The 140,805-nt window shown below is 46.3% G+C and overlaps 5 protein-coding genes and 2 pseudogenes across 12 annotated transcripts in view; 3 read left to right on the forward strand and 4 right to left on the reverse strand.

Moving 5' to 3' along the window:
- Positions 1-998, reverse strand: part of IGFBP6 (insulin like growth factor binding protein 6) — a 4,716-nt gene extending 3,718 nt beyond the window's left edge. The window contains exon 1 of the mRNA XM_054590758.1: positions 626-998. Within this exon, the coding sequence (XP_054446733.1) occupies positions 626-953 (328 nt within the window). The 5' untranslated portion in view covers positions 954-998. The remainder of the gene's footprint in view (positions 1-625) is intronic.
- A 4,933-nt stretch (positions 999-5,931) lies between these two features.
- Positions 5,932-21,212, forward strand: SPRYD3 (SPRY domain containing 3). 4 transcript variants are annotated; one of them, XR_008530631.1, is made up of 12 exons: positions 5,932-6,013; positions 7,620-7,766; positions 8,951-9,026; positions 9,540-9,664; positions 9,988-10,123; positions 10,793-10,978; positions 17,655-17,804; positions 18,231-18,288; positions 18,936-19,055; positions 19,142-19,317; positions 19,654-19,840; positions 21,162-21,212. XR_008530631.1 is itself a non-coding variant. In XM_054591067.1 (11 exons), the coding sequence occupies exons 1-11, from the start codon at positions 5,937-5,939 to the stop codon at positions 19,786-19,788; spliced, it is 1,386 nt and encodes a 461-aa protein (XP_054447042.1). In that variant the 5' UTR covers positions 5,932-5,936; the 3' UTR covers positions 19,789-21,147. The 4 variants fall into 4 exon arrangements, 2 of the variants coding, with proteins under 2 accessions (XP_054447042.1, XP_054447043.1); XR_008530630.1 differs by lacking the exon at positions 21,162-21,212 and adding an exon at positions 20,251-21,146; XM_054591067.1 differs by lacking the exon at positions 21,162-21,212 and having other exon boundaries at positions 19,654-21,147.
- Positions 21,213-21,258: 46 nt separating this feature from the next.
- On the reverse strand, positions 21,259-40,015 carry TNS2 (tensin 2). Of its 4 annotated transcripts, none has more exons than XM_054591064.1 (29): positions 37,498-37,672; positions 32,769-32,877; positions 32,244-32,281; positions 31,331-31,369; positions 30,974-31,012; positions 30,755-30,804; positions 30,354-30,525; positions 30,012-30,062; positions 29,579-29,701; positions 29,429-29,493; positions 28,534-28,617; positions 27,904-28,016; positions 27,755-27,815; positions 27,424-27,499; positions 27,050-27,179; positions 26,891-26,956; positions 26,708-26,821; positions 25,305-26,516; positions 25,019-25,169; positions 24,298-24,911; positions 24,086-24,175; positions 23,637-23,762; positions 23,345-23,437; positions 23,139-23,216; positions 22,892-22,969; positions 22,317-22,485; positions 22,161-22,229; positions 22,011-22,040; positions 21,259-21,878 (listed from the first exon to the last, which is right to left on the reverse strand). In XM_054591064.1, exons 1-29 carry the CDS (start codon positions 37,573-37,575, stop codon positions 21,740-21,742), a joined length of 4,257 nt encoding a protein of 1,418 aa, XP_054447039.1. In that variant the 5' UTR covers positions 37,576-37,672; the 3' UTR covers positions 21,259-21,739. The 4 variants fall into 4 exon arrangements, with proteins under 4 accessions (XP_054447039.1, XP_054447040.1, XP_054447041.1 ...); XM_054591065.1 differs by lacking the exon at positions 37,498-37,672 and adding an exon at positions 34,559-34,775; XM_054591066.1 differs by lacking the exon at positions 37,498-37,672 and adding an exon at positions 39,652-40,015 and having other exon boundaries at positions 21,260-21,878.
- A 1,434-nt stretch (positions 40,016-41,449) lies between these two features.
- On the reverse strand, positions 41,450-69,516 carry EIF4B (eukaryotic translation initiation factor 4B). 2 transcript variants are annotated; one of them, XM_054591069.1, is made up of 15 exons: positions 69,390-69,516; positions 61,181-61,318; positions 59,661-59,869; positions 57,568-57,684; positions 55,408-55,462; positions 54,615-54,749; positions 51,708-51,845; positions 51,426-51,599; positions 48,145-48,373; positions 47,136-47,248; positions 45,712-45,925; positions 44,910-44,965; positions 44,241-44,346; positions 43,883-43,955; positions 41,450-43,506 (listed from the first exon to the last, which is right to left on the reverse strand). In XM_054591069.1, exons 1-15 carry the CDS (start codon positions 69,400-69,402, stop codon positions 43,429-43,431), a joined length of 1,848 nt encoding a protein of 615 aa, XP_054447044.1. In that variant the 5' UTR covers positions 69,403-69,516; the 3' UTR covers positions 41,450-43,428. The 2 variants fall into 2 exon arrangements, with proteins under 2 accessions (XP_054447044.1, XP_054447045.1); XM_054591070.1 differs by having other exon boundaries at positions 41,451-43,506; positions 47,151-47,248; positions 69,390-69,513.
- Positions 69,517-99,350: 29,834 nt separating this feature from the next.
- Positions 99,351-101,508, forward strand: LOC129084561 (DNA (cytosine-5)-methyltransferase 3A-like; annotated as a pseudogene).
- Positions 101,509-101,590: 82 nt separating this feature from the next.
- LOC129085087 (eukaryotic translation initiation factor 2 subunit 3-like) lies at positions 101,591-105,083 on the forward strand (annotated as a pseudogene).
- Positions 105,084-110,259: 5,176 nt separating this feature from the next.
- On the reverse strand, positions 110,260-114,058 carry KRT18 (keratin 18). The gene is made up of 7 exons (XM_054590759.1): positions 113,549-114,058; positions 112,710-112,792; positions 112,253-112,409; positions 111,543-111,707; positions 111,314-111,439; positions 110,787-111,010; positions 110,260-110,433 (listed from the first exon to the last, which is right to left on the reverse strand). Exons 1-7 carry the CDS (start codon positions 113,963-113,965, stop codon positions 110,313-110,315), a joined length of 1,293 nt encoding a protein of 430 aa, XP_054446734.1. The 5' UTR covers positions 113,966-114,058; the 3' UTR covers positions 110,260-110,312.
- Between the last annotated feature and the right edge of the window lie 26,747 nt (positions 114,059-140,805).

Here is a 140,805-nt window from a genome sequence, read left to right on the forward strand (position 1 = left end):
AGGATTCTGAACAACTTTAAATCATAACCCTGATTAGGCAGATGACTTCTTTTCCCACCTCTAGTTCCCACCGCTGGGACCCGCAGCACCTACCCTCTGACCTTCGTGTAGTCTGAAACAACTCTGGACTGGGGGCATTTTCTGTTCTAGGCCCCATATTCAGGTGCTTCAGATACCCCAATATTAAAAGGAGAGGAGGAGATATTTCTCAATGCGTGCGCAGGATTTGGGAGTCTGGGGTTCCATTTTCTCTTTCTCCAAGTGAATACCTGGGGCCGTTCTCCAACTTGGGGGTCTAGGACTGAAGGAGTTGGGTTGCTGTGGTGTATGGCCATAAACCCCTCCATCTCCCCACCTTTTTCCCCTCAAGAGAAAGTAATAGAGGGGGCAAAGAAGGTTGAGAACTCAGACACCACCCAGTTCTAGCTGCATCTTAGCCTTCTAGCTGCCTCCCCGCACTTGCTCCCTTACCCCTCTAACGTGCTCCCCAGGGTGGGGCGGAGAAGCGTCCACGGCAGAACCCAGAGGCTTGTAGAGCTGTCCGCGCCCACCTCTCCAGCACCCTGCCTGCAAGGAGCTGGCCTCACGTGGGCGGGGCGGAGGCGGGGGCGGGGCGCAGACTCACCCGTGGGCGCGCGCGCTGGGCGGCAGCGACCCCGGCCCAGCAGCAGCGCCCGCAGAGGAGCCTCGTCTTCCTCCGGCGGCAGGCACTGCAGTCCTGGGGCGCAGTTAGGGGTGTAGACCCCGCACTGCTGCCCCTCCCTCCTGAGGCAGCCCCCCGCTTCCGCACAACCCTCTGCCGGCAGCCCCGCATCCGCCTCTTCAACGCAGCCCCCTGGACAACTCGCCTGCACCCCCTGCCCGCAGCCTGGGCACCGTGCCAAGGCGCCGCCTGGGCGGGCGGCGAGCAGAGTTAGCAGCAGTAGTGGCGGCAGCAGCCTGTGGGGGGTCATGGTCAGGATTGTTACCGGGTCCACTCCTTTCAGAGCAGTCCTAGCGCAGCTGCTGCCTCCAGCCACCCCTCTGCCTTAAATAGCCGCGGGTCAGGGGCCCGGCCCTTTAAGAGCCAGGTGAAGGAGGGGGGGTAGGAGGCAGAGGCATTCCCTAAACTGGGTGGGACTGGAGAGGCCCCCCCCAACCTGGGTCCTCCCCACTCTTCTTCAACCCCCTCCCTTCCCAGTTTCTGTTTACTTCCCAAATTACTCTGATTTTTCTTGCTTTGTTCCCGGGAATCTCGCCCGGAATTTGGGAGGACAGTTGGCTCAGGGGACTGGAGGTTGGGGAGGGGCGAAAAGAGGAGAGGAAGGCAGTTGAGATGAAAGAAAAATCTGAAATCCAGTTAGTGTGAAGGTGCAGGAGGATACAAGGGACAGAAGGACTCCCATGGGGACTAAGAAGATAACGGTCTAAAGGTTCAAGGGGAAGAGATGGTGTGTGGGGGTCAGGAAAGGGATGTGGGTAAATGAAAAGAGAAAAAAGCCGATATGATGGACAATGGAGTTTTGGGACCACCAACTGCTGATGGGAGAAAATAGACCAAGGGCAAGGAGAGAAGGAGAAATTCTCCCTGAAATGTGACCATGGGAAAAACAGGTGTCAGGGGAGCCACAATGGGCTAAGATGATAGAAACGGTTGGGGGACAAGGGGTGAGGTGGGGAGGCACACCTTGAATAAACTGCCAGAAACCCTAGTGTTGTGGTGGGGTCATGGGAGTCTGGAAGTATTGCAGCGGGGCAAGTGTGCGAAGGTGAGAACTGGCTGAACACCTGGGAATTGGGGGGTGGGGGGTTGGCCATTTGAAATTATGTGGGGGCAAAAGTTATACTCCGGGTGTTCTTGGGAACAGTGACCAGAGAGCAGGACACCCTGCCCCCTCCATTCTCTCCCCGCTATTCAGGTCAGCCTACCCTCCATTCTTCTTCCTTCCAGAATCTGTCCCTCACTCCATTCCCACCCAGTATCAACCAGTGGTTTCATACTGGTTTCATCAGGCTGTACTATGCCCAGGGGTGTCCTGCTGTGACTGGTCCGGGTGGGCAGGCTTGAGGGCCTTCACTACAGAGGTCTGTCTCCTCACCCCACCACCGCCCTCTCCCAGGCCCCGCCCCTCCCCAGCCTTCCTAGCCCAGCCTTCCTTCCTAGAGGGAGGAAGGACTGTTTTCTTCAGCAACCCACGCCCTCCTGGCTCTGGGTTACGCAACAGCCATCTCATTCTTTCCTAAAACAAGAGCTCTGGGCAGTGACTAAGTTTAAATTCTGGGCTTCCAAGCAAGAATGTCAAGGTTTCCTGAACTTTTAGGTAAATGCAAAATAAAAGAACCTCACTCCCAGCACCACCCTCCAGGCCTACCCTGGGACCCTACAACCACATTCCTCCAGCAGCCCTGAGACACTGATGCAGATTGGACAGGTAGGGAGGACAGGGGTTTGAGGAGTAAGAGGAGGCAGCTCTCCTCCACTTGACAGAGGCCCCGTGACATCCGGCCCCAAGCTCAGACCCCAGGGTGCAGAGCTCTGTCTTGTCCTCAAACCCTATCACTTTATTTTGCCCTGCACATCATTTTGGCAAGGGCTTTTCTCTTGGGCTCCAGCTCTTTGCTTCTGAATGAGACAGAAAGACATGTTGGAAGTTGGAAGGGGATAAGATGGGTGTGCTCCCTGCAGGATCCCAGTGTCTGCTTTTGGAATATTTTTGTGATCCTCTTTTCTGGATTATATTGCACAAAAACCCAATACCCTGCTAGCCTCTCATATCTACCACTCTCTTCTCACTTCTCCCTTCTCAACTACCCCCTTACCCCCCTCCACATCGCTGCCACCACCACCACCCCTACAGATTTAATGCTCCCACCTGCCCAGATAGGTTTCTCCCTGTAGTCTAAACTGGGTTGCACAATCCAGTATCATCCACCACCCCAGCACTGCACTTCCCCTTTCCCCATCCCTCTAGCAGGGAAGTCCGGAGCTGTATGCGGTCAGTGCTGAGGTCTAACCAGGCTCTTTCTTGCAGACTGAGACTCAAGAATTTTTTCCTCTTCCCTTTGAGATGCTCTCCATCTCAGCATCTAGAGCAGGGATCCGGAGCACATAGTGGATATTCAAGATGGATTGTGGGCCCAGGTGCAAACCCCTTGGAATCTGTCTGGCGTCTGTGAGAGGAGTTTGATGAAAGCTTCTGCCAGGGCTGTGAAAAGGCTAGACAGCTTGGATTGCTAGAACAGTGAAAAATTATAATGACGGGAAATTTTAACCCACCCCATCATTCCCTTGACATTGTTTCTATAAGCGCTGACTCTGACTAATATGTAGCTTATAAACAGCATGTTTGCTTAAGAATCCTAAGAACTAACTTCAAAAGATACAGACTTGGACCTTCTGGCATCGCAGCTCTGGGAGATTTGCTGATCTTCAACCATGGATCCAGGATGAATGGAAGCCGGGATACCATGAAGCCAGGGTGACTAAACCAGGACGATGTACACTGGATCATCACCTGCCTAATCGGAATGGACTGTGTTCATCTGCACATACAGAACTTTTCAACCCTCTTCTTGATCTCTTTGTTCTGTTCTCCTCTCCCTCCTTATAAAAACCCTCTGTCTCCAATGAGAGGTGGAGATGAGTTTTGTGACATGAGTCCCCCCTCTTCCCAGGTGATGGGCCTGGGAAGAGATGTGAGTCCCCCATCTTCCAGGTGGCCGGCACCTGAAAATAAACCACTTCCTTTTACATCAACACCTGCCTACTGATTATTGGCTTTTATAGTGGCAGGTAGCCAGACCTGCTTTTGGTTACACTGCTAGTCAGGCCTTTCTATAAACAAACTCTGCCTGGACTTCCTCTTCCTCTTGCATGTTATATTCTGCTCTCCTGATTTCTTGTGTTCTGTATCTCTCACACCTAGGCCCTCCCTCCAAAATCATGGCAGCTCCAGTTGCTGACTTCCTTTTGAGAACAAGGATGTAAAGGAGGGGGCCTCCCTGCCTGGACCCTTTTGTCTTGAGTCTGAAAAAAGACAAGTGGTGGAATAGTCCATAGACCAAAAAAACCAAAAACAAAACAAAAAAAACCTAGGGAGAAGCATCAATGCCCACACCATGACATGGACTAAGCCTGGTGTGGGCCTGATAGGAACTGCTGTGGCATCCTCAGCCAGCCTCCAGCCTCTTTTTCTGCCATCTATCCCACGTATAGCCTCCCAATTGGTCCTGCTGAAGCACAGTCCTGCTTGTGAACCTTTTTCCTCCTTAAAGGCCTTCGGTGGCACTCCATGTTCCCCTCCTCCCCACCTCTCCCACAGAACACCAGCTTCCATCTGGCACTCATGGCCCCATGGACAATGACCCTGGAAGCACACCTGCTTCAAACAGCTGGTTGGATCACCTTCCCCAGAACCCTAAGAAGCCCATCTCTGGATCTGAAGTGATAAGGGAAGTGAAGGTGTAGCATAGTTGGTGCTCAGAGGTAATTTCTCTGCCTGGACTCCAAACTTTCAGTTCACAAGGATTAAACCCTCCGTACATTTCCCTCACTAAAACCAAATTCTGCCATTGCTTCCCCCACCTGCTTGGCCAGCTGTCTGCCTTCCTCTGAATTCATCCACGTTTTTTGTTGCTATCTTCGTTTTATTTATGTTTTTGTGTGTCTTATTTTTCCAGTTAGAATGTGAGTACTTTGATGTCAGGGACCCTACACCTACTTCATCTCTGGGCCCCAGCTTCCAATCGCCATGCTTGAAATTGATATAAGTAAAGGTTAGTGTTTTTGGTGGGAGCAAAGGCAGTCTTGGGGAAGGGCATAGAGAGTTGAAGGGGATGCATTTCAACTCTTCTTAAGGCTTCATCAGTGTTCTGTATTTCTGAGTGAGCCCAGACCACCTTAGGGGGGGCTCTTGACCCTCTCACTCCTTCAGCCCCCTCTCTCTCTCCTCTTGCTCTCAGAGTTGAGAGCCCCAGAGTGTGTTCAGGGTTCATTAGGAGAGGGAAACCAGGCCTCAGGATAAGGGATAAATCAAAGGGATCTTTCGGTGAACAGGTGGACACTCCAACCAAATGAGATGAGACACTCTGACCAGGGATCAACCTAACTTTAAAGATTTTATTTATTTATTTTTAGAGAGGGAGGAAGAGAGGGAGAGAATCATCAATGTGTGGTTCCCTCTTGCACACCCAGCCATGCAGGCCCTGGCCCACAACCCAGGCATGTGTCCTGACTGGGAATCAAACAAGCAACGCTTTGGTTAGCAGGCTGGCACCCAGTTCACTGAGCCACACCAGCCAGGGCATCACCCTAACTTTCTTAAGTCACATCAAACCCCTTTGTCCGTGAACCGGTTCATGCCACTGTGCTTTATGCATTCCAAATTCTCTCCTGGAAGGGAATATCCCAGAGTGAGCTAAAGGTTACATGAAATAAAGCTCGGAAGACTGTAATACAGTAATAGTGTAGCTCAGGAAAATTTAAAGCATGTGGTTACATTAAGCCTACGAACTATGGACGCCAGCCTCAGGCTCTTCATTTGCAAAATATAAGATTCATTTCATAACGTTGTTGACTGTAAAGGACAGCCCCGCAAAGGTTTTAGTATCACGTCTGCCACAGACTAGCGCCCAAGAAACACGCAGTCTTTGTTGGGGCGCTACAGCCTTCTCCGCCTGCCCCTCCCAGCTCAGGAGCCACCCCTTCAACGCCCCGTCAGCGCCCAGACCTCCCTGCCGCGTGCGCGCCGCCACGTCGCCGCCTCCCACCCTTCCCACACCGGGGTTTACCAAACCCGACCCAGCGCTAGGTACCCGTTTCACCGGACCGTGCCCGACCCCGCCTACGCCCTTCTATTGGTGGTATCAGGTGCCCATCGTCCTAGACCGTTTTTGGATTGGTCGGAGATGATGGTGTGAGGCGGGCCTTGGACAGCGTGAGAAGGGAGGGGACCCGGATGTGCGTGGTGGCGGCGGCCGAAGAGCTAGAGTGCGAGCTGAGAGGCCTATGGATGAGGAGGACGCGGCGGCCCCGGTAGGCGGGGATCGGGGGCGGGGTCCCAGAGATCTCGGGTCTACCCGGAACCTGAGGCGGGAGGCTGGGGTCTTGGGCGAGGGCTCCGAGGTTATGGGTGGCACCTTGCACTCTGGACTGGAGGCTCCCATTAGGGCCCACGGCCCAGTGCCGGGATTGGGGAGACTGGGCGTAGTCACACTGACAGGCCGGCCGCTTTGCCCCTGTGTCTAGTCTGAGTGGCCAGGCCGTGCCCGGAGTGGAGGCGGGGGCTGGTGCGGCCGCCACTTTGCCCGATGCCATGGCTGTGGGTTTCTGGGCAAGCAGATGCTCCTAGGTCTGGGACGCCAGTATCTACCTTGGATCGATTCCAGGGCCACGTGGTGGCTGGTTTGGGATTGAATTCAGCCCAGCCAAGGTTTATTAAAGCACCTACTCTGTGCAAAGCACTGTCCGGCCTTGATGGAACCCCTGTGTCAGGGTTTGGGGGATAGGAAGAGAAAAGTACTTCACCTTTTTCCTTACTTTCGGCTCCCAGGAAAAATTCATTCATTCATATGTTAGCCCCATTGGTGGTTCAAATACCCAGATCATTCTACTCTCCATCTTCACTTCTGCCATCTTAATGGATGCCATTTCTCATCTGAACTGGTGCGACAATCTGGTAATTGTTCACCACTTTCTCTTTGCTTATGGTCAGTTCTCCAACCAGCAGCCTGTATGATCTTTAACACCTGACAGACCTTAAGTTCATATCATTTCCTTGCTTAAAACCCTCTACAGAGCCCTGGCTGGTGTGGCTCAGTGGACTGAGTGCTGGCCTGTGATCTGAAAGCCTGCTGGTTCGATTCTTAGTCAGGGCTTGTGCCGGGGTTGCGGGCCAGGCCCCCAGTAGGGGGCACACAAGAGGCAACCACACATTAATGTTTCCCTTTCGCCCTCCCTTCCCCTCTCTCTAAAAATAAATAAATAAAATCTTTAAAAAAAAAAAAACACCCCAAAGTACAACCTTCCACATGTTTCCCATCACACTTGAAATAAAATACAAACTCCTCACTGTGGCCTGTAGGGCCTTAATCTGGCTCCTGCCTTCTCATCCCCTTGTATTATTCCTCATATTCCCTATACACTAGCCATCCTGGCCTTTCCATTTCTCTACCATGCCATGTACCTTCTACCCCAGGACCTGTGCCCTGGCTGTTTTCTGTACTTGGAATGCTCTTTCTTGGACTTGTCTCATGTCTGGCTCCGCATCGCAACTCAAATGGCACCTCCTCAGAGACGCCTTCTTTAGACAGAGCTCACCCCATATTCTTTATCACCTCGCTCTGTTTTTTCCTCCACTGTCAAATATGATTCTCTCTATTTATTTTCTGTCATGCCTCTTTACACTAGAATGGAAGCCCTGTTAGAACAAGCATCTCATCCGTCTTGTTCACAGCATGTCCCCAGCACCTAAGACGGTAAATCTCTGTTGAATGAAAGGATGAGGATGAAGATTGTTGAGGTCAGTCTGGGCAACCAGCTCAAGTCCAGTGCTGTCACTACATTCCTGGTGAAACAGGCTTAGATGCTTTGCTAAGGGCCAGCCCTGCTTTCTCCTCACTCCCTTTCTCCCCACCCGCAGGTTTGTTCTCATGAACAAGATGGATGACCTCAATCTGCACTACCGGTTTCTGAACTGGCGCCGGCGGATCCGAGAGATTCGGGAGGTCCGGGCTTTCCGGTATCAGGAGAGGTTCAAGCACATTCTCGTAGATGGAGACACTCTGAGGTGAGTTTAGGAGAGTTTTTCCACATTTTCCCTTTCGTGCCAGATCTTAGAGATGGAAAAGGGCTTTTTAGTTTTTTTAATCCTCACCCAAGGATATGTTTATTGATTTTAGAAAGAGAGGAAGGAAGAGAGAGGGAAACGTTGATGAGAGAGGGAAACATTGACTTGTTGCCTCTTGTATGTGCCCTGACCGGGGATTGAACCTGCAGCCTTTTTGGTGTATGGGGCGATGCTCCAACTAACTGAGCCATCTGGGCGGGCTTTTTTAGAGGCAGAGGAATGTCTACACTGCACTGGGAGGGGAATGTTGTTGACTGTGGAGGCCTTTCTGGGTGGAACAGTGTGTGCTGCTTCCTCCTGCACTCCCTTCTGCCTGTGTCTCTGAGTTACTATCCTGGTCTGCATCAGAAGCAATCATGTGAGAGGAGGCTCCTGGGGGTCTCAGGAGGTGCCCGAGTGCCTGTTGAGAGGACTCCCGTGGGTCTATGTGGTGTCAGGGTCTCCTGCCTGTGTCTCAGGGGTTGCCTTAGGTGAAGAGAGGCCATTTTAAAGGCAGTGGATTTCCTGTTTGGGGAAGGACAGTTATGTAGTGCATCCCACTCACCACCTTACAACCCTTCGGATTGTGTGTTTGTGTTTGTTTTCTCTCTTGTTTCTGGCTTGAACCCCTTCCCTGACTCCTTCAGAGGCTAACTCTCTCACAAAGTTGTCACTGAAGCGGGGAAGGAAGTAGTGCTGTTTAGCCTGGAAATAAGAAAGTGGGGACTGAATAACTGTCTTCCCATCTATGAAGGGCTTTGGTACAGAGGATAGAGACCAGCCGTTTTCCAGTTCCACTGAGGACAGAACCAGAGGAAAAGGGCCGAAGCTGCAGCATGAGGGATTGAGGTTAGACAGGGTTGTGAGACCCCTGTAGGCAATTTAGGGAGGCTCTGCTTTCTTTTCCCCCTGGAAATGAAGAAGCCAGGCTTGTGTTGGTCTGGTGTGGGTTGGATCCTGATTGGAGGCAGTGGGTGGGGTGGGTGACCTCAAGTATCTTTTGTTGTCTGTGCAGATGTCCTGAACTGTGGCGTAGTGGATTCTCCTCTGTGCTGACCTTCGTAGGGTGGGGGTTGGAGATGAGGCCCTTCCCCCAGCTTCTGGACTAGGATGCTAATGGAATTTCCCACTCATTTCTCCTTCAGTTACCATGGAAACTCTGGAGAAGTTGGCTGCTATGTTGCTTCTCGACCCCTGACCAAGGACAGCAATTATTTTGAGGTGGGCAGAGCAGGGGGTGAGGTCATTAAGCTCCATGGACCTGGTTTGGTGTTTTTTTTTTTTTTTTTTTTTTTTTTACTAGATTCATGATCTGGACCTTTTAATTTTCCATAAGGGCTGTCCTGTTGGCTGGGGAAAGGGCACGGAATAGCATGGTGCTTAATCTGAGCAATAGATGCCCTGGAGTCCTGTCATGGTCTCCTGCCCCTCATCTAAGTAGACTTTGACCCATATCCCAGACTTTGACCTATGTCCTCTCCCAGTCCCTAACCCAAGCCCAGCATCTACTGCATTTTCTATCCATTAATTGGAAATTATTTTCTAAGTAATCACAGTAAAGTAGGCCTCACTCTCCCACTTCTGCCTCTGAGTGCCCTCTCTTTTTGTTTGATGCTCATGTCTGTTGACTTTTTGAGACTCAGTCCCCTTTGATGTCTTAACTCCCCTTCTCTGCACCCCCAGCAGTTCCCATTTCCTTTCTGTGCTAATTGTGCCCTGCTCTCCTCCTTCTAGGTGTCTATTGTGGACAGTGGTGTCCGAGGCACCATTGCTGTGGGGCTGGTCCCTCAGTACTACAGTTTGGATCACCAGCCTGGCTGGTTGCCTGACTCTGTAGCCTACCATGCTGATGATGGCAAGTGAGTGCGTTCTGTGGAACCGGACCTCCTTCCTATGGGTTCAGGGGCCTTAGATATAAAGGACTACTTCAGAGTGGCTTTTGCCATTCCTTCACCTATGCTGGGGTATTTTCATAGACTTTTCTGATCAGGACAGAAAGGTGGCCTAATGGCTACCCTTGGAGGTTTGCAGACTTAGAGGGAAGGGTGGAACTCATGCCAGGATGTAGGTAGACACTGTTGCAGAGTGCCTGGCTGCAGCGAGATGAGGCCGCAGCTATTGGCGCTGGGGAGAAGCTGGGAGATTCAGCTCAGGTCCTGTGTCTGTGCTACTCTGTCCACAGGCTGTACAATGGCCGAGCCAAGGGCCGCCAGTTTGGATCAAAGTGCAACTCTGGGGACCGGATTGGCTGCGGTATTGAGCCGGTGTCCTTTGATGTTCAGACTGCTCAGATCTTCTTCACCAAAAATGGAAAGCGGGTAAGTGGGAAACCCCAAGTTGGTTTTAAGCAGTTTGAAGGTGTTTAAGAATTTGTGGGAGTGATTAGAAAGAGTCTGCTGGCTGGGACTTGCCCAGGAACCCACAGGCTCAGTTTCAATCTCCTTCAGTCCAGCCTCAGGTTCTCCTGAAGTGTCTTACGTGTAGGAGAAGACACTTCCCCTGTTCAGGGGAAGTTGGGACATTACCCAGATGACAGATGCAGTGGGACAGTTAGTACAGTGGAGGATGAGCAGAAATTGTGGAGGTTCAGAGAGAGATTAGTAGTAATGAAGAGATGAGATGAGAGTACATAGCAGAGAGAGCCATCCAGCTCTGTCTTCCGCTCTGGGAAAATTGCTTCCTCGGGCCTTGGCTGAGGGGTCCTAGTCCGTCAGCACCTAGGCCTTAGCACTTGCCTGCTTCAGGGCACACTCACTCATTCCAAAAGTATTTGGCAGCAAGCTGAGAGACTTGTGTTTGCCTTCTAGCTCTGTGGATGCCTTGCTCATCCAGGAGTATTTAGCAGGTTTAAAGTTGTTTCTGTACCTGTTTTTCGGTGTCAGTGCATGTGATAATCATTTTTTGCATCATCTCAAAAGTACCCTGTGAGAATTAGATGAGCTGCGGAATAGTGAGCCAGATGGCACTCCCTCGCTTCCCCCATTCAGGTGGGCTCCACCATCATGCCCATGTCCCCAGACGGGCTGTTCCCAGCAGTGGGCATGCACTCCCTGGGTGAGGAGGTACGGCTGCACCTCAACGCTGAGCTGGGCCGTGAGGACGACAGTGTCATGATGGTGGACAGTTATGAGGACGAATGGGGACGGCTGCATGATGTTAGAGTCTGTGGAACTGTAAGTAAGGGGAAGGGGAGGTGGGGCAGGGAGGGCTGGGCAGGACACCTATGGACCACATGATCATGTCTGAATTGCATAGAATTGGGAATGAGGACAATATTTTTGGCAGGGTTTTGGGAAATGAGAATTTTGGCAGGATAGCCTGGGGTCTTGACATGATTCTTTTTAAAAATTTATTTACTTATTTGTTTATTTTTAGACAGAGGGGAAGGGAGAAAGAGAGGGAGAGAAACAATGATGTATGAGAGATACATCAATTGGTTGACTCTTGCATGCCTCCAATCAGGAACCTGGCCTGCAACCTAGGCATGTTGCCCTGACTGGGACTCAAACTTGCAACCTTCTGGTTTGCAGGCTGGTGCTCAATACACTGAGCTATACCAGCCAGGGCTTGACATGATTCTTTGATCTATTTTCTCCTTAGTGTTGATTTGTTTTTTTTCCTTCTCCTTCATTTGTGAGCTTTACTCTTGGAACAAGTAGTAGTTCTCCTTTGCCTTCTTTGATTCCTTCCGCATCGGGTGCCCTCGGCTGTTCCCAGGGCTGATTGGGAGGCAGGGTGCCTGGATCCCCCTTTGGGCTTGATCTCAGTTTAGCTGGCCTAGGCTTTCCATTCACTGTGCTGTGGAGCAGGTGTGTTCACAAGTCCCACTCATGTGGGAAGGTTCTTGGAGATCTCTTTTGAGTAACCATCAATGTCAATCTCTTCTGTCTTCTTCCTGCCTTTTATAGAGGATGAGCATAGAGACACATGAAGATCAGTGAGAATCCTTACCCCTCCAAAGCTTGTTTTCTTTTTATACATCTTCCTGTCATACCTTGTCTTTCCCTAGATTTTAAAGTTTCTTGAGTAGTGTATGGACCTTGGGAGAGGGAAATTCTTAACATCCTCCCTCTGTGCCTCACGCTGGGTTGGGAGTGAATGGATGCTGAGTCAGGGGTCTGGCCCTGACCTCTAGAGAACTGCTCAGGCCTCCCACTTCGAATTGTCCCTCTGCTGCCCTCTTGCTCATGGCTTAACCTTTTCTCCACCCTCTGGCCTTCTTGCCCCGACCTAAGCTGTTTTCAAGTCAGCCTTTGATAGCAAAACAGAAGCAGTGGGAGGTGGGAGTGGATTACGAGCAAGGCCCCCCAACCCCTGTCCCTCCTTCTGGAGTTCAAGGTGAGTCAAACTCAAGGAAACTGGCAGAAAGTGTGCTGTCTTGCTGCTTCTGACACTCTGTATCCCCTCTGACACTAGGGTCCAAGGACTGAGTGGCTGTGAGCCAGGAGGCCTCAGATGCCCACTCTTTGACTCTTAACTCTTCCCTTTCTTTTTCCCTTCTACCACCATTTTGACACCATTATTTTGACAACAGAGTTGAACTTGGGACTGAGCCAGGGCGATGTTCCAGCTCTTATCCCTGACCTCTCAAGAGTGTTTTCCTGGCATCTTTCCTTGCCTGGACCTGTCCCCACTTTGCTCCCAGCTCCTCCCAGGCAATCCTTTCTAATTGATGCAGAATCCTGTAGACATTTATAAATAGCCTTCGTTCTTCTCTACCCTCCCCGCAATGCCCTCAGGCCATGTATTAAGACTTTTTTTTTCCCTTCCTTAGACATAAGCTGTTGAGTTTGGCTTTTCCCTCAGACCCTCACTCCAGCTTGTGACAGCTGGTGGGGGCCGCGGTGGGGCACTCTATTCCCTGAGCACTTGCTCCTCTGAGGCAGACTTGGGCACGCGCCTCCTGAGGGACCTGTGCCTCTCTGTGTTCTAGTTTTGCCGGCTCTCCCATCTTTCATATGAGGGTGATGAACCCAGTTTCTTCCATCCCCTTGGCCCCCATCCCCTCTTGCCTCTTGATCTCCTCCCTTTTGTGATCATGCACTTGATCCAGCAATCAGAGTTGTGTCAGCCTGGGGAGGCCTAGGAGAGGTCATTTGGACCATGCCCGTGCCTTCTATTTCTGCGTCCAGCACAGCTGTTTATCCTCTTTGCCCCTCCTGTTTTGTTTTGTTTTGTTTTCATTCCTTTCTGTGTGGAGCCTTACCTGGGACTTCAGACCTTTGCTGTGTTGAAGCCTGTTTCTCCTATCCTGCGTCATGTTCCCAGGAGAGCACCCTTTAGAACCATAAACATTTGGGAGATGCTTTGGTGCCATCTGGTCCAGGGCTTCCCAGTGCGAAGGCTGTGGGCATTTTAGGTGAGAGAGTTCCTTGATGGGCAGGGTGCTTAGCATCCCTGCTCCTAGGCATAGAGTGCTAGTACCCCCTACCCTAGTCATTGTAACAGGCACACATTTCCAAATATTCTACTATGCTGTTGATAAAAAACAAAACAAAACAACAAAACAGTGCCAGAGAAGTTAAGAGACTTATTCAAATGTCAAAAGGTGATTTAGTAGCACAAAGCCCAGATATACTTTGGCTCCCTACCCGCTGCGTTTCCATTGTCTAATATGTGCTGTTATCTTCTACCCAAGCCCGCTGTCCTGTAGCCAGTCCTCTCCCCTCCTCCTGTCCCCTTCTTCTCAGATGAATCTGTACTTTCTGGGCTTCAATTCCCATTTCCTTGGGATCCTCCTGTCTAGTTTGTACAGCCCAGCCCTCCCTAGATGGTTTATTTGGCTGCCTTGGAATTCTTTTACTCATAGCCCATTTTCTCAGTTTGGAGTCTTAATCATCCTTCCTTTTCCCTTCTCATTGGTTCTTCCTATAACGAGCAACAAATTCAATTCCTGACCCTTTTTTCTCTCCAAGATTCATTTAAAAAAATTTCAAATAGCCTGGACTGGTGTAGCTCAGTGGTTTGGGCATCATCCTGCAAACTGAAAAGTCGCTGGTTCAATTCCCAGTCAGGGCACACGCCTGAGTTGCAGGCCAAGTCCCTCGTTAGGGGCGTGCAAGAGGCAACCAACCGATGTTTCTCTCTGTCTTTCTTCCATCCTTCTCCTCTCTCTAAAAATAAATAAATAAAATCTTTTAAAAAATTCAAACATAGTAGCAAAGTTGAAAAAATAGTACAGTGAACACTCATGTACTCACTACCTAGATTCAACAGTTGTTAATATGCAGTCATGCTTGCTTAATCTGAGTATCACTATATAGTCAGACGTGGCTCTTTCTTGAGTGTAATTCTTCCCCTGCTTCCTGGGGCCTCGGTTTCCCCTCCTAAAGAGTTCTCCTCCCTGGAGCTCTGAGGGTGTTGAAGTATTGCTGCTGCTTTGCTCAGAGATGGGAGTGTTGCCCCTCACCTCATCCCTGCCCTCCGGCCTTGCAAAGTGAGGTAATGAGTGGAGGGTGGGGGGCAGTCAGTAAAGCTGCGGGATTAGACTCATTCTGTCTTTGTTTCCTGTTCATAGCTCCTTTGACAACTCCTTAGTGACGGGGCAACAGCTTCAGTACACAAAGTGGGGTGAATGAGGCCTCACCCTCCCAGGGGTCCTTCATGGACCCCACCCAGGAGGAGACCCATGTTGGGGCCTGATCTGGCTGGTGGGGAGCATGTTCTTGGTTCTTGTTTCGGCTGCTTCTAGGCCCTCAGGGCACTGAGCCTTCCCTTGCTCCTGTCAAGAGGGATTAAGGTCTCTGCTGGCAAGAGGAGGAGGGCGGATACCAGCGGGAGAGCAGAAGCTGAGAAGGTGCTGCTGGTGTAAGGAGAGGGTGGCGTGCAGTAGGCTCTTTGCACTCAGTACTCTGCAGCCTCCACTCTGTGGCATCGAGTCCACCTCTTTGGCCTCTCCAGGTTTAGGTTGTGTTTGGAGCGGCACAGAAGAGGCAGTGGGGCTTGAGAGTCTCAAGGAAGGGGTTCCCCACACTGCCACCAGAGATGCAGAGGAATATTCCTGTAGATTGGGCACTATTGGAAGAGAAACGCTGGGAGGAGGACAGTTGGTCAATTGGGGTAGAGTCATCTGGGAAGTGGTCATCTGTCCTGGGGTAACAGTGCTTAGTTCTGGGATCCTAAGGGTGCATTCCCATGGGACGTAAAGGCTGAGGTGAAAGATCACTTCCTAGTTTGTGATTGGCATTTCTAGTCTGTTGAAGCTTTGGGGTGTCTGTTAATGTTTAGGGAGCTCTAATATGTTGGCATGTTCCATTTTAACCCCCATTGCTGATTTAGGGAAAGACAGAAATATGTATTGATTACCTAGTGGGTGGGTGTCAGGCTCTGTGCTAAGCACTTGACACTCACTTGGCTTAGTCTTCTCACCTATTTTTGGAGATGCAGGTAGTAGTATTTGATTTTACTGATGAAAAAACTGAGGCTTAAAGAAGTGAAAGTCCCTTGCTCAAGGTTAGTGGCTGTTATGTAATGAACCCAGGTCTGTTTGACTTCTTTTTCAAACTAAGAGTCATCTGAGGCACAGATTAAGGGACCAGCATCAAGCTTCTAGCAGCCAAGGCTCTAGGGACTAAACCTTCCATCCTCTCTAGGTTCCTAATAGCCCTTGTAGAAGGAATGGAGGAGTGGACTTAAACAGGGACCTGTCAGGGAGGCTGAATTTCCCCCCTCCCCTCTCTGTCCCTCCGAGTGCTCTGAGAAGGCTCTGGAAGGCCTGGGCATCTTTGCCAAGGAGCAGGAAAGTGGATCCAAGAGGAACAGATGAATTGATGTGGCTTCTACCCTGAGGGGTGGGTGGTTCCTCTCTAGAAAAGGGCAAATTGTGCAGGGATCCAGTCTTCTGGGCCATCAGCAGTCTGTCTGAACTGCTCTAAGGAGTGGGCAGTGGATTTAGGGTCCCAAGTTAGTGTGTTTAATTTTCTTGGCCTTTTAGCTTAAAGAAGCATCCCCACCCTATCCATAGATGAAACTGCAGCACTGCCTTCTCAGGGCTGAGGTAGTGGGAATGGTTGGGCGGGTTTTTCCCAAGGATCAGGGCCTGGATCCACTCTCTTGGCTCTGAAAGTGGAGAACACTGTGTTTCCTGCACTGAGGCCAATTGGATGGAGTGGGTCAAAGGCAGCTGTGGGGCCCCCCACCCAGTTCTGCAATGCTGGGTGGAGAGGGTGGGCTGGGGGCTGCTTGGACTGGGTGGGGTAGAAGCTTGTTAGTGTGCATCAAGCCACATCCCTTCTGGCTTGTGAGGAGAGACTGAGAGGAGGAACCCAGGCCAAGCAGAGAACACTCAGAGGACCATAAACAGAATGCAAACAGTGTGGGTCTTAATTAGCATCCAGAAACTCAGGAGGTGATGCAGGGGACCTCTCTCTGATGAATCAAAGCAGTGTGACATATGGAGAAGATGGGGCTACAAATATAAATAGAAAAGCCAACGTAACTCGAGACGAGTAAGACCCTGGCTGTAGGAATGAGGGAAGTGTCAGCCTGGGTGTGAATTTAGGTGGCCTCCTGTACATCTCCCGCTTTTACCCTGACCCACCCCCACCCTGCCACCATCTGCCTCCATTTCTCTCTCGAGAGGGAGGATGGACTTGAGATGGCAGGGCTGTGGGAATCCAGGGCTGAGTAGGGGACCAAGTCCCTTTATATGCTCTCTGAAGGGAAGTGGTAAGGATGTAGGACTTGCCTCTGCTGAAGATGGAGGTTTCCACGCAGGCACGGGTGAGCATAATTCCCTTCCTGTTCTGGCAGCGGGGTGAGAGGCCAGCCTCTCAAGCTTGCCAGGGAGAAGTGAAGGAGGTCCCAGGGAGTGTGTATTCTTTAGGGCTGGAAGGGTGGGAGTGTAGAAGAAAGTCTTAAGGGATAGTTTGGCTAATTAAAAAGGGATTAAGGAATCCCAGGTGATGCTGAAGGTGGGGAGGAAGAAGGGATGGAGTTGAGTCATAGGCCCATTATTACCATGACAACTGATAAACAAATCCTCCCAGATTGGGGGTTGCTGCCCCATCATGCCCAAACGACCACTGCGGGACTGAAGAGCCTCAAGAGCCCATCAGTCATGTCCCTCTCCTCCCCCTCCACACTTCTACTCCAGCTTGAAAGAGCCACGAGGGGCTGAGAACTGCAAAACCTGCCTTCCTAGCTTTGTTCTGCCTGTTCCTCTCCCTCACATTATATGAAGGAGTAGAGCTGGTCCTTCTGAGTTCCCTGGCTCCCCTCAGCACCTCCCTGACCCCAGCTGTGAACAGCTCTGTTCGAAGCCAAGTAAAACAAAGACCTTGAGGAATTATTTCAGGTCCATCCCAGGCTGAGTTGGCTTCTGAGCTTGCCTCCCCTCCCCCAAACATCTGGAGTTGGCACCTAACCTGTCCCCATTAGGCCCCCTATGAAAGTGGTCAGGTTTCCTCTGAGCCTAGTCTTCACTTCTCTTTTTCTCTTGCTCAGGAGCCAAGGCTGTACCTTTCCCAGCAGGGTCATTCAGGGAGGTGATGATGTAGCCTGGGGACCCCTAGTGCTGTTCCCAGCACTCAGCCCTTTGTATTGCTGTTCTGCTCTCCCTGTCTCTTCCAAAACAAGGAGATGGTCTTTGGCTCGGTAGGCAGGTGGGTGAAGCATTCAGCAAGTGGCTCAGCCCACTTCTTCATGCTGCCACGTTGCTACCCTACCCCGTCCCTGTTCTCCCATCTCTGTCTAGAACATGGAGGCCCACATTGTACCTCTAGGATCCTTTACCTTTCAGCCAGGGTTTTTGTCAGGCATAGGAAACTGGTCCCCAGAGTGCCTTGGGACCAGGTTTCCAGGGTGGGAGTCAGCCTGCCTCCTTCCCCTTTCCCCGCTCTTCCCCCACAGCTGCTGGAGTACTTGGGCAAGGGCAAGAGCATTGTTGACGTAGGGCTGGCCCAGGCCCGGCACCCCCTGAGCACGCGTAGCCACTACTTCGAGGTGGAGATCGTAGACCCTGGAGAGAAATGCTACATCGCCCTGGGGCTGGCCCGGAAGGTGGGCACTAGTGCTGTTTTTGCCTGTGGAGCTGCTCACTTGGGGGCTATTGGGTGGGTCTGGGGCCAGGCTGCAGAGGGAGGGTCTTAGCCTGAGACAGGACATGGTTGTGTGGGTCTGCTGTGTGAGGGTGCCGACCCCAAGTGACCTAGGACCTGAGAGTGTCCTGACTGCACCACACACTCGACGAGCCCAGGACATGGGGTGCGGGCAGCCTACAGCCCTGGCCAGGAAAGCCAAGAACCTCTCTCAGCTTTCCTGCTTCCCCTGCACCCTCACGTGCCTGAAGCAGATGAGGCTCCAGAGGTGGTGAGCAGCCATCTGGGTTGTAGTTTATTCCAGAAGATTGAAGGTTCAGGTGCCACTCTCTCCTGCTCTCTTTTGTGCATTGTACCATAGATTTTCTTTTTTTTCTTCTTCTTGCAGGATTATCCCAAGAACAGGCACCCTGGCTGGAGCAGAGGGTCTGTGGCTTACCATGCAGGTGAGCAGGGGCTGCCCTGGTGAAGCTAGGGCTGTGGGGATATAGAAACACAGAGACATCCATTTTCGTGACCCTCACAAGCGGCATCTCCTCCAGCATCTGGCTGGAGAGACTTTCCCCTGCTGTCATCTGCTTTCCTTCCAAAGCGGCTTTCTCCTCATCTGTGTTTTTCCTCCAAGCTCTGAAAGCCAGGGAGCAGAGCAAGGGTGGGGGATCTGGGCCCAAGCTGGACATTCCAGGCCTCTGAGTTGGCTCTCTCTGCGCCCTTCCTGCAGATTCTGCATTTTCTTTTTTTGGTCAGCTTGATTTCCTTTGGTGCTTTCTTTAGGAAGGACAAACCGTGAGTTCCCGGTCCCACCTCTTCCCTCCAATCCCTGACCCCTCTCCCCTCTCTGACCAGCTCCCTGAGGAGTCTCTCCCTTAGCCCCTGGAGTGGGCCCACAGGGTCCGCCCCCCCGCCTCGCTCTCTTTTAATCTGGTGCCCTCTTCCCATCTCTGTCTCTACATCTTTCTTTCACCTATCTCCTCACTTTCTCTGGGCCAGAGAGGAAGGTAGGGAAATGTCACCTTCAACCCAGGGCTGCTCTCGGGGGGTGTAGAGTGTCAGCCCCTCCTTCACAGTATGTTCTCACTTCTCCCTCCAACAGATGATGGGAAGATCTTCCATGGCAGTGGTGTGGGAGACCCCTTTGGGCCACGCTGTTACAAAGGCGACATTATGGGCTGTGGAATCATGTTCCCCCGGGACTACATTCTGGACAGTGAGGGTGAGTGGGGTGGGGGTGTCCAACCAGGCTGGTAGGGCAGAGGGTGGGAGCAGTACCACAGGAGCTCAGGTTCCCTGGCTTCCTAGGTGACAGTGATGACAGTTGTGACACAGTGATCCTGTCCCCAACTGCCCGAGCTGTCCGGAATGTCCGGAATGTTATGTACCTGCACCAGGAAGGGGAAGAAGAAGAGGAGGAAGAGGAAGAAGAAGAAGAAGATGGAGAAGAGATCGAGCAAGAGCATGAGGGCAAGAAAGTGGTGGTGAGTGTGGAGGGCTTGGAGTTGGACTGGGGTTCTTGGGCCTGCACAAGGGCTGGTATTAGTGGGATTAGAAAGTAGAGCCAGGGTACGGAAGAGGGGAAGGCCTGGTGCTGCTATGGGGGTGTTCCTGCACTGAAGTACTGGGAGTGCTGAGGAGGAGAGACTCTGGTTTCCAGCCTTAGGACGCCCTCTTGTGGTTACTTCTTGCATCACCCCGTCTCTGCAAACGATGCTGGGAGTTGGGAGTGTACCGGGGTCAGGCCTGTGTAGCTCCAGCATCCTCAGAGGAGAGGCCAGAATTGCCTGCTCCACCCTTCTCCCCACCTCCACCCCCAGGTTTTCTTTACTCGGAATGGCAAGATCATCGGGAAGAAGGATGCCGTTGTTCCCTCGGGGGGCTTCTTTCCCACCATCGGAATGCTGAGCTGTGGGGAGAAAGTCAAAGTGGACCTGCACCCCTTGAGTGGCTAGGGACTTCTGAACACCGGCTTCTTCTCCCTCTCCTGCCCCTTTACAGGACCAGGTACGCAGTTCCTGACTTCCCTGAGGATTTGTTTACCTGGCTGGTCCCAAGGGTATACAGTCACTGTGCCCCTACCAGATCAGGCCCCTGCCGAGCCTTTCTGTGCCCATGTTTCTGACCTGGTGCTGCTCTTATCATCGGTCCCTGGGTCTTGGTTCCTTGTTGGACAGGAGCAGGTGCAAAGAATAGTGTTACATCAGTGGGTCCTGCTTGCTTTGGCCAGTGGGCTCCACATCCCCCTTTCCCCACTGGCCCTAGTGAGTGGAGAGAAATGAGCACTCTGTCTCAGCTGCTGTTTGGGCCTGAGGCTTTGCAGAGGGTGGAACAGAAACAGCCCCCTCCCCATTTTACCACAGTATTTCTCCTTGCATTTTCTCTTTTCTGTTCCCTGTCCTCATCGTGTGAACCAGTTGCTGCTGTCATCCCCCCTGGCTGGGCTAGGGGGGCTGTGTTGGGCCCTCTCTTCTTCCACTGACTGCTGTCCCAAGAAGACGGCTCTAGGGTCTCTGTTCTTCCTCCCGACAGCCGGCTTTCTCCCTCACTGCCTGTTTAGGCACCAGAGTTCCACGGAGAATGAGTCTTCAGTTCCCCCAGCTGGACACACAAATGGGTGCCCATTACTTGTTTAATGGCATAGAGAGGGGCTGTCACGTGGGGACCAGAGACAGAGGTCTTCGTTCCTATCACCCCTTTGTCATCCTTGGTCTACCAGTGGCACCCTTGTGTCTAGTTCCCTGGGGTGCAGGCTGAGGCTCCAGAGCATGATTCTCCTGTGGTAGAGAGGGCAAGACCCCAGAGCCCTCACTGAGTAACCCGGAGGGCAGCTGGGCCCCTCATTCCCCTTTCTGACCCTGCTTGCTGCCTGTGCCAGTTGCCCATTTTGCTTCAGTGTTTGATTCTAGCGCCTACACGTGTCTTTCCCCACCAAGCCCTCTTGTCTCCTACCCCTTTGACCTCTGACGCCCCTCCCCATACCGTGACTTCTCTGGGGAAACGGGAGCAGGAACTGTTGGCCTTGGTTTGCACAGAGTGGGCAGGGCTTTGGGGAAAGGAAAGGTAGCTGTTGTGCTGCTGGGGCCTCCCCTTGGGCCCTCCTGTAAGGCCCTGCACTATGATGTATGAATTGTATGTACAGACAGAGATGTTTATACAGCCAATAAAGATGGAGTTTCCATATTTATCAGCATGGCCAGGACACAGGGGTCCTTTCCCGTACATAGGACTGGGGCCAGGGCTGGAGCTGGGGGTGGCTGAGGGCAGATTGCTCACTGGGACATGTGGATCAATGTGAGGCCAAGGATGGGGACCGCGTATGTTCCAGGACCTGGCTCTGAAGACGGGATGCCCCCTGCACAGGTGCACCCGGGAGACACGAGGCTTTGCCCCTCTTGTGAACAGGCATGACTCCAAACTCTGACTAAACATTATAGAAATTCTTTATTATTAGACAAAAATAGACTCTTTTTTTCCCCCCTTTTCATGTGTTCCCACTCTGATCTCTCTGCTCAGAGGGGAAGGCAGAGGAGGGAGCACGTTGCTCCCCACACCTCTCCCCTCTCCCCATGCTGGGACCTGCAGCTGGTGGAGCTGGCTCCTCTCCAGGGCTGATGTTGCATAGGCGGGGCTGTCTTGAGCCCCTCCAGAGCTCAACTGCTGATGCCTCCTCCCTTCACATGCCCATCTCTGCCATCTGCTCACGTGCAAGGTCATCTCACGGCCTGTCCACTTAGCTTAGCAGGCTGGGGGCGGGGAAGGAGAGCAGTGTCCCAGGCTGATGCCCACTCCCTAACGGAGGGGGCTGGCTCCTGGGTCTCCTGGGTCCAGGCCAGGGGAAGTGAGGGCTGTGGGGTGCTGGGAGGGGTGCAGTGTTGATGTGGGCTCTGAGCTTGTGGCCTTCCTTCATTTTCTCTGGCCCAGTAGAACTTTGGTGATGAAAGTGACAATGGCGCCTGCAGGCTGATCTGGGTCAAGCTCTGCAAAGAGGTGACACACATTCTCCCAGGGGCTTCCTGGCTTCTTGGCCACGAAACCAAAGATCCTAGGAGTACAAAGGCAGGGTTGGGAGATGGCTCAGCACCCCTTCCACAGGGGCCTGCAGGACCAGGGCTGGGGAGGAAGGATGCACTTCGGTGCAGTGGAGGGAAGAGACTGCACTAGTGGGCAAGCTTACTTGGAGGTGGTCCCGTCGGGGTTGGTCCATCTGCAGAAGGAAAACAACTATGAAGGAATGCACCCCAGGGAATGGCTAACCAAAGGAGAAGCTGGGGCAGGGGACTGGTCTGCGGGGCTATGGGAGGAAAGGGTTGGGAGGGAGGGTCACCTCCGGTCCTGAGGGTCAGTGCTGGAGAAGGTGATGCTGTTCACCGGATAATGGCGGCGAAAGAAGAGCCTGCGAAGAGGAGTGAGGGGGAATCACCCAGAAATTGGGGTCTCAAGGGTCTAAGCTTGGGGTTCCCCAGGGGCTTGGCATACATACTTCCTTTGGTTGTCTGTTAGCGTAATGCCCTGGGCTGAGACCTTGAAGTGGACAACAGCTGGTGTTGGGTGGGGGCTGCAGCTCAGAGCTGCAGAGCTCGCCCGGGCTACTGCCTGCGGGCCTGTCAGCGACTCGGTCTCCACTGAGGTCAGGTAGAGCACACTGCAGGCTACGGGGGCAAGAAGTGGGTTGGGGGGAGCACAGTCTGTCAGCCCCCAGATCTGTCTTCCCCTAGTCCCCCAGCTTTATACTTTTCCTGGCTAGTGCTGCTCAAAACGCATTAGAATCACATAAGCAACCTGTTAAAAATGCAGATTCTATGACTCTCCCAGATCTACAGTCAGAAATGCTGGAAAGAGGCCTGAGAATCTGCATTCTAATAAGCCCGCCTCCCCAGGATTCTCATGTTCACAAAATTTTGAGAGCCTACACTGAGGACCCCCTTATCCACCCCTGCCTCATTGTGTTTAAAAGCTCTGCAGGGCCCTCCATCTCAAGGCCTTTCAGTGTCCCGTGCCTCTATCGTGCCCCCTTGGTGCCTAGGAAGAGGGAAGAGCGGAGGGAGAGAGCCCTACCGGCACCCTGACGCAGGAGATCTGCCGCTGTGCTCATGTTGGCGGGCACGGGGGCCTCTGGGGTCTCCTCCAGAGGATCTGAGGGAAATGGCCAACAGGGAGGTCAGCAGGGAGCGGGTGGCATTCCCTAGGAGCTGGATGACTCCCTTTGCCATCCCCAGGGAAGGTAAGCTGGGAGCCAGGCCCCGGATTCTGCCTTTGGCTGCAGCGGGTGGGGAGGTGGGAAAGCAGACAACGACACACCCACCTTTGCTGGGAATGCGCAGGCAGCAAGGCAGCGACAGCGGGGAGATGGAGTGCTGGGAGACCAGGGCGGACAGGCTGCCTGCAGCGACAGGCGCGAAAATTCCTGAGGTGCCCACAGATAGCCCCAACTTTCCCTCCACCCTCCTGTAATTCCTTGGCCTCCCTAAACCAGCCCAGCCCCCAGCCTCCCCAGCCCCTGCTTCTCACCAAAGTAGGGCTCACTGGGACAACCCTTGATCTTCACCCCTTTGGGCCCAGTCTCAATGAGAAAATGGCGGACCAGCTGTTCCAAGGGGTCCCCTGGGAGGCCAGGAGAGGAGAGGAAGGCTTTATCAGATTCCAGGTTCCTGCCTTCTATCCTGTTGGGATTCTTTCCAGAGCATGAGAGTCACTTCCTGTCCCTCCCCGCTGAGAAGTAGCATGGCCCACCATTTCTCTTCTTGCCTCTGTACCTGCCCCACTCCGTTCCCCTTCCCTCTTGGGTCTGGGCATTCTGTACCTTTCCAGGGCTGGGCACTGGGTGGGGGTGTAGCCACCTTGAGGGCCAACCCATAGGCTCCTTGAAATGAATGGCTGTCCCTGATGAGGAAGGCTCCAGGGTCCTTGTCCTTCAGCAGGGCAATGGCTGGGGAAGGCAGGAGGAGCTTTCACAGCAGCTGACCGAGCCCCCCCGCCCCCCCCCGGCTCTGCTAGCCAGCTCCCCAGGCCCTCACCCCAGCAGCTGTGGCAGTGTTGGGCATCTGGGTACAGAACTTTAGAATTAAGAGGGCATTGACAACATTAAGTCTAACCTTGGGCACAACCCCCAGAATCATCGGCTAGTGAGCAGCTCAGCTCAGAGTAAACACTGGGATGGGAGGAGGCAACAAGGGTGTCAACTGGAAGGCTGGATTGGGTCCAAAGACAGAGCCCGGGAAGGTGGGAGTGATGGGCAGGCTGGCTCCTCACCTTGGTCACGGGACAGGTGTGGCTTGTACCAGAACTTGGATGTATCCTGGACAAACTTGACGTTGCTTTGGCTCTCTTGCATGGGGGGCTCTAGGGCAGGGAGGGACTGAGCTTGGCCCCATGGCTCCCAAGTCCCTACGCCATGCCCCTCCCTGGGAAAAAGCGTTCTCCCGAGGTGGCTCCCCACACCCTCGCCCTCAAGGCCTTTGTACCTGGAAGTTGAGGGGTGTTATCCGGGAGCTGAGGTGCAAAGGTGACATGGTGACTGGTGCCTCTGGCTGGTGGTGATGCCTGCTCTGGGCCCCAGGGGCCTGACTGTTGTCCAAGCCCCGGCAGGTGGCGTTTCTCGGGAAGGGGGGGCTGGGTGGGGCCACCGACATCATAGGATGCCGCCAGGGGGAAGGCAGGCGTGGGTGAGCTCTGAGGAGGCTCTGGGCTAGACACGAGCCAGGGCATCTGGGTAGGCACAGGGGTGAGGGGGGACCCATCTGGGCTGTCTGGGGGCTCTCGAAGTCCCTGCCAGGGGGCGTGACGGAGGCCAGGCAGCGTAGTGGGCACAGGGCCCCTTGGGCTGCTGCTGTCTGAGCGGCCCCCCGGGCTCCTCTCCTGAGGCCAGTCGTTGGGTGAGCTAGGGGAGGAGGTCGGGGAGAAGGGGCTAGGGGCTGGAGGCTCAAGCCCACTTCTTGCTGGCACCTCAAGCCCACTTCTTGCTGGCAGCTCAGGAGGCTTTTCAGCACCTCCCTGGGATACAGGCAGCAAGGCCTCTCCAGGACTCAGTCTCTGAGTGGGCCCCAAAGTGGGGGACCTGGTGTCTTGCCGCCGGGCACTGCGGGGAGGGAGGGCAGGTGGTCAGCAGGGGCTCAGAGCCCCTGTTGTGAACTGCCCCCAGCCCCAGCCTTCAGTGTCTACTTGGGAAAGGAGCTACTTGCCTACCTTTCCTTGCCCTGGACCGGACTGCTGGTGTGCAGGGGTGTGGAGGGACCAGACATCTCTGAAGAGGCACTGCATTGGGCTTCTTGGGAAGACCGAGGCAGGGTGCTGTGCCTGCTGGGGCCCTCCCCCCAGGGCGCTGGCTCAGGCGACTCTGCAGGGGAGAGTACAGGCTGTGAGCCAGGAACAGGCCTTCTGTCTGGCTTAGCTCCTTCTCACTCTGTGCCTTCCCAACCGTACTCCAGAACCCTCCTCTGCCCTGGGCACTCCTCACCCCAGTGCCCCTCACCTGCAGATGTCAAGGGTCCTGCTGGGGCCAGGTGCCCGGGCAGCGGATACCTGTCCCCTCCCTCCTCTGCAGGGATCTCGTAGCTCAGCTTCCTGGATGGTGGGTAGGGCGGGCTGCCCGGGGAAATGGAGCCAGCCCGTGGGGAGTGGGCACCAGGGCTGGGATACCTCCTGCCCTCGCCTGCAGAACCACAGCTGTGAGGCACCCGGCCATATGCTGGGCAGTAACTGGGAACTGCTCCTCCGTAGCCGTATGTCACGAGGGCAGGGTACCCTGGAGGCCCATACCTGCCTTCAGGGCACATGGTGTAGGAGCAGCCCTCGTGCCCCTCCTCGCCTGCCTTGGGAGGCTTCAGACAGCTATAGTCAGGTACTGGGGCATGGTGATGCCCGCAAGCTGGCACCAGCAGGGGCAGTGGGTGCCCAGACCGCACTGGGTGCAGGAGAGGTTTGCTGGCCTCGCTCGCCCACCGCTCCCCAGGCTCCCTCTCCAGCCGTAGCCCGTACAGAGCTGTCGTGGGCAGTGCCAGCTTCTCCTCACAAGCAGGGCAGGAGCATAGGGTAGGCAGACCAGGGTCCTCCAGGATCACCACTTCCCGGTATCCTGGGGAGCGATAGCTGAAGTCCCCACTGGTTGGTTTCCCCAGCTCAGGGGGGTAGGGGTACGGACCCTCGGACAGCGATCTGCAGAGGCGCCTCTTCTCCACAGAGGCCTCGGCATAGCCCTGTGCGGGCCCCTCGTACCCCCCGTAGGCTAGCCGCCGCCTCTCCAGGGTTCCCTCTGGCTGGTAGTATCCTCCGTTGGGGACCCCGCAGGGTTCCCGGTAGCCCTGGCGGCAGGAGCAGTGGCGGCTGAGGGCAGGTCTGTGACCTGAATATGTTCCAAGGTGGGCGCCTCCGCCTGCAGGGGGCTGCTCTTCATCATCCAGGATGGCTGTCTCGCGCCCAGCCCCCCGACCCCCACTGGCCACTCCACAGCCTCCCAGGAGGCGATCTAGCTCTTGCCGCTCAGCAGCTGTTGGGGGTGGCCGGCCAGGGGACTCTGTGGCTGGCTCCGTGGTGAGTGTGGATGAGTGGCCGGAGTCGCTGCTGACGGACAGCAGCGGGGGTGCGGGTGGCTCCGGAGAGGGCGCCGGGGGGGTCTGGCGGGGGGCTCGCTGCACCTGAGCATAAGGGCTGCCATCTAGAGGGCCATGGGTGTGGGTCAGGGAGCCTAAGTGGGGACAGGAGCAGGAAGGGTGGGCAGGCAGGGAAGAGAGAAAGAAAGAGAGAGAGGCTTAATGAGAGGGGACAGCCCTGGAGACTCCAGCTCAGGAGGTGTCCCTTGGGAGGCTTTTTGTCTGGGGGGGAAGGAGTGCACCCCACACCTCCATCGCCCACCAGCCCGGGGCCTGTTGGACACACCATCCACACTGTCCTCATGGTGCTGGTTGAAGTTCTCATAGGAGTCCCAGCGTACGGCGGGCTCTGCTGTGTTGTAGTCAACAGTGACTGAGAGGTCGTTCCGTGGGACGTTGCCTGTGGAAGGCCCAGGGGGTGAGGAGCCGGGAGACAGCCTTCAGCCCTGACCCCAGGATCTGCTCTTACCTTTGATCTTCTCAGGGCTGGAAGAGAAGACGAACTCCACCGAGGCTTGGAAGGGGAACCTCTCATCTGCGAGTAGTGGACAGTGAGAAGGCGGGTCCCCTGCCGGCCTACCTGCCCTCCCCTGGGCTCTAGCCCCCCTACCACCTGTCTCCGACTCACCAGTCCAGGCCTCGTCCAGCTGGTCCTTGGGAAAGGTGAGCCGTGGCCCATGGATGGTGCATGTGTGGAACTGGACTCGGAACACAAGAGTCCGATCTGTCCCCCGGCCCCCCTTGTGATAGCACGTCACCTGGGTGATGGAGGCTGGGATCAGGCTCTCATGTCCACTTACACCTCCTCTGTGCTCCACCCTGGAGACTGCCTGGCCACAGCCCTGCCCTGCCTCCACCTCCAGGTGGCCCATCTAGGGGACTCCCTTTTTGCCCTCCAATCTGGATTGAATTCATAATTGACCAGAGATTGTGCTGCTGGCAGGAGACACCACCACCCCCGCCCCATCTCCGAGACTCTCCTTGTTGCCAAGGCCCCCTCACCATGACGTCGCCTTTCAGAAGGAGGGCTGGCTCTAGGCTGATGCAAAGCTGCTGGGGACCAGGGCCTGAAATGTGACTGTGGGAAAGAGGAGAAGGTGGAGCTGAATCAGATGTCCTCAGGCTCAGGGGTGACTGTGAAGAGTCAGGAGGGAGTTGGGAGAGGGGAGTCGGAGCCCTGAGTGAGAGACCGTTATCTGGGCTTCAGCTTCCCCATCTGTAAAATGGATTCCACATGGTACTGGTTTTCAGGTACAGCGGCTAGGGCTGGAGGCCCAGGCGTTTGGGGAGGCTGGAGAAACAGGGAGCTGGGGCCTGGGAACACAGCACTCACTAGATTCCAGACGTGTAGACAAGCTGCATGGACTGGTAGATCTTGAGGAAGGGCTGAAAGCCTGGAGGGGCAAGAGGGCACATGAGAGGTGCTGAGTTGAAGGGGGTGGAGGAACAGCCCCCTGTGGAGTGTATCCCAGGCAGACTCACCTGTGCCAGGCTCAAAGGCTGGCAGCACGGGCACGAGCACATAGTGCAGGAAGAGAGGGCTGCTGTTCATTCTGATGGAGCCAGACAGCAGACCACTGAAGTAGTTGATATATCTGGCGGGGGGAATTATGTCAAGAAGAACATAAGCCCCTGCCTCTGGTGGTCCCCTTGTAGCATTTTAACTATAGCATTTCACCCCACCCACCCTTGGAAGGCCTGCCCTTCTCCTCAGTACTTCCCTCCCATTCCAGCCCTCAGAAAGTTCTTCCTTGTATCTAACCTGAATCCTCAGTCTCAAAGCTTCTGCACTTACTGTCCCCTTTGCCTACAACGCTCTTCCCTCAAACCTTATAGAGGCAGGACCTGCAAGTCCCTCTTTATCATAAGACTCAGCTTTATTTTCTTCATAGCACTTGTCCTTATCTAAAATGGTCTTTTCTATTTATCACAGGTTTATTGATTTCTACTCTGTATGAGCAAGGACCTTGTTTGTTCTGAATTCTTAGCACTTGGCACAGTGCCTGGCACATCAGAGGTGTAACATTAAAGTGTGTGATATGAACGAGAACTTGACCTTGGTAGCCATGGAGGGAGCTGTTCCTCCGGCCCATTCCCACCCAGGCTGCTCACCGGCGCTGGGAGGGTTGCAGCTCTGCAGCCACTTTGTCCTCGCAGAACTTCCGCATGGTAAGAGTAGCTAGTGCCTGGTCCGCCCTGGCGAGAGCAAACAAGTACACGGGATGAGGGGCTGGTCTCCATCCTGGTCTCCTATCCTTAAGCCCTGGGGGAGGATGAGAGGGGTGACCCCCAAATCTAGAGGAGGCCTAGAGTGGTGGTAAAGAGAACCAGAAACCCCACATACAGTCACTTTACTAGTTGTTGGACCTCAAACAATTGTTCCCTGAGCTTTAGTTTCCTCATCTGTAAAATGGGGCAATAAGACCATGTTTGGGTTGAATTGTGTCCCCCCAAAAAAGATATGTACCTCAGAATGTGACCTTATTTGGAAATAGGGTCGTTGCAGATGTAATTAGTTAAGATGTCATACTGGAGTAGGGTGAGCCCTTAATCCAATATGATTGGTGTCCTTAGAGGAAGAGAAGACACAGACACAGGAAGAAGGTCAAGTGATGACGGAGGCAGAGATTGGAGTGATGCAGCTGCAAGCCAAGGAACACCAAGGATTGCTGACCACCACCAGAAGCTAGAAAGAGGCAAGGAGGGATTCTACCCAGAGTCTCAGAAGGAGTGAGGCCCTGCTTTCCCCTCAGTTTTAGACCTGTAGCCTCCAGAACCGAGACAATAAATCTGTTGTCTTAAGCCACTCAAGTTTGTGGCACTTTGTCACAGCAGTCCCAGGGAACTGTGGTGAAGTACAAGTGAGAAACAGGAGGGGGCAATGTCAAGTTTATAGTAAATGGCTCATTGAACACAGAGGTGGGACTTCAGGGGACATGGGCTGGTCAAGGACCAGCTGGAGGAAGGGCCAATGGGGAAGAGACCTCTCAAGGGCGGGGAGCCTCACCCTGCAGAGATCTTGCTGTAGTGCATGTAGGCAGAGACGATGACCCCGAGCTTGCTCTTGCTCCCCTGAGGGTAGACACAGGGATAGAGGGCCTGCTGGGGTTCCAGGCTGAGGGCACCTCAGTCCTGCAAACCCGAGGTTGCAGCCCACCTTGCAGTACAGTACGACCACATGCTGTGGGTCGGCACTGAGCCAGGTCTCCATGGCTTTGCAGATGGAGCACAGCTTGTCCAGGGGGGGTGCGTGCAGCTCAGGCCAGCCAAAGTCCTGCACCTGGGTGGGGGGTAAAGGGATGAAACTGGGGGTGGGGGCCACAAGCAAGGAGTGATGGGTGGAAAAGGGACAGGGTGTAGTGGTCTGGAGCAAGGTCAGCCGCTTGGCTGTCCACAGCAGCCTCAACGTGTTCCTCACCTGTACAGTGGGCTGATACCTGTTGCACCATGCTTTGTGGTGTCTCAGGTAAATGTCATATGGGAAAGTGCTTAGGAGGGAAAATAGATGCCAATTGCTACTGTTAATAACCAGGAGGCTGGGGGCTTCTGGGGTGGGGATGGTTCGGTTTAATGGATTTAATCCCTCCTACCTTGGGGTTTAGGCGGGTCAGGTCATGTCTTTTTTCTGAAAGGTTGAAGAGCTGCAAGAAAAGTGGGGAGGTTTTAGACCTGATTCAGTGAGGCGCAGTGATGAGTGGAGGTGATATCCACCTGCTGTGACCCTAAGAGTCTCTCCAAAATGAGGAGATTGCAAAGCCCTGCCCAGCTGTCTGCGCTCCACCTCTGCACTCCCGGGTTCAGGGTCCAGGTGGGTTCCAACTGCGCCTTGGGCCCCTACCCACTACAGCCTGTCGGGCCCCTCCTCCGAGGGTCTGACGTCATGGTGCGACCTAGTCCTTTCATTGGCTGCTGAGGCAGGCCCCGCCCCTCACCAGGTAATTGTCCCGGTGCTTGGATTGCAGCACGTGAGCCAGCTCCCGCAAGTGGCTCCGGTGTCTCTCCTCCTCTGGCCGTGCAGGAAAGGCTGCGGCCAGGATCCGCTCAGTCACGTAGGTGAGGTCTAGGTCCCAGCGGCGCTCCATGAGCGGGTCCAGGCTGAAGCTCCTAGAATGAGTGAACCTGCGTAAGGAACGGAGGGGCAGGCTCCTAGTGGGGACTGGCGTGATGGAAGGGTGCCTGGACGAAGGCAGGCGAGGCTTCCCGGGTCCTCAAGGTGGGTGGGACCACCTGGAGGCATGGGGCTGTCCGGAAGAACTTTGTTGGGGAGCACTACCCTGGGCTGAGGTGTGGAGACTGGAAAGGGCTCAAGTGGGACCACCTCCGGCGCCCTCACCTGGGCAGAGTGCTTCGCTGCTTTGAGTGATTCAGAGACTTGGTGGATCCCTGGTGGATGAGATGAGATCATGAGCAAGCATCTCTTGGGGTGTCACCCCAAATCTAGACTCCCCTCTCGACAACTTCATGTACTTTTGTGCTCAGAAGAAACCTGGGTCTTTACTCAAAGAGCTACCTTGCTCCTGCCCCCACCCTGTCCCCTCCAGCATCAACTTACTAGGTGCTCTATGCGCCTCACAGGGGCCGTGTTTCTCCGCTAGAGGGAGATGGGGGAGGAAAAGGGAGTGGTTAGGGTCGGAGCAAGGACCAGTGTAGGCCTGGGGAAGGTGGAGACCGTGGGCCAGTGACCCTGTGAGGGCTGCATTGGACAAGGGGAGAAGAGTCCTAGCCCCCAGCAGGCCCAGAGGACAAGAGCAGAGGGCTCAGACATTTTTTCCCTCTCTCAGGATGACCAATGCCCACAGCAGTTCATTCAAGGTAACCCTCTCGGGGTGGTGGCCCCTGTGGCCACCAGCCCTTTGGACTCCGCAGCCAGGTTCCTTGCCTCCCACACCCCATCCCAAAGCACACTCACCAGCTCTGCAGGAGGCAAGGCCTGACAGGATGAAGTCACCTGGAAGGAGACCCAAGTGGGGGACTAAGCTCCTGGTGAAATGGGCTCTCCTGGGCTGAAGGACGGGGCCACCCCTCAGTGTCAGCAAGGTGGAGGGGCTGTCAGGAGATGGGTGCAGGCTCCCGCTGAAGTTCCTCTATTTAAGGGAGCCTCCCCTCTGGCCTCTAGGTCCCTCAGCCTGGGCCCCCCACTTGTTGCTTTTGGCTCCCAGCCCTGTGCCCACACAGACCCCCATTCATCCAGCTGCAGGGCAGAAGTTATATATAGAGCCATGCAGGCAGGCCATGGCCAGGGACGGACACTGGCCTCTTTCACCGGTAGACCCCGCCCCTGGGCACACAGCTCCCTTAAGCCGGCTCCAAGGCCCTGGGAACCCCTGCATTGCAAGAAGGGGGACCAGGGAATCTCCTTGGAAGTGAGGCTGTCTCAGGTCCCCAGTGGACCGTGGGCGCTGTCAACAGTTTGTACCTTCCGCCTAGCTTCTCCAGGGCCCAGGATGAGACCCACCCAGGCATCCTGAGGCCCATTCCCCAGAGGGAAGGCACAGCCCATCCGGCTGCCCAGTCTCTGAAATCCTGCTCCTTCACCCACCCACCCCACCCTTCCTCCTCCTCATTCATTCCCCACCCCCACCCTCTTGCCAGCTGCAGCCTGGGCACAGCACCAAGACAAACGCTGTCTAGCTGTCCACTCGCCTGGGCCAGCCCTCCAGGGGGTGGAGTAGGGTGGTTCTTAAAGGGCCCGGTACAGTACCCTCTCCCGTCCCAGCAGGGGTTCCCCAATGATGAGAGGGGTGGAGGGTTTATGCTAGTGTGTGGCTGGACAAGCCAGTGTCAGAGGAGGAAGGCATCCCAGTCCCCTGTGAGGTACCCACCTTTGCTTCACATTTTCTGTGCGTGGCCACCTTGCATACTGGAGAGGGATAGGGAGAGTAGAGGTTACCAGGGGTTTTCTGGGGCAGTGGAAGGGGTGACCCTCTCCCATCTCCCCAGGCCCTGGAACCAGACCCTGGGATTTCCAGAGCTCCAACTGCATTGCGATGGAGTTGGGGAGCAGGGGCAGAGAATGGCAGTGGGGTACCACTGCCCAGGTCGGGATGGGAGGGAGCCAGGATAATGCTCTAGGGTGGGTGGGGGTGAGGAGGAAGGGAGGAAAGGAAAGCCCCAGTCACACGTCAGGGCGGAAGTCCTACAGCGCAGGGGTCTCCTGCATTGCTGGGGGTGTTTGTCATGGGGAGCAAGGGCTGTTTGGAGGGGAGGCAGCTGCCCCTCGGTTCCTGTGTTGCCCAGTCCAGGGGCAGCATGCACATTGTTTACGTTCCATGTGTCTGCTGGCTGGAGCTGTGTGACACGGTGGTGCTGGGTGGAGGCTCTCAGAGTCACAGAACAGGGTGCCTCACCTCTGCATGAGACGCCCGTCCCATCGATGGTCACCTTACACACTGCACAGACCGGTGGTTTCTTCCGAAAAACCTTCTCCCGGAAGCTGTGTGGCTCAGCTTTTCTAGGCTGGGGGTGGACGGATAGACATGGACAGAGGTGTCTGTTCCCAGTGGGCTTGTCTCCCGGACTGGGCCCGGGCCTCAGCATTGTGTTGGTTCCTTTCTCCATCCCAGCTGAAGTCCCTAAACTCATAGGACACACTTGGCCACAGCTGTTTCCGGCCAGTTGTGGGGCCTGTCCTTGACAGTGTGTGGAATCTGGCCCCTTGCGTCACCCTTGCTGGGTCAGCTCCTCCCCAGGGGATCACTTAGGTCCCTCACGTGGCCCTGGTGTGTGATATCCTGTGGTCACTGCCCCTCCCCCCAACCTGGGAGCTTTCCTTCTGGTGGGAGGTGCTCTTACTTTCCTCTATGAGGCTCCGATTCCCCTCCCATTTTGCCCTCCCAAGATGAAAGCCGATGTGCAGAGTGAGCAGCAGGGGGTCCAGATGTGAATGTAGGATGACAGTCACACAAAAGCACCCAGACTGACCTGGCAGGAGGGGCCTCAGCCAGTCCTGCTTCCCTGGCTCCTGTCCCCAGGCTCTAGGCAGCTGACATGCTCTCCCTCTCCCCCGCCCCGCTCCCCCCCCCGCCCCCCGCAAAGAACAACATGTTTACTCATTGTGCATTGAAGCTGCAGGCAGCAGTTGTGTAAGAAGGCGGGTGCTAATGCCGGAGGGAGAGACAGAGAGAAGCATGACATTGGGGAAAATATTTAGCTGCCTTGCTACTTCTGGATGTAGTGAGCGACCCATCATATATCGGAAGGCTCAAGTGGGATTCCAGCACTGAATGGGGGAGGGGGTGGGCCAGATGTTGTGTGGATGTTGGCCCCTCCCTACCCAGGGGTGCAGTGAGGCAGGAGGCTGGGATGCTCCCTTATGGCCCAGGTCTACCTCAGCCCCATCCCTCTCACTGTGGTTCACTTTTCCCATCCTCTGTCCATTTGCCTCCTTGACTCCACTCTCCTACCCATTTTTCTCCTCTGGAGTTCAAGTTCCTGGTCCCTTCCCTCCTATAGTGTTATATCATGCCGTTTTTATGGTAAGGCTGAACAAATGTGGGGAAAGGGAGTGATGGGGCCTCCAGGCCCCCCAGCCTGGGGGCCCAGGCAGCACATCTGGCCTCTTGACTGTCTGTCCCTGAAGGAGCTGGATTAAACCAGCAACTGAACTCTCCTACCCTGGACTGAACTTGCTGGACACACTAGGAAACTTGGGTGCATTTGGCATGAGTGGCACACACGGACAGTATCAGTGGAAAGCAAACCCCCTTGTGTTTACGGCACTGCTGAGACCTGGCCGCCTCCCTCCCCCCCTCACCATCCCCTACCCCGTTCCCCCCAAATTTCTTAGCTTGGATTTAGCCTTGCTCTGGAGCTCCAGGGTAGTACTGGAAAAGTCCTACAATGAAGTATACCTAGACACTGGTGTAGGGGGCCAGGATCCCCCAGGGTTGGTCTGGGCTAGGGCAGGGAGGTGATAGAGGAGCCAAAACAGATACCGGTTCTGCTCTAACCCAAGCTCCTGCTGCTCATGCCACAGCCCTGGCCAGAACCAAAGGAGCAGAGTAAAGAGGAGATGCAGAGCAGGGGGAGAAGGCTGAGGAAGAGCGTCTGGCCTGGGGATCTGATCTCCTGGCTCCCTCCCCCACTGCCCACACCTTTACCCTTGCCCCTCCTCTGCCCAGCTGGTGGGTACTCCTACCCTGCTGGTGGCCCGGCTGCTGTCCCTCCTCCCCAGGGCTCTGAGCAGCCTCTCCACGGGGCCGCTGGACTTCATGGTGTCCCGCTGGCTGGGGTGCCGGCTGTGGGCCCCAAACAATGCTGGGGCCTGGCCCGGGGCTTCCTGGAAGCGGCCTGGCGGAGGCAGCCGCTTCCCCTGGGTGGAGGGTAGGCTGTCTGGCTGGTGTGAAGAGAAGCCCAGCCCTGGAAGCGGAGGGGAGTACAGGCGGGAAGGGGGCAGGTCGCTGCTCCAGGAAGTGGGGTGGGGGGGAGGATGTGGGGGAGGCCAGGAGATCAGATTCCCAGGATCTACCCTGCTGGGAGTGTCAGCTCAAGATCTTTTGCCCCCCACCCCCACCCCCTTGCTCTGGAGCTTCCTGGCACCCAGGGATCTATCCTATCCAGGGATCTGCAGGAATACTGAGATGCAGGCCGCCCCCGCCCCCGCTCCCCCCCCAACCCTGTGTGGTGGGGCAGGGTGGGAATTTAGGTTTCATGGCAGGGCTCAAGGGCCAGCAGGGAACACTGAGTCCTGCCCAGGCCAGCCTCCCAGCCTGAAACTCTCAGGCTCTCTGGGGACTTCCTGTGGGAGATGGGGGAGGGGACCTGGGAATCACTATCCTGGCCAGCCCAGGATCCTAGGATCAGGAGTGCATCCTGAGGGTTAGGGAAAATGGGACTGAAGGCCAGCTTCCTGACTCAGTTTCACTGGTTGTGAAGTAGGAAAAGGGAAATATGCATGTTCCCGCCTTCCCCCATTCACACTAGAAGGCAAATTTCAGCCAGAAGAATGCTTTGCCCACAGGAGTGATCCATTCTCCTACCAGCCCAAAGCATTTGAGGTCCTTCCCCTAACAGCCCCCAGCTGCTCTGCTCCTGACATAGTCTTACACTCACTCGTTTTCTGGGCTTGTTTCTACCTGACTTCTCAGATCCCTAGCCCCTCTTTGGAGCCCGGCCAGTTAGGCCCTCCAGCCCAGGCCCTAGGGCTGCCTTTCCCCCAAAGCCTGAGTACTACCTTCATGGCTCTCCTTGCTCTGCTGTCCTTCCTCAGCAGCTGTCCCAGGACCTGAGGACTGGAAAGGAGGCCCCCCTCCCAACACAGGCTCCACACCCCTTCATGGGCCTCCTGCCTCCCTCCTGGGAACATGGCCAACTTCCTGTCCCAGGAGTCTAGGGAAGGAGGTGGATTGGGGCCTTGGTAACGGGGAAAGTAATCTTCCTAAAATATAAGGGGTTAATGGCCTGAGGGGTCCTCAGCCCCAACCCTTGGACAGCAGCTCCTTGAACCCGCAAGAGCTGTCACTTGAAAGAATGTGCAAATATTCCTGCCCTTCATTTGCATGGTATTTACTGAATGTCCCAGAGCTCAGGCAACTCCCCCAGCTCTGGCATCTCCCACCAGGTCCTTAGGCTTCCCTCTCCCTCTGTCTTGCTCCTGGGGCTGGTCTAATCCTCACTTCTCTGGATGAGTCTCCTTATGGGAGCCCACTCAGGACTCTTCCGTGAACCTGCCTGGGCGGGGCTTAGCCTGAGGCTTCCCTCTAATTCTTCCAGAAGCTCTAATTCTTCCAGATCAGGAAGTCTGTCCCCAGGGTACCTTGCCCAGAGGGAGGCATCTGTGTGGCAAAGCCTGGGCTCCTAGCCTGTAACTGGAGAGGGGCACTGGCTCTGCAACCCACTCCCACCCCACCGGCTCTGGCTGGGTCCCAGGACATTCCAGGCCCCTGGCCAGTGTGGGCAACTGGGCCTGGCCTCATCCAGTCCCCAGCCCTGCTGGGGGGAAGAGGGGCACTGTGTTAGGGTGGGTGGCCTTTCTCTGCTCCTATGGCCCAGGACCCCTCCAGCATGCTCCTTTCTAGTACTTCCTCCTGAGGGGCTGAAAGTTCCCTCACCTAGCCGTTGCCCTCCTCTGCAACAGGTCTGCAAACATCTTCTGACCCTCACTCTTTTCTCCTGGGGGGCTCACTAACTCCTGTATTGGGTAGCAAGGGAAGCATGGGTGTGTCCTTCCCCACCCTATGGAGCACCTTTGAGGGAAGATGGAGACAGGACTGATTCCTCAGCCCGTGCTGAGAGGAAAAGTAGCTCACTGGGACAGGGTTGGGAAGGCATTGCCAGACCCTGGAGGACCCTCGCCCTTCTGCATGGAACATTCCAGAGCCTGTCAGCCTCTCCCCCAGCCTGGTCCCCATCTCACACTGAAGCCTTGGGTTTGTTTGGAGAAACCCCTCCACCCACACTCCCCCTTCCTGGAAATAGCTGTGGTTGGATGAGAGGCTAGGAGCCTGGCCGCCACAGAGGAGGGGTGAGGCCCAGGGAAGGAGAGAGGGGCGGAAGGCGGGGTCTACGGTTGTACCCAGGGAGATCTGGAGAAGAGAGTAGCAGCAAGGGGGGCCGAGGAGTGGGGCTGGAAAATGGAAATAAGCCTCTTCCTTGCCTGCTTTCTGCCTCAGTTTCCAAGGTGTGAAGTAGAAAAGAAAAATCCTCACAAGCACTCCCAAGCCGACGCCGCAACGCGGCCGCCAGTTCCCGCCAAGTCCCGGGCCTACGTGCCGAGTAACGAGCCTCACGGCGCTGGAGGATCGGCGCCTGGTGCGGGACGCGCGGGTGCGTGGCCGCACTGAGCCACGCTGTGCCCCGGGGGCGTGTGTGCACAAGTACGCACGAAGGCGTGACGGCCCGACCAGAGGGTGACCAAGGCCTGCGCCCCGCCCCCTGATCACCTTTCCGGCTGCCAGCTGTCTGGGCTCGCCGCTACCCACCGATCCCCGACTTCCAGTCCGGGGGCGCCAGCCTCGCTCCCCGCGCCCCTTTCAAGCCCCAGCGGCCCCGCGCCCCCTGGCGACCGCCCCCGGCACTGTCCCTAAGCTGTGACGCACAGGCCACCGCCCTCCAGCCCGGCACAGCGCGGCCACTCACCTGCGGGGGGCGCCCGGCGGGGCGGGGGCGCGGCGGGGCGGGGCAGCAGCAGCAGGGGGAGCCCCCGGGCCAGCCCATCCCGGCCGGGCCGCGCGGAGCGGCCGCGCGGGAGGCGCAGGAGGCGGGAGCGGGCGCAGCGCTCCCAGGCTCCCTCCCGCCCAGCCGCGCCCGCGCCGCCCTCTCCTCCCTCCTGCGCTGCTCTCCTCCCTCCTGCCCCGCTCCAATCCCCACCTTCCGCCCGCTCCCGCCCCTCGCCCTCCTCCTCTTTCCCTTCTTTCCCCACCTTCTGCGAACCAGGCTCACAAAGGGCTGGGAGGAAGGAGGAGCGCAGAGATGCCCAGAGTCACTTGGAGACCGAAAGACTGAGAGATGCGGAGAGAGACTTTGAAGAAGGTGGACACGGAGGGCAGAGGCCAAAAAACCCACACGCACCAGACAGACGCAGAAGAAAAGCTGGACATATGTCCAGAAGGTTCTAGAAACAGGATACAGAGACCTGCCTTGGCCTTTCTCAGATTGGCCTCTCCACAGGAGTAAATTTGGGATTGGGCCTGACCACCAAGTGTGGACCTGCCCGCGCGGCCCTCCCTAGTGGAGCTAGGGCCACCAACCCACGGGAGCACTCGATTCAGATGAAGATACCTGATGTCACCTATGTTCCAAGTCTCTGGACACCCTTCCCTGGTCCTCTGCCTCATGGGAGACTTTTCAGGTGTCCCCTGTTCTCCCCAAAGGACTTAGCTGAGGACCTACACATCAAGTCCACCCCGCTCCACACACCACCATCACTAAGCAGTTCCAGTCAGCCCATCTATCGCCCTGGTTTCGAGCTGAACAGTCGCTCCAACTGCCTAACAGACATACTTAAAAGTCCTCCTCATATTTAAGTTCCAGGCTTCCAATGGATGTGGAAGTTCATTTTGTGGTTTAACTTTTTTTTTTTTTTTTTGCAGTGTCTGGATCTGGCACTGGATAGGAGCTTCCTGGAATTGACTTAATTGGGTCATCGGGTTGGTTTGAGTTGTGCCACCCTGGAGGGGAAAGTAAAGGGGAGGGATGTCTTTCTAGAAGCTCTGAATGTATTTCCATTCTCAGATTCCCCAGTGTTCTTCAGCAGTGAGCACTTCCTGAAATTTTCTCCCCTCCCCACTGGATTTTCCATGATGAAACAGGGCCGGGGTAGGGGTGGGGGAGGCGGATTCTGAGGAGCCAGTGCCCAGGGCTCAATGCCCAGTGTCTCCTCAAAGCAGCCAGTACGACCAGCTCTAAGGCCCTCCATCCCTCCGACCTTTCTGTGCTCATCTTGCCTTTGTTAAAGGCTGGGAAGTCTGGTTTTGATTAAGAGGGGGTGGAGCACCTGATTCCAATCTAGCGACATGGAAGAGGCTGTGAAGCAGCACATGGTGACAATGTGGGTTCCCCAGAGACTGGTATTTGGGAGGGGTGGATGTTGCTGGGACTTGAGCGCGTCGATCTTACTGCTCTTGGCTGAATTGGTGTCCAGTAGGCAGTCTGAGGTTAGAGCAGTCACTGGGGTTGGAGGAAGGGCTTGGGGATTGGAATAGAGCTGGGGAGGGAGGAGATTGGGAGAGCAACAGGGGTCAGAGGCTACTGGGGTGGGGGTGGGGCTCAAGGTCATTCTATGTATTTTGGCAAGATTTGTAATTGAGATATATGCTATATGAAAATTTGTTCATTTTTTTGGAGCATAACACTAGTTCTTTTAACATTTCGCCTTCCCAGGGTTCAATAGTATTTGGTTGGGCCTTGGGATACATGCTAAGGGGGTAGGTTCTATTCTCCAAAGGAGAGACTGGGATTCAGCAAAGAGGCACTTCTGAGGTTCTAAGGAATTGGGAGAGGGTCATAAAATGGGTAGCTGAACTACCAGCTCAGATTGGATGCCTGCTCTCAGTGTGGGGGGTGGGGTGGGGTTGGAGGCTGCAGAAACCTGATGAGAGGTTGAGAATGAAAATTTATACAGGAGGTGGTTTGGTGGGAGTTAAATAAATATGGGTGGCACATAGGGACAGCCAGGCAGACCAAGAGCTGTAGAAAGGAAGGGGAAAGGGAGGAGAAAGCCAGGATTATGTTAGTAAAGGTGAAAAGTTTCAGGAACAGCTTCTCACCCTCCCTCCATGCAGGTTTTCTTACCTTGGTTATGCAGAGGGCAGCCCACCTTGGCACTGATGGCTGAACTCCCTCTTGCATGGTCTGGGGCGATCCCATGCCTGTGACCCAGTGTGCTGAGATTCTTGGGGTGGACTATAGGAGGGCATTGAGAGTTGGAAGAACACTGGGTCAGGAGAACTTCACTGAAGGGCAGGGCGCTGGGAACCAGGAAGAGTGGGGGAAAGAGCAGAACTGACTCCAGAGGCGGATCTCTGGCTGAGGACAGAGCTTGTATTGTCCAACCGGGAGGTTGCTGAAGCTGGGCGGGGAGCAGCAGCTTGCCTTTTCCAAACCCCATCTTTTTGGAGAGGTGGGAGGGTGAGGGAAATCAAGTCTCCCTTCACTTGTGGCCCTAGGGGCTATGATGGTTGCTGAGCAACAAGTTTTGAGAAATAATGCTTCCCAGCTTCCCAGGAGCAGATGTGTAGCTTTCTCACTTCCTGAGAAACCAGATGCTGTGAGCTCACTTAGCACTTGAGGTGACGCCTTCAGCAATAACTGGGACCCTCGCTGCCTTGGGATCCAGAGCCTAGTGCTTGATTGTTTAGGAAAAACAAGGTTACTTGGCCCATTACAGACATGGGACCCAACCAACCTAAAAGAGATCCTTGTAAAGTAGGATGCCACACCTGCACCCTTCTGGTGGCTGGAGATGCACTAGGTTGTCAGTCAGTCAAGGCTGACCAGTCCTAGGATCCGTTTCTGCTGAAGGGCTTCTGAGCAGGGGCGTGCTGGTGCCTACCTTTCCCTCCTGGGACACAGCAGAGGGAGTTCCTTCCTCTCTACCATTCCTGTGCTCAAACCAGCACAGCATGAACCCTCTCCAAGTTAGCCTTTCCCACTTTCCATCATTCACTTGGACCTCAGCATTGCAGTGAGGGAACTGGCTAGAAACAGGCTTGGACAGGGTGACTGAGGGTGATTCCTGTGGTGAAGCCGCAGTTAAGCAAGCACTGCCTTGTAAGGCAGCCTGGGCAGGGCCTTTTCCCTTCCTACCTAAACCTACGCAGATAGGCTGCACACTGACCCTCATCCCTCAGCTTTGAAGAGATCAATGCACTGGCAAAAACTGTGAGACCAGCTGCTGCAATTGGCCCAGGGGAAAGCCACTTGTGTAACTATGCTTCCAACTCCATTCACTTCCCTCTACCTCCCTTTCCCCTTGGCTCCGAGTCCCCAAAATTGTTGTCTGAGGTTTCCTGGGCTTTCTGGGCTCCACCCCCTTGTGACCTTAAGGATTCTCTGCCACTGTCCTAACCTCTTTCCTGCCTTGCAACAATGAACAGTCTGTCCTTGCTGTTTGGAAAATTCCCACTAAGCCTGAGCAATGATTAAAAGTAGTAACTCAGACTCCATTCTGCCTCTGCGGTGTAACCCAGGAAAGCAGAGGCAGTATCTGACTGCTGAAGGGTGGAGGTTTATGGAGGTACTGCCTCAAGGACAGGATGACTTACCCTAGAGCTGCCACTTCATCTTAGTAAATGGACTGCAGATATGCTAAAATATTAAAAGTTAGTACCAGGCCCAAATGCTGGAGGGGAGCTGATGTGAATTCCCAGTTCTTGGGCCTCAGTGAAAAGATTCCCCTTGAAACCCCACCCTCCATACTTGCACAAAATGGCACCCAATCAGAGGCGGGAAGGCAGGGTAGCAGGCTCAGTGGGGAGTCAAGAAAAACAAAAGAAAAAGAAAAAAAGAGAGGACTGGGAGCATGGAGTGTATTGTCAAAGAATTTCAGCATTAAAATGAACTTTAAAGATTAGATTTATTTGGAGAAAACAAAAAACCCCACAACCCAAAGGATGGGATTCACATCTCAAGACATCTCCCAGGTAATAAGTCTACAGATTACAAATCATTTTCATAGAAGATATTTTTGTACAAATTTTACATGTATTGAAGAGTGGGACATAAATCCCTGTTTCTATTTTAACAGGGGACAAGGCAGGGGAGTGGGGGAAAAAAAATACCTTTTTTGATACAACTATTTGGAAGGAGTAGACCTGAAGGCGGCAAACCCTATCTTTCATCATCTACAACAAATCTTGGGTATCTCCCTAAAAGCCACTTCCTAGCTACTAGCCATCCAAGCCAATTATTAAAGTTATTTCACTTGGTATATCTTTTATATTCACTGGGTAAATGATTCGTTATGCCCACTGCTGCAGCACTCAAACCAACACCCCTGCATGGCCGGACAGGGTCTGATCTAGGACTGATGGGAGAAGGGCTTGCAAACAAGAGACCAAGGTGTAATTTCTTGGTAGGTACCAGTGCTGCCCACAAAGATACCACCTACTGAGCTGACAGTACTAAGGTGCACATAAAAGCAGGCAAGTCAAGCTATCGTGTTACAAGAGAAACCAGGACCTTGTTAAATAGTTCTCTCCATTATCATTTATTCTCAAGGGAAGCTAAAAAACAAAACAAAACCACACATTGGTCTAGGCCACATTATAAATCCAAACATTGGTGTGGGATTTCAGTGGAGAGAAGGAAACTTGTTAAAAAAACAAACAAAAAAAAAACCCACAACCCCCCTCCCCCCAAAATAAGCCCCAAACAAAAACCCCAATCAAGGTCATAAGAAAGGCTCCCAGTTTTAACTGTCCCTATTTATCCATCCTCACTCACCAGCTAAGACCATTAATTCTAGAGTTTTCTGAGATGTAAAAGGGGTCAAAGAAGCAGGAGCAGGAATGAATAGGAGAGTCAAAAGACAAAGAAGCCAAGATTTACTTGAGAAAAGCAGTGATTCCTCATTTGACAGCTCCCAGGGGCTGATACAGAGTGCCTAGGAGACTGGGTGTATGGCTTGAACAGAAGCTGTTTTTGGGGAGGTAACAGGAAAGAGGAGCACAAGGAACATAAGTCTAAATTTGTAGAGCTTCAAGATTTCAGCAGAATGTGGATAGAGCTGAACTTTCAGAAAGGATAGACAATGTTTAAGAAAGGGCAAAACCAGGACACATAAGGGACTCCCACACCCCCTAAGTGCTTTCTGCTGCAGGAAGTAACCCTTCGTGTGTTTACTGGAGGTCATACCATTTTTCCCTATTACTGGTGCAAAATAATTCATCACCTCCCTAAAGCTTCTTTTCAAACCACGATTCCCCCCCCTTATTTTGGTCACCAAGCAGTCCTATTCTTTAGCGGCCTGTAGACTCACTCCCAGCTACCCCCCTGGGGGGTAAAAATGAAGGAATTCCCCCTAGGCTGGCCCCACTAACTCAGAATTAAATAAGAGAAGGGGCTGGCAGCCTCCTGGAGACTAAAATTTCAGAAACTAAACCTACCTTTTCCAAGAATGGAGAATTTATTTAGATGTTTTGAGAATTCATATATGCCACATTAGGATAATAATCAAAGAATCTCATACTCTTCTTCATACCTGCCCCACTGCCCAACCAGATTCCAGACATTGTATTACTGTCGTTGTCATTTTCCTAAATGGAGGCCCCTAGGCACTAATTACACAGGTAACTGCATGTGTATAAAACCGCACAGCTTTTCCATTAAAATATGTCTTTCTCTCTGGCTATATTGGCGATTCTCCAGTTAGTTCAATACTTTAAAGGCTGCAGCAGCATGCAAAAGAATTTCATTTCATTTCATTTCATTTCATTGTTTAAAAAAAAAAAAGTTAAGAAAGGTCTCCAGGAGATGGTGAGTTTTATTTTGTCTTGTCTGGATAGAGGTTTGATTTGCTCTCGATGTTCCAGGATAGAGAGACTCGGAAAAAGCACAGGATGTAGAGGTCTATTCGGTGTAATCTTCCTCATTTTCATCTTCACCATCAACAGAGAGAGCAGCATACTTGCTTGCAGAACTGAACTTCTATAACAGACAAGAGTGATAAAACAACCAAGATCTTGAATTCTCACATCAAAATCCAAGAAACAGGATACTGATACTTTGGTCCAGACCACAACCACTTGCTCGCTTGTCAGCATTCTCCACTGGAGCATTTTCCAGAGCTAGAGAGAGCTGTCGGAGGCACATGTGTTCTTTTCCAAGTCATACAAACATGCTTATCTTGATAAGGGGATGAGAGCAGTGAAAGGTCCGAACAAAGAAAAATGCTAATTTGAACGTTTGCTATGTCAAATGAGAAGCAATGCCTTATTTCCAACCACTGTTTGCAGCCCCAAACGTACGGGAGGTTCAACAGGCAAAGCTAAGGGGAGTTGAGGGCAAGTCTTCTAACACTTACGGAGGCTGGATTTTCTTCAGGTTTCTTTGGCTCAGGTGCAGATCGGGAGTCTTGATCCTTTTTGCCATCTTTCCTGCAGAGATGTGAGTATAAGAGCACATCTTTAGGACAGCACTCTCCCATCACCCATAAAGCAGCTCTGGGGCATTCAGCAGGCAACTCCAGGTAACAGTCCTTGCTATCTGGACATTTTGTTTATTTAGATTCTCAGAATTATAACCGTCTATACTGGTTGACTTTGGTTTGTTCACAATAGGAGATCTGGCAATGCTTAGGGAACCAAGAACTTAATTACAAAGATACGTGTGTCTAGTATCAGATGAAAGTTACAAACAACAAGAGAGAGAACACAACATACCTATCTGACTCCTTCCAGTGGTCTTTGTTCCCTCCATCTCCTGGACCACGGCTGGAGTTCCCACTTTGGCCTTTTGGGACACTCACCCCATCCACTTTATTTTCATCTGCTCAAGATGCAAAAATAAATTGAAAGCAAGCAAAATAAGTACTCTCCCTCTCCTAGGTTTCCTCAGGGCTGGAGAAAAATGTGCTCATAGGTACTGAAGGAAATTAAACCTCACCCCAACCCAGACTTCCTTCCTAAGCTCTTCTTCCCACGCATCCTCTCTATATATATCACACCCACCCACCCAAGAAGATCCACTCAGAAGTTCCACTTTAGGGTTACGCCATCATGAAAAACAAACTGGCAATAAAAACTACGATGCTGTGTAGTGACCTTGGCCTTGCAGACGGGACATTTCTAATCTGTACTGAGCATGTTAATTTCCTTCCGAGGCTCCCCCCAACCTTCAGAGAAATGTTCTACCAGGAAAGGGCAGGGCTCCATGCTTTCTCCAAAGAGACCACTCCTGCCCTCTACTGGCAAGAAAAGGCAGACAATCTAAGAACCTTTAACACAAAACTGGGTGCAAAATATACTGAAGTGCAAAATACACGGAAGAAACTTTATAGGCCTTTTAATTTAGGCCTTTAGGTGAAAAAGCCTATTCCCTTTTGGTCTTACCTTTCCTTGCTGGTCCTTCCTCAGATGGTTGAGCTGGAACTACTTTGCCCCCACCACTAGAAGGAAAACATGTAATCACATTATCAGCTGTCTTAAGGAAGGAAGCAATAAGAAACTATAAGCATTCTCCCAAGTGCAATAAGCTTTACAGAGAACCAAACATACATAACTTAATGCTGTGGAACATTAAACTATGGGAAAGACAACAACAAAAGCAATCGCTTAAATACTAAGTGACATGTCCTTTAGAATCATCTCAGCCATGCAAAGTTAATATTATTCTCTATTTTACGGATGAGGATCCTATGACTTAGGGAAGTAAAGTAACCCCCCCCAAGGATATATTGTCAACACGTGGCTGCTGTGTGTTCTGATTTACAGTATTTGCAGGTTTTGAGTAACTGAAGTGATGTCAACCAGCTATCTAAACTCTAGAAAATTGAACTGGTGCTAATGAACCAGCTCCAGTATACTGAATTTGAACTACAAAAGCAAAGACAGTGTAAAATGCTACCTAAGGCCAAATCCCTATAGGACATCACAATGACATCATGATATCACAATATTTTTTAAAAAATTTACTGACTGATTTGAGAGAGAGAAAAACATCGATTTGTTGTCCCTCTTAGTTATGCATTCAGTGGTTGATTCTTTTATGTGCCCTGACTGGGGATCAAACCCTCAATCTTGGTGTATCAATCAGGACAATGCTCTAACCAACTGAGCTATCTGGCCATACTGCGACATCACAATATTTAAGATTCTACAGCTAACCAACTGCTATGTTTCCAAGCTGACTCACCTTGTAGGGGACTGCTGCTCTGTGTCTGAGCTCTGAGATCGAGCAGGAGGGTTAGAACTTCGCTTCACCCAAGCATTCTCCTTTGGTGGAGGGGCTGGCATTACCTTTAGAGGCTGTTCAGGTTTGGAAGGCTTGGAAGTTGGAGAGTGACAGTCTTCCTCCTTACTGAGCGTTTCATTTTCCAGAGACTTCTCACTCTCTCTCCTTCGCACATCTGTGAAGTCAGAGTTGGAAAGTCAAATTATCAGAAAAAAAAGGCTTATTGTACAACCATCTATTAGGATTCCAACACAGTGGGAAGTGGTCCACATCCCCATTTACTGCTTTCTATCATTTTTTCTTAAATACTTTAATTTGGCTTCCAAAATTATGAAATTATCCTTAAGCTAGTGGTTTCCAAATGTCATTTTGAGAAAATATGTTTTACTGATCCAAGAGAAACAGGAAAAATGACTCTCCAAGGATAGCCATCTGACCTTTCCTCGGAATAAGTATTCTTTATTTTAGGACTACAACCTGTCTCGTCTCAGTGTTAAAATGGTCATACTTAGAGAATTTTCTCTCTCAACCCCCAGGAACCACTGTCCAAATTAGAGGCTCAACAAAACACACACATGAACAAAATACGATACAAACAAAATTTTACACTTAATGAAAACCAGAACACACTCATGCATTTTTTTTTAAAGCACCAAATGTCTCCTTAAAACCAGGAGCTTATTTTGTCAGATTCTTTTCACATTTTAAGTGCAAGCTCTTCAGAAGTAGGGATACAAATAAACCCAACCAACATACTCCTACCTGGGTACAAAGAGGCATCACATCCTGTTACTAAGAGTCTACTCCATTATGAATAATTTCCAGAAAACTTCTACAACACATGGGTGACTATTTCCAATACACCTGATCCTTGAGCCATGTTTGCAATGCTCAAGTACAAATCAATTTAGAAGTGGGAGGAGAAACCTTAGAAAACACAGGCTCGCAACAAGGGAAGGGAGGTGTTATAATCACACCATTCAGTTTCCGAAACATTACACATGCTTGTGCCCAATCAGTAAATTCTAGTAAGGAAGGAAGGATCACGAGCAAAGTGTTATCACTTGAGACCCTGCTCTGGTCATATATGACTTAAAAAAAGGCTGGCCCCAGGAGCAGCTCAGAGAGCTGGAGGACTATGACTGCTCTGAATAAATAAAACTGAGATGTCAACACATAAAACGAAGGGACAAATTTAACAGTGAAGTACATTCTTTAGTAAAAAATTATTAAACAGATCATCCAAGTCTCCCGCTGGTGCCCATTTCTCAGATTTTTTGGAGCTGATGTAAATAAAGAGTCCATGACTGAATTTAACACCCCGAATCCTCTGCATAATTTGGTCATGGAGAGGTTATGGAAGAGGACAATACTGTGATACCCACCCTGGTCTGACTTACTTCTGCCAGATGTGGCTGAGGTCCCAGTCTGTGATGACTCACTTCCTGTCCTTGACCGTTCCCGTTCCTGAGTTTCTTCACTTCGCCAGCTTGGGTGCCTGTAAGATTTTAAAAAAATACACGTCCAGCTCAGGTGAAGGCCACCCTGGACCCACTCTGACTCCTCAAGAACCATCACTTAGTATTTTATCACACCTGCTCTGTATATAGGCAGGGGTGTGCATGTATCTCCCTACCTCGAACCCGTTGAGAGCTGCACATATTAAGACACTTTGGCTCTACTGACTTCAGCAAGCCATCAGCTACGGTTAAGAACATTCTAATAATCTACAACCTAACTGGTAACACAGTTCTACAAGTCATTCAAAACTAGGAATAGTTTTCCTGAACATTGTTATAGGAGGTTTCTACCCTATTAGAGCCACTGTCACCTTTTAATAATAAATATTTTGTAATGACTGTTAGTATCCTGAAGTAACATTTGATAGTATAACCAACATACACACAAATAAAAATAAATGAAAAGTAGTTCACAATCCACACTTACATAAGTGAAAACATTTTCTTTCTACTTTACCCCTAGTTAAATTGAAAAGAGCTAAATCCATTCACATCACCATGGTGGGGATTTACTTTATACAGTAAAGCAGGGTTTACAAAGGCTCCTTAAAGGCTCAGATAAAACTTTGCTTCTAAAAACAGGCCCAGGCCATAATTTGCTGACCCCTGTATTAAAGTACCACCAATTTATATTTGTTGCAGGTTAAACCGAGTAGGCCTTTTGAAAATTGTGGAACAGGCAACGAACCTTAACTGGGTTAAATTGTCCATATACTACAGACCCAACTGGCAGTCCCAGCCTATGTACACTAAATGTTAATGAATGACCGCCAGTATCATTCACACAAATTTCCCAAGTGTCTCCAGGCAATGTAATGCCCCCATTAAGAATCACCGGATTCAAAGATGGGAAACTCGGTGATGATAACCTCACCTCTCCCGAGGCCGCCGTTCTAGTTTTGGCTCATCCAGCTGCCGCTGCAGTTTTTCTTGTTCTTTCTGTAGCCGCTCCTCTACTTCTCGCTCTCTAGCAGCTGTGTCAACAGGCTTTGCCCCTCCAAAGATAGAGGCTGCTCGACTGGATTGGGAGGTGCTAGCAGAGGAATCATCTTCCTTAGGAGTGCTCCGAGGCTTTAGATTCAGTTTGGGTCTTTGGGGGGGACCTAAGTTAAATAAAACTCTAAGTAATAGGTTTTCAAAATCAGAAGCTGATGGCTGAAAGCCAGATTCCCAGACAGCTCTTAGATGGGATTCCGATTAGTGGCCTAGCCAATACAGCAGAGGTGAGAAGGGAGATAAGAAAATGACTGGTTTAAATAACCAAGTCTAATCAATCTTTCTACTACCACATCCATGATGGTATTACCAGACTAAGGGAAAAGTCTAAAAACAGTAACAATTTACACAGTAAATCAATCATTTATCATGATCACTATTATCAGGAAGAAATTTTCAACCACAATGCACTACTGGACGAAAGTAATCTTGTTCAAAACTGTGGTCTGGAAGATGGATGACTTCCATAAGTTAAGAGTTTGTAACAATATGATAGGGCAGACTCTAGTCTTATACTTCTGTTTCTGTGTATAATATAAATTTGACAGTACTTCATATGGCAAAGCACACAACACTAAACATCTGAATCTAAACTTTAGGGGAGTCTGATTTCTTCCTGGATTCAAGCTGTCAGCATATTTCAAGATAAATTTGAGTGTTTCAAGGAAACTTGGGTTTCTTAAATTCAGCATTTACCCTAAATGTTTCAGACATACGAAAAGATAGAGAAGGTAAAGAAAGCCTATGTGTACCAACCACCTGGCTGAAGTAATAAAACACTATGAAAACCACTGAAGCCTGAGTATCCTTCCTCTGATGACATGCCTAACTGTGCTGTCTTCTCATAACCACTATGCTGAACTTGGTATTTATCATTCCCATTCTTGTCTTTATACTTACTAATGGTTAAAGTCTGTATTAATGAAGCAACTCTTACTGCTCTTCTCCCTGTGTTCTTCCTTTGACAACTTCCATTTATTTACTTATTCAACAAATAACTTGTGCACCTGTATTTCAGAAACCATGCTAAGGTCAGAACTTTAATGGTTGGGAAGTTTTTCGTTTCTGTCTGCAAGAGGCCCAATTTATTGGGAGCATCAAAGTTAAAAATAATACAGTATGCTAAGTTCTACAGACAGATTTATTCATATGAAAATCTTAAGACTAGGTCCTCTCTGGTGTGGCTCAGTGGCCTGTGAACCAAAGGGCCGCCAAGTTCGATCCCCAGTCAGGGCACATGCCTGGGTTTTGAGCCAGGTCCCTGGTTGGGGGCATGCGAGAGGCAACCACACACTGCTGCTCCTTGCCCTTTCTCCCTTCCTTTTCTCTTACGTAGGCAGAACAGTGAAGGTCCTTATATGTCAGAGGTACAGACAAAAAGATATCTTTCAGACCATAGAATAAGGTGGTTTTATTTTAAATTTCTAATAATCACCCAAAGACATTTTTTGCATTGCTTTTAGAAAGAGAGGAAGGGGTAGAGAAAAACACTGATGTGTAACAGAAACATTAATTGGTTGCCTCCTGTATGTACCTGAAGTAGAGATCTTATAAACCTGAACAGGGGATCGAACTGGTATGTGCCTAGACAGGGAATGGAACGTGCAATCTTTTGGTTACAGGATGATGCTCCAACCAACTGATCAACTCTGACCAGTGCTGGTAGGAAAGTTTTTAAAAGAGGGAGAATCATCTAATTAGACCTTGTTCCACAAAGACAATTTGGGACACTGTGAAGAATGAAGAAAGTGAGGGAAATTTGTTAGTAATGTGGGTATAGCAATGAAATCTGAACAAAGGCAGTGGCAAAGGCTCTGGGGACAAGGGAGCAGGTCAGAGAAGGAGTAGGGGGTAAGATAACCAGGAAAAAAACAAGTCAGGTGTACAGTTATCGGGGGAGGGAAGGAATGGCATGAGAGGAACAGGTCCGGAGTCAAAGAGAACCTGAGTCCCACATCTGAACCTTAACGTTTCTCACTAGTAGAGATAATAATTGTACCTACCTATACCAGACAGAATTTTTAGAATTATGTAATAATTCTAAATTGTAATGAGAACTCAGCTCGTTGGTGCAGAATAAAAGCTCAACAAATTCCAGCTACTGTTTCTATGTTTCTTGCATGCAAATAGATAACGGCAATGATTTTAAGAATAAACGAAGTTTTTTAGAAAAGACTGGAAATGTTATTTCCATTTTGTGTTTTTGTTTGAGGAGGAAACACTTTACTCAAGTGGAATTTCACCATGGCTCTGGTGACTTTTTTCACAATGTGTTTTATTAGTTGTCCAGGTCTACCTTCCTTACTTGGGGGATTACCAGCAATGACGTATATAAAGCACTTGGCACCAAGTCAGGGCTGACAAAGGGATGTTAAAAGGCAAGGGCTGCTTCTAAAAATAAAGAAAAAATTTCTTGGCCAGATACCTTACTTTTTTGATGATAGCACTAAAGACAGAACACAAATGGTGGCCATTTAGTAATACTTTCTGAGAGGTCTGATTTATAATACAAAGTTTTATATAAATGTTGTAACATTAGGAACATAATTTTAGAACAGGCAAACACATCAGCATTACTTAATAAGTTATCAGTCACTATGGTAATTAATAATGGCTTTAAATCAGCAACACTTGGTTTTTAACCTCATATTGCCAATTATTGGCTATGAGACTGCATACTGCCTTCATTAGAAAGATGGAACTAACACCACCTAATTTAAGTGTAGTTTATTAATAAATGAGATCATTAAGTATGATGTCACCTGCAGGTTTCACACAAATAGCCTTCATTATATTAAGGAAGTTTCCTTTTGTTCTTGATTTGCTGAGCTTACTTACCATAAATAAATGTTGAATTAAAATAAATGAATGAAAGAATGAAACCACACCGTAACAATGTCGGACAATTTCCCCCCCTTTAGTACTTTGTTTACTCAGTAAATTTTAACTGAAAAGTCTATATGCTAAAGGAAGTTACAATTAGACTTTATTTCCATTACATCATTTGTATCCAATGCTCTTTCCATTACTCTCTGCTACATGCTTTACAATGTGTAAATTCTATGTGTGCCCATTTAAGAAATTTGAACATGACTGAAAAATTTCCGATCAGTTTGTTCAGTGGTCTGCCCCACTGAGCAAGCAAAAGAAAATGATTACCTCTATCATCACGCCTATAATCATCCCGAGAGTAATCATCTCTGGAGCTCCATGACCGATCATCACGTCTGTCATATCTGTCCTCATAGCGGTCCCCGCCTCCTCTGTAGTCATCATCCCTACGGTACCCACTACCAAATGCTCTTCTGCCACTGCCTATCCTGGAATCGTAGCCTGTAAACAAATATATCCCAAACTGTGATCACCACCCTGGAGGGATGAAAAGGCAAAAAAGAAATTCTTGAAGGAAAGGAATTTAGCTTAATGGTGCTTTATAATGACCTCTATCATAGTCTCTGCTGCCTCTGTCGTCATAACGATCCCGGCCACCGTATCGATCCATATCCCGGCGTGGGCCATCACGGTAACTGTCCCGATAACCATCACGGTATCGGTCTGAATCGTAACGATCTCGATACTCTAGAGGGAAGAATGACAGGTAACATCATTTCTTTTTCTTTTTTGACACTAAAGAAACATGATAGCCCATTAGGTCAATTTGTTTTTATGAGTTCGTATTCACTGCTGTGTCCACTTTTGTAAAAAAGTAACATTTTATCCAAAGTGGAAGAATTTGTATTGAAGTAAAGTATTCTGGGTATTTATTTGATTTAAAAATTTTTCTCTACTAAGTCAATATACACCCCTGGGCTAACAATTTAAAAGGAAATTAGGAGAGAGAAAAATATATATCCCATAATAAGTTCCCAAGATTAAAGACTGAGGTATTAAAACATGTAAGCACAAAACATTAGAAGAAAATATAGTTGGAATCGTCTATCCTTAATGCCAAAGAACCAATCAGAGACCACTTAAAATGTTTAGCATGGACAAACAATACACATATCACAAATCTGAGAGGCAAAGAAAATAAGAAAAATATATGCAACATATGACAATGGGTGGTCTATTGCTTAAGTAACAAAAACTAAAATTAACAGGACATCGTATTCCACTAGCAAACTGGCAATGATTAAAATAAATGACATAGCCCATGCTGGTAAAGCTTAGAGCAGAAAGTAAATTCCTACACTGTTGATGAGTCTAAAATAGTACAACCACTCTCAAAGTTGTTTCGGAACTATGTGTTAAACTATGTATACCCTCTGGGCCAACAATTTCTAGGAATTTTTCCTGAGAAAATAACTGGACCCATGTACTAGGAGGTTTGTTGCAATGTTGTCTTTTAGATTAAATTAGGGGGCACTCATACAAAGCAACCATTAAAATCAATGAGAAATGTAATTACTAAATGGGTTCACAACATACTATTACCTACCTACATGAATACTAATGTCAGAAGCCTCTAGATGCCAGAAATTTGTATAAATAAGTATAGTAGCTCAAGTAGCAAACTATATAGTATAACTCATTTACAAAAGGGGGTTATGGCTATTTAGCTTCAGCTGACTTTCAGTTTTCTGAGAGAAGCTGGGTTCATGTGCCCTGACTGGGAACTGAACCCATGACCTTCTAGTTTATGGGATGATGCTCCAACCAAGTGAGCCACACTGGCCAAGGTGAAACTTAAAACATTTTGAATTTAATAATTGATGCATGCAGGCCAAAGAAGGATCTAATTTTACGGCTGCTTCCTTTTAAACAATGATTTCATTTTGCAAAGAACATCATTTTGTCTATGTGAACAAACATTTCATGGTAGTTTAAATTCTGTGAATTAAAGGATATGCTAATGTTAGTAAAACAATTACACACAGAAGAGAATCAGAAATGGAATAAAAAAAAACAAATATACAAAAAAATCTGCCGTGTGTTCATTTTGAAATACGTTATTAATTTCTGGAGAGGCAATGAACTATATACAAGTTTTTTGCTGAGATTTTATAGTATTATTTAGTATAATACCACCTCCTAGCCCTCAAAATGTCTTTTATGGGTCAAATGCTTGAAATAGGAGTCTGTGACCTCTTGGTATAGTCTGGGATCTCTAACATGCTGATAGAGCTGACTTTGGGGCCATTACCTAGTTTTACAAACTTCGCAGATTTGGATAACAGCACACTCAACTTTCTTGGTATCCATCCTGCTTGCTCTAAATTCAAAGTTTGAGATAAGAAAATATCTATGGCCCTTGATTTGAAACAGGACCCTTGTCTTGCTCATTTGCCTTTTCTTTCAAGAGCCATTTCTTCCTGTTAACAATAGAATTTTTTGCATAAATACTAAATAAAGTACTTCAGGTAGTTCTCTCCAAGGCTTTGTTTACTTGATGATAAAGTCAGATGGAAACTTAACTTAAAAGCAGAGTATTACAGATACAGCTAAGGATTCCCTCCATGCTCCATCCACAATCATAAGGGTGGTTACATCACCATGCATACATTTTTACAACTTATGTATTGACAGTACATGATACTGTTTTCAAATGTGTACATTTTGCTCCCTCCTCAACAGGTTTTGAATTTTATCCCTATTGTTACATGTATGTCATGCAATAAAGTAGTCCATTATACAAACCACTACTTAGTCATTTCTTTACTGAACAGTAGGTTCTTTCCATTTTAAAAATACAAAGTGTTGAGTATTTCTGTGTATTTTAGTAAGTTGCAAAATTTTTCCATAAACATTTTACAAAGCTTTTGTTGGATTTAGGTGGTATGTGGAGAAGTTGTAATTCACCCCAGCTCCCATCCCATGACACTCTTTATTCCCATTCTCTAAATTACCTTTTATGTGCAGATTACCTTTCTCATTATAAACAATGTCTAGTGAGGACAGGATTTTTATCTGTTTTGTTCAGGGGTATATCCTGAGCTTAGAACAGAATTAGGCACATGGCAGACATTTAGTATTTCTGAAGTGAGTAAATTTTGTTATTTTAAAAGGTATCGTTCAAATTTTACATTTTGCCTGCTGCTAGTAATACAACCAATTTTTGTACAGCAGGCTCTCTAATAACATAGGAACTTAACTCTTGTTTCTATCAATTAGCGTATAGTAAAATTGGTTTAACTATATGCTGCTTCACTTAAAGTTGCGGAACCTACTGAGTACCTTAAATGAGGACTTGCTTGCTACATGCCACTCTTAACCCATCAATCTCACTGAACTCTAGTTAATCCAAGTGCTTTACTTTGTAGAATCTGTTGGGTTTCTTTATAAATTGTCTCCAAAAAAAGAGAAAAAGGAATACAGAAAAAAAACTATGGTAACAAAAAGTGAACTTACTGTCTCCAAAGCTGTCATCACCTCTTCTAGGTGGGTAGTCATCAAAGCTGTCTGTGGCAGGACGGGCCCTCCAGTCTGTATCTGTTTTGTCAGAATCTCGATTTCTATCCCGGCCAAAAGAACGATCATCCCTGTCTACAGATAAATAAAGTGAAAACAAAAAACCCATAAATGAGCTCACAAAAACATCTGCTCAATGTGTTTTGCATGCAGAGAAAACTCCCCTCAATTTACTGTATTTCTTGCTCAGACCACAGCACAGTTATGAAGTTATCCCGGACCCCTAAAATGCACTCTCCAACTCAACTGAGTGATGTATTTCCTCAAATTTACTCCTACTGGCCCAAGGCTTATCTGTCTCAACTTCTGTATAGGAGGAGCCCTGACATATACATAAATTAAACCCCTTTTGGGTCCAATGTGCTGCTGGGTACCTAATCTACTTATTATACATTTAACACTCACCCATGTCAATCAGGGTTTCTCTATCTCAACACTAGTAACATTTTGAGCTAGATAATTCTCTGTTGTAGGGGGCTGTCCTATGCATTACAGGATCAATCCCTGGATTCTATTTATTAAATGTCAGTAGCATCCCCCAGTTATGACAACCCAAACTGTCTCCATACATTAGCAAATGTTCCCTGGGGCAAAGTCATCCTCAGTTAAGAAAAACTGTTCTAGATTAAGGTAGGGCTACTCCTATCTACCTCTATTAAAATTTTCTGGGAAAGGGTACCTCTGGCTCTGCTATCCTAGGACAGTAACAAAACAGAACTATCAGCTTTCCTACCTTTATCCTGGGCTTGATCAGCAACGTCCACTCGAATTCTCCTGTTACCTAGAGACTGAGAGCATAGGACCATATTAACCAACCTTTTGCCCCATTATGCACAAATCTCATGAGTGACCTTGAACGTCTGGGCATAGCAGAAGCACTGGGGGAAGGAAGATAAAGGAAAAACGCTGTAATCTAGCCAACACTCCAATTTGTTGGCTAAAGAATCCTTTATAAAAGATTTGAAAACTGAAATAATCCCTTAGAATTAACAAAGTTAAGTTGGGCTTATATGATGTCAGGTCAATTAACTTACTATTTTTTACAAAGCCAAATTTCACAAAATAGAGTTAACTTTTTAACTATCAAAGGCAATGTAAAAGCAAGTGCAAGAAGTTAAAAAACAATTCCCAGACAACTAGTTAAATAAAAGACACATTTGCGTCCACAGTAACTATTCATTCAAGCATTTACAGAGCCCTTACTATGTACCACAAAGTTGCTTAAAGCATGATCTCTGTATAAGCGCAAGTTCCTTCATTTAATGTTACCTTTGGGTAAATCAGTTCCTCCAGGATACCCTCTGATTTACCTTTCCCAGTTATTTATATATTTTGAACCCAATTAATTCTACTGCTGATTTTTCCTCATTTCATAGTAGAATCTACAGCTGAAGAAGGATAACAGTGAATTTAGTTAAAAACACCCAGAATTATATTAAATACCATTATAATAAAATCTCTAAATATACAGCAACTCCTAAATCCAGACCATGACATTTTAACAGTTAATCCAGCAAACCTCAGATAAATAATTCCATGCTATTCTTTAAAAAAAAAATTTTATTTATTGATTTTAGAGAGAGAGGAAGAGAGAGAGAACGAGAAACACTCATGTGCTGTTCCACTTATTTATGCATTCATTGGTTGATTTTTGCATGTCCCCTGACCTGGGATCGAACCTGCAACTTGGGTATAACAGGGGAACTCTCTAACCAACTGAACTACTCGACCAGGGCTATATGCTATTCTTTTCTTAAATCCAGACTGAGAATTTAAAAATTATTAATGTTAGTAAAGTCTAAAGATGATCCAAGAAGAAATATTTCGAACAACTCCAGCTTTTCATATATTTAACTAAGTATGTGAATTTTTATTTCTAATATTTACTTCAAATTATCATGGTGGTACTCAATTATGGGACAGAAAAAATATTTTAAGAGGAGTTGATTTTAATTATGTCAAATGGCAGATCTAGACCTTAGAATTATGGCAGAAATGCCACTGGAAATTGCCTTCTCAACAGAGGGGTTTCTGGAATTGAAGGAGAAAAAACAAGCCCTTTTTTCTTCCCAGATATAGTTTGATTTCTAAAGTTACTAGAAAAAGTTACTAGAAGTAAGTAATTAAAAAAAAAAAAAAAAAAAAGGCAGTTCCTAGATTAGAAACTTCTACCACTAAAAGGTCAATAAATGTTTCACTATCCTGCTTGGGCTAACCTAAGCATCACTACATAGCACCAGTCATGTAGCAACTGTATTACAGTTACATTTATCTCTATTTCCCCTTCATGTATTAACAGCTGAATCTCCTCTTCCTACGCAACCTCTAAATGTTGTCTGGATAGAAAAACATCTTTGGGCAATGTTAAAAAGTAGAAGGACTAAATATTTACTGTTCTTCTCTAAGAGATTCCTAGGATCATCTATTTATTACAAATGACATCTGAGTCAAAAATATTTCCAAACCCTCTTAAGACTATAGAACACACCATTACTTCTCTGAAATGAGATAATGCCTCTTAATACTAACCTGATTAACACGATTTTTCTATTTGGCTTGATCTGGTCAGATTATTTTGAAAAAGCAAACCCACGAGAGCTGAGGCAAAGCTGTGAGTGAACGAATGTGAGATTCTATTAAAAGACTTGGTGTGGGTGGATTCCTTCCACAATTTTCCTCCTAAGTACCTCCCTGAATTATTGTGGCCTGTTGAGTTTGCTGAAGTGAGGTGTGATTTTCAAGTGTTACACTGTTAAATAACCCAGGCTTTTCTTTGTAGATATTCTGGTAATGTTTAAAACAGCTACTGACCCAACTTTAATAGACATCAGTTTAGTATACACCAGATTTGTTAGCTCCCACCCCTCAAACTCCCCACCCTTATTTTCTTTACCTCTTCATTGAGGCTCAGGGCATTGAACAAGGAATCCAGGTCCTCGAACTCAGCATAACCAAAACCTTTCAACCTTTCTGGATTGCTGGGTTCACGTGGTAAACGCACTGCACTGATCTGAAGGGGTAAAGAAACAAAAAATATTTCCCAATTCAATGCTCTTTTGTCTCCTTTTTTTGACCACTGTATATACAATGAATTTCTTTCAATACATAAGAACCTGGTTGTTTTCAGACAGAAAATTAGTGCGAAGGGATAGAAGACAGACTTCAATTTGAATATGAATTTACCCCTTAAAAACAACAGTTTGGTTGAATCGAACAATGGACTGTAAAACCTCTCACCCCTACACCTCCTCTGCTGAATTCTGAGATGGCAAACCACTGAATTTTTACTTTTTGAAGCACAGGAAAAAATTCACACTAACCTGGTTTTAATTTGAGATTAACTTGTGTTTTCTAATTGTAAATGCAAGACTCTCTCCTGTAAACTTTCACAAAGCATTCCCTGACACTAATTGTTATTTATTAATTATTTACAACAGGTTATCACTTTTCATGTCCAATTTTAAGGCCGTTTTCAAATACTTTTGACTATTTTCTTGCCATCTTCTTCCCATCATCCACATCTGTTTTCCGTACCCTTCTGATTTACTATATTCAATTTTATCTTCTGGATCACTGATTTGATACTTTATTCTGGCTCCTGAGATAAGAGTTTGTTACAGTCTCTTTTAAATTCTAGTTTAATTCAATTCATGAGACAGTAGAAAAAGGAACAAAATATGAAAGGGGGAAGTAGCTAAAGACCAGATTATTCTAGAGCATAAATGTGAAAAGCCTGAACAGACCAGAGATTTTTTATTCAACATTCTACAGAAAGAGGCCACTAGACAGAAACGAAAAATAGGCAAGCCTTCGAGTTGGTCTACATAATTAAACAGAGAGGAAAATTCATAGGTGGCAGTCAAAAACAATCACGTCAGAAAAACCAGCTACAGAAGCTGGTGGCTCACTGCAGAGAACAGTATCTATGAGGGGGGTCAAAAAACAAAGAGTGAAGGAGGGAGCAGATTCTTAGAAGAAACACACTTTTTAATGTTTTCTCATTGGCAAATACTGGAGAAAACCTAATAGAACAGAAAACTGTTATTCATTGTTTCATTTTTTTAAGTGTTAAGTATCTTTTAATCAAAGTTTGAAAAAAAAACTGAACACCTCTATACTCTGTAACTTTCTAGACCAACATTTTGAAACATACTTTTGGAATATACTCAGCCATAAGAAGAGATGAAATACTGCCATTTGTGAAAACATGGATGGACCTTGAAAATATCATGCTAAGCAAAAGTCAGTAAGAAAAAGCTAAGAACCATGATTTCACTCCTACGTGGGATATAAAACTGAAACTTACAGACACAGACAGTAGTATGGTGGTCGCCAGAGGGAAGGTGGGTGGGGGGTAGTAACGGCAGCCAAATATATGGTGATGGAAGATGATCTGACTTTGCAATATGCAAATCACACATCCTGAAATCTATATAATCTTAATAACTGATGCCACCCCAATAAATTTAATAAAAACTAGACATCTGCTCAATTAAATGTATTCTTATAAAAAATTAAGAAGTAATTTTGATATAATTAACAGAATGGTTGAGTTCAGAGAAACTTATTTTCTACCTTTTAACAATTAACTGGGTATACCACTTTTCAGTTTCTTAACAAGAAGGGGTATAGGTTTTCAAGAGATGCCATATCAATAAGGTACTGTTAATTTTGCTAAGACTGTCCGATTGGTGCTGGATGATAACATTCTCAGCCAAAGAGAATACTTTATTCTGGCTCCTGAGATAAGAGATTTTTGTTATAGTCTCTTTTAAATTCAAGTTTAATTCATGAGACAGTAGAAAAAGGAACAAAATATGAAAGGGGGAAGTAGCTAAAGACCTAAAACTCCTTTTGATTATGTATCTGTTTCTCCCACGTCTAGATATAAACTTAGAATCCTTTTCAACATAGAAAATCTGAGACAGTCACTGTCAATATGCTACACTCCATATCTAGTTATTTGCTTAAAACCTTTAGACTTACATTTAATCCTCTAAAGAATTCCTTAATGGAGTCTTCCGTCACATCATAGGGCAGGTTCCCTAGAAAAGCAGTGTAGGGTGGCGATTTGGGAAGACGGCTCCTGTCAATATTGGGTTCCCGAGCAGCCCGTGGAGCAGTGGGTAGGATGGAACGGTCAATTGGAGGTGCCCTATATACATCATCATCATTACTGTGCCAAGTGGTTGAAACTAGGATAGAAAAGTAGACATAAATTAGAGGAAACATCCCCCACTGCCATTGCAGAATAGAAGGACCTCGCTAGGTGCCATGTATTAAATGAGCTACGTCAGGAAAGAACAGGCAATGTTAGAATTGCAATGCAAAAAGACTCAGTCTCTTTGTCTCTCAGTATTTGAAGGCCTTTCAGGGCCCAGGCCTTTCTTAACAAAATCATGGTGACTCTTAGTCCTTAGGTAGTCCCCCCCACAAAAAAAAAGGCGGGGGGAGAGACAGAGAGAGAAAATACCAACTATTATTTATGGAATATTACTGTGTGTGCAAGGAACTTTGTAGTCATTATATCCTGCCATATCTTTTTAACAATCCTGTGAGGCTGTTCCCCGTTCTACAGAGAAAGAAATTAAGATTTCAGGAAGGTCCAGTGACTTGCCCAAGGTCAGAGATAGTACAGCAGTAGATGGTAATCCTGGTAGCTAGGATTCCAACTTGGGTCTCCCTTACTCCAAATGTATTTAATCACTAAGAACAGCTCTCATTCTTAAGTGTTCCTTCCAGGTTTATCTCCCCTTTATTTAAAAAAAGAGATCAATTCCGTCCTTATTGTACTGCCTATGAATTTGCACATCAGGTATCAATACTTATGGAAAGTACAATCTATGTCAACTTTACTATGAAAATAGGTTATGGAAGAAAAAGTATTCTTCAGTCTACAATGAAAGGTTTTAGAAAAAAATTTATGGGTATTCCGATTTATGTCATATCCAATGATTATGTACAGCTCCTGCCTGTTCTTGGCTACTCCTTGAAGGTAGAAAACTTGTCCAAATGATACCCACAATGACTCTTCTGTATTTTTCTACCGTAATTACTTGTCCTATTCCCTTTCCTGAAATTACTTTTATTTCCCCAGGGACTCTATGACTTCATAGTAACAGCTCCTAGAATGAATTATTCCCTGACTCCGAGTATAAACAGTTTATAGATTACATTGGGACATCACTTTACGAGGGCATAATAGAACTTCAGACCTAAAAGGAAATAATCTAGTCTTTACAAATGAAGAATGGGACTTAAAAAGGACAGTACACTGAGAAAAATCTTTTAATACAAGAGCCAGAACTAGCTCTCTTGAATCACCACTTTAGTTCCTGTCACAAACTCTTAAACCCTAAACCTAAAATTCCTTAAAATACATAAACATAAGATTTCAGCTTCTACAAAATGAGTAAGTTCCTCTCAAAAAGTGTGAGCCACTATTACAGAGTAGATTTTGTCTAGAAGGCAATGAAAATTCCAAGCATTATGAAAATAAAAATTACCATCTCCTTCCAAGTCATCTGTTTCATCAGCCCAGCTGACTGGTTTGGGGACATAGGTGCTTCCTCCACCAGTCCCACCATCCTCAGCCAGAAAGTCTGTTAGGGAGATAGTCTTCCCCTTCTTATTCTTCTTTTTTGCTGTTTTAAAAAGGCAAACAAGATTGTTAATCAATACTTGATGAGTACTCACAGGGTTGTACATTGCACTATTGTTTAATATATTTATAAAGAAGGCAACATAAAGGTCCATCAAAGGATTGGAATATGGCACATTTATATGAAGGAATACTATGCAGATATAAAGGAGAAAGTAAAATATACTGGCACAGAAAGTCCACTGAGAAGTAAAAAAATAAAGTCACATAATACATATTATGTAAATCCCTTTTGTTTAAACGTGTATTATTCTTATGTATGAAAAAGGGTCTAGAAGGATTTTTAAGTGTGCCTTCTATGAAGAAAGGCTGGGGTGGAGCAAACTTTTATTTCCTACAATATTCCCTGATATATCTTTTGAGAGTTTTAACTTAGCAACTAATTGCATTTAAGACAGGTTTACTACATTAGTTGCGCGGGTTTGAAGAAGTAAAACAAAATCCCTACCCCTAATAACATATTCCATATGACACTTTTGAAGATTGCTTGATACTTGTAAAATAGCCACGCTGAGATAGGAATCATTGCTATCAAAATTTTCAGAAGAGAGAACTAAGACTCAGAGGGATTAAATGACTATTCTAAAGTTACATAACTATTAGATAGCAGAGCTAGAATTAAACCCAGGGTTTTGGATACCAAGTCCAGGGCTCTTCCCATAGGAGCCCCAGCCTCTAAGAAGCTTGTTACTAGGTTGTACAGCAGGTTATAATAATTGTGGTAAAATGTACTCACTGTCATTTGAACGTGTTCAAATGGTAAGATTCATATAACCAGCTGCATCTCTCTGCCCTGTGGAAAAAAATTATCTCCTTCCTCACCTTAACATCGCCTATGAAAAACAGATACTATACTAAAGGGAATAAATAAGAAATCCCTAAGAACCAGCACATTTAAATGTTTTCCATGGTTATGAAATCCTCAAGAATGTCCAAATAACTCCATTTTGTGGACTGACCTTGGCTCTTTATCTAGTCCTCAGAACTTCTGAGATGGCACCAATCAACAGCTAATGCAGAAGAGCTGAAAGGACTAACTGGACTAACTGAAGTTTTAGAACTGGCCCCTGAGAGCAGCCACTACATGGTAAGAAAAAAGTAAAAAGCTTTGTTGTAACAAAAATCAGTTTCATGGCTTTCATAGTCATGAGTTTCTCCTCCATGTTCCAATTCTCCTCTAATTCAGTCCAAGAGGACCAAGAATCTGTAACTTCGAGCATCTTTTAACTAAAAAGGGTGCTCTCTCACTTGGTACCTGCCTTTCTTTTAAAATCCAACTTACAGGAAATAAAGACCTGTTTACTATGAATGTTATGAACAATCTTCTGGCCACGGTGATAACTTAAAGAAATATGGTCTCAGTGTGCAAACCAGATGAATTTGGCTGCAGTAATACAGGGAAAAGATAGCCTTGAATGTGAAGTTTCCACATTTCTCTTAAGTAAATCAATACTATTCATACTCCGAAAGTATAATTTATAATCAACCAGGTGATATTTTGGATCTATTCTATGCTTTCAAAGAAAGCAGTTATGTAGAGGTTGGGTACAATGGCAGTGATACTGCTCCTGGCTCATATGCAAAGGCCTAGGGGAAATTTTAAAAAGGAAATTTGAGTAAGACATAAAGAATACCTCTGAGGTAGAATGCTTATAGTGCATAGATTTTAGTCTTCTCCATATTGTTTAGTTCATAAATAGTGCCTGGGGCTTGTAAAATGCTAGAGATCCTTAACTTCACAGGACTTAACCTAATATTAGCTATACCCAATCATTAACCTGTCTGGTTACTGGGACAATCAAAATATAACGAGTGGTTAGTCCATACAATACGGTCAACTTCAACATAAGACTAATACAAATTTGATTAAGGTATCCCTTTCCCCTTGGTTCTATATACATATCTAATACCAAAGCAGAACCTGAAATTAACTTGCCCTTTGGTCTAATATTGGCTTAAATCAATTTCCTTGATCAGGGTTTCTCAACTTTTACCTGTTTACTCTTGACAAACAAGTCTCATGCTCTCCTTTAATGTTATTTGAAATTTTAAAAAATAATAAACCATGACTAAAAATCCACGTTGGATGATGACAGATTTCACTTAAAGACAGGCTAAAATTCTTCCACAAGATCTCTAACTTAGGTTCTTTAAATCTAGCAGCACTGACTCAGTCACAATATATTGTATAAATAGCAGATTTAAAGGATCTAGCCTTTAAAAAAAAAAAAAAAAAAAGTAAAGTCAGTAAATCTAAAACGGGTACCAACATCTGCTTCACTCTATTCCAAAAACTGAAAAATGATGTTATCTAAATCTTCTATGTCCTTTGTTCTTCCAGTACCTAAGCCCATAAGATGTTTAGGATTTCAACCATGTTCTCCTCTTCTTTATAAGTAGAACATTGTATAATACTCCAGGTTTATCAATCCCTTCCCACAACTATTGAACTGATCCAACTCTTAAGTTTTCTTTAGTTGAACTGGTTAAAAGGTTAAACCAAACACTTCGCAAAGCAAACAAAACATGCCCCAATTGAAAACCAAACCCACGTGGACTAAGGGGGGAAAAACACGGGTCTCAGAAATTTATTAAATCCTGTAACTGCCTGCTGCCTCAATTATAACTGTAATTTATTGAACAAGCACTGGGTATGGTGATCTCTCAGTATCCATGGGTGATTGGTTCCAGCCCTCCACCCTTGCACAAATACCAAAACCCTTAGATGCTCAAGTCTCTTATATAAAATGTCATAGTATTTTAAATCATCTTCCTGTATATTTTAAGTCATCTCTAGATGACTTAAAATACTCCAAACAATGTAAATGTTATGTAAATAGTTACATTGTATTTAGGGAATAATGACAAGAAAAAAAAAATGCTTGTACAGCCCGGACTGGTGTGGCGCAGTGGGCTGGATGTTGCCCCACAAACCGAAGGGTTGCCTATTCGATTCCTGATCGGGGCACACGCCTGGGTTGTGGGTGTGCAGTAGGCAACCAATCTACAGGGTCTGGTAGAAGTAACACCTGCTTGAGTGTGGCTGGTGGGGTAATAATATGGGTGTAATAATTTAGTTTTAATTTGAATATTTTACCTAAAATGTCATATGGTGTGCTTGAGTGTGGTATTGTTGTTACAGAACTACACGCTTATGATTTTGTAATAAAAAAGGGGCATTACTTGTGCTAGACCCTGTATATATTTCTTACATTGATGTTTCTCTTCCTCTTTCTCCCTTCCCTTCTCTCTAAAAATAAATAAAATCTTTAAAATAAGGTCTGTACATTGTCAGCTGATGCAACCATTGCAAACCTAACTATATAGTACACATCAGCAAACGTAACCTTATCCTTCTAATATTTTTTCGGTCATCAACTGGTGATATTTGCCAATGTCAAACTCATGGATATACAGAACCAACTACACTTGCGAAGCTCTTCATAAACTCAGATAGGTTAAATAAAAGATCTTAAAAGTAAAGCATTTTTCAAAACTAAGCCTTCAAGTCCTTAAGCAAGAGACAATACATTTGTAGCCTTAACAAGCAGAGCTTGTTATGATAGATACAAAAATAAACACAACCAATCAACTGAACTCAGCTAGTTTCTCAATTTCTATACCACTGACATTGTAGGCTTGGTAATTCTGTTGAGGGGGCTGTCCTGTGCATTGTAGTATGGTTACCAGCACCTCTAGCTTCTTACTCATTAGTGGCCAGTAGGAAAAATCCCTACCCCACTGTGACAACCAAAAATGCCTCCAGACATTGCCAAATGCTCCCTGGGTGAGAAAAAATTACCCCTGGTTAAGAACCGCTGTTCTAAATGTTAATTTTCACATCAATAAATAAAAGGACAAATAAAAGGACAAATAAAAGGAAATGTTAGCCCTCCATAAAGTACACTTGCAGAAAAGTGCAGTAAACCAAGTATTCAGGATTATCAGGTTGCAGCATGTTAAAAAAGGCTTTATTTTTCTCAGAATGTTTTCCTGTTATTACTTAATTGGATTGGTAATAAAAGCACGAATTGGCAGATATTGGGGTGAAAAAAATCTATAGATTGGCTGCTAATTCTATATTTCAAAACAGAGGACATTTTAAACTATAGGCAATAAAGCTTATTGGATGTACAATGTTGCCCTACTCTTGCAACTTTATTAAACTAGTATCTCTTATTTAGGAAGGGGAACTCACATAGCTCTTAATATTTAGATGAGGCTTTGTCAAAAATTAAGTTTCTTAGTTTTAGATCTTGCCAGACTAAGTCCTATTTATAAGGTTATCAACTCTTCTGTTTCAGTAACTACAGGTTAAGAAAGTCAGAAAGTGTCATAAAAACCTGTATAATATTTTATGAGCAATATTCATAATAGGCAAAAAACTGGAAACAATCCGAATGTGTTAACTGATGAATGGATAAATAAAATGTAGATATCTATACAACTTGGCAATTAGGGACTGAGTTCCCATACATTCTATAATATGGATGAACCCTGAAAACATGCTAAATGAAAGAAGCTAACAACAAAAGCCCACATACTGTATGATTCCATTTATACAAAATGTTCAGAACAGGTAAAAACAAAGAAATTGTAGTCCTGGCTGGTGTGGCCTGGTAGATTGAGCACCGGCCTGCCAGCTGTGAACCAAAAGGTCGCCAGTTCAATTCCCAGTCAGAGCACATGCCTGGGTTGCAGGCTAGGTCCTCTTCTGGGGGCATGCGATAGGCAGCCGACTGATAAATATGTCTCACACATCAATGTTTCTCTCCCTCTCTTTCTATCTCCCTTTCCCTCTCTCTAAAAATAAATAAAATCTTTTAAAAAATACAAAAAAATTGTAGATTAATGTTGAGGGGAGGGGTGAGGATAAATGACTGCTAATGGATAAGGTGTTTCTTTTAGGAAGCAAATCCTGCCAAATCCCCCAGAATTAAAACTATAGTAATTATACTGCTATCTGGAGCCCCGACATGAAAAGAGGTTTCATACAACGCAGTATCATGATGTTGAGAGGCCTCATCTTTACTGCATTATAGTTCAGCATGGTAGAGAATAAAAACTAAGTCAAGACCAATAAGCTCTACCACCTCGACCCATGTTCAGTTACATATGAACGTCTCTCGTCTCTGCCCAATTTTTTCATCTTGACACAATCTGAGGAAAATGCCTACTGCCTTTTTCTCACCTCTTCAGACACGCAATTTGATCATTTACATTAAAAAATAAAAAATAAGTACGTAATACACACCATGCTAGCCACTACACAAAGTACTTTGAGCTTTCCATGAGAGAGGAGCTGTAAAAATTCAAGAATAACCTTGCTGTGGGCTTTTCCCTACCATTAGGACCATCTAAGAAACAGACTTTGGTGTGTGCACTTGTAAATGTATACACATGCACTTAATTACAAATAAGCACTTGGTAAAAAAACAAACCAAACCCTGAAGTTCTTTCCCACACTATCATGAAAGCGAATTCTAGGATATTTTGAGCCAATACCAAGTAGTAGGGTGTTCTATCTCAAGCTACACATATCGTATGTGAATTACATCTCAAAACTGTTCAAACATATGTATTTAAATGGTATTACTTAGAAACACTGTTTTACTTTGACCACTCTCTGTATTTATACTTGAATTTTTGTAAGTTTTAGTCTTGGCCTTCTGCTTCTGGGTAGATGACTCCCAGAATAACATATGGTAGAGGCTGGGATTTGAAAACAGGTACTATGTAAACAGCATAAATGGCAACCAATGAAACTATTTTTAACTATAAGGTCCAGCATCGCACAAAAACTACCAATGGACACCATCCTCTTTCTACAAAAATGAACAAGGTCCTACATATAACATCACTTTGAAAAGTGTTATGCAAATGAAAGGCTTTTCGTGGGCATACATACACAATACCCAATTTTAAAGTGTTTTAGTCTCAAAGATTAACCTGTATCAAACACATTTAATGTCAAGAAGTATACTGAAAATACACTCTGAGAATTTTATAGCTTTATTAATATAGCCATGTTGATTGAATGACCGATATCTGGGAATACTGGTTACTCAATGAAGTCAATGCAACTGATTTGAAAATATTCAAAGTGTGGGGGAAAAATTTCTGACAAATCCTAAATTCAAGGGCAGACCGTCAGATGTAACCTGTGCTCAGATACTACTAGCAGTGTCCTTTACACATACTATACAACCTAAAAAGATTTATGAAATTGAAGAGATGAAGGTTTCCAAGGAGGTAATATGGAACATCACTAAGCAAGTCCTGTTAACCAGTGTCGATTTCACTCAACTCTGTAAAATGAATGGCATGAATTGCTAATGTGTCTCCCACTTCAAAAAAGATTCCACAAAAGTTACAGAGAAAGGGAGTATAGGTTTCTCACTGATCATGACACTAAGCTGTCAAGATGGCAAATCCAGGCTGAATAAGCACTTTGCTTCAGATGAAGCAGCACCCCACACTTACGGCATGGAAGACAACTTTGATATTCCCAAGCTGATAATGGAGAAGAGTCAGGAGTCTCAAAGATTTCGACCTTGCTCTGCCATCTGCATACTGTGTGACCTTGAATAAATAACTTCATCTTCTTCAGCTGGAAGATACCACCATCTGCCTACATTTATCTCACAGAGCATCAAATGAGGCAAGAGACATAAAAGTGCTTGGTCAACTGTCTAGTGTGCTACATCGGTGAAAAGAACGGTTCAAGTGCACCTCAATCCCCTCAACATTTCCCAAAGACACACACAACCCTTAGTCTCCTATATAATAGAGATGTAAATTCTCGGTGAGAAATGAGTGTCCAGAGATACACACTGTTCAATGTTTTGTAGAATGCAAAGTTGTGCCACAGAACAGAGGGTTGGTTCCAGGACCTCCCTGGATACCAAAATCCTCTATGCTCAAGTCCTTTATATAGAATGGCAAAGGATTTGCATATAACCTACACACATCTTCCCACACACTTTAAATTATTTCTAGGTTACCCACAACACCTAATACAACGTGAACGCTATGCAAATAGTTGTTAAACTGTATTGTTTGGGAATAAGCACCTCTTAATAGTTGTGCAATTATCTTAAAAAGAAAAAAGAAAAAAAGGCCGAACTCCACCATTGGAGTTACAAAAATTCACCCAAAATGGGAGCTGTCAGGGGATGTGATCTTGTTCACCACTTATCTTCAGGACCACGAGCCATGCCTAGCATAGTTTGCACTGAGTGAAAATGTGTTGACTGACCTAAGAAAGCCGATAAGAAATCTAGGTCTTCACCCTTGCTTCCTCTCCTCCAGCACGTGGGCACAGCGCTCCACAGCGGGTTTCCCACCCCCACCAACTCTACTACTTCAACCTCCAAACATAACACATATACCCTTGAAACACAAGGGCCAGGACACACTCTAAAAGGGGAAGAGCAGATGTGGAAGGACATAAAAGAAAGCAACACAAGCGGGTAAAATCTTGCCATCTGCGCTCGCGCGTGCTTTTAAGGCGCGCCCGTCTCCACTACCCTCGGCTCTCCTACCGCGCACGCGCACCGATGCCATCCCCCGCCCCGCCACCGACTCGCGCTCGCATTCTAACTGCCCCCCCTTCACTCCCCTGCCCCCACTCCCGTCAGCAACGGCCTCGCGCCTAGAAGACCTAGTCTAGTGTGCACCCTTCCGCGCGGCAACCGTCTCCTTTCCTCCACGCTTTCACGGTGGCACAGTGCTTCACGTCTATGAGAAGGCCTCACGCCTCTCGCAGATCTTTCTGCGCCTCCTCTTCATTCCGACTCCAGACAGTCCATCATTACTCCCCGCTCCAACCTCGCGCAAATGGGGTGAAAAGGGTGTGAGGGGGAGGGTGTCCTTCCCCTTCCCCCAAACATCCCGAGGCGATAACCTAACATGGCCAAGTCGCCAGCCTGCCGCAGCCCTCAAATCCGAAGGAAAGCAGTGTCGCCCATTCCCCGACTCCAGTGAATCAGTGGATCAGGCTCGGAGAGTGGCTTGGGAGCCCGGTTCTTGGACGCACTCGGCCGCTCACTCACCTGAGGCCGCCATGTTGGGAGAGGGAGAGAGAACGCAAAGGACCCGGATGAAGCAATCACGTGATTACAGCGGGAGCGCCAGCGAGGAGACACGAAACTGGGAGGGGGCAGGGAGGTGAGGAGAGAGACAGGAGGCGGGGCGTCGCTGCTTTAGGTTGGTACAGCAGCGTCGGGCGGAAAGACCTGCGCGACATGTGGCCAAAGGGGTGGGGCCTGGGCTGTCGCGAAACCGCTGACGCTTTACGTAGGCCTACGCGGGGACAGGGGGCACGGTTAGAGCCCCGGACGGCGTCCCCGGATTTGCGACTTCCTGTCGGTGGGGTAAGCGGAAGGGGCGGGTCCGCGCTGGCTAGGGTTGCGTCTCCGGGAGGAAGGTAGCGGACTGGAGCTCAGAATTGGTGTGCCGCAATTGGTTTTCTGAAAGCAAATATTTTTAGTTTCTTTTTAAATCCCTTTTCGTTGAAGCAAAACAATCCCACTATCCTGGGTAAGGATGGGTTCAATTGGGCATGTTTAGAAGGAAAAAAGTAAAAATATATAGGACGCTTAATTGCCATGGGTTTTCAGCTCATTTAATCCATTATTTTACTGGCTAAGTTCAAACTCAGGCCCGTGATTCCACAGACCAGTGCTATCCATGCCTCTCCAGCTAGTGCTACATTTTATTATATGTTATTTATGATATTAGCATTTACTCAATGAAAAATTTCATTGGTCATGTACCATGTGTGAGGCACTGTTGTTAGCTCTTTTGAGTACAGGAGATAACAAAACCTCCCCAAAGGAGGTATAGTACAGCAAGGGAAAGAGAGCGCTTTAGGTTAGTAAGTTGATCTTGATAAAAGGTGACTGGGTGCAACTTTATTTTTATTTATTGATAACTCACTCAAGGATATGTTTATTATTTCAGAGCGAGAGGAAGAGAGAGACACATATGTGAGAGAGAGATATCAATCATTTGCCTCCTGTATGGGGGCCTTGACCAGAGATCAAACCTGCAAACTTTTGGTGTACCAGTGGAAGCGCCAACCAACTGAGCCACTTGGTCAGGAGTGATTGGGTGTAGTTTTAGATTGCCTGGTCAGGGAAGGCCTCTGTGGGAGTGACTTTTAAACTGAGATCTGAATTACAACAGCCAGCCCTGTGAATATCTTTAGGAGGAGCTCTAGGAGAAAGCAGAAGATGCAGAGCTAGATTAAAAGTTCCAAGGCAGGAACATCTTGGCAAGTTGAAGAATTTGAAGGCTGGTAGCTGGAGTATGGTAAGGGAGGGGTATAAGATGAAGTGTGAAAAATAGGTAGAGGTTGGATCATGTGTGACTTTGTAAACCACGTTTAGTTGTTTGGATTTTATTCCAAGTGAATTGGGAAAGCATGGAAGGATTTTATATGAGGAAATATCATGATTTGAAATAAAATTTTAAGAAAGATTAGTATCAATGTGGGCGGTGGTTACGTGAGTGTACATTTATGTATACAGTTCATTACACAGTACCCTTAAGATTTGTGCAGTTTACTTACAGAAGTTATACTTTAATGTGTAAAAAACCCCCACAGTAAGAATACTTAGGCTATTGAATGGAGAGTGGATTATACAGATGCAATAGTGGAAGAGAAAAACCAGTTAAAACGTTGTTGCTGCTGCCAGGGCTCCATTATGACTTTTCATGGACTCTAGACATTTTTGCATTCATAGGCCCCTTTCTCCATAAAAACAATATTAAAAATTATGTTTTATGATTGTTGGTATAAAGACAAATATATTGATATTATACATTAAGACATTTCCTTTAACGTGAATTTTTTCTTATAATTTTAAAATTAAAATGTTTTTGAGGTCTCCTAAAAGTATGGTGGGGCCTGGGCACTGTGCCTGTTGTGCCTCCTGGATAAGTCAGGCCTAGCTGCTATAATCCTGGTGAGAGAAGATGGTGGTCTAGATGGGAGTGTAGACATGGAAAGGGGTATATGCAGAAATATTTTGGAAGTAGACTTGGTGCTTGCTTAGACATAGAACACCAGAGGGGGAGCTATCAAAGATGACTCCCAAGTTTTTGGCATGAACATGTGGGTGATGACATTTACTTAGATAGCAAAGCCTAGGGTGGAGCAGGTTTGGAGAGGGTATTCGAGCTCTGTTTTGGCCATATTAAGTTTGAGGTAGCTACCAGTTCAGTGCTTCCCATATTTTAATGTGCTTACAAATCACCTGGGAATTTCTTAAAAGCCATATTCTAATTCAGTAGGACTGGGGTGAGCTTGAGATTTTGTATTTGTCCTGGTTTGGATCATTAAAATGGAAGGAAGCCTGAGAATTAAGAAAAAAAAAAAAGCATTGTCCCAGTTAACACTGGAGACAGTAGATTTCAGAAAGTTCTGAGAAAAGCCAAATAAGGTAGGGACATAGAGGGTAGGAAGAATCTTTCAATTACTAAGCACCTATATATTTTAGGGTAATACAGGCACTTTAAAAACTAGTTTGTGCAGTCCTCACAATGGTCCTCTAAGGCAGCAGTTCCCAACTTTTTGGCACCAGGGACTGGTTTTGTGGAAGACAATTTTTCTGCGGACTAGGTTGGGGAGGATGGTTCTAGGATGATTCAAGCACATTACATTCAAGCTCACCTCCTGCTCTGAGGCCCAGTTCCTAACAGGCCCAGACCGGTACCGGTCTGTGGCCTGGAGGTTGGGGACCCCTGCTCTAAGGTTAATATTAATACTATTTTCAAATAATGACTCAGGCTCAGAAACATTAAGTACCTTATGCAAGTGCGCACAGCCAACAAGTGGTGGAGTAGCAGACCCAGAACTCTCTTTCTTGGGTTTATGTCCTTTCCAGTTTCCCAGAGACCTCTTAAAGAATAAAGAAAACTTTAAATCTCAAGATAAGTCTGTGACAACCACTTTGTAACATTCGTTCTGAAGAAATCCAGAAGAAACAAACTGGTAGTTACTGATTGCTGTATAACAAATTGTCTTAAAACAATAAACATTTATTATCTCAATTTCTGTGGGTCAGAAATTAGTTATTGAAAATCACTTTCCAAGTCCTGACGTTTGCAATGTCTTATATTCATATCCTCTTCTCCATTTTCCTATTATTTCCCTTGTCATTTTTCACCCTGACGATTGCATTAGTCTCCTAGTGAGTCTTCCTGCCTGCAGTCTTTCCTTGCTTCAATCCATGTATTGTGTAGCTACCAGATTTATTTTCCTGAAGTATAGGTCTGGACACATTCCTCTGCTAACAAACTTTCCATGATTCTGCATGGCTTAGGCAGACATTCAAGGCTGGTATAGTGCAGTCCCAAATCATTTTTTTCCTACTATCCTCCCTGTCTGGTGTTATGTTCCAGCCAGCTACACCTGTGCTTTCCTAACCTAGTCTTTTTTTTTTTTTTTTTTACCCACCCCCCTTTGCTCTTCCTTCTGCCTTGAATATACTTTCTTCCTTCACTACCAAATGGGCCAAAAATATACGGGCTTTTCAAATGTCACCTTTTCTAGGAAGACTTTTCTGAGCTGCTTTCTCTGAACCCTACCAGGACTGTGCTTATATCTTCTTTTGCCATTTGCCACTTTTCTCCTTGAATTGCCTTCACTTGTCCAACTCCTCAAGGGCAGAATCCATGTTGATTATCTCTATCTTCCATGCATTAGCACCTGGAACATTGCTGATGCTCAGTATATATTTGTGGTGCTAAAGTCATTCCCTTTTCTTTCTCTGAGCCTTAGAATTCTAATCTGTAAAAGGAGAGCATTTAACTAGATGATTTCAAAGATCTTTTTGTCATTTTATGAATCTGTGATGCTAATTGTGGATATTATGATCTTCCTTGTAAAGCTGGCAAAGATATTCTTCAGATACCCAGAACTAAGCTAATCCATTAATAAGAGAATATGGTTCATGTGCCAGTTACTTCTATTTTGTTTAGCTTGTATAGCTGAAATAATAGATTATCATTGTTTTCTGCTTTATGTTCATACAACCCAAGCAAAGTATACCACTGCCTTAACGATGTGTATTTCTCTAAAATAAACTTCTTTTAATCACTGAGTTTTGAATGTGTATGGTTAATCTTAAATATATATAAATATTGTATAGAAGTTCTATTTTTGGTATGGTAAGTTTTCAGTAAGTCTACCCTATCCTAGATAACAATAAATGCCAGATGAAAATTTAAAAAAAAAGTCAAACATCTGTAACTATGCAAAAGCTGTGGAGAAAGGCAAGCAGATTTTGGAGGAAGGATGAAACTTGGAAGAAGGTACTGATGTGGGGCAGTACAGCCCAGTATGGCTGAAGTTTCTCTGGAAAACCTGCCACATTTCTGCCTTTAGGAAGGAATTGCCCAGGGAAGTCTCTGCTCTCAAAGTATGTGTGTGTGGGGACAGGGGCAGGGAAGAAGGGAACCAGAGTTCTGCAAACAGTTCAGGTGAGGAAAGAAAAAGAGAATCAAACATCTGAGGTGCAAACTCAAGTGAGAGTTTGCAGTTTGGGTGTAACTAATTTAATTGCTTGCTAAAATAAACATCTTTGGAGAATATGTTAGTTTCCTGTTCCTGCTGTAACAAATTACTACAAACTAAGTGGTTTAAAAACACAAATTTGGAATACCAAAAGTTCTGCCCCTTCCAATGTAACAGGCATGCTGACACAAAGAAATATGGCCCAAATGAAAGAATAGATCAAAGCTCCAAAAATAGAACTAAGCCATGAACAGATAGCCAACCTGTGAGATGCACAGTTCAAAACACTGGTAATCTGGATGCTTACTGAATTGGTTGAGTATGGTCACAAAATGGAGGAAAAAGTGAAGGGTATGCTAAGTGAAATAAAGAAAAATATACAGGAAACCAACAGTAAAGGGAAGGAAACCTGGACTCAAATAAACAATTTGGAGCAGAAGGAAGAGATAAACATTCAACCAGAACAGAATGAAGAAACAAGAATTCAGAAAAATGAGGAGGGGCTTCGGAACCTCCGGGACAACTTTAAACAATCCGATATCTGAATCATAGGGGTGCCAGAAGGCGAAGAGGAAGAGCAAGAAATTGCGAACTTATTTGAAAAAATAATGAAGGACAACTTCCCCAGTCTGGCGAAGGAAATGGACTTCCAGGAGATCCAGGAAGCTCAGAGAGTCCCAAAGAAACTGGACCCAAGGAAGCACCAAAGCACATCATAATTAAGTTACCCAAGATTAAAGATAAGGAGACAGTTACCTATAAAGGAGTTCCCATAAGACTATCAGCTGATTCCTCACAAGAAACCTTGTGGGCAAGAAGAAGCTGGCAAGAAGAATTCAAAGTCATGAAAGACAAGCACCTACATCGAAGATTACTCTCTCCAGCAAAGCTATCATTTAGAATGGAAGGGCAGATAAAATGCTTCCCAGATAAGGTCAAGGTAAAGGAGTTCATTATCACCAAGCCCTTGTTGTATGAAGTGTTAAAGGGACTTACCTAAGAAAAAGAAGATCAAAAACTATGAACAATAAAATGGGAGGGGGAGTGGGAAGAATAGGGGAAAAGGTACAGGGAATAAGCAGCATAAATAGTAGGTACAAAATAGGCAGGAGAAGGTTAAGAATAGTATAGGAATATGGAGAAGCCGAAGAACTTATATATACAACCCATGGACATGAACTAAGGGTGGGGGGAAATGCTTGGGGGAGGGGCAGTGGATGGGAATAAAAGGGAGAAAAAAATGGGACAACTGTAATAGCATAATCAATAAAATATATATTAAAAAACACACAAATTCTCTTCACAGCTCTGGAGGTCAGAAGTCTGAAATGGGTTTCATTGAACAAAGGACCGGACTGGAAGACCTGGGGGTGAATCTGTTTCCTTGTCTTTCCCAGCTTTTATATACACATTCCTTGACTTGTCCCCCTTCCTCCATTTTCAAAGCCAGAAATTTCAGATTGAATGCGTCTTAACATTGATCACTCTGACTTTCACTTTTCTTCTGCCTCCCTCTTTTACTTTTTTTTGGCATTTTTATTGTATTTTTTTCCATTTCCATTTAGCCCCCTTATACTCTCCTCCCCCCCACTTTCTTTCACTCTTAGGGACCCCTGTAATACATTGGGTCCACCTGATAATCCTGTATAGTCTTCCAATTTTAAGGTCATCTGGTTAACAACCTTAATTCCATCTGTAGGTTTAATTCCCCTTTGCCATGTAACATAACATACATGTTCCGGGGATTCAGATATGGACATCTTTGGGCCATCATTCTGCCTACCGCAGAGATAGCAGAATCTAGAGACTCCACGATATAACATTCTCAATGTACAGGATACAATAAAACATTACTCAACATATGAAGAACGTGGAAAATGTGACCCCTTTTCCAGGAACAAGAGAATCAACAGGCCAACCCTGAGATGATCCAGATGTTGAAATGATCAGACAAGGACTTGAATGCAGCTATTGTAACTCTGCTTATTGAAGTAAAGTAAAATATTATTGTAATGAATGGAAAGGTAGGAAATCTCAGCAGAGAAATAGACAATATAAAAAGAACCAAATGGAAATTTTAGAATTAAAATATGTGAAATAAATATGAGATAGGATTAAGAACAGAATTAAGGTTGACTTGAAGGTCAATCAATAGAAATGATCAAAACTGAAGAAGAGAGGGAAAAAAGTGAACAGAGCCTTAGGGACCTGTGGACAATACAAAAAGGCACATCTTACTGAAATCTCAAAAGGAGAGGAAAAAGAGAGATGAGGTAGAATAATAGCTGAAGAAATAATACCTCTAAGCTGCCCACATCTGGCTAAGAATCAAGAAGATCAACAAACCCTAAAAAGTATAAATATGAAGAAAATATGTGCTTGTCATAGAATACTAAAAACCAAGGACAACAAGAAAATCTCAAAAGCATTCAGAAAAAAGTGAAGTCACATACAGGAGACCAATAATTTGAATGGCCATGGGCTTACTATAAACTATGGAGGCCAGAAGATAGAGGAACAAGATTTTTTAAGTGCCAGAAGAAGAAAAAAATTGCTCTAAGGTGTAAGCATCCTGGAATTTTGTATCCAGAGAAAATATTATTTGGCAATAAAAAAGAATGAAGTATTGATACATGCTATGACATGGATGAACCTTGAAAACATTTTGCTAAATGAGAGAAACCAGTCACAAAAGACCATGACATATTGCATAATTACATTTTTATGAAATGATCAGAATAGCCAAATCTATAAAGAGAGTGTATCAGTGGCTGCCTACGGCTGGGGGATGGAAGGGATGAGGGTTAACTGCTAAATGGTATGAGGTTTCTTTTGGGGGTGATGGAAATGCTTTAAAATTGATTGTGATGGTTGCAATCTATGCAACCATAGTTTGCATAGTTTGGTTAACTAAAATCCCTTCTGGACTTCTTCAGGAATTGTTCCACTTTGCTTCCTCTCCACTGGGTCTACCCAGCGCGCAGCACCTGGATCAAATTTCCTATAACAGGGTTCTGTGGATGGTTAACTTTATATGTCAACTTCACTGTGAAGTGATGCCCAGGTAGCTGGTAAGACATGATTTCTGGGTGTTGCTGTGAGGGTATCTGTGGAAAAGATTAGCCTTTGAATTGGTAGGCTGAATATAAAGTATTGCATTCACAAATGTTTAGTTCGCTGAGGGCTTGAATAGAACAAGGCAGAGGAGGGACGAATTCACTCTGCTTGTGCTGAGACATCTATCTGCTCTTGATCTTGGACAATGGTGCTTCTGGTTCTTGGGCCTTTTGACTTGGACTGAATTATATTACTGGCTTTCCTGGTTCTCCAGCTTGCGAGTGGCAGATCATGGGACTTGTCAGTCTCCATAATTGCATGAGCCAATTCCTATAATAAATCTTGTCATATATCTCCGTATATCCTATTGATTCTCTTTCTTTGGAGAATGTTTACTAATACACATTCCATCTCTTTCCAAGTCCCTTCTACCTAGCATTAAAAGCACTTCATAATCTGCCTTCAACTTGCTTCTCCAACCTTATCTGTTGACCCCATTTTTGAATGATATTAATAACAGCAAAGTAGATAATATTTATTAAGTATTTGTTATGAGCTTGGTACTATGGTAATATATCTGTATATTTTATCTAATTTTATCCACCCAAAAACTCCATGGGAAGATACTGTTATTATTACCATTTACAGCTGAGGCAACTATGTTATAGGATAATTTTCTAAAAAGTAAAATAATGACATACAAATATGTAGTGAACATATATCAAAGATTTTATTTAATTCACTAATAAAGGAGGAAGCCTGCAATTTGTTAAAAACCAACTGAAAGAAGAATCTGAAGAGCAGATATTTATAGGCTATCAGGAATGCTGAAATGAATTTGCCAATAGGTACAAAACTGATTAATATCCTATAGGTATGAAAATGTAATATTTGGAATCATCTTTTCGACGGGGCAGAAACCAATTTTATCTCACTGGACAAAGTTCATCTGCATTTCTATGGAAAAAAGTCATTTGCATTAATGTCAGTTTTTCCAATCTACAAAGCTATAATTGAGTCTAGTCAAATACAATCGACGGTTATGTTGAACACATTGATTATCTTCTTGGTATATCTAAAAATAAGATGTTGAAGTCCTAATGAGAGTCTTTAGAAAAAACTTTTTTTTATAAAGTTAGGAAATGTCAAAGGCACAGATCCCTGCAGAGACCCTGGACAAAGCCCAGAATTCAAATCTGTTGAAAAAGCATTCAGGAATCTTTTGCTCCTTTCAAAGTCTTTCACAAATTTTCCCGTACAGACTGGGTCTTAGAGTTCTTTTATTCCTCAGCATCTAGCACAATACCTAGTGCATATTAGGTGTTTAATCGGTGTGGGCTGGTTGATTGATGAGAACTACTGAATGGTAGATTATAAAGTGTGTGGGATATTGAAAACCATGAACATACATTTTGCATCTTTTTCATCAAGAAGTAGTCTTATTTTCTTACTCCTTGAATCTGGAAATGCCTTGTGACTTGCTTTGGCCAATACATATGTCAGAAGTGACAGTGTGTGGCTTCTGGAGCCTAGACTTCCAGAGGCCCTGCTGCTTCCACTTTCACTCTCTTGGGACCTGCTATTACCAAGTATGAAACTTAGGTTATTCTGCTGGAGAGCCACGTGGAGGAGAACCTAAGCATCCTGGCTGACAGCTCCAGCCATCCACCCTGGTTGTGAATGAGGCCATCCTGGACCAGGATGGTCCAGGTGACTGCAGCTACATGAACAAATTCAAGTGAGACCAGCAGAAGAACTGCCCATTTGAAGGCTGCATGTTTATGAGTAAATGGTTAGTGTTTTAAGCCTCTAAGCCTTGGGGTGTTTGCTATGCAGTGATGGATAAACTAATACAGTACTGTCTGTGCAGTGATAGACTGTCATCCAGAGGAGTGGGACAAGTGTTTCTTTGGGGATATAGGCTGCCCCTCATAACTGAATTTCCTGGCCCAGCTGTCCTGCACCCTAGCTGGCAGGGATGCCTGTGGTACTCTTTGGAGGAAGTTTTACTACCTGGGTATGTGGTTTGGCCTCAAACCTTTTGGTGTTCATGCAGCCCCTTTGATAGGCTCATTATCTGCACTGAGCTAGGCACTTGTAGATAAGTAGACCCAACCCTCTTTAAAAGAAGGGAGGCAGTGAACAAGTAAGACTCTTCGAGGAAGTTTACACCTGAACACAGGTATGTGTGCTCAAAGTACAAAGTTAACCCTTTCATAATATTTTCCCTTTCCTTCCTTGAATCTGTATGATACGTTTCAGACATCTTTCTGCTTAGCTTGTTTGAGTCCCAACATAGATATCTTTCTACTTAGCCTGAGTCCCAACCTAGTGAGTTAAAAGGACAGATGGGGAAACCAAGAGATTTGTCCAACACCACACAAACATCTCAGGCTTTCTGCTATAGTACCTAGTGGCCTAGTGCTAGGTACTGCCCCACGCAGGTGCCATGTGCAGCCCTTTTTTCCCCAAGAATCTTCAGTCCAAGATGCAAACCCAAGATATACACATGAACTCAGGATTATTGTCAGGAGGGCAGTATGGTGTCCAGGAAAAGATCTAGTTCAGTCTGTTAGCTCCATCAGCTGTGTGATCTCAGGTAGTCACTCAACCTCTAAGTCTCAGTGTCCTCAGTGAGATTAAAATTATATCTACTTATACGTTTAAAAATGTGTATGCCCTGGCTGGTGTGGTTCAGTGGATTGAGTGCCGGCCTGCAAACTAAAAGACTGCTGGTTCGATTCCAGGCAGGGCCCATGCCTGGGTTGCTGGCCAGGTCCCCAGTTGGGGGTGTGCAAGAGGCAACCAATCAATGTTTCTCTCACACATCGATGTTTCTCTCCCTCACTTTCTCTCCCTCCCCCTCTCCTTGAATATGAATAAAATCTTAAAAAAAAAATTAATGTGTAAATAATGATTGCATCTGGAGTGAGGTATGGGGCCTGGGCATCTGGGCTAGGAGGAAGACTTACTTTTCATTGTATATCTTTTGTACTATTCAACTTTATAATAGTGATGATTAACTTTGCATGTTAATTGGGTTAAGAGATACCTAAGTAGCTGGTGAAACATTATTTCTGGGTGTGTCTGTGAGGGTGTTTCTGGAAGGTGAACATTTGAATCAGTAGACTGAGTCACAATCGTCCTCACCACTGCAGGTGGGCATCATCCATGCTGTTGAAGGCCTACATATAACAGAGAAGCAAAGGAAGGGCAAATTCACCCTCTCTTCTTGAGCTGAAGCACCCATCTTCTCCTGCCCCCAGACATGGGCGCTCCTGATTCTTGGGCCTTTGGATTCAGACCAGGACTTAGAGCCTTAGGTACTGATTTCCAGGCCTTGGACTTGGACTGAATTATACAAATGGCTTCCCTGGTTCTCCAGCTTGCAGACGGCAGATCATGGGACTCTTTGGCCTCCGTAATTATGTGAACCCATTCCCTGACTAAATCTATACATGCTATTGGTTCTGTTTCTCTGGAGAACCCTGACGCAGTAATCATAGGGCAAAGATTATTCATTCAAAAGCAATACTAATTAACCAAGAAATAAGTGATAAATCCATAATAATTCTAATAAATATATCTAAAAAAATAAAATTCATCTTTCTCCACTGGTATACCTAGAATATTTGACACTTCTACCTCAAAAGGACAAAATTATTTTTAGAAAGAATAATTACTTTCTTGATTCACTTTTCAGCTGTAGAACAATTAACAATTTAAAGATATTATTTAACTTAAAAGATATTATTCAAAACCTGTAAAACATTTCATGTATGAACTAAAATTTGCATTGCCAAGCAAAAATATTATACTTGCACTTTCCATTGTCATTATTTTAAATTTCAAACAAATGAAAATTCTAACTGTCCTCATAGAATGGCAGAATTGGAGTAACTCCTGTTCGTTTTAGAATCACTGTGTGTGTAGTTGCGTATTTCTCATCTAGTGTTTAAAGCCAGGAATATGTACTATCACAATAGCTGGCTGGGTGAGTGCTTGGACAATTCTGAACTGTTACAGACTTTTCTCAGAATGAATGAGTATAGTGGAAAACACTGGGTATTCGCTCCATATAGAATACTATGTTTATTAAAAGATAAGTAATGAAAGTATATTAATTTGAAGCTTCCCCATTTATTATTAAAACCCAGCAGTAATTACAGCAATTGTTTACAACTCATACCAACAAAAGATGTTCTCATGGGGTATTTTATCACTGACCTTGTTTAGAATTGCCCACGCCTGAAGATAATAAAAACAGACCTTTAATCAGTTTTACTGATAGTTTTTAAGTTCCCTACAGAAAATGTACTCCCACAGTCCTGACTTTCTTCCAAGGTCCTTGTTAAAGATCAAATGGGATAATACTTTCAGGAGTCTCAAATTCAAATGTTGTCAGGGTTCAGAGAGGCAAACATGGGAAGTGGTGTAAGTCACAGTTACAGGGAGTGGTACAGATTGCAAAGACCAAGGAGCGCATGCCCTGGCTAAGGGCATTCATGTTCAATGTTCCTGTTTGGGATATATCCATGGGGTGGGCTGAGAGCTTGTGTAACTTGACCAATAAACAATTCAAACTTAGGTCTGGGCTGAATCCAAAGCTCTTTCCACTATGCCATTTGGCCTTGATGTAAACCCCAGTTTCCTCTTCCATAACATGGGGCCACTAATATCTACTTATTTTGGGAAGCTTAGGAACAAATTAGTTCAAATTCTAAGCACAGTACCTGGCACACAGTAAGCACTCAAAGAGTGACTGGTAGCTCCATATAAAACTGTTGTTAACTGCAAAACATTATACAAATATTAGGTATTATTATAAAGGACCTAAACAGCAGGGTAAAAATATCACCTTACTTTGAAACTAAATTATAGATGGATACTGACTTATATCCAATGTAAGAAAAGAGTAAGAATCATGGAAGCCCCGGGGAAGCTGAGAGCTGAGGTGGGTGGGAGTTAGATGAGGAGTCTACTTCCCCCAGTGCTTACAGAGGGGAGAGTTGAGAAAGGAAGAGGACTGTCATGATTGGAAATGTGGCTCTGCATCAGGGTAAGAAGGGTGAGTGGGTCTATCTCCGGGGTCCTCACAGGTTAACAGGGTAACAGGCCTTCCACAGGAGCATTTACAATTCACATTACTTTAAAAATGGCCCCAGGGATGTTTGTTGCAGTTCACTTTATGACATCAGAAAAGTAAAAGTAATGTAAATGTCCAAAACGAGGGGCCTGGTTAAATAAGTTACGCTATATTCGTGCGTTAAAGGAATATTACTGAATTCTTAAAAATAGTATTATTAGAATCTGTGTAGACAAGGAAAGAAATTCCCATTATATGTGTTCTGTGGGAAGAGGAGATTACAAAACAATGGATACAATTCAATCTCACTTTGGTGAGACAGAAACAGGTGCATGTTGAAATATCTTGAAGAACATACATCAAGGTGTTAACAATGGTTATCTCTAGGTGGTGATATTCTGCAGGTTTTAAACATTTTATTATTTCTGCTCATCTGTGTTGTCTAATTATCAACAATTTACATACCCTGCTGTTATAGTAAGGACAAACAGCAACACTTCTTTTTAAAAGGGTGGTGAGAGTCAGATGGGCAAAGATGAAACATTGTGTTAATAGGATTGAGCTAATCTGGAAAAGCACCCAGTAGGAGTGCTTTTCCTACTGACTTTCTGTGCAGGGTGAAGGAGTGTGAGAGGTGTGGTGTGTATGGGGAGGACCATAATGGGGAAGGACCAGGAAAGTTGGGATAGTTTGGGTACTAAGGAGATGTCACAGCTTGGGGGGCCCCACTTCTGACATTCATACTGTCATTCCTTGACTGCTGGACCATAGTCCTGTGCCTTTATCCACACCTCTAGCATGGCTCTCCAGAATGATCTTCAAATATGGGATAAAGCCCTGGGTGGGCCTTTAGTCCCCTATAATGTTGCATGCACTCCAAGAGATCGTGAGTCTCTGAACTCTGTCCACTGGGAACATTGGAAGGAAATTGGAGGCGAATGCAGTTGGAGAAGCCAACTATTAGCAGCTTTGGCTAGATGGTAGTGCTGTAAGGCGGAAAATCAAGGCACAGCATAGCCGTGCTGGGTTAGGCAGGAACAGGCGCCTGCACACAGAAGGCCACCAGGGGGCAGAGGAAGATTAAGAGTGGTGTTGCTTTCTTAGTGCCAGCTGGAGAGTCAACACCATCAGCTGCCATTCAGTAAAACGGAATATTATACCAATGAAGTCCGAGAAACAAAACAATAACTCAAACAGGTGCAGAACTTGAAACTAAATGTTAAAGGGGCAGCTCAAAGTACATCTCCAGGCTCATCCCTCAGCCCTTCCTTGCTTGCTCTAAGCCTCAGCCTCTCACCATGTCTTTTCCTTCCCTCCCTCTGTCCTCCCTTCCTTCTCCCATATTCACTGAACATCTTCTGGGTATCAAAGCATTTAGCCAGAACCTGGGAAGGTAAGGGAAAGATCCCTGTGAATGAGAAGGGAGGGAGCTAAGTGAGGGGCAATGTGTGTGTGGAGTGGATGTATCAAGCCTGACTGGTAAAGAGGACCACATTCCCAAGTCCTGGGGATGGAAAACTGGCTGGTTAGAAGAATCAGGGGAAGCCCAGTGGGGCTGCAGACCGGTCAACAGGGAGGAGACTGGAAAAGCTGGGGCTGGAGAGAGTCAGGAGCCTGACCATGAAGTTTGGGCATTTCCAAAACCGTGGAAGGATTCTGAATAGGTCAGAGACATGGTGAGGATATAGTACACAGTAATAAGAGGGTCTTGGACCCAGACCAAGAAACATCAATGTTTATAGGTCAGCTAGAAACATTGTTGTTTATAGATTAGATAAAAGAAGTGAACTGGGGAAGAGATTGAGAAGGTATATCTTGAGGAAAACCTAAAGTGTGGTGTCAAGGGGGCCAGGGAGAGAGTGTTTCAAGGAGGGAGCCTTCGGCTGTTGGAAGCTGAGAGGTGGTGTAGGAGTCTCTGGGAACTACTAGCGCAGTTTCCCTGTGACAATGGGAGCCCAAGCCTGCCTGGAATGGGCTGAGGAATTGACAGGGATAAAGAAAGGGAGACCCTGTGAAAAGGGACAGATTGCTCAGGGAATTTGCTTCTGGGGAAGGTGGCCCAGAGAACTTGTTTGAACATGGGCAATACAAGTTTGAATGCTAACAGGAAGCACCTAGCAAAGTGAGAGAGAAATCTGATGTAGGAGAAAGAGGAAGGTCAACTTATGGTGTCCAGTTCTTTGCTCCGGCTTTTCCCTCTGCCTGAGATGCTCACCTTGTATGAATCCTTTAAGGACCAGCTCAGATGTCATTTCCTCTGGGACATCTACAAGACAAAACTCTGTCTCTACTCACTCACAGCATGTTTCTAGCTGGATCCTAAACTTCTATCACATATTGTTGAGAACAGGGACTCACACAGAAGTGTCTGTACTGTGTCTGGCATATATATTGGCTTGGCCAAAAAGTCTGTATGATTCTTTCCATAAAATATAAGACACATTTTTCATATTCTCCAATAACATTATTGATTTGAATATTTTGAGTATGTTGACTATCTCCCATGTGGTATTATGCTGATTGTTCTCGATTAATGTCTCGATTTGATCTGATTGCTATCAACTTCAACTGGTCTACCTGACCATGGAGCGTCATTCAGGAAGAAATCTACAGCATGAAACTTTGAAAACTACTTTTGACATGTTTGATCAGTAGCAGCACAGTCTCCATACACTGCACAAATATTTTTTGGGGGTTTCAGTTGCATTTTTACCTTTCTTGAAATAATAAAGCATAATTGCTAAAATGGGCTTATTTTCTTCCATCTTTAATATTAAAACAGCTATAAAAAATTCACCAATTTTGATAATTTTTTTTAAGTGCATGCTGATATAACAGCTGTCATAAATCTAACAAAATTGTTTCAAATGAAGTTAAAGACAACTAAGCGGTACTAGATCCATGTTACGGAAAAAAACAAATGAACTTTTTGGCCAACCCAATAGTAGACCCTAATAAGTAATTCTGAATGGACAGCTGGGTAGATGAGTGGAAGAAGTGGATATGAAATGTCAGCATAGTTGATATCATGGTGGTAGAGTAAGGACAATGGCGGGGGGGGGGGGTGGTGGCAGACTGAAAGAAAATCGGCTATTTCTTTTAGGGGTGATCTCTAATTTGTTTTTTCCCCTGCAGGAGTAGAGTCCTGACAGTTCCCAGACCCTCTTCCATTATCTGCCAAGCGAACTAGCTTAAAAGATCAACCCAATGTAGACAAAGAAACAAAAATGCAGACAGAGCCCCTATTCCCATCAGCCCATCCACACAGCAAGCCCAGAGGTCAGAGGTGAGGGGAGCAGGACTGGGCTAGAGGTCAGGAGAGGCATTGGATTCCTTTCTCCCTGCACGTAGCAGGGATCCTCAGGTATTTCCTAATTAGGATGAGAAGAAGCAGCTGGGACTTCTGGAATGTAAATATCAGATAAGATTAGGACAACTCTTTTGCAGAGCTTCCATTTTCTTCCAGGATGAACATCACATTCTTTCCCAGGAACTAGTTTCAGTCCTCTTTAGTCCCTGCAGTTTATCCTCCTCCCAGGCAGGAACTTGCCTCCCTTATTCTTTCTGTGTTCCCTCCCTTAGCCTCCAGATTTGGGTCTCTCTTTGCATCCCTTATGTCTCCTTCATTTTTTACAGGGCCTGGGCTTCTGAGCCTGGAGGGAAGCCTCTGATTTTAATCATTACATGGACATCTCAGGTTCTGGGTGGGGGTTATTGACTCCTGCTATGGTCTTCTCTGCTCTGTCCCTTCTAGGATGGTAGAGCAGGTGCTACGAATGGACCAATACCATGTCCATTCAATAATCAAAGCCATTGACATAGGGGACCAGGCACCCTGTGTACTAAAAAAACAACTTCAGTTGTGTGGGTGTCCAGAGAAGGAGAGGGCATCAGCAGTGGGTGCTAGTTAGAGTTATGGGGAAGGCTTCAGGGAGGAGGTATCATTATGCCAAGCCTTGAGGAAAGTGTGTGATGGAGGAGATAGAGGAGTAGGGGTAAATAGAGGAATGGGCAGGAGGCAGTTTGGGAAATGTTGTTAGAGATCAGTTCAGGTGGAGCAGAGGGTTTTCAAAAGGAAGAGATTGGAGTGTTAAGTAGGGAGACAAATATGGGGGTGGTAGGAGAGATGGAATCCAGGAACAAAGAAAGCAGATTTTATACTTTCAACAATGAGAAGACATCAGAGGTGCTTATAGTGAAGGTGGGGGAGTGGTGATTAGGGGACAGATGTGGATTTAAAGGTAATTCTGGAAGCAAAGTGTAGATTGGTGTTCATGGTAGAGAAGTGAGGGTCCCATGCTCTCTTGTCACTGTTGCCACTGTCCCAGCAGGCCCAGAAGTACCTTGAGGGAAGTTCCAGGATGGGCGGGACTGAGGGCGCAGGAGAGACATTGTCCCTTATCTCCCAGGCTGGGATTCTTGGACCTTGTGTCTACACCTGGCCAGGGGTTTTGTCCACAGTGGAACTTAGACCTCAAAGCCTTCCCTGCCTTCCAGATAGCAGAGGACAAGATGAACTGTTCTGTTTCCAGGGAAGAACTCGGTTCGTAGAGTGCCACCTGCCTTCTTCATGCTGTCACCTCGGCCCAGCCAAGGAAGGTGGGAGTGGGGAATGGAGGAGCAGAGGCCAGAAGTTCAAAAGCAAAGGGGATGGTTTAGAATGAACTCATTGGATCTGTGGGGACATCCCAGAAGCTCAGCTCACTCACAAGTGGCGCCCCAGAGTATCTCCTTTCTCTTTTTGTGACCCCCAGACTCAGGCCTCAGTGACCTCCATCCCTCCCCTCTCTTCCTCTTCTGCCCCAGAAGCCAGGGTAGGGGTGGGAAAGAGCCCCCTGGACTGTATGAGAGCCCCCATGCTGATTCCTGGGGTCTGGGAGAATGTCTCAGAGGGCGGGGGATGGAGGCAATGGCCTTCCTAGGACTGTTCTTGTGGGGGTGTTGGCTGAGCTTTTTGACTTCTGTCCCGTGATCTCTCTTTAGGAATCTGGGACTGGGCCATTTGAAGCTGCTATTACAGAAAGGGAAATAACGTTTAACAGGAGGGCTAGGATTCCAGACCTTTGAGTCTTGATTCATCCCCACCACCTGCGTCCAGGGGCGGGCCACTTCCCTTCTTTCGTGTCCTCCTCCCCTCACCCACCCCACCTCTCTTTCAGGACAGGGCTGGAGGTGTGGCAGCTGCCGCCAGGCTCACTTCTGAGCTCGGTGCAGGAATGCTGTCTGCAGGCCCTTGGTGTGGAGGTGTGGAGGTGTCACCTGGCCCCTACCAGAGGCTCGGGAACCAGAGATGCTATATATACAGGCAGGATCTGGCACAAATAATATCCTTTTTTTAATTATAAAAATCTTTTATGACAAAATCATAAGCATGTAGTTCTGTAACATAACAATATCACACCCAAGCACACCATATAACATTTTAGGTGAAATGTTCCAATTTAAAGTATAAATTATCACACCCATATTACTATCCTACCAACCACACTCAAGCAGGCCTTACTGCTGCCAGACCCTGTATATACATATTTGACATGATTCCAAATGTGGGGACAGAGGAGGTATTTTCATGATTAAATCAGTGTCCCCACTTCCATGATCCCTAGGTCCCCTCCAAAAATAGCCCCTGCGCTACTTCTGGAGAGGGAAGTACTCATGGACTAAAGGCAGATGACTCTTCAAGCCCTTACTCATGGTGCCCCCAACACCACTCCATGCCCCCATCCTCTGCCCGTCTACTTTCCACTCCTCCTTACTTATCAATGTGGTGCCCGCCACCTCCAGGAAGCCCCTTCTCCTGCCTGTCCTCTTTCTCTATAACCCACAGTGTACCTCTCCTCTCTGGCGACAAAGCATGGCTCACTCTGCTGGACCTTGGTCCCTCATGGTTTCTTGCGGACAGGCCAGCCTTTTGTTTGCCCAGCTCCACTTTGCACTCCTCAAGGGCAGGGGCTGCATCTCCCACTGGAGAGGGGTGAGGACACGAACTGCTTCATTAACCCCTGCTACCCTTGTCACCACTATTCCTCCCTCTACACTGAATATATACTGCTCTTTGGTGTATAGTTTGCATTTTGTGTTTTATGTGCACAGATGACTGTAAGTTCCCCTTCCTTACTATCCAGGCAGCCAGGGGGATATTTCTGCTCTTCACACAGTATCCCGGGCCCCGACACCTCCTTGAAGAATGGGATTTCCTGCCTTGCTGTCTTCTAGACCTGTGCCAAGGATGGAATTAGATGAATTGCCACTTGGTAAGCTGGCAAATGCTCTGCAAACACTAGGCCTCTCTTGAGGTTCAGCTTATGGAATCCTGACCCTTGGATGGGCCGGAACCACATGGCTGTCTGCTCTGACTCCCTGCACAATTCTCATTCCTCAGACTGCCTCTCGGGGATGAGGAGGAGGCTGTAGGACAACATTTTAGAAAGTCCTTCATTTCAGCAGAAATCTGCTTCTTGTGGCTTCCACACTTTGGTCTGGTTATACCCCTGGAGTCGCAAAGATGAGGTCTAATTTCTTTTCTCCTAAATGATAGTCCTTCAGATATTTGGCCTCACAGAGAGTGGAAGGGAACTGAGAAGAGATTGAAGCCTAAACCTACATTTTGTTTATGAAGAAAACGGCCCAGAATGGAAAGGATGGTGTTATGTTTGCATAGTGAGTCAGCCTGACCCAGCCTAGGTCTCCTGACGCCGCCCAGTGCACATTTCTTACCTCCCAAGCTTCTTTTTCTCCAGACCAAACTCTCCCCTCCTCTGAAATCTTACTTTAACCTACTCAGTCCAATTTACTTCTACTTGTCTGTGCCCGTTCTATTTTTCCCCTTGAGTTCACCCTGTAATTTAAGCATTGTCTTGCCCCCAGGAGCCTAGCATAGTACAGGGTGGTCAAGAAGCATTTACTGGATGAAGGAACAATCAAAGTAGCCGACACCAACTGAGTTCCTAAGTGTACTACACACTTCATTTCCTTTCATTCCCACCCAGTGCTTTATTTAAATGTTGAAAGAAAACAAGTGAGGGGATGCGTGTGTAGACTGGCTCCTGGGCAGCTGGTATACCCCTGCACTGCTCTTGTTAAAGTGCTGCAACGCTACACTTGTGTTCCATTTGGTAAATAATCACTGCCTGAGCTGTCCAAGTCCCCTCACTCCATCGTGTCTTCCTGGGAGCCTTTCCTGCCATTAGCTCTAAGGAGCACGCATTCGAGCTTGAAATCCTTTTGCTGTAGACTTAAGCCTGGGTTTATGCTCTAAGTCCTCAATCCTTACACCCCATCCTTGGGTCCAGATGACTGTTGGGATTCAGAATCTTGTAGATTTCAGAAAGGACGCATAGTGCATATAACTTATAAGGAAAACCACAGTGGGATTTGAAGTGGCACCTGGAATCACGGAATTAGCGTTAAAATTTCTGCAGTGAACTGTGTCAATATTCACTCTAAGTGGGATACATGAAAACTATGATTTCATGTATGTGAATTACAAAGAACTTTTGGTCTTTAGAGCTTTCTGGAGTTTGAAATTGTTGGATAAAAGACTGAAAAATATGCTACTGCCTTTTAAGAATGGGAGCCTGAACAAGCCAGAGAACTTGCTGGGAAGGGCTGCGGTGGGGAGATAGACGCCTGGGAGTGGATAGCACATTGAGAGACAGCTTCAGGGGACCCCAGGAAGGCTTTGATCTGAGCAGGACCGTGACTGTCCAGCTATCCTTAGCCCAGCCAACACAGGGCCCTGATAACTCTAAGGAACGAGTGTAGCTGGGCCTCGCGCCAGACAGGGCTCAAGGCAGCGCCAAGGCAGGCAGCAGGCAGCAGGACTTTGAAACCCAGGCTGGGCAGAAAGGTGTTCTGCAGGCAGAATGTCACTTCCTTTTTAGGCCCAGGCCTTGGAGCAGTTAGAGGGTTGGCATTCCAGACAGTAGCAGCAGGGATAGGCCTTCAGTTGGTGTGTTTGGCCCAGCTCAGCCCCACCTATGCCCCTGCCATTCCTGCCAGCTTAAGGTTATCTCCCTGGTAATGTACTACCTGAGGCTTCTTGCCATTTGAGCACTCATACTCTCTTGTCACTGCTACAGCCAAGAGCAGGCTCAGATTCTCTGGGGCCCTATTCACTCAAGGAACATGTGTTTATTGAGTACCTACTATGTGCCAGGCCTGCAGTTGTGCCTTGGGGACTTTGTTCTCATTATTCGCTCATGTGGAATGCACACTTCTCCCACTTCACAAGCCTTAGTGTAATGGGGCACAACCAGGCCCCCCCCCCCCCGCCAAAGGGTATTTTGTAACGGGGTCCAGAGACTGGGGTGCACCAAAGCTAATCAGGAAGGTTTAAAAGACTTAATACAGAATGTAGCTGAGGGAGAGAGGGAGAGATGGGGGCCTGCAGGAGAGACTGAGGGACACAGACTCTGGGGAATGACCATGGTCAGACTCTGGTGTGAAGACCATGGGGGAAGAAAGAGGGGAGAAAGGACTCTTGCTAGTGGGCCAGGAGAAGGTGCCACATGGTTATGGATTAAGAGCTGGAGATCGCAGCAACGCAGTAGATGGTGCTGAGACCCGCGAGAGGCCTGCCTAGCTGAGCCCCGGACTTCTGGTCTTTTTCTTCTGAAGGACGGTACCCCTGACTGGCCTGACTGGCCTAACTGGGCAAAGGGGGGAAGGCAGGATGGTGTATGTCCTGCTGGTTGTTTTAAGGGGATTTTGAGGTTTAAGGGTGACATTTAGCCATTAATCAAACCTGTAAAACTTTTGAATAAATAGTTCCTTTCCTTTTCACCAAACTCTGCCATTCAGAGCCATAATTCCAAGGGTGGCGTGCAAAGGACCCACAACCAAGGGGTCCCGGGGAAGGAGGGTGTCGTTTCGGTAATAGCATCTGGGCAACCCCCCCCCCCGGGGTTTTTTTTGTTTGGTAACACTAGCATGTCCCAGGTGACACTTCTGCTATGACTCATGATTGCCATCCTTGCTCCAAACTCTGGTAGCATTTACTGCCCTGCCATTCTTTGGCTCTAAATCCACTTTGTGACCTTTCTTGTATCCTTGTCTTATGTTTTGTTGCTTGAAGTTTTATTTCAACGTTCTGTGTTTGGAATCAGTTAGGGCTAGCTGCTCCTCCTTCCTTGAACATGTGTGGAATGCAGGGATGACCCCTTCAAAGGTGCCCTTCAAAGATGAGGTAAAATGGTGCCTGGGGTCTGTAAATATTTGCACTGAGCATTCCTGAATGACAGCAAGATTTACAGTTTAACAATCTTTCCATTACAGAGGCTGTTTAAGTGACTGAGGGAGGCTGCAGTAATTTCCGTACCTGGAACATTAAAAAAAAATGGTAGCAACTACCTCACATGAGCTTACTATTCATTCCGCATACTTTAATATTCACTCAATACCTTTTGTAACACTCAGGTCTTTCTTCTGGCTAGAATGACTTAGGAGCCTGCTGGAAATCTCCTGGGACTTCTTAAAGTTGTGAGGGTTGTGAAGTGGGGTCACAGACTGAGGAAGTTCAGCCATTCTCCCTCCAGGTTCTATTTCTTGGTACAAAAAGGAGCTGCAAAAGAAGAAAGATGCCTGCTAACGGCTTAAAAGATCCCTGTACTCTCCTTCCTCCTTTCCTTTAGTGTTCTGTATACAGAGCCCCATCCTGGTAGGTTATTTGCTCATGTATTTGTTTATTCATTCACTCCTTCATCTGCAGCTAATGAGCGCTATTAAATTTAGGATTTTTTCTTGCCAGAATTAAACCACTAGTAGCGTGAAACTGACCACAGTGGGAATATTTACACCCTGGAAATTGGCAAGTGCCACAAGCCAGGGGACTTAATTTTGTTTCAATCCCTCTCCCAATCACCTGCCTCTGTTTAATGATGATTTAACATGTGCTGGAACTGTGCTAAGCCCCAGAGGTACAAAAGTGAACAAAACAACCTGGTCTCCACCCACAAGGAGCTTATAGTCTAGCACAGCACTGTCCAATATGGTAGCCATTGCCCCTTGCCACTACTGTAGCTATTTAAGTTTAAATTAATTAAAATTAAATATAGTAAAAAATTCATCTCCTCAGTCATGCTAGCTGTATTTGAAGTGCTCAATAGCCACTTGTGGTCAGTGGCTACCATAGTGGACAGCACAGATGTAGTCTATATTCCATTACTACAGAAAGTCCTATTGTTCTATTGGATACTCTGCATAGGCAGGAGAAGGAGGAAGAGGAATGGACAAAGTAAATGAGTCATACATGCAGATTCAGACTAGACCTTCAAACTGATAGAACCAAGTGCTCTAGACTGTGACTTTTAAACTTTTTTGATTAAAATCCATATATATATATATATAAATTTATATACATGACAGATCAATCTATCTCTAACAAGTTTAATTAAACAGTATAACAGTGATATTCACCCCTACCACATAGGAGGCAGTCTGGTCTAGTTTATTCTACCACGTTCTATTTATTTTATTATATATTTATATGCTGGTTAGTCAACTCTTCTGCAAAAAATCCTGCTTTAGACATTAGTAGGGTGGAGCAGGCTGATGAGGGTAGAGAATAGAAGAGTGATGAGATGAGGAAGGCTTCCTGGAACAGATTGCAGTGGCTTCTAGAAGGAAGAGAGAAAGGAACGGTGTAAGTCTGGCAAAGGGAACTAACTTGGGGAAAGTCATGGGCCACAGGGGCTGAAATTCACTCCCCACCCCTGGGTGGCATCGAAGCCTTTGCCTCCCCTATTCCTCCTACCTTTGGTTTCCTAGCCCTTTTATCTGGCCTTGAGTGTAAATCATTAACTCCAGCAGTAGACTCCAAGGACTCAAACACAGGCAAGTGTGGGAAGGGCCTTGAGGAAGCTCAACAGTGTAAATGAATGTCTTTACATTGCTGAGGGGGTGGGTGATGGAGAAAGGTCAGCCAGTTTAGTCCCTGCTGCCTGCGGCAGCTCTGGGGAGAACTGTGTGTGCTCTAGGCCTGGGACAATGGAATGCCTTAGAATCTCCAGAATTTTACCTTAAGTTCCTGCAGCTACAGAACCAGTCATTTTACCATTTTTTTAACAGGAGAAAAATTTACTGTATATCAATATGTGCATATTCTCAACTTATTTTTAATTGTTTCTTATCAGAAACTGAGTGAATACAAAATGATAATTATACCATGTGCATAAGGTATGATGAATTATAATAAAATTGACAACCATGCGGCCAACAGCCAGGATACGAAATACTGTTTTTGCCAGTTTTGAGGTTATCATTCCCTTGTTTTTCCTTGTAGTTTGTCATTTATTTTGACATTTTCAATCCGGTTTAATTTTAAATGTTTTGAGTTGATACAAACAGAATCACTGAATTCTACAGCAACTTTATTTTTTTCACTCAATATTATTTTCTGAGATGCATCCAACTTGATGTGTGTATGTAGAAATATTTTATTCTTTTCTGCTGCTATATAATGCTACATTATTATTACTTAAAAAAATAAGAAAACGTGGCTGTAAAATCTCATACATCTTCAGTATTTGTTGTTGAAGAGAATATGTCTTCATTTCCATTTTAAGCCTTTGATTCAACTTTATGTTTCCATTTTCTCACCGTGTGAGTAGGAGGGCTGCACTCTACATGACCATTCAGATACAGGCCCCTTGTCTCCTGTGGCTCTATTGTCCATGTTCTAGAAATTCTTTCCATCTTGCCAATGAATGGAGAAAAAGCAGTGGATCCATTTCATCATATTCTGACCAGGGCCTTTGAGAGAAACATACTCCCAAGACGTGAGGATCACAGTAATTCGAAGTCCTTGAGATGTTCCTGTGTAGAATACTCTTCCCCACTCATCCCCTAGCAGACAGGGCCAAGACCACCAGTGGAGCAAAGTCCTACACCACGCTGGGGGTTCCCTCTACACAGATTAGGAGAATAATTACCACTCACATATGAAACCTTATGAGGAGGGAGTTCTGTGTAACTCTAGTGATCAGAGCTGGGTCTAGAAGGTCAGAATGAGGCAGATTTTAGCCTAGTAGGAGAAATAATGTTCTAATAACTACAGTGCCCACTTGGCATTATCTTACAGTCACTTGAAGTCTTCACAGAGGCCAGATGTCAGGAAAGCTATCAAGAAGTTTCCTAACCTGAGAGGCCAAATTTGAACCACTCGTTCATTCCACACAGATTTATTGACCATTATATTATATATACTGTACTAGGTGGGAGGGCTGGGAAGACAGCCATCGAGTGAGTTGGAAGGCCCCCTATAATTTCAGGGTTATAGAATGTGTGGAACTATATGGAACTCCATGACTCACTTCCACTTGCATTTTTTCAGGTGATTGTCCCAACCCTTAAAATAGGGAAGGTCAGGCCAGCGTCTTCCACCTATACATGTGTGCTCAAAAAAGGAGTATGTTTATTTCACTCATGAAAAAATGAGGCCCAGAGGGTGGCTGACTCAGAGTCACGGGGTAGTGAGTGAAAGGGCTGCGACAAGGATTCAGATGTTCGAGCTTCTCAGTTTTTCTCATTCTGGTGTGTGACTCAGACCAGGTGAGGCCAGAATATCTCTTTCCTTACCTCCTTTCACCAAGGGGAGAAGCACCTGGGCCAAGGAGAGGGGACTGGCTTCTCATTCCTGTGGACCAGCGAGCATAACCAAATTGTGACAGGACTTCTGGAGGGGGAGGGGGGGGAAGGGGCAGTTATGAAACTGGGGAAGAGGACAACTGAATTCTGGTGCGTAAGCACTTATAACGACACCAAGCCTTATATATCACTTAGTGTGGGCCAGAAAGGGTCCTAAAAACTTCGCATGTGTTAATTCATTTAATCCTCCCAACAACCCCAAAAGCACGCCTTATTTTTAGCTCTATTTTAGGAACAAGGAAACTAAGGCACCGATAGATAAAGAACCTGCCTACAGTCACCCAGCTAGTGAGTGGCTCCTCAGGGATTTGAGCAGGGGCAGTCCAGCTCAACGTCTGCCTCGCAGAGGCGCAGGCCTGGCCACTCCTGGGTCTAAGGCTTGTCCTCACTCGCCATCTCCTGCAGCAGGCACCTGGCCAACCCACTCCCCTGGCACCTGCTGTACCCTCCAACATGATCAGGAAGTCTGAGGCCTCCTCCACGGTCACATTCCTCGTAGGCAGGGCTGAGGGGCGAAGAGGAACTGAAGAACATAAAGAAGCTTTGTGTCGGGGTGAGACTCTCCTTAAAGCCACAGCCATGGTGGGAACGGCACGGGGTGGGGGAGGAACCAAGAGAAGATGCCAAAGTACTGGAGCACGGGGCGCGGTGCAAGGTTGGCTCAGCCAGAGCTGGAACGGGCAGGAAGCGGGACCCTGGGTCCCGAAAATTCTTACAGACCGCGCCCCCCCCCCCGCCCGCCCCGTCCCCAACGCCCGCCCCCCCGCCCGCCCCGTCCCCAGAGCTGGGGAAGCTGCTCCCGGCCCTGGGCTGTCCGGCGCCTCGGCTCATTTCTCGAGCCAAACGTATGGGGAAACCTAATTTCTGCCCGCTCTCCATTTTACGCGGCCTCTTCACATCCTCAGCTCTGACAATGCGCCAAAGGGAGCTGCAGCCCTCCGACCCCGCGCGTCTCCGTGCGACCCCGTGGAGGTGGCGGCTGGCATTTGGGTGTCCCTATAGCCCTGAGGGCTCAGGCCCTATGCTGGACGGCCGCCCCACCCCTCTCCCCACCCCCGCCCTATGCTGGCACCCCACTAGCTGCAAAAGTCTCCTGGGGCAAGTCCTCTGGGAACCTGCAACCTCCTTCCAGTCTCCTAAAGTAAGGAGAGCGCTTTCCTAGCATAACACTCAGGAGGAGAAATTCCAGGGTGTGTATGTGTATATAAGTTTAGGTAAGAGTTGAATATTAAAACCATGAATTTTTTTGGAGAAAATAAATGCGAAACATTTTACACACCCATTTTTTAAAAAAAGTAAATTTTTTTTGAGATCATTGTAGACTTTCATTTGTAAGAAATAACAGAGAGACTTTTGTGTATCCTTTACTCAGTTTCCCTCAATGGTAATATCATAAAACTATAGCACTATATCACAGACAAGATATTAACATCGATAGTATAAAAATAGAAAACATTTCCATCATCACAAGGATTCCTGGTGGTGTCCTTGTATGGCCACAACTACCTCTCTCTGGCCCTATCTCCTCTTTAACCCCTGGGCAATCACTAAACTGTTCTTCATTTCAATAATTTTATTTCAAGAATGTTATCGAAGGCTTTTGGTCAAGATGGCGAGGTAGGTAGACATGGCTTGCCTCTTTGCACAACCACATCAAAATTACAACTAAAATATAGAAAAACCATCACTCAGGAACAGCAGAAATTGAGTTGAATGTAAGTCTGACAACTATGGAATTAAAGAAACCACATCTATCCAGACTGGTAGGAGGGGTGTGGACAAGGAACAGGCTGGTCCCACACCCACATGGGTGAAAAGTTGGGAGGGGTATCTCAGAAGTCAAGAGTTCCAGCCTCACACCAGGCCCTCCAGCCGAGGGTTCCAGTGCCAGGAAGGTGAGTTAGTGAGGACCTCAGCAGCGCAAAAACCAGCGGGGATTGAATTGGTGGGAGAAACTGCTGGAGCCCTAAGCAGTTCCCCTCAAAGAACCCACTCATGGACTCACCTACTCAGACTCACACCCTCTGGGCTTCAACACCAGGGTAGCAGCTTGAAGGGAACCAGTGGTATAGAGGGAAAGACTGAAGTATCTGGCATCGGGGCAAGCAGAGGCCATTGTCGCTTTGCTGAGCTCTCCCCACCATGGAGCCTGTTGGCTGGTACCATGTCTAAGACTCTAGCAAACTGGCTAACACTGTGTGATCCACCTTGGGGATCCACAGAGGCTCTACCATACCCAACCTATGGGCTCCCCCAAGCTGCTTTTCCATAAGAATGGTCTTGGCTCATAAATCTTATCAAGCAAGCAATGGCTGGCTTCAGTGAGCTCTAGCAGCAGCTAGATTAGAGTCACAGCTTGGCTTCACCTGGGAATCTCCAAGCCTAGCATAAGCAGCAGCCATCTCAGATTGCTTTACAGCTCGGGCAAAACACTGATTGGGGCTGATCTTGGCCAGCACCACCTGGGAAACCTCAGGGCACATGTACCCAGAGGACAGCTACAGATCACATGGGAGCATCACCACCCTGTCCTGCACAGCTGATCCTCCATAGAGGGTGGTCAGTAGTCACAGCTAATCCTTGCAGCTGACTGACCTGGGCATACCCCTTCCATCGACCTGCCAACAGCAACTAAAGCTCAACTACACGAGGAGGGTATACTCAGCCCACACCAAGGATGCATCTTAAGTACCCAGCTTGGGTGATAGGGGAGGCTGTGCCACTGGACTCTACAGGACACCTACTACAGTAGACCACACTAACAAGACACAGAGCCAAAACAGCTCTACCTAACACATAGAAACAAACACAGGGAGGCTGCCAAAACAAGAAGACAAAGAAACATGGCCCAAATGAAAGAACAGATGAAAATCCCAGAAAAAGAGCTAAATGAAATGGAGATAAGCATTGGAGAGCGGGCAGGAACCAAGAGAAGATGCCAAAGTACTGGAGCATGGGGCGTGGTGCAAGGTTGGCTCAGCCAGAGCCAGAACGGGCAGGAAGCGGGACCCTGGGTCCCCAAAATTCTCCTTACAGAGCCCCCCTCCCCACCCCCAGAGCTGAAGAAGCTGCTCCCGGCCCTGGGCCCTGAGAGAGCACAACCGGGAAGTCCCAGTGTGCACAAGAGAGCGAGGCTGGTGTAGGAGGTGTGGCAAAAGTGTCAGAACATCGAAGACATTTGTATCTCTTGTGGGAGCCTCCATGTCACTCTGGGACACCCTCTCTCCATCTGAGAAATGTGCCAAAACTGCAAGAACCACTTCCTGGGGTGTGCTAGGAGTGCAGATGCAGAGTTCAAAACACTGGTCATAAGGATGCTCAAGGAAGTTAGTGAGGACCTCAGCAGCATAAAAAAGACCCATTCAGAAACAAAGGATACACTAATTGAAATAAAGAACAATTTACAAGGAAACAACAGCAGAGTGGGTAAAGCCAAGAATCGAATCAATGATTTGGAACATAAGGAACCAAAAAACAATCATGCAGAACAACAAGAAGAAAAAAAGAATAAAAAAAAATGAGCATAGTATAAACAGCTTCTGGGACAGCTTTAAGAGGTCTAGCATTTGCCTCATAGGGATGCCAGAAGGAGAAGAGAAAGAGCAAGACATTGGAAAGCTATCTGAACAAATAGTGAAAGAAAACTAATTTGGTGAAGGAAACAGACATGCAAGTCCAGGAAGTGCAGAGTCCCAATTATGGTGGATGCAAAGAGGACCACTCCAAGACACATCAATATTAAAAGGCCAAATGTTAAAGATAACAAGAGACTCTTAAAGGCAAGAAAAAAGAAGTTAGTTATTGGAAGGTTGCCAGATGGGAGGGTGGAGGGGGAGAATGGGTAAAGAGGAGAATGGGTATTAAGAAGTACAAACAAGTAGTTATGGAATAGCCATGGGAATATAAAGTACAGTATAAGAAATGGAGTAGCCAAAGAACTTATATGCATGAACCATTGACATGAACAATGGTGGGGAGATTGCCTGAGAGAGTTGGGGGGGGCTAGGTGGAGCGGGGCAAAGGGGAAAAAAATCAGGACAGCTGTAATAGCATAATCAATAAAATATAATTAAAAAGCAATGTTATATAAATAAATGAAATCATATGGTATGTAATCTTTTGGGATTGGCTTTTCTCACTTAGCATAATTGCTTGGAGATTCATCCAGGCTATTGTTGCATGTATCAATAGTTCATTCCTTTTTATTGCTGAGTAATATTCTACTGCATGGGTGTACCCCAATTTAAGCATTTACTTGTTGAAGGACATCTGGTTGTTTCTAGTTTTTAGCTATTAAGAATAAAATTGCTGCCCTGGCTGGTGTGGCTCAGTGGATTGAGTGCCAGCCTGTGAACTGAAAGGTTGCTGATTTGATTCCCAGTCAGGGTACATGCCTGGATTGTGGGCCAGGTCCCCAGCTGCAGGCGAGCCAATCAATGCTTCTCTTACATGTTGTCATCATTGGTGTTTCCCTCCCTTTCTCCTTCCCTTCTCCTCTCTCTAAAAATATATAAATCATTTTCTTTAAAGAATAAAATTGTTTTTCCAGTACAAGTTCTTGTGTGAACATATTTTTATTTCGTAAGTAAATAATTCAGGATAAACTTCCAGGAGTGCAGTTGCTGGATTCTATGTTTAGATTTTTAAGGAACTGCAAACCTGAGCCCGACCACAGAGGGGCTGCACCTGGCCTCATGGGCTGAGAAGAAAGCCAAGGTGATTGCAGTAATGAATGCTATGGAAGAAACCCAGGGGCCCGGGGAGTCTCAGAAGGTGGAGGAGGCCAGCTCTCCTGCAGTGCGGCAGCCCACTGACCCACTGACACTGAGGATAAAGATACCATCAAAGCAGCTGACAAAGAAACAGAGTATAAGAATGGCTGGGGCGTTGGTACTGGGGAGCTGGTGTGAGGAAAACTGCAAGGCTTCTCTTTGTGTCTTGATAGATGAAAGGCTGAAGTCCAGCAGCTGAAGGCACCTGCTGGGTCATGTGGTTTGGAGACAGCAAATCTTCAGTCATGTGTGTTGAGAGGTTGATGCCCCTGAGCTCCTTCTGAAGTGCTCTCCACCAGGCCACCTACAACAAGCAGCCCGTGTACTACAAAGCCATCTCTGAAGTACCACAGGTGGCCAGGAGCTGTGCACAGGAAAGCTGTTCCCAGAGTTCCCATGACAACAATGAGAGTCACACTGCAAAGGCCCTGGAGGTGAAGAACAAATAGATGATCAAATGGGCCTTTGGAGGGTCCCAGGTCTCTGTCCCCAAAGGCCTGGAGACACGAGGAGAGAAGGACCTCTGCGAAGAAGTTTTCACAGTCCTGACTGGTTTGGCTCAGTTGGTTGGGCATTGTTCCATGAAGCGAAGGTCGCTGATTCAATTCCTGGTCAGGGCCCTGGTTGTGAGTCCCCGGTCGGGGTGTGTACAAGAGGCAACCAATTGATGTTCCTCTCTCCTTTCAGTGTTTCTTACCCTCTCTATCTCCCTCCCTTTCCCTCCTTCTAATCTTTAAAAAAAAAAAAAAAAGTTTACAGAGACATGTGGGTTGGCCCTGAGGCAGCTGCCTATGCACAACCCCCACCAACAAGAAGGCCCTGAGAGAGCGCAACCGGGAAGTCCCAGTGTGCACAAGAGAGCGAGGCTGGTATAGGAGGTGTGGCAAAAGTGTCAGAACATCGAAGACATTTGCATCTCTTGTGGGAGCCTCCATGTGACTCTGGAACACCCTCTCTCCATCTGAGAAACGTGCCAAAACTGCAAGAACCACTTCCTGGAGTGTGCTACCAGTACGATGACCTTAGCTATCTGTCCTAATGCACCATCTGCTATGGGGGGCATGAAGTGCTAGTGTGGGAACAACAACTGCTGCAAGTGCTTTTTCTGGAGTGTGGGGATCCCCTAGTGGGGTCAGGGATGCCCAGGAAGCCATTAAGGAAGAGCTGTGGAACTGCTATGTGTTCAGACAGGGGCACCTACGTGCTGCTGCAGCACAGGACAACTGGCTCTCTCGGCTGCAGATGTTCTTCACCAGTAACCATCACCAGGAATATGACCCTTCAAAGGTTTACCCACCTGTGCCAGCTGAGAAGAAGAAGCGCATCTGATGGAATTGCTTCAGGGCTTCTAGTGCTGAAGGATTCAGACCTTCAGGTGGATTGCTACATCACCTTGGAGGTGAGCGGGGACTCCATCATGGGGACTCCATCATGGAGCGGGCATGGTGCAACACCAGGGGGAGATCATATATGTTGGGGACATCCACAGCATATCCAGAAGTGGGGCCCATTTGATCTGGTGATTGGGAGCAGTTGTGCAATGATCTGTCCATCATCAATCCTGTCCTCAAGGGACTCTATAAGGGCACTGGTTGGCTCTTCTTTGAGCTCTACCATCTTGTGCATGATGCACGGCCCAAGGAGGGCGATGACCACCCCTTCTTCTGTCTCTTTTGGAATGTGGTGGTCATGGATGTTAGTGACATCTTGTGATTTTCTCGAGTCTGACCCTGTGAAGATTGATGCCAAAGAAGTGCCAGCTGCACACAGGGCGCACTACTTCTGGGGGAACCTTCCTGGTATGAAGAGGCCGTTGGCTGCAGGAATGGCTGGAGCATGGCAGAACAGCCAAATTCAGCACCTAGGGACCATGGCTACCAGGCAGAAACCAGCATTTCCCCGTCTTCATGAATGAGGAGGACATTTTATGGTGCGCTGAAATGGAAAGGATGTTTGGTTTTCCTGTCTCTTATACTGATGTCTCCAATATGAACCTCTATGCAAGGCAGAGACTGCCGGGTGGTTCGTGGAGCGTGCCGGTCATCCACCACCTCTTTGCTCCGCTAAAGGAATATTTTGCTTGTGTGTAAGGGACATGAAGGCAAACTGAGGTAGTGACACAAAGTTAAACAAACAGACAAGAAATACAAAACATAACAAAATGCCAAGAACATGAGGATGGAGAGAAGTATCAGCACCCAGAAGAGAAAAGGGATTTTTTTTTCTTTTATTTATTCTAGAGAAAGGGAAAAGGAGAGAGAAAATCATCGGTGTGAGAGAGAAACATTAATCGGTTGCCTCTTGCTCAAGCCCTGACCGGGGACCAAACCCACAACCTAGGCATGTGCCCTGACCAGGAATCAAACCCATGACATTTCAGTTTGTGGGATGACGCTCCAACCAACTGAACCACACCGGCCAGAGCGAGAAAAAGGAATTTAAAACAAACCACAAAGGCAGAGGGCTTGTCCTTTCATGAAGGGTTGGACATCATCTACTGACTTTTCAGTGTTAATCTTCAGACTAACTTAAAAACAAAACCGAGTCCCTCAACTCCATTTTTTGGTCAAACCTCTTGTTTTCTACTCTTTTCAGAGGGGTTTTTGTTTGTTTGAGTTATTGTTTCTTGCTGTGACTGAAACAAGAGGGTTTATTTCAGCAAAAATCAGTAACAAAAAATAGTAATAATATCTTGCAGAAGAAAGATAAGAGAGAAGGTAAAAAGGAAATTCTATAGAAATCTATATGTCAGTATTGGGCTGTTTTTTAAAACTATATATCTTTTTTTGTTGTTATCTCTAGCCTGGTCAGATAGAAACACAAGCAGGGGACAGAAAATAGACACTCAGGAGGCAGAATTCCCTCTCAGCCACTGAGCTGTCTTTTTAGCACCGTTCCTGGTCTTGCAAAACAGAACCAAACCAGCAACAGGCAGATGAAGACACCACACAAGAAGACCCTTTTATATAGTATTTTAGGTGCCCACCACACAGGAAACCTTGAAGAAAATCAGTGTTTAGAAGCTGCTGTTACCTCTTGTTTACAGTATTGTAAACATATACATATTGGATTGGCTAAAATTTTTATTTGTTTCTTTCTGTTAGATGGCTCTCGTAGTACTTAGTTGTCTTTAACTTCATTCAAAACAATTTTGTTAGATAGTGTTGTGATAGCTGCTGTATCAGCGTGCATTTAAAAGAAACTTATCAAAAGTGATGAATTTTTGTGTAGCCATTTTAATGTTGAAGTTGGAGGAAAATATGCAACATTTTTGGCATGTTAGGCTTTATTATTTCAATAAAGGTAAAACTGCAACTGAAACGCAAAAAAAGATTTGTGCAGTGTATGGAGAAGGTGCTGTGACTGATCAAACGTGTCAAAAGTTGTTTGTGAAGTTTCATGCTGGAGCTTTCTCCCTGGATGATGCTGCACAGTTGGGTAGAACAGTTGAAATTGATAGAGATCAAATTGAGGCATTAATTGAGAACAATCAACATAACACCACATGGGAGATAGTTGACATACTCAAAATATCCAAATCAATAAAATTATTGGTGAAAATGAAAAATGAAAAAGTCCTTTATTTTAAGGAAAAAACTGAACGGACTTTTTGGCCAACCCAGTATATGGTAGATATGAGCTGATATTGGTACTTTGTGTCTTCTTTCTTTTTAAATTTGTCAGTCTTGCTAGAGGTTTGTTGATTCTGTTTTTTCAAAGAAATAGTTGTTTCATTGAAAAATCAAAGATGACTTTCATAGATTGCCCACTTATTTTAGAACTAGAGCACTAAGATCAGGTAATTGCTGCCAAAGATTCCTGTGGGTTCAGGCCATTCTGATGATTTCTCGGACCCTGCTGATTTTGAAGGTGACCACGCCCCTCTTGCCTCTGGTGGTCACTTGCTGCCTCCTGGCCTCTGCCATGCTGGGATCCCATCCTTGCTCTCAAAGCCCATTTCTATGGTAACACTTCCATCTTCCTCCCTGAGCATGAAGATAAAAATCAGCACAACACTGTTTAAGAAAATGTCTGTCTGGGCAAGGCGGTGGGGACAAGGCTGGAGTGGCTGCGTGGAAGCCACATCTTTCTCGCCAGGATCTCACCATCTTAGATGTTACCTAATTGATGCCACTTTCACACAAAGTTATCCACAGACAAGCCCCAATTAATATAGGTACAACTGGTCGTGTAGCTCATAGGAAACCCCAGTTGTAAAAGCAATTTCTGGAGTTCAAACGGTCAGGTTCAAAAATGAACTAGGAAGAAATATTACAATCAAGCTTGGATGTGCTAATGCTAAGATTTATAAACTTGATGACCCACACTGTCCTTAGCTAGAATGATCCTGTGGAAGTAGTACTTCCGGACATTCCTACACTTCCTACGGACTTTCCAGGGACCAAAGGGAACTTCAGATTATTCAGACATGTTTCCTTTGTTGATTGTCCTGGCCACGGTAGTTTGATGGCTACTGTGCTGAACGGTGCAGCAGTGACGGCTGCAGCTCTCCTGTTGATAGCTGATAATGAGTCTTGTCCTCAGCCTCAGACTTCTGAACCCCTGGCTGCTATAGAAATCATGAAAGTGAAGCATTGTTTGATTCTACAAAATAAAATGAGTTTGGTATAAGAAAGTCAAGCTAGCCCTGACCAGTGCGGCTCAGTTGGTTGGGCATCGTCCTGCAAACTGAAAGGTTGCTGGTTTGACTCCTGGTTGCAGGCCAGGTCTCTGGTTGGGGGCTTGAGGGCATTCAAAAGGCAACTGATCAGTGTTTCTCTCACACATCAATGTTTCTTTCCCTTTCTTTTCCCCTCCCTTCCCCTCTCTCTAAAAATAAATAAATAATGTTTTTAAAAAAAGAAAAGAAAGAAAGAAAGAAAGCCAAGGTAAAGAACAGTATAAACAGATCCTTGCCTTTGTACGAGGTAAAGTAGCAGAAGGAGTTCCTATTATTCCAATTTCTGCTCAGCTAAAATACAACATTGCATCTGTGAGTTCACAGTAAAGAGAAGTCTAGTACCCACAAGTGACTTTACTTTAGAATCCTGACTTATTGCTATTAGAAACTTTGAAGTCCACAAACCTGGCTGTGAGGTTCATGATCTTAAGGGGAGAGTGGCTGGCGGTGGTATTCTAAAAGGTGTGTTAGAGGTGTGCCGGGAGAGGGAAGTCAGACCTGGTATTTTTCCAAAAATAGTGAAGGGAAACTCATATGTAAACTGATCTTTTCCAAAATGGTATCACTGTTTGTGGAACATAATGATCTTCAGTGTGCTGCTTCAGGAGGCCTTACTGGAATAGGAACCGAAACAGACCCCACTTTTTGCCTGGCTGACAGAATGGTGGGGTAGGTTCTTGGTGCAGTTGGAGCTTTATCTGAGATCTTCGCAGAACTGGAAAGCTCCTACTTCTTTCTTAGATGGCTTCTAGGTGTAGGCACTGAAGGAGACAAGAAAGCAGAAATGGTGCAAAAGTTATCTAAGAATGAAGTGCTCATGGTGAACATATGATTCCTGTTGACTGGAGGAAGAGTTAGTGCAGTCGAAGCCAATTTGTGCAAAATCATTTTGGTTAATCGTGTGTGCACAGAAATAGGAGAAAAAATGTCCTTAGTTGAAGAGTTGAGAAACACTGGTGTTTAACTGGTTGGGGTAAAATGTAAGAAAAGAAGTAATAATCACATCAACAATAGATAATGACTGAAGAATTTCAGTTAAATAATACATTTAGATAAAGTCAGGTTTTTCTCTTAATAGCCTAGGGGGTATATTTTCAAAGCAATACTGGGGAGTGGATTTCACATCTCATTATCTTAGCAGTAACTGTTATTCTCATTTTCTGGTGATGAAAATTTAACCTCTAGTACTATAATAGGATCTACAATAAATGTAAAAATTGGTGTAATGTTGGAGTGAATCAACCAGAAATTAATCATTTGCAAACCATGTCTCATTTATATATCAGTGCAAGTTTGAAATGAAACTGTTTGCTACAACTAGCTTTTGCTGTAGCACACATACCACCTAACCTGTTTGAAATAAAAATTTTTTCTTATTTGCATGATTTATCTTTGAGTAGCTCTAGGCTGGAAAGAGTTGTTATACATGTAAAAATTTGTGTGAAGACAGAAGTTCTTGAAGATCAGCTTCCCTTAGCCAAAATTTCATGTTGCTTTATCTTTGCAACTTTGAGTGAAGAGAAATTAATAAGTTCTACTAAAAGTATCCTTTAAAGCATGCAAACAAAAACAAAAGCAGAAATACCTCTCTTACCAGTGTATTATCAGTGTCTCAGTGAGGGAATATCCCCTACGGCCTCTTGGACAAATTATTTAGGGGCAAGTGAGTGAATCGTACGTGATAAATTTGCTTCAACATTTCCCCCTCCCTAATTCTTTGGATTCCTTCCTCTGAATCATGCAGTCAGATTTCTGGTAACTCAGCTTCATTTATTGGGCACCATTACTGAGTCCAGGTTTTAGCCAGTCAATGAAAGAAAGAGATAAAATCAATCCAAATCTTTGGGACCAGCACACTGAGTTTGGAGTCACTGAACCTGTATAAATAAACCTGTATCAATATATTTAGCCCAACCTAAAACTGTATTTCTTCCTTTTTGGTTTAGCACCCTTAGGATCCAACCCATACACATTCCTCAAGTTTGTGTCTATACAAACTAGCAAAATCTTTTGGTTTGTGTGTCTTCTCTAGAGTCAGATTTTGTACTTGCCCCCCTACTTAATGCACCTGAGGCATCCACTGCACGTTTTAACTACCTTGGGTGAGGCCCTTACAGTCTTCATGTAAGACAGCTTGGGTCTGACTCTCAACCTTGCCTGTCTACTGACACCATGTAGCAGCCCCTTTAAGATTTTCTGGGAGCCTGGGATCCCCACCCCAGAACAATTGAATAAGAATCCCTGGAGATAGGTTGTGGGCCTTGGTATTGTTCGTAAAACTCCTGCTGACTTGAACTGCAGCCAGGGCTGAAAACCCCTGGGTTAAGTTATAAAAATGGAAGACAGAGCTTTGGACTGGAAATCTGGGGATGCAGTTTCCTGCTTTAAGCTTCTAGCACAGTGGAAGTCACATGATCTCTTTGAATCTCAGTGCCTACCTCCAAGCCAGAGCCAGTAATACCCACTGCCCTGCATACCTCACAGGATTGTAATGAGGATCAAATACATAAGCGCCCTGGGAACTGTGGGACATTGTCTGATGAAGGGATAGTTATGTCAGGTGCGTCGTCTCAGGTTTCTCCAATCAGCCTGACTCAGCCGCAAGCCCCGCTCAGGCTCTGCCAGGGACTTTCTGCTTCCCTCTCAGTTGGGCCCCCATCCCATCACCTTTGCTGAGGTCAGTCTAATCTTGGGCCTGCCTGCCCCCTGCCCCACATCTGGTGGCTGAGCCATCATCAGTTTTCCTTTTGGGGGCCCCGATGAAGGCTGGATTCCTCCTGACTAAATTACAGTGATGGCCAGCCAGGCCGGAGCAGCCCTTTGGGGGCGCTCATCAGACCTCTCAGGCACCTGTGTGTCTCAGCCAACACATTCCATATTATACCTACACACTTGGAAAAGAGAAGGGCGGACAAGGCAGGAAAACTACTTGGAATGTTTTCCTAAAACAAATCTCAGAAAGAAAAGCTCAATCATCTTCCCAAAAGACTCATCTCCTGTAGATTCCTGTGAAGATTGTGGGGCGGGGTGGAGGAAATACGGATTGGAGAGAGAACAGAAGCAAGGGAGGCAGGTGAATGTTATGTTTTCAGAAAAGTGAGCAACACTTCAGCAGGGCACCTTGCTTTCAGGTAGAATGTTTTGCTCTGGTATTACAATCCAGGTACCCAGAGGCTGCAGGGGTCCCTTTCCCACAGAAGCTCCCAGATAACCTCTTATGTAACACGTGTTCAGACCTTACTCAGGAAGGGCGGCTCTTGCTCTGCGCACTTTGCAGGCCCTCCTGACCCATCTTCTTTCGGGGCCCTACAGTGATGAAGATTCCCACCCGGTTCCTCCGGGGGCTTCTCCCCTGCTCACAGGGGCTGCCTGTCCTGGTGTGGTCCTGTGGGCCTCACACAGTCTTTAGCTTTTCTCCACCAAGGACCCCCATATTGTTAGAGATTGCAAAGTAAATACACTGTATTTCTTTTTTAAAATATATACATATATATTTTTTAATTCTCACCTGAGGACATGGCCATTGATTCTAAAGTGAAGGGAAGGGAAAGAGAAAGAGGGAGACAAACATCAGTGTGAGAGAGAAACATTGATCAGTTGCCTCTCATATGTGCCTGGAAAACTGAGTTTTCCATTTCAGTCAAAGATTTATTACCTTGGATCATTGTGTATCCCTATTTTACTTTCCTGCTTCTCCCCACTAACCTCTTTGCTTTCTCTGTGCTGGGCTATACCACTCATCACCTGCTAGCATGCTATATTACTCTTATCGTTTATTATCTGTCTCTTGTCACCAGAATATAAGCTTCATGAGGAGAGGGATTTTGTCTGCTTTGTTCACTGATGTATCCCTATTGCCTAGAAGAGTGGCTGCTATAGAGTAGGTCCTCAGTAAATATTTGCTGAAAGACAGTCAAAACGCACATACTTTTGACCATTAGACCGTGAGCTCCATGAGGTAGGGACAATATCGGTATTGGTTACCACATGCACACTAGGTGACTGGCACAGAGCCTGGTACAAAACAGATACTTCATAAATATTTGTTAATATGGTAGGTCAGCATACTATTTCTAGGAACTTATCCTGTATGCTCACGTAGCACACCTATTAATCACAAATATTAATTGCATATTAATTAACATTAATTGCAGCATTTTTGCTAAACTAAAACTACTGAAGACCAAGATATCCATCACTAGAAGACCTGGGTTGAGCACATTTGTACTCCACACACAGGTGCAAGGCAGCAGTTAGAAAGAGAAATGAGGCGTATGATGTACAGGAGATTACGAGCCTCTTCCCCACCAAATTTTGGTTGCTGAGACCTGAGAGAAAATTATTCTGAGGGTCTTTCTAAAATAACGACCCTCACATCATTCCTATACAGATACAATAATGAGTTTTATATAAAATGATGTCGTGTTTTGTATGATGTCTCTCAGACTAGATGGATGACAAATTACCAAGGCAAGGGTCAAAAAAGACCTAGATATCACTTGTCAAATTGGTCTGGTGACCATGAATGGACATCAATAGATCAAGGTTTTGATTTCTGGAAAGAATTTGGAACATAGTAATTATTCTTTATTACAGATTGAGAGATTTGTGTGACACAAACATTCAACTGGACAATGGGTAGGAAAAAAGTCATTAAAAATGTCGCCAAAACAGGAGAGGTGACAGAATGCATAATCACGATTCTGTGCTTTCCCCCAAATATTGGATTAATAATTTCCTTTTGGTAAATGGCATATAATATCATATAGCTTCCAAATGAAGGTAGAAGAGACACCAAATTTATTCATTTGGGTTTGAAAAAAAAGGTAGGTCTATATGTACTCTTTCAGAAAGGTGTCCAAGATATATTGTGATACGAAGAAAGCAGCGTTTAAGAAATCAAGGTGCAGAACAGTATGCAGAAATATAAAGGAAAATGTCTTTGTGTATGTCTAGTTTAAGAAACTATTTTACAATGGTTACCTCTGGGGAGTGGGATGAAAAGTATTTAATCTTATTTCCTTATCTCCTTTTGGATTTTGTGCATTATTTTTTATATATTTTAATTTAAAAAGATAAATGATCATCCCAATCAAAACCTATGAAGTTTTAGATATCTATTTTTTTCTCTAATAGATGACTCTTCCAATGGAAAGCAGAGTTGTGACATTTCATTTAGCTTTAAGGTGATTTTTATTACCTAAGTGGGTACTTACTTAGGGGCACCCCCTATCTAGAAAGGGGCCACTGGAATATTCTTTCACCTACAACAATCACATTTACTCCAGTTCTAGCCAGACCTCTACTGCGATAAGTCATATCCCAACTGAGTGAGGAAGAACATATGGGGACCGTAGGTTTGGGGGCTGAATGTGAGAGGGCTAGGGGGAGCCCTGGTCACTGTGGCTCATTTGATTGAAGCATCTCCCCATCCCATGAACTGAAAGGTCTCGGGCTTGATTCCTGGTCAGGGCACATGACTAGGTTGCAAGTTTGCCTTCAGCTGGGGCACATATGGGATTGATGTTTCTCTCTCACATCGATGTTTCCCCCCTATATCAACATTTCTCTCTCTCCCTTCTCTTCTTTCTAAAATCAATAAGCACATCCTAGGTGAGGATTAAAAAGAAAAAGATGCAGGGGGAGAAGCTGTGGGTAGGAAGCAACAGGATGGATGTTTCTCTCTCCCTCTGATGTTTCTCTCTCACATCAATGTTTCTCTCTCTCTCTTCCTCCCTTCTTTTCTTTCTAAAATCAATAAGCATGTCCTAGGTGGGGATTAAAAAAGAAAAAGGGTGTAGGGGGAGAGGCTGTGGGTAGGAAGCACTGGGCAGTGGGTCAAGGATGAAGAGTGGCAGGGGTGGGGAGAGCAAGTTGTTTCCTCTGGTCAAGCCTTTTTCATTCTTTTGCCCTTTGCCCCAAAGCTAAGATTACACAATTCTATTGTAGTTTTCCCTTGCTATCCTTGACCATTTCCCTCCTGTTTCTCTGAGAAGGTTTCCAAGAACCCAGACCTTTCCTTTGCCCACTCCCCCACCTACATAAAATCCCTGGGGTCAGAGGTGATTCCTGCTTCATCAGAGATAAGACTGTTGGAAAAGGGGATTTGCACAATATGAAAATAGCCAATGAAGATGCAAAGGAACGTTTAATGAACTCTGAACTTTTTATTGGCATCCTGCCTTGCCAAGGGATGCCCCACTTTTGCTGCCTTTAATGCCTCAAAACTTTGGTGTCGTTGACCTCAGACACCACTTTGCCGTCCACAATCTTGCGGGTCGTGGTCTTTTGGATGGTTTCTAAGGAGTGGCTCTTGTCCAGGGCGTCAAAAAGACTGTAACAGAAGACCAAATCACAGTTATAAACAGACCCACAGAGAAGGGAGACGAGGAAAGTGGGGGAAAAAACGCCTATCCCTGCACCTTCATCTCCAAATTCCCCTTGGCCACTCCCTCCATAAAAGAGAAACCCAAGGCCAAATTCCATTTGTATTCTAAATACTGCTAGGGGCAATACTTAGTTCATTCTCTTCTCTAGGAGAGAACCTCTGTAACTGCTACTCCCCTGGAGACAGAGGGACACTCACAAGCACTAGCTCGGTGTTTTAGTGGGGCTTTCAAAAGCTCAGGATTTGGGGAGAACTGATATCTTGGCCCTAGTTTGTGTTGGTAGGAGAGCCCCACTTACCTGAAGTCCTCCCCTTTTTCCAGTAGGTGGCGGTAGGTGGCAATCTCAGCCTCCAGCTTGACCTTGATGTTCAGCAGGGCCTCATACTCCTGGGCTTGGCGCTGTCCTTCTGCCCGGATCTGGGTCAGCTCTGCCTCCAGGTGCAGCAGGATCCCATTGAGTTGTTCCATCTGCATAGCATAGCGCATCTCCACCTCCCTCAGGCTGTTCTCCAAACTGACCTTCTGCAGGGAGCACAGGGCAAAGGGTCTGGTGAACCTTGAGGTACAGTGGAGGGAGAGTTGACAACTTCCTGCATAGCAGTTCAGAACTCAGGACTTCACTCTTTGCAACTTTTTTAAGCAACTACTTTGTGCCAGCTTCTAGGGTAGGGAGGTAGGAGCAGTGGGAAATACAGAGTAACAACTCTCTCTGAGCAAAAGGAATTCATAAAGAAAGAGGTAGGATTTGGGCTGAGACAGGATGCATCTGAGGCAGACAGAGGTCAAGGGGCCAGGAGCTGGGGCAGCTGAGATGAGGGCTCTTACTAGATTTCTCATTGAGTCCAGGTCAATCTCCAAGGACTGGACCGTACGTCTCAGCTCTGTGAGTGTCGTCTCAGCAGCACCTATCTCAGCAGTCTGTGTGGTGACCACTGTGGTGCTCTCTTCAATCTGCAGGAGATATCATACTCAGGTCTCTCCTTCTCTGTCTGCCTCCCTCCCACCCCCCTGGGCCTCTGTGCCCAGCAGGTGCCCATATTTTCCCCTCTTGTACCTGTTGGGACCAGTACTTGTCTAGCTCCTCTCGGTTCTTCCGAGCCAGCTCTTCATACTGGGCCCGGAGTTCCGCCATGATTTTGCCCAGGTCCTGAGATTTGGGGGCATCCAACTCCACGGTCAACCCAGAGTTGGCAATCTGGTTTTGTAGACCATTTACTTCCTGAAGGAGAGAGGGGGAAAAAGTGAGGAGGGGCTCAGGGTTGAGCTCTAGGAAAGCTCTTCAGCTGTGCCTGCTTCTTCCAGGCCTACCGGATCAGTTGGAGAAGAGAACAGGGAATTCTCGACTTTGCACTTTTGGCTTTTTTCTCCGGGTGGGTAAAATGCAACCCACTTACTGCCCACGTCTGTCCCTCGCAAGTGATTTTTCTCTCCTCACTTCACCCTCTCCCTCTACCTACCCTCCTTTCACAAACCTGCTCTTTATACCTTCTTCCGGGAAGCCCTGGCAGCTCCACCTGCTCTCACTCCTCCATCACCCCTCACTTCTGGCGCTGGCTGCTTCTACATTTGTCCTCATCTCATTCTCTCACCCATGGCCTCTTGACTTCATCACATTGTTAAGATATTTTACCCACTGAAGATGGCGACAGTCTGACTAAGAGCCCAGGCTGGTAGTTTAAACTTTCCTGCAAGACTACTTGCAGGTAGCCTGCTCCATCATTCCCCCAGACTTGTCTTGGCCCCTGGTTCCTGGCCCCTGCTTGCCTCCTCATGGTTCTTCTTCATGAAGAGCAGCTCCTCCTTGAGAGTCTCGATCTCTGTCTCCAGCTGCATGCGAGTGATATTGGTGTCATCAATGACCTTTCGGAGCCCATTGATGTCATTCTCCACAGACTGGCGCATGGCCAGCTCTGTCTCATACCTGTGGGAGTGGAGGTGATCAGATCTAGAACCTTTTTCAACTCATGCCACCTAAGAGCAGCACTGTGCCCACTGCAAACAGAAGCTGAGCCAGGACTCTGATGGTAATCCTCTGAGCGCTATTCTTGGCACTAAGTATTCTTAAGCTGGGTTGCGTGAATGAATAAATTGACTGAGTCTCTCATCCACCCAGCTCCACCCACAGTTGAACAAGATCCCACTGTGAGCCCCTGGCTGACCTAGCTCATGAATCAGAACATTCGTAGCCCCACCCCTAGCTCCCTAGTCCCCCCAGCCTTACTTGACTCTGAAGTCATCAGCAGCAAGACGGGCATTGTCAATCTGCAGAACGATGCGGGCATTGTCCACAGAATGTGCAAAGATCTGAGGATTGGTAAGAAAGATTGCTCCGTGAATGGGAAGTCAATGATAGGATGGGCTCAGTGTGTAAAGGTATTATATGTCTCAGGGAAAACATTCTTGTCCCAGGAATAACCAGAGGCTGTCCACTTCTACCTGTGCCCCTCACACTGCTCCCTCCCTCCTTCCCTGAAGTCTCAAATCCATGGGCTCCCACCAGAGTCCTGCTGCGCCTCCTCTGGGGCCTCTGCTGGCTGGCCTGCTGGAAGAGAGCAGCTACTATACGGGTCCTCTCCCTCTCGCCTTCTCCTGGCATTTTTTTCCTTGGGCACCTGCTCACCTCCCCATCCCCCACTCCCCAGGTAGGCCTCCAGTTTACTCTTAGTATGACTCAGCCTTAACCACATCCGCTTAACCCTGCAAATGTCCCCACTTGGCCAGAAGCCTGTGTCTGGGTCCTCTTTATGGGCCTTGGTCTCACCTCCTTCGATGCTGTTCATTTCCCAAGCTCTGGCCTCCCCTTCCCACTATCTCCAGGGAAAGGACCCACCGATGCTGTCCCCACCTTTGGGGGCCCAATGGGTAGGGGTAAGTACAGAAATCCAGGGCATTCCTAACACCCTTCCTGAACAGGAGGCGGAGTGGAGAGACAAAGTGGGGGAAGGAGTCAATATGCACTATCTTATAAAAATTCTTATCCTTGGGAGAGGGGGAGGAAGGGGTCCTGAGCGGAGGGCAAACTGGGCTGGGAGTTGGGCTCTTCCCTCCATGGCCCCTTACCTGAGCTCTCAGGTCCTCGATGGTCTTGAAATAATGCCCCCAGTCTTTGACCTGGGGTCCCTTCTTCTCTAGGTGTTCCCGGATTTTGATCTCCAGTCTCCGATTATCAGCCTCTAGGCTTCTCACCCTCTCCAGGTAGGAGGCCAAGCGGTCATTCAGGCATTGCATGGTCTCCTTCTCGCTCTGGATGCCCCCTATGCCCACCAGACCCCCCGCCATCCCTGCAGCCAGGCCTCCGGATCCCCAGCCGCCCCGCACGCTGGTGGAGCGGGACACCGAGATCCGGGAGCCCGAGCCCCCGGCGCCTGCATAGACGCTGGCCGCGCTGCTGACCGGCCGGACCCGGTGGCTGGCCGACTGCACGGAGCCCAGGGTCCGGTAGCTCGTGGAGAAGCTGGAGCGTGTGCTGAAGCTCATGCTGTTTAGGGAGGAAGGCGAGAAGCCAACACGCAGGAGGAAGGCGACTAGCGGAGACTCAGGTTGAAGCTGCAGTGAGTGCCAAGTCCGCGACTCAAGTTATAGGGCTGAGGGAGGAGGTGGGGACCCGTCGGGCAGGCCCCGCCCCCGTCCCCGGTGTCGCAGCGCGCGAGCTACAGGTGGACTGCTGCCGGGGACACAGCGGCCTACGTTTCAGACCCTGCCTCCTCCCTCTCAGCAAACCCTGCCAAGGTCACCCGCGACCCCCTAGAAAGGGGGTAACTAACCTAGAAGGACAAGGGCAGAAGGTGGTGTTGGCCCTGTCTGCTGTGATTTCAAGGGCAGGAAATGACGTTATTATACTCCTCCCTAGGTAGAGGAGGTGCTGGCCGGTTGAGAATTTGGGGGGAATGAAAGAGTGGAGTGGGGTGTGAGTCTTCATAGCTATTCTCAGCCTGCAGCCCAAGTCTCAATGCTTAGGGGATCTTGGGGGGATCTTGGAGCACCCAGATTCCTGAACAAGAAAAGGTAGGGTCTGGAGAAGAGGAAGAGAGATTAAATCTTGAGCCTCAAATCTGTTGGTTTACACATTTGACCCCCAGCACACTTGGGTCCCAAACAAGCCCACGGGAATGTGTTCACTAGCACACACTCCTGCCTGTATCATACATGTGTATGTCACTCACCAAATATGTTCAGGCTCCTGAAGGCACACTCACTCCCTGAACCCACTGACATGGGAAGCCTGGCTCTTCCACAGAATATACTTTGTGATTGGAACAGGACACACAGAACATCTGCGCTTCTGGACATCTGTGAATCAGCCTTGACTACACCCTTGGGTAAACAAATAGTTTCTGAGCACTTACCATTTCACAAATAGTTACTGGATACCTACTGTGCATCAGGCCCTGTTCTAGTTGCTGGGAGAACAGCAGTGATAACAGAGACCAAACTCCCTCACGGAGGTTGTAATGTGTCCCCCATGGAATGTGGCCCAAGGGGACAAACATGCACACCTAGAAACAGTCTAGCTCAGACTCAGCCCTGATGGCCAGGCCCCCTTGCTAGGACTTTTCTGCTGGGCCCCTCCTTCCTTCGCCTCTCCTCAAAAGGCTCTCTGGAGCCCAAGCCTGTCCCCAGGGGCTGCTTCCTTAGGAAGCTTAGGTCAGGATATGGGTGAATAGGATGGGGAGAGGGAAGTTCTCACTGTTCCCTGTACCCCTGAACCTGAATGGTCACTTCCCCTTGAATGAACTGGGGAAATCCCGAGGTACTGGGTCTTCAAGTCTGTCACCACCTGGATCTTGTTTGTCCGGCAGAGCCTGGCATTCCACACTTGTCTGTGCTCTTTGCTCTGGAGTGCAACTATTGATTCTTACTGAGCTGCCAGCTGGACCGAAGAGGTGGGAACAGGCGGGAGAGGAGGCCTGGGAAAAGAAAGGGGCCTGGGAGTAGCCAGGCCAGGGAGGAAGGGCGTCTCAGATGTGGGAGTTTGGCCCTGGATTGTCCCAAGACTTCCACCTTCTAGTGGGGAAAGCCCATTGTACTCAACAGCAGGTGGCCAGGGGCAGGGGTGGGTGAGAGCCGCGGGCCCAGGAGGGTAGGGACTGCTGAAGCTGAAAAAGGCAAATGTGATGCAAAATAGCCTGCAAATGAATGCTCACTTATTTTACAGGGAAGTTTTCTGGGAGATTAGAGGTGCTACCCAGTCAAAGGGATTTCTCCTACTGTCACCCTCACAGTTCCCGCCGGGTTCCAGAATTGTGTGTTGTGCAGAACTGCACAATAAAGTATATAGACCAAACACGTGATGGGTTGCCTTTGCTGTTTTTGCTGTTGAAGTCAGTCAGTTTGGGTACTTTGCTAGCTGCATGACCTTGGGGAGGTCACTTAACTGATATCAGTTTCGTCACCTGTAAAAGGGGGACTAATAAAGCCTGTTCAGTCAGTCTATCTCCTTGGGTGGCAGTGGATGTAAATGTTAATTACCACTCACTCATTCATTAAACAAATATTAATTACTTATTGCAGAGTAAGTCTCCAAGACATCCAGGAGGACAGAGGTGGGAGGCAGGATCAATTTAACGGTAAAGATGGCTCAACGATGTAGGTAAGGGCTCTCTCTACGTCACTGAAAACCCCTGGGGGATTTTGAATTCCACTGGGGATCAAGCCCAGATTCCAGGATTCTTATCCAAGGTCTTTTGCAGGTCCTTTTCTGATCCCTCCCCCACTCCAGATGCTCAGGACCTTTAGGGGTCTGTGGAGGCTCAGTCCAGGGGCAGGAGGGGGAAAGCTGCCAAACAGGTCTTATCTCCTGTAGCTGATGTCAGTGGCCACATTCCTGATCTCTTGCAGCATGGGGCAAATACCAACCTCGGTTCCGGCACCAACCTGTCCTTTTCTATCACTTCCAGATTCCTCTGTGGTTCAGGGCCTTTTTACCTTGTCCGAGAGCCTTTAGAAGAGCTGGGGAGGGAGCATTAGGGAGGAGTTTCTGTCCCCAGATCCCCATCACTGGGGCTCTCAGAGTAGGGGGTGTGAGGCAAGCTGAAAGAGGGGGGGGGCAATTGGGAGGCTGGTCCTGGGAGGAGGTAGAGAGAGGGCCCCTGGCCAGAAGTTTCCAGAACAAAGTCAAAGGCACTTAGATACAGAGACCCAGCAGAGGAGAGACCTGGAGAGGGGGAAGGTGGTTCTCCCGTTCCCATCCTGCCCCCACATTCTGTGTCCTGCCGGAGGGACAGTGGGGAACCTGAGAGGCAGGTTTAACTACTGAATAAACTCAGAGATGATCCTGATAAAGGTGGGTCAGCTCATTCCTTCCCCCTCCCCACATTCTCTCTGAGGTGGCAGGAGCCAGCGTTCCTGTGGAAACTAGATGGTGGGAGATTAGAGGATTAGGCAGGATCATGAGGTCTGGAGTCCTTCAGGCTTTGCTTTATCATTTAGACTGGAAATTTCTTGCTCACCTCTGAGGAGAATAGTTTAGAATAGCAACTGAGCTAAGGGGTGAAGGGGGGTTTAGAGTCCAAACAGGAAGGGGCTTATTCCCACTCTCTTCTCCAAAGGTGTGTTGAAAGGAGTGAGAGGTCCCTAAATTGGGGAGGGTTGGAGGCAGCAAGGTGGGTGACAGGACGGCCTGAGAGGCTCCCTCCAGCACCCCTCAGTGGACCTCCACTGAGGGGGCCTCCCACAGGAGGACCCTAAGGGCCACTGGGAACGATTTTGATTTAAACAGTAATGAAGAGAGGGTACAGGGTGAGACTAGGGGACCAACAGTACGGTTAGGTGAGCTGTGGAGGCAGGTGAGATGATGCGGGTTGGGGGCAGGACCCAGTCTGAACCTCTCAAGACTGGGAATTTCTCAGGAGGTGCTCCTGCCTCCTGCCGCATTTGGAGGCCCTGGGCAGGCCAGTCCAATGTTGAGTTGGGGAGGGGTTCTGTGGGCTCAGGCCAGGCTGGAAGTGTCAAAGAAGGCTGTGGCACTTTTATGTATTGGGTTGTCCAAAAAGTTCTTTTGATTTTTTCCGTAAGATGACTCCAGGAGCATTTAGTTGTCTTTAACTTCATTCGAAACAATTTTCTTAGATTGTATGGTGACAGCTGTCACATCAGCCTGCACTGAAAAAAACCAAACGTTAAAGTTGGTGAATTTTTGTGTAGCCATCTTAATATTGAAGATGGAAGAAAATATGCAACCTTTCAGCATATTAAGCTTTATTTCAAGAAGGGTAAAAATACAACTGAAACACCAGAAAAGATTTGGACAGTGTATGGGGAAGGTAATATGACTGATTGAGTGGGTCAAAAGTGGTTTACAAAGTTTCCTGCTGGAGGTTTCTCCCTGGACAATTCTCCATAGTCGGTTAGACCAGTTAAAGTTGACAGTGATTAAATTGACACATTAATTGAGAACAGTCAACATTATATCATGTGGGATATAGTTGACATACTCAAAATATCCAAATCAATAAAATTATTGGTAAAAATGAAAAATGTGTCTTTTAGTTTATAGAAAAAACTAAACAGACTTTTTGGCCAAGCCAATACTTGCTTTTAGTTGGGTTTGCCCTCAAGGGGTTATTGTTCAGGGACAAAGGAAGAAAAGACGAGTGTGAGGAGCACAGGGCTGCCCAGGATTTTCAGCGCTAAAGCCTGGAGCGGATTCCTGGGAATCTGGCTCTCCTCGGAGCCCCCTCTTCTCCCCTGGGACCCCCTGCAGCCTTCTCTGGCAAAGCCCACTCTTGCCCAGCAGGGGCAACCTCTCCTAATCTTCCGACCTCTTCCCCTTCTGACCCTTGTCCTCTTGGTCTTTCCTCAGGTATAGCCCTCTCTACCAATGGGAAGAGTGAAACAGAAGCGGGAGGGGATCACAGCAAAAGTGCCGGGATACACGGTCTATGTACAAAACATGAAAATATACGTGAATGATTTTGAGGTCTCAGGGGAGGTTACACAGCATAGTTCTATGATGAGACCAACCCTGCAGAAAACAGTCTGTATCCTGGGGCGTCTCTCACTGGAACATGAGCGGGTGGGAGTGGTGGAAGTGGCTTAAAACATTATTGAGATGACAGACTCTTGGGGTGGATTGAGTGGGGAAGCAAGGGAAACCAAAAGACACCAATGGAAAAGGAAGAGTCTAGGGACTGAGAGTTGACATGATGGATGACAGTAGCTGTACAGGGCACATGGATGTGTCTTGTCAGGGAGGGGATTATCCGTTTGGGATCAGAGTGGATGATGTCATTTGAGTGTGGCTGAAGATGCTGAAAATCATGGAGTTAAATATTCAAGGAAGAGAGGAAGGGAAAAGAAACTGGTTTTTTTTGAGTTTGTATCCTAGCTATGCTGTTCCCCTCCTGTGTGACCTTGGTCAAGTCAGGAGCCCAAGTTAGTGAAGCCTCAGTTTCCTTATCTGTTGTTGCCGGAATTCAACGTGCATGATAGGGCCTGGAGCATAGCAGGTGCTGTTCAAGGGCTGTTCACTAGCCTCCTTCTGGAACAATCATTGCATGGAGGATTGAGTCTTATAGTTCAGTTCAGTGCCACAGTGAGCTGGGAAATACAAAGATGTGCTTAAAAAATAATAATTAAATAGACGATTATTAGAAGAGACAGGTAACTGGGCAAACAAAAGAGAGTGTGCAGGTGTTATGAAAAGTTCTAAAGTATTATCAAAGGAGGAAATAATTCATCCATTCACTCACTATATGAAAGGCATACACTATATGCCAGGCATGTTCGAGGCTCTGGAGATACAGCAAAGAAAAGCCAGATAAGGTAGCTTGCTCACACAGAGCTCATATTTTTAGTGTTGAAGGATTGGGGTGATGGAGGAGGGAATGCTCGGGCAGAGCTTCAAAAAATGAGTAAGAACTTGACTTGCTAGGAAGACAAGGAAGTATAAGAGAAGGCTTTCCAGACAAAACAACCAGCATTGGGACCTGTTACAGCATCCAACAGAGTTCCCTCCTCTAACTTTCAGACCTGGATCTCCTGCCGTTCACTGGATTTTATCCCCATTTGGAGGATTCAAAAAAATCATAAATTTATCAGATCTAAGGCTGAACATATGATCTTCCTACATTTATTTTTTTTTCTGCTTTTTAAAAATTCAGATTTTGTGGTACAATTGGCATACAGTAACATTCACCCTTTTTTAGGTATACAGTCGATAAGTTTTGACAAATGAATACAGTTGTTGAATTGCTACCATAAATCAAGATATAAAACATTTTAATCACCTCCAAAATCCCATTGTGTTCCTTTATTGTCAGTTTCCCTCACCCACCCCAGCTCTGGTAACCACCGATCTATCCCTACAGTTTTTTATTTTTCAGAATGTCATATAAATTGAATCATACACTGTATAGCCTTTTGTCTTTGGCTCCCTCCACTTAGCATAATGCTTTTGTGATGCATCCATGTTACTGTGTATATCAGTAGTTTGTTTCTTTTATTGCTATATTCCATGGTATGGAGGTATCACAATTTCTTTATCCATTTGCTAGCTCATGGATATTTGAGTTGTTTCCACTTTTTAGTAATTATAAATAAAGCTGTTATAAACAAGACCTGGCTGCTATGGCTCAGTGGGTTGAGTGCAAACTGAAAGGTCACAGGTTCAGTTCTCAGTCAGGGCACATGACTGCGGTGGCCAGATCCTCAGTTGGGGTCATGCGAGAGACGACTGATAGATGCATCTCTCCCACATTGATGTTTCTCGCCTTCTCTTCCTTTTTCTCTTCTCTTCTTGCTTAAAATACATATAAATAAAAATCTTTAAAAAAAGCTGTTATAAACAATTTTGTACAGGTCTTTGTGTGGGTAAATGTTTTAATTTCACTTGGATAAAATAACCAGAAATGGGATTCTGGGTTATATAAGTGTATATAACTTAATAAGAAGCTTTATAAGAAGCTTATAATAACAATAATAAAAAAAACTAAAAGAAACTGCCCAAGTGTTTTCTTAAGTAGCTGTACCATTTTCATGCCCACCAACGATATATGAGAGAGTTCCAGCTGCTCTGCATCCTCATGAGCACTTTGCATTGTCTGTCTTTTCTTTTTTTTTAATCATAGCTTTTCTAGAGGGTGTGTACTAGTACTCCATTGTAGTTTTATTTGTATTTTTCTAATGGATAATGATGTTGAGCATGTTTTCATGTGCTTATTGTTACCATCTATACCTCTTTTGTGGTGATGTGTCTGTTCAAACTTTTTGTCCATTCAAAAATATTGTTTTTTAAATAAATTGTTATTAAATTTTGAGGGCTTTTTACATATGTTGATTTAAGTTCTTCATCACATAGAGAAGTTATTAACTCTGCAGAAGTCCAGTTTATCAAGTTTTTATTTTATGGATTATACTTTGGTGCTGTATTTAAGAAATCTTTGCTTACCTAAGAGTCACAAAGATTTTTTTCTTGTTTTCTTCTAGCAATTGTATGATTTTAGGTTTTATATTTTGGCTTATAATTCATTTGAGTTAATGTGTTTGGCAAATATTTTCCACTCACCTGTGGCTTATCTTTGTATCTTCTTAAAAATGTTATTAGAAGAGATGAAGTTTTAAATTTTGAAAAAGTTACCGTATCAATTATTTCTTTTGTTTTGTGTTTTGTGTGTGTGTGTGTGTGTATGTGTTCATTCTAAGAAATCTTACCTAGCCCAAATCACTGAGATTCTTTTCTTTGTTTTATTCTAGAAGTCATATAGCTTTAGGTTTTACATTTTGAGTTGATTCTTGTCTATGATGTGAAGTATGGATTGAGGTTATTATTTTTTTTTCATGAGGATTCCAAATGTTGCAGCACTATTTGTTGAAAACACTGTTCTTTCTACAATGATTACATTGGTACCATTGTGTGAGTCTGTTTCTGGATTCTATTGTGTTCCATTAATGTATGTACAGTAATACCTCACTGTCTTGATTACTGTACCTTTATGAAACCAGATAGTGTGGGTCCAGCTTTCCTATTTTTCAAAATTGCTTTGGCTATTCTAGGCTCTTTTTCATATAAATTTTTAGAATCAGTATTAATTTCTAACTAAAAGCTCACTGGGATTCTGACAGTGACTACATTAAATTTATAGATCAATTTAGAGAGAGAATTATCTTTTATTTTAAAAGATTTTATTTATTTATTTTTAGAGAGGGAACGAGAGGGAGAGAAACATCAATGTGTGGTTGCATTTCGCGCACCTCCTGCTGGGAACCTGGCTGGCAACCCAGGCATGTGCCCTACACTGGGAATCGAACCAGTGACCCTTTGGATTGCAGGCTAGTGCTCAGTCCACTGAGCCACACCATCCAGGGCTCATCTTAACAATATTGAGTTTTCCAATCCATGAACTTGCTAAGTCTCTATATTCATATTGATCTTCTCCAATTTCTCTCATTAGTGTTTTGTAGTATTCAGCACACAAATCTTGCACATATTTTGGTTGATTGGAAGGTATTTTATGTTTTAAATCTGATCACAAATTATATTGTGTTTTCAATTTCAATTTCTGATTTTTCATTGTTAGTATAGAAATATAATTAATTTTTGTATGTTGATCATTTTATCCTGCAAATGTACTAAACTCTCTTATTAATTATAGCAGCTTTATTGTAGATTCTTTGGGATTTGCTACATAAAATATCATTTCATTTGTGAATAAAAGCAGCTTTATTTCTTCTTTTCCAATCTATATGTCTTTATTTCTTTTTCTTGGCTTAGTGCACTGGCTGACACCACCAGTACAACTTTGAATAGAAGTGGTAAGACCAAATACGTTTGCTTTGTTCTTAATCTTGAGGGGAGGGCATTAAATCTTTCTCTATTAAAAATGAAATTAGTAGTGGACCCCTGCACAGCTGATCCTTCACAGAGGGCATGGGTTGGTGGTCAGTGATCACAGCCAATCCTTGCAGCTGACTGGCCTGGGTAAATCCCTCCCATTGACCTGCTAATAGCAACCAAGGCTCAAATACAAGAGGAGGGTGTACTCAGCCCACACAAACGGTGCACCTTAAGTACCCATCTTGGGTGATAAGGGAGTCTGTGCCACAGGATCCCACAGAACACCTACTACATTGGGCCGTACTACCAAGAGAGTCATAGAAGCTCTACCTAACACATAGAAACAAACACAGACAGGTTGCCAACATGAGGAGACAAAGAAGCATGGCCCAAATGAAAGAACAGAACAAAACTGCAGAAAAAGAACTAAACAAAATGGAGATAAGCAATCTATTAGATACAGATATGGAGTTCAAAACATTGATCATAAGGATGCCTAAAGAACTTAGTGCATACCTCAACAGCATAAAAAGGTCCAGTCAGAAATGAAGGATACACTAATTGAAGTAGAGAACAATTCACAAGGAATCAACAGTAGAATGGATGAAGCCGAGAATCAAATCAAAGTTTTGAAACATAAGGAAGCAAAAAACCCACCAGAACAGCAAGAAGGAAAAAAGAATCCAAAAATGTAAGGATAGTATAAGGAGCCTCCGGGACAACCTGAAGCATGCCAACATTTGCATCATAGAGGTACCAGAAGGAGAAGAGAAAGGGCAAGAAATTGGAAATCTATTTGCAAAAATAATGAAAGAAAATTTCCCTAATTTGGTGAAGGAAATAGACATACACGTCCAGGAAGCAGAAAGAGTCCCAAGCAAGATGTTACAAAGAGGCCCACACCAAGACACATCATAATTAAAATACCAAAGGTTAAAATAAAGAGAGAATCTTAAAAGCAGCAAGGGGAAAGCCAGTACTTAAAGAGGGAGTCCCTATAAGACTGTCAGCTGATTTCTCAAAAGAAACTTTGCAGGCTAGATGGGATTTGTAGGAATATTCAAAGTGATGACAAACAAGGACCTACAAGTAAGATTACTTTATCCAGCAAAGCTATCATTTAGAATCGAAGGGCAGATAGAGAGCTTCCCAGACAAGAAAAAGCTAATGGAGTTCATCATCACCAAACCACTATTATATGAAATGTTAAAGGGACTTATTTATGAAAAAAAGATCAAAACTATGAACAATAAAATGGTAGTAAATACATGTCTATCAAAAACTGAAGCCAAGAAACAAACTAAGCAAACAAGCAGAACAGAAACAGAATCAGACATATGGAGAATGGTTTGATGGCAGCCAGATGAGAGGAGTTTGGGGGAATAGGTGAAAAGGTGAAGAGATTAAGAAGCACAAATTGGTAGTTACAGAATAGTGATAGGGATGTAGAGTACAGTATAGGAAATAAAGAAGCCAAAGAACTTACATGCATGACCTGTGGACATGAACGAAGGTGTGGGGATTGCCTGAGGGAGTGGGGGGGGGGTGCCGGGTGGAGGGGGGCATGGGGGAAAAATTGGGACAACGGTGATAACATAATCAGTGAAATATAATTAAGAAGTGAAATTAGCTATAGGCTTTTTTGTAGATGCTCTTCATTAAGTTAAGGAAATTCCTTTCTATTTATAGTTTGCTGAGAATCCTTAATCATGAATGGATGTTAAATTTGTCAAATGGTTTTTCTGCATTGATTGAGATGACCATGGTTTTTTAAAGTCTCTTAATAAAATGAATTACATTAATTGAACTGACCTCGTATCTTTGGGAGAAACTCTATTTGATTATGATATATTTTCTTATTTATTCCTAGATTTAACTTCTTAAATTTAAAAAAAAAAAGATTTTTATTTATTTATTTATAAAGAGAGGGGAAGGGAGGGAGAAAGAGAGGGAAAGAAACACTGACATGTAAGAGATACATTGGTTGCCTCCTGCACTCCCTCAACGGGAGACCTCGCCTGCAACTCAGGGATGTGCCCTAACTGGGAATGGAACCGGTGACCTTTCAGTTCACAGGCTGGCACACAATCCACTGAGCTACACCAGCCAGGGCCTAATTTGCTAATGTTTTGATAAGGATTTTTGCACTGATATTCATGGAAGCTATTGGTCTATAGTTTTTATATTGTATTGTTTTTGTCTCCTATTTGTATGAGGGTAATGCTGACCTTACAAAATGAATTAGGAACTGTTTCCTTCTCTTCTATTTTCTGGGAGAATTTATGTATAATCGATATTATTTTTTCTTAAGTGTTTGGTAGAGTTCACCAATGAAGCAATCAGGGTCTAGAATTTTCTTTACTGAAAGTTTTTAAACTAAGAATTCAATTTCTTTAATTGATATGGAAAGATTTAAGTTATCCAATTATTTTTGCATGAGTTTTGGTAGCTGTGCTTTTTTAAAAGAATTTGTCCATTTCACCTAAGTTGTCTAATTTTTAAAATTTATTTATTTATTTTAAAAATTTTAATCCTCACCCAAAGATATGCTTATTGATTCTAGAGAGAGACAGAGAGAGGCAGGGATGGAGAGAGAGAGAGAGAGATGTGAGAGAGTAGCATCAATTGGTTGTCTTCCATTTGCACCCACAGAGGAGCCAACCTGCAACCTAGGTATGTGCCCTGACCAGGGATTGAACCCACAGCCTTTGGGGTGCACAGTATTACACTTAACCAACTGGGCCACCTGGCCAGGGCTAAGTTGTTTAATTTATAGGCAGCAAGTTGTTCATAATATTCCCTTATCCTTTTAATGTTTATAGAATCTGTAACAATATTTCATTTTTCATCAATGATATTGGTGGTTTGTGTCTTCTCTGTCTTTTTTTCCCCTGGATTGAGGTTATTCAACCTTTTTAATCTTTTCAAAGAATCAGCTTTTGGTTTCATTAGTTTTTTCTACTAGTTTCTGTTTTTAAGGTTAATGATTCCTGTTCTTATGTTTATTATTTCCTGACTTCTGCTTTCTTATTGTTTTGGTTTTAATTTGCTTTTCTTTTTCCAGTTTCTTAATTTGAGAGTTTAGATTTTTATTTTAAAGCTTTCTTGTATTCTAAATTATTTAATTAATTGATTATTTATTTTTAGAGAGAGAGGAAGAAAGGGAGAGAAACATCAATTGGCTGTCTCTCGCAGCACACCCTCAACTGGGGACCTGGTCTGCAACGCATGCATATGCCCTGACCAGGAATCAAACCAGCAACCTTCCAGGTCACAGGCTGACACTCAATCCACTGAGCCACACCAGCCAAAGCTTTTCTTGTTTTTTTAAAACATAAATATTTAATGCTATAAATTTTCCTCTATGCATTGCTTTATCTGTTTTTCAAAATGTTTAATTTAAGATATTTCCACATTCACTTGTGATTTCTTCTTTTATCCATGGGTTATTTAGAAGAATGTGATTTAATCTACAAATATTTTGAGATTTTCCAGATACTATTCCATTACTGATTTTTAGTTTAAACCTTTTATGGGCAGAGAGAATAGATTATATGATTTCATTTCTTATAAATCTGCTGAGAATTGTGAGTTTTTTTGTTTTTTGTTTTTGCTTAGAATATGGTCTATCTTAATGAATGTTTCATGCACAGCAGAAAAGAATCGGTATTCTCTTCTTGTTGGGTGAAATTTTATATATATATATTCACTAGCTCACACTTGGTGATGGTGTTGTGCAGGTCTTATACATCTGTACTGACTTTCTGTGTATTTGTCTATTAATTACTGAGAAAGAAGTATTGAAGTCTCTAAGAATAATTTTGAATTTGCCTATTTTTTCTTTCAGTTATATTAATTTATGCTTTTAAAACTCTGTTGTTGGGAGCATACATATTTAGGATTGTAAATCTTCTTGATGAATTGGTCCCTTTAGTATTATGTAGTGTCCCTCTTTATCCTAGATATATTCCTTATTTTGAAGTCCATTTTGTCTGATATTTATGTGACTTTTCTTCTAACATTCCCTTCCCAGGGAATGACATCACTATCCAAAGAGGTATCAAGGGCAGAAACTGAGTTGTCACTCTTTACATATCCCAACCTTCGTGATAGTATCAACCCAGTATCAAAACCTGTTCATTTTACCTCTTAAATGACCCTTGAATCTTTCCACTCTTCTCTAGTTCACAGTCATCACCCTACTCTATGTTATCATTGTTTTATCTTTTGCTTGGCCTACTCTATTAAGTTTACTAACTGATCTCTTTGAATCTGCTCTGACCTAATCTATCTTCCACACCACAATCAGGCAGGATTTGTTAAAAAAAACAAAACAAATGAAATCACCCCTCTAAATCTAATTAGATCTAATTAGGTCCTATTTTCTGAGGGTCAAGGCGCCAAGCCTTAAGGTGGCTGACAAGGCTCTGCATGGTCTGGCCCTCCCTCCTTTTCCAGTTTTCTCCTATACCCTTTCTCCCTTTTAATATGGCCACACCGCCCTTCTTTCTGTTTCTGGAGCAAGTTGTCCTCCTGCTTACCCAGAGCCTTTGCATATGCAATTCCCTGTATCTAGATCACTCTCTTCCCCTTACTGCAGACTTTTCTATTATCTCAGTTCAAATATGTATTGCTTCCTCAGGGAAGTTTCCCTAACTCCTTCAAATTTAGGCCAGCTTCCTTTGTAATATCCTCTCATAGGATCATGTTGGCCTCATGAAAATAAATTATAGTAATTTATATTTATATCTTTATTAACGCAATTATTAGGTTACTATTTCTCCAACTAGACTGTAAGCTCCAGGGGCCATGTCTATTTTGCTCGTCGTTGCGTTCTTAGTGCTTGAACTTACTAGGTGCTTAATACATGTTTGTTGAATATGTGGGGAGCCAATGGGTGGCAGAGAAAAGGCAGGGTCAGAAGATGAAGTGGGAAAGGTTGATTGAGAATCAGGTCAAGGAGGCCTCGTAGGAGAGTTTGCACGTTCCTGGTTCTCAACGTTATTTTGCACCAGATGCACAAGAGAACATGTTATGAATGCCGGTGCCCAGGTACCACCTCCACCTGCAGAATAATACTCTTTGGGGTTAGGGTCTAGGCCTCTATTTATAACACGTTTCCTAGAGATACACCAAAGGTTGAAGGCTAATGTTTCAGGAGCTGGGGAGACATTGAAACTTGAAGCAAGGAAGTATCTCTATCAGTATTGTGTTTTGGCAAGAACATTCTAGCTGAATGTCCTGAAAGGTATGAAAGAACAAGACTGTAGATTACTTCAATCATCTAGACAAGTGATAATGAATGCTGGAACTAAGGGGGATTCAGTGGAAATGTAGGGAAGAGAACAGATTCAAGGGAAATTTAGAAGTTAGAGTTGGATGGTCTTGGTGTCTAATTGAAGGCACAGGGAAAGGAGTAAGAATAGCAACAATAATAACTAACAACTATGGAGCACCTGTGATGTGCCAAGCATGATTGTACAAGCTTTACACACATCCCATTTTATTTAGCTCCGTAATAACCATATGAGGCAGATTATATAATGTGTTCCTGGGACTTCAGGTAACTCTAGGTTTCTTGCTTTGGAGGGAGTGATATTGTTCACTAGACAAGGATGAAGAGAGGAAGTGAGGCCAGGAGGATGGCCTTAGATAATGACTTCAGTTTGGAACCTACTGACTTTGAGATGTGGGTGGGATATCCAAGCGGCGATTAGAAACACGTATCTGTAGCCCTCTTGAGAGTCTGCGGATGGCGCTCCGGGAGCCATTATCTTGGGAGTGAATGGGACTAGCCAGAAGAAAAGAAGTTGAAATCTGTTATATGCAAATATTTTCTGCCTCTTCTTTTGTTCTTTTTAAAACAATTAATTAAAAATAAAACACAACAACAACAAAAAAAGAAGTTGAAAAGAGGCTGTTAATCTGGCCTCTGTGGATATATTTCCTGAACATGTGAGTCTCTTGAGTTATATGGGAGATGCTGGCAATCTGTGATTGTTCGTTAGAGCCTCAAAGGGATGCATAGCCCACCAAAAAATAAAGGACGAGTGGTAGATGGAGAAAGAGGATTCAGGAATGAAGGTTGGAAAGGAGAGGCCAGAGAAATAGCAAGAAATTCAGGAGCTGTCAGGAGGCCAAGATATCTTGTCTTGTATTCATATTGTATTTCTAGTCTTTCTAGAAAGAGGGAATGGTCAGTGGTATCCATGGCAATATACTAGGGAGGTTAGATAAAAGATAACTTGATGTTTGTGGATCTGTTTATGATGGCCATTCTGACCGGTGTGAGGTGGTACCACAAACAACCAGTGCTGACGAGGCTGTGGAGAAAAGGGAACCCTAGTACACTGTGGGTGGGAATGCAGACTGGTGCAGCCACTGTGGAAAGCAGTGTGGAATTTCCTCAAAAAGCTGAAAATGGAACTGCCTTATGATCCAGTGATTCCCCTGCTGGGACTATACCCTAAGAACACCAAAATGCCAATACAAAACAACCTATGCACCCCAATGTTCATCGCAGCACAATTTACAATAGCCAAGTGTTGGAAGCAACCTAAATGCCCATCAGTAGATGATTGGATCAAAAAATAATGGTACATATACACAATGGAATACTATGCAGCAGAAAGAAAAAAAGAACTACTAAACTTCGCGACAGCATGGATGGAACTGGAGAGCATTATGCTAAGCGAAATAAGCCAGGGGGCGAAAGATAAATACCACATGATCTCACCTATAAGTGGAACTTAACCAACAATACAAAGATACAAGGAAAATAAGACCAGCAACACTGAAAGGAAAAGAAATCAACAGAGACAAGAGGGAAGGAGGGAGGGGGGCGGGGACAAGGAAGGGAAGGGGAAAGTCAAGGAACATATAGCAAGGACTCATGGACAAAACCAAAGGGGAAGAGCTGAGGGAGGGAAGGAGGGAGGGGGCAAGGGAAAGTGGTGGGGGGTTGGCAGAGACAAATGTATTTGAAAAAATAAATTAAAATAAAAAAAAAGATAACTTGAAAAGAGCCCACCAAATTTGGCTATTAGTTTGATTATTGAAGAATCTAACAATTTCTGTGGATGATGGTTGGGGTGGTAGTAGGTAGGATGAGGTGAGAAATGACAATGAATATGGCCTCTTCTTTTGGGAAGCTTGGTTGCAGAGGCAAGGAGGGAGAGGAGTCAGGGGTCCGGGCTGATTTCCCTCCCTCCTTCCCTTCCTTCCCCTCCCTCCTTTCCTCCTTTCTCACTTTTTTAAGGTAAAGAGACTTGCTCATGGATATAGGTAGAGGAGTAAAATCCATCCTGGGATGAGAGTGCGAGTACCAAGTCCAGGGAGAGAAGCTACTTAGTGGGGCAATTTTCTGAGGGGATGGAGTTCACAGCACAGGGGGAAGGCCTGTCCCTGTGCACAGGGAGTGCCAGCTCCACCTCTTAGAAGGTAAGGGTGGGAATGGATATGATAACAGGTGAGGGAAGCATTGTTAAAGATGGTAGTGGAAACCATGGGGCCTCTTTGGGCACCAAGAGTTTATGGTTACGGAGACTAGCATAGGGGAAGGAGTGATGGTGCATCTCTGGTCTCTCACGCCAGCTGAGGAGACACCCTGTTTTGCTCTGAAGACTTCACTGTCTTTTTGTTAACCTGGGACACAATCCTCCTATGCTCTGCCTTGTCTTCCTCCAGGAAGACTTCCTTGACTGACTTTTGGCTTTTTCCAGCTGCTGGCTCAGCTCCCCGTTACTTCTTTGCTCCAGCACCGAGGCCAAGAGCTCCCTCTGGTTCAGAGTCTGGCTTGTCTATCTCTGGTTTCTAAAGAGAAAGTTCAGAGAAAGGGATGGGGAGGGAGTGAAAGCACATGCATATTTGTAAAATGGGTGGCCTCTCCCTTAGGATTGCCCCTCCCCACCTCTCAGGATGGGCTCTGCCCACAAGGTGGTGCTCGGCCAGAGACAGTCTGGCTGGCATGATATAGGCAACAGGCCCAGCTGGCAGGCTGACAGCAGGGCCTTGCTCTGGCCCGGGACCTTTGCTCCCTGCCCTGATGGCCTTGGCCTCGGTTGCCATGGCTGCCTCTTAGTTTGGTATAAACAGAACTCTTCCTCTTCCTCCTCCTCGTGTCCAGCTTATTGACACCCTAGTGTCTCTCCAGGCATGGGCTAGAATCTCAAGAGTCCAGGTACCTCCTTACCCTCACTCCAGCGGAGGCATGAGGAGGGTCAATCACTGAATTTAGTCCCCTTTCCACCCCCTCACTGTTCTCTGCTCCACCCTCCTGCCCCACCTATGTCCTGCTGAACTTGGGGAGGGATGAAAAAAGGGCTAGAATTCACATGGTCTATCAGATTGGATGGTGGGGTGGAGGGAGGAGCCTTTCTGTCCTGGGTTACCTCCTTTGGGCTGTTTCTGATCAGTGGAGGCCTTTCTGAGGCCTATTCAACTCCGGGTATCAGTGAGATCAATCACAGGTTTTTTTCTCCCCGTCTTCTGGGTCCTTGGGGCCCAAGGTGAAGGGGAGGAGAAGACAGGAAAAGAGAAATGTGAGGGAGAGACAATAGGAATAAAAGGGGAGAATAGGACTCATCTGGATAAAATAGAATCATAGAATCATTTGTTTGTTCGTTCGTTCGTTCATTCATTCATTCATTCATTCATTCATTCATTCTGTGAATCAGAAAAGTTCCTGTACTGGGTGCTGAGGGAAACAGAAATAGGTATAACACATGGCCCTGCTTTTGAGGAAAGCAGTGTAAGGGCCCTGGACTTGGATTCTGGGGACTCTGATTTGAGTCTAAATACCACTTTGCTGGAAAAATTACTTCTCTGAAACGTGGGTCCCTCATCTGTAAGTAAGGATAATGATACTGAACTCTCAAGGTCATTGTGAGGATCAAATGAGAAAACGATGAAAGACTGCCCCATTAGCTGATGTTCCATACATGTTATATGCCTGAGAATCAGGTTTACAATCAGGGAGGAGCATTCAGGCAAGTGTAACCCAGCCCAGGGGTGTAACAAAGACCCATTTTGGGGGTCTCTGTGGGTGTGACCACTTCTAGCAGTGGTGACTGGGGCACGCTGCCTGGGGAGGTGCCTGATGTGTAATTTTCATTCAATAAATGTTTGCAGAATGAATAGGGTGTGCTGGAGCCAGCGCCTGCTGGAAGGGTAAGATTTCAGCAGGTGCAGGTAACAGGGAGGTGCTGTGGGAGGGAAGGGCACAGCCCTGGGGCTGGGACAGGGGAGCAGCTAGTGCCAGGTGGGGGGTGCTCAGCTCAGCCTCCGGAAGAGTTTGACCTTTATTCTGAAGGCAACAGGAAGATCTGAGCTGGGGGAGTTACAGGATCGAATTGGTGTCCAAGGAAGATCAGTGTGGCTGGGCACTAGGAGTAGACATCTGGGAGCAAAGCGAGTTGGGGACGTGGAGGGGGACAGCGACAGTGGGGCAGAGGGACAATGTGTACGTGTCTAGGAGTCTCACACCAGGTGATGATATCATCTCCCCCTCCATTCTGCAGAGGGTGCTCTCCCCAGCACGTCTTCAGGGCGCCTTTCTCACCCTCATGCAAAAAATAAGAGGTAACATTACAACAGGGTGGAGAATTTCTCAGGGACCCAGAGAGGGAGGGAACAACACTACCTCTTTTCTCTTCCTCCCTCCAGGGGACCCAGGGCCCAGCTCAGAGGAACAAAGTGGGAGGGAAAGAGGAGGACGATGCTGGAGTTAGGACCTGGATACCCTTGGTTTTCTGGGTCCTGCTCCTGTCCTCTAAGAGATAGGGTGAGTCAGCTGTGGTTTTTAAAGCTGTAGAGGTAGTTAATAGTAACAGAGAGTGAGAACCCATTAGGTCTCAGGAAGAGCTGTGCATGAAGCCTAGAGCTCAGTAACAGGGGACTACTTAGATGACAGCCGTTGTCCATCCCGGGGACCTAACCTTCCTGGGGGGAAATTTCTGGTCTGGGACTAGCTGGTATGAATCAGACTGTAGCTTTGTTGGCTCCAGTCAGCTTATCGATCCACCTCTTCTGCCCCTTTACCCCCTTCTCGTTTCCGGATCAAGCACACACCCTGGTGTGACTCAGATATGCTGCCCCAGCCTACCGTCCCCCACCCTCAGCCCTGACTCAGCCTCAGCGCTGGAGATAGCTATCCTTGCTCAAGGTGGGGAGATAAGGTTTATGGTCCTGGACAGGCTCCTTTGCTGTGAGGTGTCTGTTTTGCAAACATACCTTTCAACTGCATTCCTCCCAGGGCTGACCCAACCTTACTCAGTCTCTTCCAGGAATTGCGAACCATCCGAGAGCACCATTTTAGGAAACCTGCTCAGCACCTCTTCCCCCGAAGGCTATCGATCTCCTCGGCATTCCTGCCTTGCCTGCTCTGGCCCCACTGAGGCCCGCAGTTCCCACTGTCCTGTGTTTCTTGGCTTCTGGACAGGCCCGACCGAGTCTAGGTCTGAGTGAGGAGAGACCCTGCACAGCTCCCTTTTCAGAGGAGCATCCCTCCTTCCTTAGTCACTCATTTCTATTCCTACTGCTCCTCAGATCAGTCAGTCCTTCCTTCTGTCTATCCTTTTTGCTCCCTTTCAACGTTTAATATGCTATGTTGTGTTCAATGGCTGTTACTGCAGGGAGAGAGACTAAGGCAGCCCCCAGAGTGCAGCTGAGGGTGTGCTTCACCGTGGGCGCCCTTGAACTGAGCGGGGGAGAGGAAAAACAGCAGGAAGGGAGAATTCTTGGAGAAGTTTGTAGTTTGCTCCCATCCCAGTAGGATTACTATACTAGCTCTTTACAGGGGGCAATGAAAACCTCACAAATACTATTATCATATAATTTATTTTATATATGATAGAACAAAAGTTGAGAGCCAAATCAAGTATGATTTCAAGTTTAGTGTGTTCTCCACTATACGTGATCACTTTGGAAAATTCAAAGTTCTAAACCCCAAATTAATTTAAATGTAATTAATAATTAAACATAATCACAAGGAACTTTAGAAATAAATGGTATTGCTTCTTTATTATACAGATGAAACAACTGTAGCTCAGAGAAGGGAAGGAACCTGTCAAATGTTGCACAGCAAGTTAGAGACTGAGTTAAACTAAAGCACAGGTTATTCGAGTCTCAAATTTATGTTTTTCTGCTATGTCACATTATTTCAAAAATTCTGTGAAATAATTCTCAAAATGAAAATTAATTTTCATTTCATTTCATTTCATCACAAATCCCAGAGCATTTTAAAGCTGGTAGTAGGAATTTGCAGAAGTGAAAGGACTTGAGGGTGTGTCAGCTCACAGGGCAAGTGGGAAGGATGGAGAGCTGGGAGGTGAGCTACTCAGCCAGCAGCACTCAGCTGTCCTGGGATCCCCAGGCCTCCACAAATCAGCAGGACAACTTCTGCAGGCCTCCAGAAAGGCATCTTCTTTATTAGAGGTGCTGGCTGATCAGACTCAGAGCTTTCATGCTGGCCTGGAGAGTCTGCATTCCTCTCTCCTGCCTCTCTCAGCCTGTCTCTGGCTAGACTCGGGGGACTGGGAAGCCTAAGGAGCTAGAAGAGCTGGATTGAATTCTTTAGGTGGACTTAGGCAATGTATGAAATGTTTCTGAGCTTCTGTATCCTAATTTGTAAATGAGGCTATTTGTTCTTTCCTCAAAGGCTTAGTTGTAAGGATTAAATGGGGTTATAAAAAGTGTATGGTGTAGGATGTGCTTGGAATATGGTACTATCTTGAAGGAAAAGGGAGAGAAGGAGATGTAAGGCAGGGAGGAGAGACTGGCTTTGAAGGCAGGCAGCATCCAGTTTTGCCTCTCCCATTTGCTCACTGCTGGAGTACAAGATATTCTTTTCTTTTTTCTTTTTTAAATTTTATTGATTTATTCTTAGAGAGAGGGGAAGGGAGGGAGAAAGTGAGGGAGAGAAACATCAATGTGCAGGAAAAACATCCATCTGTTGCCTCTTGTGTGCCCCCAACTGGGGACCTGGCCCACAACCCAGCCATGTGCCTGGACCAGGAATTGACCCAGGAAGCTTTCAATCTGTGGGATGATGCTCAACCCACTGAGCAACACCAGTCAGGGCGATCATAAGCTATTTGTAACCTTGAGGCTGTTTCCTCAGCTCTAAAATCCAGATAATGCTTATTTCAGAGTTTCCAAACAGATTAAAAGTTGTCATTACCATCTTAAGGGAACTCCTGCATCATTGGAGGTGCCGACTCTGGGAGATCAGGTCAGAACTGGAGATGCTCAATCAGAATCCAGGCTGGAGGGAAAAGCCTCCAGTCTCAGAGAGCTTCCTGAAGGAGGTGTTTGGGGTAGAGCCAGGTTGGAGAGCCAGGGAGGGAGGAGAGTGCCTGGTTTGGTAAATTGCATAGGTAGAAGAGAGTTTGTGTAGCTCCTGGCTGCCAAGAGGAACAGGGGCAGACCATGGTTGGGGAGGGGCGGATGGGGGCGGAGGTTACTGTCGCTGGACCTGGGAGCCATGGGAGCCTTGAACCCATGAGTCTTGGAGCTGGACGCTTCTGAACCAGAAGTTCTGGTCTGGGAGGGAGATGGTCCTCTCCATGGTGGGGCTTTCTCTCCTCTGGCTCCCATGTTCTGGAGGTTTCTTCTGCTGTTCAAGCTTCTCTTAACTCTCTGAGATGATCATCTGGGAAACTGGGGAGACAAGCAAGGAGAGGGAGCTGCTCGACCTGAGGGAATAGATGGCCCCAGCCTGGAATTCTGTTGGGAACGAATAAACACACACTGAATTGTGTTGTCATGGGAGCCTGCCTGACATTTCCCTAAGGCTAAACTGGCTGGGGCTGGCCCAGGCCCAGCTATTTTTACCCTCCAGGTAAGCAGACGTGACATAAGAATGGTCTATGAGCCACCGTGTCCCACTTTGGGGTTGTCTGCCTTTAGAGACCAGGGAATCCTGGAAGAAGGTTGGCAAATGGGTGGTAGGTAGCAGGGCTTTCCTTGACTGACCTAAGCTGCTTTCTCCCTTTCCCTCTTATTTTCTCTGTTATAGACACACCCCCCATACACACAATGGCGCAGGTTGAATCAATAGTTTGTGAATTCATTTCTCATACATCTGCAGGGGGAGTGCCTGTTAAGCACTTTCCGTAGATACCACAGTTAACAAGACAGTCAAGTCCCTGCCTTCATGGAGATTTCCTCTTGGTGCGGAGAGGTCCCCTAAGTCTGTCTGAATTCCAAAAGTCGAAGAGGTAATTTAGAAGTTTGAAAAATGCTAATTGAGTGAATATTTTATATATATATATATATATAATTATAAAATAAAATAAAATAAGAAAAATATTTTTGGACCCTTTCTTCTGGGCTATCCACGTTAATGCTTCCCACACTAACAGAGATAAATGGACATCAGCAGTAAGAGAGCATCATGGGAAAGAGCAGCACAAGCTTTGGACTTACTCCAGACTTGAGGTCAAGTCTTGAAGGACTTTGAGTTTCCTTATCTGTAAAATGGAGGGTAATGTTACTTTCCTCATGGATCATTTTAGGATTACAAATAATACATGTAAGAGCTCTGACATTTTTCGACACAGCGGGCATCCAATAAATAAGAGCTACCACTATTATCACCATCATTACCACCGTCACTGCGGTCAACAGGGAAAAAAGCCCTGGGCTGAGAGTTGGGGAAAGGAAGGGGTTGTCAATGGGCAGGGCTAAGTTTGCATGGCTAGCTCCCTAAAAATTGGATTTGCAAGCTTCTGTTTTGCATGGTGGCAGATTTTTTGCATGTTATTCTTTATTACTGTCTGACAGATTCTTCCTTATAGCCCCAATTGCCACCTCCTTCTGGTTACCCTCACTGTACTGAGCAGACACTGCAGAGGACACAAAAATGCACGAGAAACTGTCCCATCATGCAAGGGGAACAGGACTCATACTCTCATGAGGCATTAAAGCCTGTGCAAACATGAGGTGTGTCGAGGGTGATCCTGATGACAGTGAAGGGATGGGGGAAGCTGCACAGGGGGAGTCTTTAGGAAAGGCAGGGGGCCAGGCAGGGGGCCAGGCGGAGAGGGGTGGCGAGAGTCAAGCTAACATTGACTGAGAACTGGCAAGTCATGCACTTTCCCCTTATGTAATGTTAACAGCAGTCTCCTTAGGTAGTTATGTGCATTTTCAGTTGAGGAAAAGGAACCTCAGAGAGGTTAAGGAATTTGCCCAACTTCACAGAGTTAGGACTCAAATCCCTTTGAGCGCATTTACTCTCCCTTGGCTTTCAGGCATACTTGGTGGGTGGTGGGGAGCCGCAGAACATTTGCAAATAGACTTCAGTCCACCAGTGAAGAGTCCATGGGTTACAATTCCTGCTTTTCCCTTTACAGCTCTGTGAACTCGGGCACTTTCCCGTATTGGGCATGGCAGAGTCCTCATGAATCTAAATGAAGTGAACTGTGCAGTGTACACAGTCCCTCAGAACATGTTTCTAAGGCTCCAACAACACACTAGATGCTTGGGTGCTCTTGAGCTTCTGCTTGAATCCTTCCTCATGTAGGGAAAGCCACAACTTCCCAGATGATGAAGCAGATCCCACCTGTACAAAGCTTGATGTTTTGGGAAGTCTTTGCTTGCAGCAAGCAGAAGTTTTGATGAGGGCTCCTTCTGCTCATCATAGTTGTATCCCTTGGGCCGCACAGATGAATGCCCCTTCTTTCTCCTGCAGTCCATGCCTTTTTTTCTCTAGCACTCACGTTCCCGGCCTCTGCAGCTATATGTATCTCTGTGGGACACGGTTCCCATTTCCCCCTGTCCCAGACTTCGGCCTGCTGGGGGCTGCGGTCTGACACTGACGGCATAAGGTGGTGGCAGGGGTAGGTCCAGTGGCTCACGGCAAGTGCATGCACTAGTCTGGTTGGAGTAAAAGTTGCTAGGGTTGAGCAGGGTGCTATCAGAAGTGCATCTGAATTACCTCCTCGATTCCCTTCACCTTGGACTCAGCCATGCAATCAGCTGCAACATCTGTTGGTCCTTCTCACCATTGCTTGATTCCATCCCTGCGTTCCCATCCCATGGCTCCTACCACACCACACGCCTCCTCAATTTCATTCTGCAATAGCCCCCACTTTCTAGGCTCCTGACTTCAGTGTTTGCTCTTACCATCTAACCTACGTATCTCAGTGCTTAATCTTCCTAAAGTGCTGCCTTCACCATGTACTTTCCTGCCCTGCGCTTTCATTGGCCCCTGTGACCTACAGGATAAACTCTGGCCTTAGAAATCCTGTTCCTATTCAATGACTCCTTTGCATTTCCAGATCTTTTCATGCATAACTTATTTTTTTAAACTCAACTTGATTAGGCCTGAACTCATTTTAAACAGCTCTTCCTGTTCCTTAGAAGTCATTTAACATATGTCTGAATCACTCGTTTATCTGAAATCCATATTTTATTCATAAGGTGCAGAAGGGTAGACTTTGGCCAGACAGGATTTTTATTTTTACAAGGGTTCAGTGTGTACACTGATATCTTTACACCTCTACAGCCCTTGAGACTTCCACATCTTCCTTTGCGTACATTTGGGTCAGTGTGGGTATTGAACATCTGTTGTTTTTACCTGTCCAGTATCTATTCCTCCTGTTTTGGTACATCAACTCTTTTTGTCCCCTTCTCTATAGTTTGGGTGGGGCTGACCACTCCTCTCCAGTAGCTGGGTGCATGATGCAGTCCAGTCAAAATTACAGTATTCCAGTCCCCTGGCCACAGTGATTGGTTCTGGGATGAGCATGTGGCCTAAGTCAGCCCAGCGAGAGTCAGCCTTGGAACTTCAGTGGGAAGGGTTGGGAAAGGGGCGCGGGCTGTCGCATGGAGACGGTCTGCTGGGGAAGGCAGCTGACACAGAAAACAGAGGCAAGAGAAGTAGAGAAAGATGGTCCTGATGCCATCATCGAGCCTCTCACCTGGCTATGCCGAAAGCCAAATGCACCCCTGAACTTTCTAACTGTGTGAGCAAATAAATGATCTTCTATGTTTAAGCCTATTTGAGATGAGTCTCAGTCACTTGCAATCAAGAGTCCCGAGCAATAATGTGTATGTGTGTTTGGGTTTGGATGTTATAGCTGTGTGTGCACGGGTACCTGTGCAATGTGCATGGAAGAGTGGTGTGTACGTGGCTGTGATGAGTGGGTGGGCAAGGTGAGGGGTGACACGTATTCCTGTGAGGGTGTCGTGTGTGGTGGGGGGGTGCTGTGTGAGAGGGAGGGGGGGTCGGGGGGGGAGAGAGAGAGAGAGAGGAAGTAACTGGCTAGCTGCAAGCGGATGTGTGGCCTAGGCTGAGGTTGCTGGGGTACAGGCTGGGGTGGGCACAGCAGGCTTGTCTGCCGTGGCAGAGCACTTGGCTCCCATTTGTCCTGAGGGCAGAGGTCGAGCTTCACATTACATTGATATGATCGCAAAACGCTTGCATTGTCCTCACTAACCTCTACCCTTCAGATAAAATCTTCATTGTTTAGACTGAAGTAAAATTCCTTAGAATCTTTGAATGATATAATCATTAAACATTTCTTTTATTTTATGGCAGTGTGGGGGTGTCAGAAATATCAGAGGCTGTTTAGAGCAAACCCTGATATAAGAGGAGGAAACCGAGACTTAGACATGTGTGACTAGTTGTGGTACAGCCCAATTTCAGGCCGATTAGGACATTACTTCCTTCTACTCCAGCAGACAGAGATAGAGGTGGCCTTGGGGCAGCTCACTTTTGAGGAGAACCGTCCTCTCCTCAGTCCTGCCTCTCCCTGGGCTGTGGTTCCTTTTACAGCGGGTGATTAACCTCAGGTTGCCTAGTTAGGGCTGGTTATAAAACCTGGGGTTTATGGCTTTCAGCTCTGATAGATGCCTTTGATCCCTGAGCTTCCTCTCCAAGGCAGGCTGGGCTTTCTCTGTTTGCATCCCATCCCTTCGTATTCCTCCCTCAGCTCCTCACTTCAGCAAAACAGCTTGGTCTCCCCAAGCCAGAGCTTCCCAGCCAGGGTACCTGGTCATGCTGGCTGTGCCAAATGTGGGCTATAACTGCGTGGTATACTGGGCCCATCAGGCCTCTGAGTGTCTGAGTGAGGCCTGCGGGCATCCAGAGCCTCTGGCCTGATCACATCTGGTCCTAAGCAGACCCTTTCATTTACCCCAGGCTGCCAAACACAGATGATTGTTTGATTGTTTCATGCAGGCCATGACTTGTGACAGTCCTAAGAGACCGTCCAGAGAATGCCCTAAGCAGTGGCCATTTTCCTGGGTGAGGTAAGATGAGACATGCAGGCTAGGAGAATACATCTCAGAGGACTATGGCTTACCCATGACTTTTCACAACACCCTTTCCGGTGTGGTGTGGTTTTCTCTTCTGTACCAGGCATAGAAGGGTCACCTCTCCTCTGTACCAAGAAAACAAGAAAGCGGCCCTTCTCTTCAGCAGAGGCTGCGGTGGGAGTCTGGACTAGTGAGTGAGAGTGGGCCCTGACCCGGGGCTCCTTGGCAAGTACAGGGTGCCAGGGCATTCAAAGGTTCTTGTCCAAGCCCATGTTATGGGTTTTTATGGTGGTGCCCGAAGGGTGTTTCTCAGACCACGAAGAGCTCCCCGTTATAAACAGAGTCCTAGATTTCTCTGAGGAACTGTGGCTGTGAATAGGGACTTGCAAAATGGAGACTCAGAAGTTTTCATCTCAGACGAGACCAACTTCAGGCAATGCAAAGGCGGTCTCAGCATCTTTCACCACTCTTCCGGTTTTCCTGCCTCCTCTGGGGGCCCTTGGACCCAGCGCTGACACTCTGCTCCTCTGCCCTCAAAGTGTGTTGTCCTCGGTCCCCTCCTCTCAGACCCTGCCCCTGTGATGTCAGTTTGCTGATCTGAGAACAGTCTCTGAGCTGTTAAACCACCATACCACTTTTCTTGCTCACTGCCATTATTCTGGAAGTGTAAGACAGAGGTTGGAGCGTGGAGAAAGAACCGACTGCTGTGACCTTGGGCATGCTGACCTATGGCAAAATGGTGATTATGGCACCTACTTGATAGGATTCTTAGGAAGATTAAATGAATTAATATTTGTGAGGCATTCTTACATGTAAGTATAATTATTACAGTATTAGAATAAGGGACATTATGTGTCTGTCTCTCTCCCGCAACATACAGTGAAGGCCATTAAGGACCCAGTTCCCTAAGAACCTTCCCAGCATGTGTCTAGTATATAGGCAGCCACCAATATGCTTCATTAATGACTAAGGACTCCTAATGGTCACTTTTCAACATGGTCCTTCAAGATATACCTTGTCTTGGCCAAAGGAGGCTCCCACCTATATATACCTAACTGGTGGGAAGGGAACCAAAAATTATCTCCTCAAACTTTTTAAGCTAGTACCTAATAAGCAAATGAGTGGATGCATAAATGACTGAGTGAATAAAAACAGGAGGGAATAAAGGCCTTGGGTCCTGCCCCCACTCCCACCTGTGTCCTCAGGTTGTCTGGAGGGAAAATCAAAACAACAACCCTTCAGACAATAGCTCCATTGCCAAGCAGCCCGGGCTTGGAGCTGGAGG

Source organism: Pteronotus mesoamericanus, unplaced genomic scaffold (assembly GCF_021234165.1).
Source record: "Pteronotus mesoamericanus isolate MK-2021 breed Mesoamerican mustached bat unplaced genomic scaffold, CSHL_Meso_final scaffold_21, whole genome shotgun sequence".
In the NCBI taxonomy this organism is placed as follows: domain Eukaryota; kingdom Metazoa; phylum Chordata; class Mammalia; order Chiroptera; family Mormoopidae; genus Pteronotus; species Pteronotus mesoamericanus.

What these genes read in the sequence shown, in the direction of transcription:
- EIF4B (XM_054591069.1), bottom strand. An exon ending in TGATCAAGCCCAGGATAAAG is followed by an intron (nt 54,750 to 55,407) that starts GTAGGAAAGCTG and finishes ATTTATCTGTAG; the next exon opens with ACAGGGATGATCGTTCTTTT. An exon ending in GAGCAGCAGTCCCCTACAAG is followed by an intron (nt 44,966 to 45,711) that starts GTGAGTCAGCTT and finishes TTTTCCTTCTAG; the next exon opens with TGGTGGGGGCAAAGTAGTTC.
- KRT18 (XM_054590759.1), bottom strand. Translation starts at nt 113,965, where the DNA reads ATGAGCTTCAGCACACGCTCCAGCTTCTCCACGAGCTACCGGACCCTG. An exon ending in TCGAGGACCTGAGAGCTCAG is followed by an intron (nt 112,793 to 113,548) that starts GTAAGGGGCCAT and finishes ACCAATCCTCAG; the next exon opens with ATCTTTGCACATTCTGTGGA. An exon ending in TGGACTCAATGAGAAATCTA is followed by an intron (nt 111,011 to 111,313) that starts GTAAGAGCCCTC and finishes TGCTCCCTGCAG; the next exon opens with AAGGTCAGTTTGGAGAACAG.
- SPRYD3 (XM_054591067.1), top strand. Translation starts at nt 5,937, where the DNA reads ATGTGCGTGGTGGCGGCGGCCGAAGAGCTAGAGTGCGAGCTGAGAGGC. An exon ending in ATGTTAGAGTCTGTGGAACT is followed by an intron (nt 10,979 to 17,654) that starts GTAAGTAAGGGG and finishes CTTCCCCCACAG; the next exon opens with CTGCTGGAGTACTTGGGCAA. An exon ending in ATGAGGGCAAGAAAGTGGTG is followed by an intron (nt 19,318 to 19,653) that starts GTGAGTGTGGAG and finishes CTCCACCCCCAG; the next exon opens with GTTTTCTTTACTCGGAATGG.
- TNS2 (XM_054591063.1), bottom strand. Translation starts at nt 33,003, where the DNA reads ATGAGTTTAGGGACTTCAGCTGGGATGGAGAAAGGAACCAACACAATG. An exon ending in CTGCAACCCTCCCAGCGCCG is followed by an intron (nt 28,017 to 28,533) that starts GTGAGCAGCCTG and finishes TCCCCCCGCCAG; the next exon opens with ATATATCAACTACTTCAGTG. An exon ending in TTCTGAAAGGCGACGTCATG is followed by an intron (nt 27,180 to 27,423) that starts GTGAGGGGGCCT and finishes TCCATCACCCAG; the next exon opens with GTGACGTGCTATCACAAGGG.